The 144,179-nt window shown below is 42.8% G+C and overlaps 2 long non-coding RNA genes across 2 annotated transcripts; both read left to right on the top strand.

The window, feature by feature from the left end:
* Nucleotides 1–80,824: 80,824 nt before the first annotated feature.
* LOC136794309 (uncharacterized) lies at nucleotides 80,825–90,493 on the top strand. The gene is made up of 3 exons (XR_010840894.1): nucleotides 80,825–80,854; nucleotides 83,237–83,394; nucleotides 90,423–90,493. It is a non-coding gene; the product is annotated as an uncharacterized lncRNA (long non-coding RNA).
* Nucleotides 90,494–97,121: 6,628 nt separating this feature from the next.
* On the top strand, nucleotides 97,122–108,463 carry LOC136794308 (uncharacterized). The gene is made up of 4 exons (XR_010840893.1): nucleotides 97,122–97,177; nucleotides 99,256–99,432; nucleotides 106,234–106,351; nucleotides 108,230–108,463. It is a non-coding gene; the product is annotated as an uncharacterized lncRNA (long non-coding RNA).
* Nucleotides 108,464–144,179: the final 35,716 nt, after the last annotated feature.

Here is a 144,179-nt window from a genome sequence, read left to right as displayed (position 1 = left end):
TTCTTCATTTAAGGACAATTTATTTATTTAAAGACACTTGATTCATTAACACTGAACTCAGTGTTAATGAGTTGTCATGAAAACATGTCACTATGACTTATAGTCTGAATGAAGCTTACCTAACACATGAATTTTCTCTGTAAGGCACATTGCAGGCTTCCTGTGCTTAGGTACACTAGATTGGACTTCAGCACTATGTTGGGGGTCATTTTAAACAGTAAAATCATCAGCAAAAAAAAAAAAAAAAAAAGCAAAAAAACATGGCACTAAGTAGACTATGAAAAGGAGACACTCCTTTTTAGTATGAGAGCTGAAGCATAGGGTGACTCCAAATTTTTGTTACTCTGTCACATTTGCACATGACCATGAAGGCACTGTGAGAGTACTGATTTTGGGGTTATAAATAAATTTTAGTGAGTAGGCGAATTAGCAAATGTGGAATCTGGGAATAATGAGGATTAACTGTACATCATACAATGGAATATTATTTGCTGTAAAAAAGCATGAAGTTCTGGTACCTGCTACAACATGAACGAACCTTGAAAACATGCTAAGTGAAAGAAGCTAAACACAAAAGGCTACATACTATATGATCCCACTTATATGAAATGTCCAGAATTGGCAAAGTGACAGAGGCAGAAAGTAGATTAGTGGTTGCCAGTAGGGCAAATGGGGAGTGACTCTGCTAGAGATATGGGATTTCTTTTGGTGTGATTAAAATGTTCCAGAATTAGATAGTGATGATTGTTGTACAACTTTGTGAATATACTAATAACTACTGAATTGTATACATTAAAATGGTGAATTTTATGGTATAAAATTGTATTTCAGTTAAAAAATTAGATAAAGTTTTAAACTAAAAAGAATATAGAAGGCCTAAAAACACTATCAATATATTTTACCTAATTGGTAATTTTAGGACATTTGATATAACAGCAGAATACACATGCTTGTCAAGTATACATGAAACATTCACTAATATAGACAATATTCTTGGCCATAGTACAAACCTCAACAAATTTAAAAGTATTAAAATCATACAGATTATGGTCTCTGTCCATAACTGAATTAAACTAAATTTAGTAACAGAAAGCTATCTGGAAAATCCTTAAATATTTGAAAATTAATGTGTTTTTTTTTTTTTTTTTTTTGAGTTCAAGTACATTTATTCAATTGACACCAATGGGGAGTATGCGGAGAGACAGGTTATCTTTTCTTCCACATAACCCATCAGATGGTTTCACAGAGTCTCCCCAAGTGGAGAAGTCTAAATCAATGCACACCCAGTGGACAGAGAAAGCAGATAACAGCCCACTGTACAGATATTTACACATAATTACAGGACCCACAGGATGTGCCCTAGCCCATCCCTGCCTCTCCAATCCCTGACCCGGACCCTCCTCTCCCACCCCAACCTCATTGCCTTTAGCTACAATAAATATCCCAGGGCCTGGGACATAACAGACCACTGAGAGGGCTGCTGGCCTTGGATGGCTGGACCCAGACGGCCATGGGAAAGGGGTAAAGTTCCTTCAAAAGCACCCCAACACAAAAGAGGGAGGATTTTCCTCAATGGAGTGGGATTCCGGCATTGCCCAGGGATTGTGGAGACCCCTCGCTTCACTTCTCCATTCACCTTTGCCTGTGTAGACACTAATGTAAGCTTCTGCTAAAAAGCAGTGCTAAAAAACCCACCAAAGAGGAAATCACAAGGTAAATTACAAAACAGTTTTAATGGAATGAAAATGAAACATAGCATATCAGCTAAAATAGTGCTTCAAGGGACAATTATAGAATTAGAGACATATTAGGAAAGAAGAAATGTCTCTAGGCTTTCAGTTTAAGACACTAGAAAAAGAAGAGTAAATGAAACCCAAAGCAAGCAGAAAGAAGAAAATATTTATGAGAATAGCAGAAATCAATGAGATTTAAAATGGAAAAACAATAGAGAAAATAACTGAAACAAAAAACCAGTTCTCTGAAAAAAAAAAATCAATATTGACAAACCTCCAGCAAGACTGACAAAGTAAGAAGAGACGAAACAAATCACCAATATCAAGAATGAAGCAGGAGATATCACTACAGACCTTGCAGACATCAGAAAGACAATAAGGGAATACTGTGAAGAATTCTACATGCATAAATTTGACAACTTCGATGAAATGGACCAACTCCTTGAAAAGTACAAAACTACCACAGCTCATCCAATATGAAATAATTTGAAGAGTCCTATAACTATTAAAGAAATTGAATTCATGGTTATAAACCATGGTTTAAAGATAACTTAATGACAAGTCACTGATTAGCATGACAGACACAACAACCTAGGTACACAGGCCCCTTGTTCCTCTTCTGTTCCACTTTGGTCTTGCTTGGATGCTGTGCGGAGCTGCTCAGGCTAATTCCAAGGTAGGCTCATGTTAGCATTACTGTTTCAGCTTGCCAGCCTCCGGGGGACAAATTTGGTAGAATTTGGCTCTCTGCTATTTTCTGAGGCTAGAATGGCCTCAGCGATCACTTGTTTACTCTTTTGGTTGTTGAGTCCTTGCCCAGTGGCCATTTCCTGTCTTCACATGATTCCACCTTGGTAGGGATGTTGCATGCAATATTTGGGACTTACACTATTTATCTGCATTTTAAAGTTAACTGGGCATCCTGTATTTTTACTTGTTAAATGTGGCCACACTTACCTCAGGCCACTTCCCCTAGGATTCCACCTACTGTCGGTCCCAGGTAACCCCTGAGAATATGTTTTCCATGAATCTTATCACTTAGGGTTTACAGTGACAATATGTTTACACATCCAGGAACAAAAACAGCCTCCTGTCCAACACCTGGAAGAGGAATATTGTCCCTTCACGGTTCAGGCTATTCAGAAAAATGCGGGTCTCTTTTCTCTAAACAGCTGTCTCCTCCACACAGGTAATCAAAAACTGCCACAGGAGGAATACTTCTCTTTGCATGTTTAGGGAGAAATAGAAATTAAATTCTTGCCTTAGACTAGTAGTAAGAAGTTAAAGATGTGACCAATCCAATCAAAGACGGATTTGCTTCCTTTTCAATAACTCCTTTCACACAGTTTGTTAGAAATATCTTATGTGATCTGACTTTTTGCTAAGTGTGTCTGAGTCAGCTTGAAGGCAATTTCATACCAAGAAAAACATACTGAATTGTGGCATTTGGTGCAAGGACTGGGAATTCTTTATGTCTGATTAGTGTTCTAAAATGTCTTATTCATGATTAAGCCAATATTTTAAACTTCAAGTACAGTCAACTTCATTACTTGAAATCTGTGATCTTATATTTGCCATGTATTTGAGCACTTTTAAACTCTTAATGATGAAAATGAGACTGTTAGTTAAGCTAAATGACATGACTAGGGTTATATACATTGATTATTACAGCATGCTTGAGTCAGAAACTCTTGCTTCTGCAACTGGTGATGAGATATCTACCTCTGCATCTCTATCTCTCTATCTGTCTATCTATCTATTTATCTATCTATCTATCTATCATCTATCTACTCCTCTGGTTCTCCATTTCTTCCAACATCCTACAAACCCTAAATTAGAAACATAAATAAAAAATGCTGTGACTTAAATATTTAAAAACTGGATAGAAGTATTTATCCACGGTTTAATTTTTCCCAAAAGCTACAATCCCTAGACTAAAACCACATGGGTGAATCATGCCTATATGTGTAAATACACTTCTTGCGTATTACATACATACACACACATATATATATATATCATGTTGGGTTACATAGAGTAGGCCTTTATCACCTACTCCTAAATGAGTACACATGACTGGATGAAAAGACCAATGTATCTCACATTCCATTTCCCTTTGCCTGTTGCCGTCAATGAGACACAGACCTCAGCTTAAAACTCCTAGAGCAGAGAAAGGCTTTTGGCTCTCAAAAGTGCAAGTGCTCAATCATAAGAAAAACCCAGAGAGGGAGTCTTCCCTTCAACTCATCGTTTCCCCAAAGATGCACAGTTTAGGGAGTGAGCGAAAAGAACAGAATTGGAGAGGAGGTGAGGGAGGTTAACTAAACTTGAAGGGGGGTTACCAAGGGCTGCTTCCCTCCTCCAGGCTGAGGCCCAGGGCAAAAGGTGAAGAAAGGGGTGGAAAAAAGACCAGATGAGACCACAGGCACTGAAAGTGGTGAGCATCTATACTCCCTTGCCCCTCCAACCCACTCGAAGGCTGGGGAGGCAGCCAGACACAGGGTCAGCTGGAACGCCTGCATGTGCCGGAGTGCTGGGTGCATGGCCCCAGGCAGCCTCACAGAGCTATGCCCTGACCTCTGACAGAGCCAGACCCTGGGAGCCTTGCAGCCTCCCTGCACAGGCAGTGGAATAGCAGACAGGAATGAGGATTTTGTTCATCGGAGGAATATCCACCATTGGATGGACAAGGACCCAGACCAGATGCCCCTCCTACCCAATACCTGGGCCCGGCAACTTAGGAGGGAGAGGGAAACTTCCCACGACTGAGGTTGTTTCCACATAAGATATACTAAGTATGGTTATAAAGAGACTAAACAAAGCTATATATTTTACGCCACTACGTTTATGGCCTGAAATACAGTTCCATTACAGATGATAGATAGATATCAAATATAATCTTTCATATACTTAAATTATATGCATTCTCTATTTTAGGTTTCTAGTGTGGAATTTTGCTGAGGAAACAGACAATTAGGAGAGTGGGCTCTTCTATTTATGATGGCAACTTGGGAGACTAAACAGGAACTTATCACAATATAACTGTAGTTACAATAAGGAAAACAGAAAAGAAGACGTGTGTGTTTGTGAGTGTGCGTGTGTGTGTGCGTCTGTGTGTGTGTGTGTGTGGTGTAGACAGACAGATAGACAGAAACATTGAGCTACCACCTCTCTGCCTAGAGCAGTTATTTTAATGAAGAGGAAAAGCCAGATCGCCTCTAAAGCTTTTTTATAAACCTGAACAGCACATCAGGTTTCTTCAGTCTACTTTGCCGGCCTCAGCTATGCATTTAATCTTGTGGCCTCTTGTGCTCTCCCAGAGGACAGGCAGAATTCTGACTGTAACTCCAGTGCTGGATCACACTTTCTGAAACAATCGGATGGTGGGAGACGCATGGGCTTAGTTTGACCCAGCAAGGCTTCTTCTCCATTAAGGACAAAGCGTGAATAAATCAAACACACTTTCTGGAAGTTTTGAGACAAAGCACAGATCTTAGGCTTCCATTCAGGAACAAGGAAATGACACATTTATTTATTAAATTATGAGAGAAAAATGAAGAATGTTTCTGGTTTCTCTTCATGAATCACTTAAATTAAAAAAGAGGTAGATTTGTGAAGAGCAACCTAGGTAGATTATGAGAGAGGCAAAATGGTGGAGTGGCTGAAAGCATCATAGAAAGAGTAACACAGCATTCAATCTGTATACTGTGCAAATCATAGAGTTGAAAGGACCTTAACAGTATCAAGGTCCACCACTTCCCCCCAACTTACAGATGGCAAAACTGACGCTCCAAGAGCTCAAGCTGGAGTCAAATACCAGCTCTGCCTCAGTCTGGCCTCTGCACCTCAGTGTTCCTCCTTGTAAAGTAGGGTTTATAACGGTACTTACCTGATGGGATTGTTGTGAGTATTAAATGAGTACTCTGTCAAGAACCTAGATTAGTAAACATTATGTGTGTGCTTGTCATTGTTATTTATTTTCAAAGGTTAACAGGCCAAGATCACCAGCTTACTTTCCACCACATAGGCAGAATTCGAGGGAACAACCTGGAAATCAATATAACGGGTTCAAGTTAGGCGTAAGGAAGAACTTGGAAAGTTTTTGTTGTTTTTTAAGTTCTGGAGCAGTTCACCGAAGAAGTTACAAGGACTTGAAAAATGCCTCTTAAGCAGGGTAGTTAGTTACTAATTCGATCAGGATAGTTTTGGTGTAAATTTGTTATCCTAGAGGCATCTCAGATGAGGGCCAACCATCTTGATCTGGATGGCTTGGAATTTTATTTAGTTGTCTCTTCTGACTTTAAATTAGCAATGTCACTGGTGATGATGGTGAATGGTTTGTCATTTCCTAAAGGTAAATTTGTCCTGGTGGTGGACCAACTGCATAGTCAATCCCCAGAGAAGAGACTGCTGCTAGAATATAGTTAACGTTTTCTTCATATTCCAGGTGATGAAGATTTACAAAGAGCATTTCAACACCCCTGTGACCACTCAGGATGATTTTCCATGTGAGTTAATGCTATTGAACAAAACAGAAACTGTCTGAAAGTTTTCCTAAACTCAGTTGTGTGTCTTAATACATGCTCCCCAGTTGTTTGAAAACATGTCAAGAAGACACAGTACAGAACAATTAAAATAAAAAATTGAAAACTAGGTTCCTGGTACTGTCTGTAAGCTGCTAGTGGTTTGCCAAAAACAAAACCAGGAACCAAAAACCATCTGGGGTCAGTTAGTCTTTTGGCCACAACTAATTCAAAGGGTGCTTTGAGGTCAGGGGAGTAAAGCGTTCCACATCTTGGGGCCTGGTTGGTTTTACAGGGTAACCCTTTCCTAAAGATCAAAATACTAACAAACACACAAAACCAGGCAGTTTGCAAGAGTTATAACTGACCCCAGTGCTGTCACCGTAGAAAGAGTAACACAGCATTCAATCTATATACTGTGCAAATCATAGAGTTGAAAGGACCTTAACAGTATCAAGGTCTACCACTTCCCCCCAATTTACAGATGGCAAAACTGACGCTCCAAGAGCTCAAGCTCTCTATCGAAGGCATAACAGCTTGCTGGTGGCAGAGCTGAGCTAGGAATTCAAAAGTCCTGCCTAGCTCTCCAACCTCATCTCACACCATTCTCCTTCTCCCTCCTTACACTCTAAGAAAAGTGTCTCCATTCTCTCCAACCAGGCCAGGCTTGATCCCACTTCAAGCCTAGGTACTTGACATTTCCTCTATCTCCCCCCCCCCCCGCCCCACATTCCTGTGGCTCTTCCTTCTTCCTCAGTTATGATCTTTATTCCCTAATTAGTCCCTGATAACCCACCAATTGCTGTCTATTTATTGTATCCCCCTGTTTAATATCTGAAATTATCTTCTTTATTAATTATTTATTTTTCTGTTGTCTCCCTGCCGTTCTCAGGTAACCTCCAGGAGCACCGGGACCTTACCTGTCTTGTTCTTTACTGTATTTCCTGCTTCTAGAATGGTGGCTGGTACAACGTAGGTACCCAATGAACATTGTTGACTGCAAAAAGGAAGAAAAAAAATTTTTAAGACTCCCTCTGTTTATCTGGATCTTCTGATTACATCATGCTGCAACTTTTATTTAACACAGCATAAATAATAGCTACTATTTATATTTTCAAATGTTATATTTTCAAGTGTTACATTTTCAAATGTTCTGTTAGGCCTTTTTCAAATCTTATTTCATTTAATCTTTGCAACAATCCTAGGTGTTGATGTAATATCCTTGTTTTTCTGATGCAGAAGCTGAGGCTCAGAGAATTTAAATGTCTCAAACAAGTGGCAAAGCAGTGCTCAAACCCATGCTTGTCCGACTTGAAAGTAATCAAACCTAAGTAAGCATACTTGTAACATGCTTTATTTATTATATCTGTTCCCAAGTGTTCAATATCAGGGCCATATCAGTAAATGCCATTACAGAACACTTAACCACATTGACAGCTCAGAGCGAGTTTTACCTTCATATTAATAATGAAGCAGTCAGTCGAAAGTACAGAGATGTTTATAATTGCATTGATCTTTGAATGGTCAAGTAAGCTTTGGCATCCTCATTTGTTTAGGTTTTGATTTGTTTGTTGTGTCTGCCAGGACTCATGAGAGGAAAGGAGAAATCGTTGCCGTGAGGAGAGAGCTGCAGACTCAGGCCTGATAGGCCAGGAGGAGCTGATGTCAAGTTTTGGGTTCGGCCCTGCAGCTGTGCAGGAGGCCTCGACCTGTAGGCAATGGGCTCGGGGCTGATTCATTCAGGCTTATGAATCAGGATCTTAAGAAGAATTGAAAACAGGACCCATGACCCTAGTCTTGTTCTCTGTTCCGACTGCTAACTGCTGCCTGCCATCAGCTCCCCACGCTGTGAATATGGAGAGCTGTGTAAATGCTGACTGACAAACAGGCTGAGGGATAACTGCACATCATTTCTGGCTGGCAGACTTTTTTGACTCTTTTCAAGGCTAGTAAAACTTTTCTGCCTTGATTTTTACATCCTGGCCATTCTTAAAGAAGGGAGGTGGGTCTCAGAGGAGGGTCAAACAGTTGTTCACTTCAGGTTCAAGGATGTTTCCAGTCCACCCAGAGAGCACCAGGGGGAGAAGGTTCAGGAGTGGTGGCACTGCTCGAGTCAGCTGACTCTGACCCCGGCCATGGTCACGGCCTCAGGCACATTCATGACCACCCGTGGTGGGCAGGCTGCATCTTCCACAGACTCCCTCCCTCACGCCAACTCTCTTTCCTCGCCCACCTCAAGCCCTCAGTCCTGATGTTACCACCATGCCTTCCTGCTAGCCTGTCTCCTGAATTACATTGTGCTAAGAGTCTCTTCCCCAGCCTAGAGTTCTACTGCAAGAGCCACTTCCAGGACTGGAGCTTCAGAAAGGGTAGTGCCCACTGTGTGTGTCTTTTTAAAATTTTTTATTCTTATACAATTTTTAAAGGTTACTTTCCATTTACAGTTATTACAAAATATTGGCTATACTCCCCATGTTTTTCCATCCGTCCTGAGTCTACCTTACACCCAATAGTTTCTACCTCCCACTCCCCCGCCCCTATGTTCCCCCCACCACTGGTAACCACAAGTTTGTTCTCTAGATCTGTGAGTCTGCTTCTTTTGTGTCATATTCATTAGTTTCTTGTATTTTTTAGATTCCACATATAGACGATCCCACACAGTATTTGTCTTTCTCTATCTGACTTATTTCACATAGCATAATGCCCTCCAAGTCCATCCATGTTGCTGAAAATGGCAAAATTTCATTCTTTTTTATGGCTGAGTATTATTTCACCATATATATATATATATATATATATATATATATATATATATATACACATCACATCTTCGTTATCCATTCACCTATTGATGGACACTTAGGCTGTTTCCATGTCTTGGCAATTGTAAATAATGCTGCTATGAACATTGGGGTGCATGTGCATGTATCAGTTGAATCAGTGTCTTCGGTTTTTGGGGATATATACCAGGAGTGGAATTGCTGGGTCTATTTTTAGTTTTTTGAGAAAATTCCATACTGTTTTCCACAGTGGCTGCACCAGTTTACATTCCCATTAACAGTGTACAAGGGTTCCCTTTCCTTTTCTTTCTTTTTTTAAAATAAGAGGCCGCTTGCAATATTTTATCTCATTTTTCCTTATTTTATTTTATTTATTTTTGGCCTCGCTGTGTGACTTGTGGGATCTTAGTTTCCTGACCAGGGATTGAACCTGCGCCCTCAGCAGTGAAAGCTCGAAGTCCTAACCACTGGACCACCAGGGAACTCCCTTTTCTCACTATATTTGTTTTTATCCAAATATCTCCTTCGGAAAATCCCTGCATTGATGCTCACCTATAATAACACCGGTGTGTACAAAGGTTACCCAGGGACTCAATGCAAAGGAAGGAAAATTATTTTTTAGGCCCTTCTAAAGTCTCGAACATCTTCTGTGCAAAGTGAAACCACGGGGAGCAGATCACGAGCCAGCCCTAGACTCCGCAGCGCTGGGCGCCACAGAGCAGTGAGATGCAGTGGAAGATACAAAGCCAGATTTTCAAATATGTTAAAGATCAGAGGAAAGAATACTCCTTGTACGTTAAACATTAAAAGGGGGGGCGAAATATTTTTCTTCAGCAATTTCGGGATGGGAATATAGGAGAAGACAGTAGAGTGTGAAATTTTAATGAAATATTCTGGCTTTTAGGAGGAAAAGCAAATGAAGAGGGCTGGAAGGAAAGCAGGATATACTGAACGGAGCTAGAGGTCAATCTAAGCGGAGTGGTTCTAAGATTAGAATAGACAGGAGTCTGGTTTAGGGAACTTCATGGGCCAGAATCCTGGGGTACCACTGTGCCTGGGGAGGCTGCATATGCTTCAAAGTCAAGGAGTGGGGCTTCCCTGGTGGCGCAGTGGTTAAGCATCCGCCTGCCAATGAACACAGGTTCAAGCCCTGGTCCGGGAAGATCCCACATGCCGCAGAGCAACTAAGCCTGTGCGCCACATCTACTGAGGCTGTGCCCTAGAGCCTGCGAGCCACAACTACTGAGCCCACGTGCCACAACTACTGAAGCCTGAGCACCTAGAGCCCGTGCTCCGCAACAAGAGAAGCCACCGCAATAAGAAGCCCGCGCACCGCAACGAAGAGTAGCCCCTGCTCACCACAACTAGAGAAAGCCCGTGTGCAGCAACGAAGACCCAACGCAGTCCCCCAAAAAAATAAATAAAATAAATTTTAAAAAATGTCAAGGAGTGGACACGGGGCTCCAGTAGGAAAGGACTCACGGGTGCCGACTGAGATTTTCCAGCGACAGAGCTGGGAGGACGGGCGGATTTTCGGGCAGGTACACAGAGCACCTGCACCTTGATTGACAGATCGGTCATGCAGCTCTCAGAAGGAGCACAAGCACGGGCGCTGTTCCCAGCGTTGGCTGAGCTGTTACTGAGCGTCAGAGGAAGCCCTAGTTGTGGGCCTGTCAGGCTGAGCTCTGATGTGGCCTACGAGGGAAGTGGGGTGAGATGGTGCCCAGACTAGGGCACACCACGCGGGGGGGGGGCAGTTGCCCCATGGGGACGTGAAGAGGCTCATGGATCCAGATGCCTACAAAGAAGGAAGGGAGTCCACATGAGCATCTGGGGAACTTGAACAGGAAAACAGGTCTTTGTCCTACTTTAAGGGGCTTATTCTCATCCTATCCTGGTCAGAGCTCGTCTCTGCATGGGCTGCCTAGAGAGAAATGCAAAGAGGTGACTTGCTGGAGGAGCCCTCAGTGGAAAAGCAGATATCATGTTCATTACCAGTGTTTCCCTTTGTTAAGGGCTGGAGCTGGAAGCGAGGCAGCTAACTGGAAGGGACCAAAGGGGGATGGTCTGGAACAGACTGGGATGGTTTATGTTTATGCCAAGTTATTAGAGTAACTGAGGCTGTGCACCCATCCCTCACCTTGGCTGTATCCCTGGGGTGGAGGGTATGGAACCAGGTGGGCTGCAGCTCGTTGTCATGTGGGGCCCATGTTGTGAGAAGGCAAGAGTGATGACTTCAGTGGCACTGTCTTAGCAGCTGGATCAAACCTGACCTGCAACACCAATTACTACTGGATTTCAGACACATGAAAAATACATTTTTTATTATTATTGCCAAACTGAATGGGATTTTCTGCTTTTATTTTTTGACATGGTTTTAATTGATGCATTAGGGAAGGATGAAGGGAGCAAAGCCTACAGGAGGAGTTATGATGGGCTACACAGGCCTCTCATTTCAGAAACTGGGTCTTCTAGAAAATAAATCCTATTGGCTTCTCTAGGGATGGTGGTTTTGAATATTACTTAAGAGCAGTCCCCTGGGGTGAGGGCTTCCCTTTGGAAGCAGCAGCTCATACCAAAAACTGAACATAAGCTATGCAAGGCCAGTAACGATGTCCAGAAGGTGAATGGTAAGAATGCCATTACTTTACGTTTGATTTGTTTTTTGAGCTTCCCTAAAAAAGACGGGAGGTGGGTCAGAATTTCTTGTACTCTGCTAAAGGTTTTGTTGAATTCATCTGCGAAGTTGGAGAAAACTCACAAAATTGGCCCTTCCAGATTGTTCTCTAGCTTCTGAGAAAGTAAGACAGCTGGCTGAGCGTGGGTGGTGCCAGGAGAAGGTACAGCAGTGTTCCTGGTAGAAGGCCCCCCAGTGTGATCTTTCGGAAGAAATGTGCTCCTGGGACCAGGATCCACCCTGCAGCCTCAGCTTCTCCGTCCCCGGGGGCACTGAGGCTGCTCTTCCAAAGAACTCTTTGGTTAGGGTTCAAAAAAGCACTCACTCATCTCAGGGAAAAGTCACCTGCAAAGGAAAACTGCACACGTAGGCGGTCTCCTTCAGTGGCCTGACCGTTACCAAGAGAGGGAAGCTCCCCAGTATTTCTATTCCTCTTTCATGGGTTGTATTTTCTCCAATGTTAAAATGCAAATGCTGCCAGGGTAAAGGTATTTTACCTGGGAAAGGAATGTCTATGTGACCTGCCCTGATTTGAAGCCACAGCCCCTTGTAGGACTGACCCTGGGAAGATCTTAAGGGAGTTCATTTTTTCTTGGGCTGAGATTGCTCCCTGGAAATGGAAGTAGTCTGGGCAGCTGCAAAATGCTGAAGAGTGTTCAGCAGGCCCTAATCCTGGAGGTCCTTTACAAAGGCCTTCATTACATTGTTAACTTCCGCAAAAATGGGAAGAACTATTCTCATTTTTCTAAGAATGGTAGGTAGGGGTCAAATCATAAAAGCCTGGAGATGTCATGCTAGGAAATTCAGACTGGATACTGCAGAGGACTGTTCCCGAAGGGAGTAACTGGCTCAGATAGACCTTAAGAGAGTCCCTTGAGGCTTCAGGGACTGATGGGAGGAATGGGAGGAAGGTAGGAGGATTTTACTATAGTCTAGGAGAGAGCTGAGGGGGACCTGATGTTAAGCTGTGAGTGCAGGGGATGGAAAGGAGAGGGTGGGTTCAAAAGAGAGGAGCTTCCCTCTTGCATCACAAAGCACCGAGCTGATCTCCCTGTGCTATGCGGCCGCTTCCACTAGCTATCCACCCTACGTTTGGTAGTGTATACATGTCCATGCCACTCTCTCACTTTGTCCCAGCTTACCCTTCCCCCTCCCCCTGTCCTCAAGTCCATGCTCTAGTAGGTCTGTGTTGTATTCCCGTCCTACCCCTAGTCTCTTCATGACATTTTTTTTTTTTTAGATTCCATATATATGTGTTAGCATACGGTATTTGTTTTTCTCTTTCTGACTTACTTCACCCTGTATGACAGACTCTAGGTCTATCCACCTCATTACAAATAACTCAGTTTCGTTTATTTTTATGGCTGAGTAATATTCCACTGTATATGGGAACATATGTATATGTATAACTGATTCACTTTGTTGTAAAGCAGAAAGTAATACACCATTGTAAAGCAGTTATACTCCAATAAAGATGTTAAAATAAATAAATAAACCTTAAAAAAATTAATATCTCATAACTAGCAAAAAAAAAAAAAAGAGAGGAGCTAAGGCTGACTCGTATCGCTATTTAAATTGGAGGTTGAAGTAAACATTGAAAGTCAGCAAAGTTGATTTGAGAGTAAAATGCTAAAACCGAACAAGACTTTCCTTGCCAGGAGTGGGAGAAGACTGGGGATACTGATGGGATGAAGGATTGAGCTGAGCCGGACGGCTGGGGGGATGGGGATCGTAGTTAGGACTGAAGTCCCCATTCACTCTTTGATTCGGACAACTGAGGCTTGCTCAGTACTGTGAAAGGAGCTACGCACATGCGGCTTCCAGACCCCCCTCCATCTCCAAACATACTGGCCCCCTGGGCTCCTTCTGTTTGGAAATTCTGGAGCCGCCCTAGCACTAAGCATTCTGTAAACTGCTGCACGGTTTTTGCAGCAAGCGTGGTACTCTTCAAAATTAAGATTAGTGACCCTGGCTTCTTGCTTACCTCTACATTAAATATGTATATTCTGCTTTATAATCATTACCATGGAGTAATATCTAGATGGGTGACTTCTCGAGGCAAAGAACAGAAAAGTGTCTTTTACACCGTAGAGTGTCAACTACAGAGGAGCATCATAAAGAAGCACTCACGGTTTAGCTGTGACAGACCGTTTCCAAAATAGCAGCTGAGACAGCCATCTTAACTATGGGAATCCCCGTGGAAAGGCAAGTGTTGTTTCTGCCCTCTCGAAGCCTGCCAGGACTGAGGGGCTGTGTCATAGGTCAGTGCCACCCACCGCCCAGGGCCCGAGGGCTGCTGGTAATTATTGCAACTTCACCCATTGTCTCCCAGGCGTATCAGGCCTTAGCAGGACGTGGTGGGCGCCACTCTCTGCTTTCTTTGAACCCTCTCTCCTTCCACTCCGGCCAGTTCATTAGCTGCCAGCAGGCTGCGGCCTCCTCTCCCACTACAGCCACCTGACACCGCTTTGGGCTTTGTTCCCGCCCTACTGGAACTCGGTGGCAAAATCAGATCCAAGTCAGCGTTATCATGGGGACTGCAGAAGCAGCCTGTTCTCGGGGTTTAGGTGTTCCTCCGCATTTGACTTTTCTTTCTCTGCTGCCATCCTAGCGATCTCCCTGACCTCTCTCTCGGGCTCTGACTCTAACCTATCCATTGGAGGCCTACCATAAACTGGACTGTTTGGGGCCTCTCATATGGGGCCCACACGTAGGGACCAGGCAAATCAGCTGGAGAGAGAGGAATATGCACTTAACCTCCTCTTAAGGCACACAATTCTCTGTCCCCTAGTCTCACTGAGAGACCTTCTCTTCTTGCCTGTGTGGACGTGCCAGTTCAGAGGTACGATTCAGGAAAATAAAATATTGCTTCTTGTGGGGATCATAGAGAACCTTCTGTTCACCTTTTTGGGAAAAGTATAGACCAATGTAGGTAATGTACACATGACCTGGGTGTATAGGGTATAGGAAAGCCTCGTATACTGGGACAGAATACCTTTCATTATGGTTGGTCTGATTCATTTATTATGTCATACAAATGTTAGCAGAGATTTTTGTTTGTAATTTTCAAATTTGGGGGTAGCTAGATCCTAGGATTATAAATGGAACCTTCAGGAAACTAGATAAATGCAAGTGAGGGATGGAACAGATGTCTAATTTCAATGTAAACCCGAACAATACGGTCCCAACAAAACCTATTGATTTTTCGTTTCTCGTCCCTCCCCTGCAGCACAGGAGAGAAACCAGCAGAAAAGATGAACAAAATTCCCAAGGGAGTTTCTAGTTCTTTTGTTTTTCTTCATCCACTCATCTCTCCACCTTGAAGAAATTATATTTAGGACTCTGGTGAAATTCGGCCACAAAGCATTCCTTTCAGACCTTTTGTCCTGTATGAGAGAAAAAAAGCCATTCCAAAGAGCTGATCTCACTTTTTTTGTTGGAGGCTTCTGAGCTCTGTGTGTCCAAAGAATATTCTGCTAATTAGTCAGACAGCCGGTGAGTTAGGGCTGCTTGGTTTTTAAGGGGATAGGAATCGTACAAAATGTAAGCATCTCTGACAGTTGGGATTTCTGCTTTCAGTTCCTTTGAAAGCAGAAATCCCAACTGAGTTCCCCTCTGGTGTGAGCAAGAAAGTCCAGCCCTTCTGTGGTTCTGAGCAGCACTGAGGATTTGAACACAGGCCTGTGTGGGGGATGGAAGAGGAAACCTGCTGGGAGACAGGTCTGGGCTAAACTGCGGGGCTGAGCAGTGGGAGAACGGGGCTTACCCTTTTAGGCACTGAAGAGTGAATCAGAACTTCTTGGCTCCTTTACTCCCATCACTTGGACTGGGTTGGCTTATTGCCCCTGGTCATCTTTAACTTTCTCCTCTGTTCTCGTGTGACTTGTCATATACCAGTGAATCACAGCACACGGCTTTAGAATCAGACAGACATGAGCCCCAATCCTAAATCTCCCTGCCTACTTTGGGTGAGATTCCTAATTTCTATAAGCCTCAGTTTTTTCATCTGTAAAATGGGGATAATAATAGCATACGGGTTTACTGTGAAGATTAACCATAATAAAGCATAGTGAGTAGCTGGCCTATTGCCTAATCCATTGTAGGTGCTCAAGAGATTATTCCCCTCCCTGGTCCTGGCTTTACAATTTAATAGCTGGGAGACTTTTAGCAAGTCATTTAAATGTTTCTGGCATCAGTCTTCCTTATCTTTAGATTGGGTAGAAGGAGAACACATCAACAATGCCTGCTCACTGGGATGTTCTGAGGTGTCCGGACACATGTACCTGTGGTTATGGGCAATGGCCACCACTGTTGAGACCTGACAAGTGGCTCAGGGGTTGACTTCACAGCCATTGCCCTTATGGGAAGCAAGAGTGTCTGGCTTATGTTTGAAAGGGGTCAGAGGGTGTGTCTCCCCAGAGGTGGGACAAGCCTGAGGGCAGTCCTCCTAGCAGGCGGACACCCTAAAGGCAAAGAGTAAATTGCTTTTCCCTTGTAAAGCGTTGATGGTTAATTTTTATGTGTCAACTTGGTTGAACCACAGGATGCCCAGACATTATCCTAAGATGCCTGTCAGGTTGTTTCTAGATGAGATTAACATTTGAATGGGTGGGTGGAGTGAGTAAAGCAGATCGCCCTGCCCAATTGTGATGGGCTGCGTTCCATCCTTGGAAGGTCTGAACAGAAATGAAAGGCCAACCCTCAAGGGAGTAAGAGGGAATTCCTCCTGCCTGAGTGTCTCTGAGCTGGGACATTGGTCTTTTCCTGCCTTTGGACTTGAGCTGAGACATCAGCTCTTTCTGGGTCTTGATTCCTACCGGCCTTCAGGCTGGAACTTACTCCATTTGCTCTCCTGGGTCTCCAGCTTGCCGATCTTGGGGCTTCTCAGCCTCCATAACCACATGAGCCAATTCTTTATAATAAGTCTATCACCTCTCTCTCTCTCTCTCTCTCCTACTGGTTCTGTTCCTCTGGAGAACGCTGACTAGTACAGAAAGTCTCTCATTTGTCACTCTTTCCTCTCTCAGCTTCTGTCTTAATACAGAGGCTTCTCATCCCAGAATATGAACAGGAACAAAACTGATCTTTCTGCTTTCAGCCCTCAGAAGAGTCTTTCTAAAATTCCAATTACCTCTTGTCTTTTTGCTACTCAAAAACTCAATGGCCCCATCACCTAGATAAACTGAAGACCCCTCGGTCTGATATACAAGACCCTCCTATCTGGCCCACTTTATCTTACTTCCCACCATTCCCTCCCTAACGCCTCACTCATCCACTAAGTTCTCACCACTATTTTCCGAAGACGATGTGCACATTCTCAACTCCTAGCCTTGGTCCATAAGCCCTTCCTCCTACCCAGCACACCTTTCCCTTCAGCCCATCCTAAACACACCCTCATTTTTGCCATGAGGTTGTTACAGCCGTTGCACCTCACTGGTCTGGGAAACAAGTGCCTGAATTTCTGAGCTCAAGAATGGTTACAGGACTTCCCTGGTGGCGCAGTGGTTGAGAGTCCGCCTGCTGATGCAGGGGACGCGGGTTCGAGCCCCGGTCTGGGAAGATCCCACGTGCCGCGGAGCAGCTGGGCCCGTGAACCATGGCCGCTGAGCCTGCGCGTCCGGAGCCTGTACTCCGCAGCGGGAGAGGCCACAGCAGTGAGAGGCCCGCGTAGAATGGTTACAATAAGTGAAGCTGGGAGGGGAAGCAGGTTTGATGGGGAAATGATCTGGTAAACCTTGGAGATGGCACATCTGTGGCAATGGCACTTTCGGGGTGTTCTTTCAAAATTACATTGAATTTCAATAGAGAAATGTTGTTCAGGGGAAATGTTTCTTAAAACTGACAATCTGGGCTTCCCTGGTGGCGCAGTGGTTGAGAATCCGCCTGCCGATGCAGGGGATACGGGTTCGTGCCCTGGTCTGGGAAGATCCCACATGCCGCGGAGCGGCTGGGCCCGTGAGCCATGGCCGCTGAGCCTGCGCGTCTGGAGCCTGTGCCCCGCAACGGGAGAGGCCACAACAGTGAGAGGCCCGCGTATCACAAAAAAAAAAAAAAAAAAAAAAAACTGACAATCTTCTTTTACTCTAATTTTAAAAGTAGAAATAGTTTGTTTAGTTTTTTTTTCTAGTTAGAAAAGAATAAAGAATAAAAGGATAAAGTTTAAAAAGACTAGAAAAAAAGAGGAACTTTCCTGGCGGTCCAGTGGGTAAGACCCCAAGCTTCTACTGCAGGGGGGCGCGGGTTCGATCCCTGGTCTGGGAACTAAGATTCCACAGGCTGCACAGGCGTGGCCCCCCCCCCAAAAAAAAAATTAAAAGAGCATTTTAAATGTTTTAAAAAGAAATGATGTCACACGTACTCTTTTCAGACATTTTTACACATTATATTCAACAATATATTGTGAATGTCTTCCACAGCAATGGACATAGATCTAAATAATTTTTAATGACCATGTGAGGGTAAACTAAAATGTATGTAATCAATCCTATACTGATGAATATTTGGCTTATTTCAATTTTTCAGTTCTGTAAACAACCTCATGGTGTACCTCTAATTCTTCTCTTGAAAGAAATTCCTCAATGTGAGACAGAATCGTTTGTATAGTTGAGTTTGGAAAATTGTATTGATTTTTAGAGACAAAATTTGCAGGTGCTCATTGTGAAAACAGAAGAAAATAGAGAGACTAGCAAAACAAAGATAAAATAACTCACAATTCCAACCCCTAGCGATAAACTATACCTAGGTTTCCATAGCACTCCATCCTGGAGATGACGGAACACTTACTGTATTATTCTGATCATTTCCTTCTATTTTCCTGTTTGCCCAAGTGGTTGAAATTTTATCTGGATAGTCATTGATGTCTTTACATTTTACACATTATTACTGTTTTTCTTTCGAGCTTATACGTTAGGTGTCTCAGCAAAATCAAGATCAATTCTGACATGATACATTACAAATGTATCAAGAGGGAAAGTTATACCTCTACTGCTGTGTCTTATCAACTATATACTTAAATTTTTTTTAAGCTTCTGGCTCCTGCCTTGGAAACTGGATATGGTGCCACAATGCTGTGTCACCTTCCTCCAGACACACAGAGTTCAGCATGCTCGGATCATGTGTTAGGAACTTCCCACTCATCCACATCATCAGCTTTTTGAGGAAACAGTACTTCTCTCTGGGTTATCCCATCTTTTTATCCTTCTCCTCCTATGCCTCTCCATCACCCAGGCCTGAGTTCAAAGAGCCTCTCTCCCTCTTCTTTAGATTTCACTCTGCATAGCACTGTATCTGCCTTATAGTAGCTGCTTCAATAGTCAAGTTTTGAAGCAAATTATCCACCAGATTAGTAAGAGTAGGATGATGAGAGAAATAGGAACAGATGACTTTCCTGGCCATTAGGCATTTTTGCCTTCCTGGGGCCTTCTTCCACCTTAAAGAAAAGACTTAAAACTATACTTTACAATTGCATTGATATAAAAATTAATTTAATCCAGGCTGGATTTATTATTACATATTCATTATTATTTTATTACTTTTCCCTCTGATTTTAAAAGAAATAAAATCTTTTTGTAGGAACCGTGCCTGATGGATAAGGTGCCCATCTGAGTTTTGAAAGTTAAGGGCAAAGAAATGTGATGCTAGAGGGAAATTCCCCTTCTGGAATTGGCCAGGTTTTTACTTTTGTGCTATTCATTGAGAGTTTGCTATAGTCTGAGGAGTCCGCTTATGTGAATTACTCTTATGTAATCACCACACCAGCCCTCTGTGTTAATTACTACAATTATTTCTCATTTTACAGAAAAAGTAACCCAGGCATACTGGGACAAAATTAAAGCCAAACTCATACGGTTAATAAATGGGATTTCATTCATTGCACAAATATTTCTTGAGCATCTGCTGTGTGCCAGGCACTGTCCTGGACACTAGGAAACAGCAATGAGCAAACCAAAGTCCCTGCCCTTGTGAAGCTTCATACTCAGCCTGATTCCAAAGCCTGTGCACTTAACTCCTATGCCCCAAGCCAAGTTTGTAGGCTTCTCCTATTCTGTGGGCTGAGGTTTTACAAGCGGCGAGAAGCTCTGTGTTTTGTGAATGGACGGTCAAGACCCTGGCCAGAACTTCACCTACCTCTCTGCCTCTGCATGTGAAATTAAGGCACAGCTACTCACTCCCGTGGACTCAAAGGCTCTTCCATTGGGGGTCCGTCTTCCATCCACCCCGCCCCGCCTCGGCAAAGACCGCATGCCTCCTGTCCCCGTTGTTGCCATCTCACTCTTCCATGACTGTCTCACTCATGGGTGCTGCCAGAGATGCCCATCCGGTCTGGTCCTCACTCCTGTTTAAGACCCTGCATGGCACTCAATTGCCCTCAGGATAAAGCCCATATTCTCCAACCTGGCCTGTCAGGCCTGTTCTCATGTGGCTCTGGCTGGCCTCCATCCTCACCTCATTTACCTTCTCTTTTCTCTCCCTTGCTCACCACTTTCCATTCCTAGTGAATTAACTAACTGTCATTCTTCATTAGTCAACAAACATTAACTGAGCACCTACTACAGGCCCTGCTCTGTGTAACGTGCCAGAGTATAAAGAAGACGACCCAGTCCCTGATCTCTAGATGCCTACAGCTTGGGACAGAAGAGCAAAAGGAACATTGTGCATTCTGTGAGTAGGACGAAAATACAGAAAAGCATGCAGTACTATGGGAGCCAAGGACACGGCAATGATACCTAACCCCACAGGGAGGAGAGCTCGTCCCTGAGGGCAGGTGGGTAAAGCCAGAGGCTTCCCTTGGGATGAGGAGGGTGAGTCTAGAGAACAAATCGGGGGGAGGTGGAGTAGTGAAGGCAGAGTGTGCTCCGCTCTGGGGGCCGAGGCAGCAGGTTCAGTCTGGCTGGGGCGGGTGACAAGTAGGCAGGGACCAGACCCTCGAGGAGGGGCCGGGGTCCCTGCCCAGGGGTTTGCATTTCTCCTGAAGGCTGTGAGGAGGGTTGTTAGCAGGGATATGAGAATGATGCCAAAGCTGGTATAGTAATGGAGTTGGTGGAGATGGAGAGAAGTGGGCAGGTTGGAGAGATGGTGAGGAAGTAGAAAGTCCAGGACCTGGTGTCCAAGTGGATGTCAGCATGAAGTGAAAAGAGTGCAGCGATCATTCCCTGGCTTCTGGAACACTGTGATCTCACTTCCCTCCACGTCTTTGCACTGGCTGCCTGTTGCTTCTGATTGGACCTTTTCTCTCTTTTCTCCCAAACGATTCTGCTCACCATTGCCACTGAACTCAGGCATCACCTCTTTCTGGAAACCCTCCCTAACTGTCAGGACCTAGCTGCAAGGAGAGGGCACGTTATCACTTAGGGAGAATTAGTAAAGGCACTAGTTATAAAGGTGTGAAGAGGGTTTAAGGAAACCAGAAATTGATGGTGCAGTACCCAATGGCTAGTAGTACTGTTACCATCCCAGAGGCTAGAAAGGACCAGGGAAGAGATGGTTTCTAGAACCCCAAGGGAAGAGTTGTGTGGCAAGGGCTACCTGTCAGGAGCTGCATCTTTCAGGAGCAGATGCAGCCAGTCTGCAATGATCCTGAGAGGAGAAATCCCAGAGAGAACTGGCACCCCAGGCTTTCCTCCTTTCCGCCCATCTTTCGCTTTGGCTCTTCACTGGCCGAATCCAACCGGACACAGCAGGCGTGGGGGCCTACTGATACAGTCCCTACGAGCCAGCCCCAGGGCACAGAGCAGGGTGGAGGGTGGGCCTGGAAGACACCCTGACCAGCCCCAGCCCCCGCCTCCAGCAGCAGCCTCTCCCATTAGGTCCCACAACACCCTGTGAGTCTCACCATCACAGCATTGCTCAGGCCCCCACATCCCCCCCCACACTAGACTGTGAGCTCCTTGGGGGGCTTCGGCCACGTCTTATGCGTATCTTCCATGCCCAGCACGTGCTCAGGGCTCCATCGGTACTGAGTGAATAAGGAGCCACCTGACCAAATGCCAATTTCATATAGAGGGCAATTTCTCCATCTATTATCAGCTGATGCCTCAGGGTGGCTAATGGCAAGAAAGAACAAGTTTCAGCGTTATGAGTTTGAAGTTACTGTCCCCAGAGGACGTGTACTTCCTTTATTCTTTCCCTGGTGGATCAGTGCGTCATCAGTCAACAAGCCTGCTGCAGGGCGGTGCAGAATTCCCACCCGAAATCAACACGCTTCTGCGATTGGCTTCCTTTTGTCACAAAGCTAATGCAAAGCGACCGAAAGCAATGATGCATTATTTCATACAAGTGGTATAGGACGGATCAAACAGAAAGGTGTGTTGGGAAACTGAAAGTACCAGATAAAGGCAGCAGCACAGAGCTCGCAGCTGTCTTGCAACTCGTGTTCACACAACAGTGCAACCGTCAGGCATAAGCAGGATGAGTGAACTGCAGCCTGCCCTGTTTGCCCCTGCTTCTCTATTTTCGCAACCATCCCAGGTCACCTCCTCTTTCGATCTGTCCTACACTGAGGAAATGGGGAAATCTATTTCGGCAGCAGTTTTCATTCCATCATATTATTCTCTAGCTTAATGTTTAAACCCTTTGGACAAGCATCTCCCACTCCACCCTTAGTGATGGAATATGTCCTCTTGTGATTGGGTCTCAACCAGGTACCTACAGCTCCTCTCGCTGTTTGTTGTTAAAGGCAAACTCTCTTTCTTCACTTTGTTGCAAATTCTTGCCCCGTCCCATACCTAGTAGGCACTCGAGGGGGATTTCTGATGAAAACCCACTTAGATATACCTGCCCCCCACATGTCACAGCAGTAGCTCCCCACCTTGCTAAAAGTTGATGGCAGCAGTGTGTAATGACTTGGCTTCGTCCCCATTCGGCCACTAATCCTGTAGACGGATGATTTTGTTCCTATTCCCCACCAAGCCTGTGAAAAATCAGAAATGTTGCCAGCTTGCTACCTGATTCCTCTCTGCCTCCAAACACAATACAAAACAAGCTCCTGTTTCCATGCTGCACATAAATAGATATTGTTCTCCAACTTCAGAAATGTCCTTGGCATGGAACGTCCGAGTCTACCACTCACAGGAATTCTCTCTCTCCATCTTACAGGACCATGGCTGAGAACTTGGTAATTGTGTTCAGGAAGCCCAAGACGCACTGACCCTTTCCCTGTCCTGATGGCTCTGTGCGATGGAAGGATTAAACATTCCCTATTCAGTCCCCAGAACCTGGAGCCAAACCCACGGGAATTCATGGCTGCATTCCGTGTCTCCTGCTCAGAGATGCTACTGCCAGGCAGGGCTGCCACATTGCACAAGGTAAACGGAGCTCCCTGGGGCCGTGAAATGTGGTAGGCCTGATACCAAGCCCTGTCTTGCACCCAGCAAGTCCACTGGCTGTGCTGCATGTCTTTGCTCCTTCAGAGGCCCTCTCTGATCTTTCCACTCTGCTCTGTGACCCAGGAAACAGACCCGTATGCATGGCTTCAACACCTTCGCCCTCCAACTTCCCACTGACAGGAGGTTGGGAGGAGGGGAGGGCCAGCAAACCCGCTTCGCTGCCAGGTTGCTGTGTGTTTGCAACTAAGGGCTGCAGCTCCTGTCAGGCAGCCCAGCCCTCTCCATTCAGTTACCTTCCTTCTCCACGTTCCGGCGAGCGCTCTCATTACCCCTTACCCTGGTGCCACAAGCCCCAGGGGATTGAGCTATCCCGTGTCACCCCCACCTTTCTACATGGTTCCTCTATGAAACTCTCTCAGTGGTGACTCAGTTCGAGCGCGCCGTCGCTGATTCCTCGCTGGAGTCCTGACCGACGCAGCGGTAGATAAGGCAGAGCTAACACTAGCATGGAGAAGAGGCAGGCAACGGACACATCCGCAAATATACGTTACATGATTTTAGATAGCAATAAAGCTAAAAAAGTAAAATGGGGTAATGGGACATGGAGTCATCACCTGACTCTGCACCGCTCCCTGCACTTAACAGCCTAATTCAGCAGAGCACCTCCTTCCTCCTGTGTTGTTTGTTTTTAGATCATGTATTCATATCGCTACTTTCACATCAATTCCCTGGTTTTAAAATGAATAAGTTATTTTCTTCAAAAAACAAAATGGAGGGCAACCTGACCGACATCGAGGGGGGAAAGGCTGTAACCTAGAGTGGCCTGGAAAAGCCTTTCTGAAGAGGGGACATCTGATGAACACCATAATGATGAGAACGAGGCAGCTGCATCAACATATGGAGAAAGAACATTCCAGAACAGCAGATGCAAAGGGCCCCAAAGGGAAAAGTGTTTGACTAGCATGGAACCTAGCGGACCAGAGGAGAGTAGCAGGAGAAGGGGTCAGGGAGGGAGGGCACAAGGGGGTTTGGGTTTTATCCTAAGGCCACTGAGAAGTCATCATAGAATTTGGGACAGGGAGTTGTAATGGCCACAGTCCTAACAGAAATCAGATTAAACCATGAAAGGGTTTAGCTGAAGAGAACGTGATGAAAAGATTCACATAGGTGTGGTCAGGGCTAGGGAACTAATAAAGGGGTGAAGCTTGTGGGAACTGGCATTAGAGAGAAGCTGTTAGCAGCCCTACACCTGGAGGGGCCAAGGAAGAGGAGCCGTCACTGGCATGGCATCTGGGAAGAGAAGGAGCCGTGAAAGAGGGGCCGCTGATGGGAGATGCATCAGCTGGTGACTTCCCCAGGCTGTTAGGAAGGTTTGGAGGGTGGAGATGAAGTCAGATTAGGGCACATCCTGAGCCCCGCGGGGGGCTGAGTCCCGGGGAGGGGAGGGTGGGTGACACAGGAAGTCTGGACTTCAAGGACCACTGGGCACCCAGCCGCCTGCACCTGTGCTGTGAAGTAGAGAGGCTGGGAGGAAGGAATTTCATCGTCCGGTGATCACCCTTGGTCCCAGAATGTCTCAGCGAATCCTAACACTTTACTCGAACACGAACACCTTCAGGCTGGGTCATGGGACTGGGAGTTTCGGGGGAAGCCAAGAACGAGACGCGGGGACTGAGGTAAGGAGGGACGCCAGCCCACGCCGGGGCCTTCCCACCGAGGAGTTATGGAGGTGAGCTCACGAGAGCCGTCTGGTACCTGGAGCCAAGCCACAGCTTCGGGGACGGTTTGTTCAGCCAGCTTCCCAGGCTCGACAAACTTTCCAAAGTCCTTTTACCGCTGTGTCCCCATCATCTGATGAAAGCCCATCGGGTGCTGCTTTGGGCTGAACAGAGGCCTCACTGCCTTGCACCGAGGGGCACTTGTCAACTGGCTGGTCCAGGCTGGCAAAGACAGATGGCTTCCAGCCCTCTGCTCCTCAGTGCAGAGAAGCACAGAGTTCTTAGTGAGACTCAACTCCAGGGAAAGAAAACACTCTGGGGGGTTTCTTGGAGAAAGTTAAGTATATATAGCCTCTTCTCTGCCCCCCTTTCTGGTTTCTGTCTTGTAGTAAGGTACATCGGGAAAACAACAGGGCATTGCTTTCTTAAGAAGCCTCGGCCGCCCCCCACTGACATTAATCTCATCCAGTGGTTTCCAAATGTTTTTAGCAGCACCACTCTTTTTACAAACAAAATCTGCCACAGAATCCTAATGTGTAACGCAGGCGACGTCCCAGTGGCCATTTCCTAGACACCCCCGTAGCCCTGGTTCTAGCCAGCGGAGCAGGATCTTCCTGAGTGTGTGCAGATGTGTAAGTGAGGCTTACTGAGGTAGAATTCGCATACAGTAAAATTCACCCTTTTTAGGTGTACAGTTAGATGAGTTTTGACACAGCCTTGGAATAACACCACAGTCCAGACCCAGAACAGCTCCATCACTCCCCAAATTCCCTCCTGTTCCTCCGTAGCCAGTCCCCTCCCCCCACCTCCTTTCCCAGAAACCACTGATCCGATTTCTGTCCCTGAAGTTCTGCTTCTTCCAGAACATCATATAAATGGAGTCATGCTGTATGTAACCTTCAGTGCCTGGCTTCTCCCATTCAGCCTAATGCTTCTGAGAGTCGTCCGTGGTTTTGCACACATCAGTAACTTGTTCCTTTTTATTGCTGAGCAGAAGTCTCTTGTTCTTGTGTGGTTTTCAAAGTTGCCCTTCAGCTTCTGATTCTTTTTGCTGCATAGCACATGAAGTCTTCCATTCAGATAATTTTCCTTCTTCCTTAAGATACTGAGATTGAAAACCCTGGTAATGCCACTGAAGGAGCACATGTGGAGGGGGGCTGTTTGACCCCGGAAGTGTCACCAGCGCGCCACACTGCTACATTGGAGCCGCCACTCACCGAACTGGCTCCCCTCACCTCAAAGTACCTCCCACTCGTCCCAGGACTAGAATTCCTTGGAAGTTTTTAATCAAAGCAAGGGAACACTGCTTGCTTTTTCTTTTAAATTATAATTGGCAGGCACATTCTTAAGCTGGGGGAAGAATACAAGGGAGGTTCAGAAGGAAACCTTGGCTGCTAAAGGTCTTCGAAGGACAATGACACGTGGTCCAGACACAAATCCGTACAAAAACGACAACCCAAAACTTCAGCTTTGGCCAGTGCTCATTTGACCACACAGTTGCAAGAATCTTTTGGATTCTCAATCCTGCCATCTGACAAATAGATTCTGTTCCTCCCTCAAAGGCCCTGCTACGTGCCAACCATCTCACTAAGTTGGAACCTGTGTGCAGAGAATGAGGTGAGGGAGGAGGCAGAGTAGGGGATCCACAGAGCCGGACCTCAGGGACTTGGGCGCTCTGCTCTGGAGTCTGGACCTTAACCGGTACAGCCAACAGGAACAAGCAAAGGACGGTCAGTGTGCATTCTGGAGATCTCTCTACTGTCCAAGGTAGGGGAACCTGCTAGAGGATCCTGCCACGGTTCAGGAGAGAGATAACGCGTCAGTAAGACGACGGAGAGGAGAAAAGCCATCTCAGGGGCACGTGGGATGCAGAGTTAATAGTCTGGAAGAAGGTGAGAGAAAGGAAGGTGCAAACAACTTCTTCTGGCTATACCCCAATAACACAGCGATGTATGTGCTGTGGTGTCCATTTCACAGATGACAAAACTGAGCTTAATGAGGTTAAATTAACTCACACAAGTTTACTAGCTAATAGGCTGGAAATCATACCATGGTAGTGAGGCACCACGCTCGGCGATTACTCAGGCACGTAAGACAGTGAGAAACACATTGAAGGGATTATTGGAAACTACCTTTAAGAAACCAAAAACTTGCTTTGGGAAGAGAGTATCCCTGAGTGCTCGGAGAGCAGTATTTGCGCGGTTACCGCCAGTGACCTAAATGGAATGAGCAGATTTTCAGAGGGTTTGCCCCGGTCTCACCTTCCTCACTTATCCTCTTTTACTTTGTCCTTCCTCTCGCAGCTGGGAAAGAGAGATTTGTATAATGACGTGTTAGCGTTTGAGAGCATTTCAGCAAAGCCGGCTGCCAGCTGCCTCTTCTGACAGAGACACATCCCCCAACATCATTTTATTCCTTTTGGGTAACTGGCCTCCTCCCCATTTCCCAACTGCTTTGGAGATAAAAGAAGGCAGTGAGGGATTTATCCTTTTTCCCATAATATTGTGGCTGTAATTTAAAGCTGCCATAACTCATGTGAAGAACTGTGACCATAATACCATGGAAAAAGCCATCATTCAAACCCCGAGGGAAGAAATGTGGAGTCCTGTTTCTTCCAGCTGTAAATTGCCTCAAAACCTGCAGACAGCTGTGGGCATAAACAGACAATGGAAACTAAGGCTTGGAAAGCTACCCATGATGAATTGTTTTTTCTTTCTCCCCTTTTCCACATCTTCACTAGAGTCAAAGTAGTTTTCTGTATTGGAAGGTGACCAGGACTAGATCATTGATCTGTACTCAGCTAGTACCTGACTCTCCAAATTTGGGGGGTGTCCCCAAAGATTCCTAGAACTGGATTAAATTTGCAGATAATAGAGCCTGGTCAAGTTGGGCTGGATCAGTTAGACTAGTTCTGTGAGGATACCAGCCATGCCATGAGTCTTCTGGGGAGCGTGGTGTCTATTCTTCTTTTGTTTCTGGGCTGGGATGTTCAGACCTGTAATTTCTCCCACTCTGTTTTGGTCCATGCTTCCCAGCTGTGGGTGAGCATAACAGCCTATGCTATGGTTAGAGTCACCGCCCTAATTACTCTCCAGTGAGCTCATGTAGGAGAGCATGAATCCCCTAAAATCTGCCCCCATATGTCCCATCACACTTAGCTCTGTCCAGTACGCATACTTATACATAGGCATGAACACCTTCTACACATCAAGAACGTTCTAGGTACTTTGTGCTCACTCTATTATCTCATTTAATCCTCACCACAACTCTGCAAGTTAGAGATTATCATTCCCAATTTATAGCTGAGGAAATTAAGTCATCAAGTGACTCAGGGAGTCAGGAGAAGAAAATTTCTAACCCAGGTCAATGGAATTCATCAAGCCGGTGCTCTTAACCTCTCCCGGTTCACAATTCTTTTAGGGGATAAGATGCATATGACCTCTGTTAGAAAAAGGAGGACAAAATTCTCATAAATGCTACTGAATGTATAAACTTCTAAATCTAATATTACCTAAATATTTCTGAGATATTATTTACTTTTGGAAGTTAATAATTTCCTGTTCTTGTGCTTCTGCTTTAAGACTTGTGAGTTCAGGCTCTGGGCTGAGATGGCTTGAATTCAGACCCCAGCTCTGTCACTTCTCACCAGTGCAACGTTGGGTAATGAAGTCAATAACCTCTCTGTGCCTTTGTTTTCTCATCTTAGAATGAAGATTCTTAGTAGTATCCACTTTATAGGGTATTCTAATTTGTGTGTGTGTGTGTGGTACGCGGGCCTGTCACTGTTGTGGCCTCTCCCGTTGCGGAGCACAGGCTCCGGACGCGCAGGCGCAGCGGCCACGGCTCACGGGCCCAGCCGCTCCGCGGCACGTGGGATCCTCCCGGACCGGGGCACGAACCCGCGTCCCCTGCGTCGGCAGGCGGACTCTCAACCACTGCGCCACCAGGGAAGCCCGGGTATTCTAATTTTTAAAGAGGATAAATTAATGTAAAATGTCCAACACAGGTATGGCAAGTGGGTTGTGTGGTTGACTTACACGGGTGGCCGGCCTTAAGTGAACCACACCTCCCAATACTAAGCCTGTGTGTAATGCCCTCCCACACTGACTCTGGACTTGGCTGGATAACTTGCTTTGTCCAACGGGTTACTAGTAAGTGGTATGGAAGCAGAGTCTTAATTAGTGCTTGCACACAGGGGTTTGTCCCCTTGAGACATTTGCTCTTGGAGCCCTGAGCCACCATATAAAGAACTTAGGCGATCCTGTTGGGGAGACGCCCCTGGAGAGAAAGACAAATGCCCACTGCCTAGCTGTTCCATTCCAGCCATCCCAGCCGAGGCTCCAGAAAGCCATCTTGGACATTGCAGCCCCTAAAGACACACTGTGGAGCAGTACACCCAGCTGAGCCCAATCAACCCACAGAATCCTAAGAAATAATAAAATATTCCTTTCAGCCACTACATTTTGTAGTGGTTTTTAACACAACAATAGGTAACTGAGATAAAGTGCATTCAGTAAATGTCAGCTATTTTTTTAAGTTGTCATCATTATCCACTGACTTTATTTCCTCCAAAATAATAAACATTAAGACATGAAAAGCTGTGTTCCTTAATAGCTCATTCACGCAACAAAAATGTGTTTTGTTCCTACTATGGGAGGGATCAACAATGACTTGTCTCCCATCTTTAAAAAAATGGCATTTCCCCCCTCAAGTATTCCTTCATAGGAATTTTGAACTCTAAGATTTGCAAAACAAATTTAAATTTCTCATCTTGTTTAAATTATTATTTATTGACTGACTATAATATTTATCTATTTATAAACCCTTTTATAAATGCATGAGGGAATGAGTGTAGAACCCGACCTTATTTTTCACTGACTCTTCTTGATAGGAAGTTGAAAAATACTCAGCACCACGTCAAAAGCAGGCGCTCAGGGATAAAAGGGCCTTTGAAAGGTCAGCCAGTCTGCTCCAGTCTAGGTAGGCTTTCATCTCAGCTGCCCAGAGAGCTGCCAAGGCACCTGTTTTTAAAGATCTGCAAGCAACATTCCCTGGGTAGCAGTCGCAAAGCTCTTCATGCACTGGTGTTTCCAGGCGAAACCGTGGGGTGGGGTTAACTTTGCGTCCCTCCCAGCCTCCTACTTTGTGGGCTGCTGTAATTTAGAGTCATGTTTGTAGCCCTGAAGTGCCATTTGGTTGAAAACCATCCACTCCTCGCTAGTCTTACACAAAGCTTCTACCAGACACACAAACAAGATGAGTTATAACAAAACTGTGCAGTAGAGAGAGCTTGTGTTTCCTCCCACAGTTCTCTTGTGGCCAGGACCTGTGGGCCTTCACCTCCTCAAAGACTGATCTGAATTCAGTTGTTTATAGGACATATGAGTTTTAGCCTTGCATCATTTCTCCCTCTACGTCTGCATCTTGAGATATATATATATATATCTCCCAATTATAGAATATAATAGAATATACCTCTTTGTACCCTGTTAATCTAATTTTGAAATCAGAGAGCTAGGAAGTGGAGTCTAATCCAACTCCCACACTTATCTGCTGTAGTCATTTTAAGATATGAATGCGAGTGGCAAACGGGGGTCACAGAGGGACAAGGAAAAGCATTTGGCCTGGAGACAGACATTCACAAAGGATCTCAAATTTAGATTTCTGACATTGTTTCCAGATGAGGCTTACTATATAGTCAAGGACACAGATGCTTCTCGTTCACCTCTAACCTGTGTCCCATGATGGGCCCCTACTACCTCTCAGGTGCTACGGATTAATTAAAGGAAAACAAATTTGTAATTACCTGAGAATAGCACAGTTATATACCATTGTGTTTTCTGAGTTAAAATCATAACTTGTTAATGTCAACATTAATATATGCCACAATTTTGTGATCCTCTTTTGACAATACTTTAAAGTAACAATAACGAAGCACTTGTGGAGTCCTTATACGCTGGGCACTTTGCAGGTGACATCACGACAAGCTGGTAAAGTGGGAACTATTCGTGTTCCATTTATCCCATTTACAACCGAGGAAACTGAGGCCCGATAAGAAGTAGGCCCAGGGCCCATGTAACCGAGAGGGACCCTACGAGGCTTTCTCAGAATAGACCCCCCCCCAAGTCATGTCCTCCACCTGCCTTTTGTCTGTAGAAAAACTTTAGTCAGAAAATAAATTTAATCAGAGAAGTGAGAAAATGCAGAAAGAAAGGAAAACAGTCAAGCAAGACAAAATAATAATACTTTAGCCATTAAACAAAGTCATGGACCTTTAGTTCCTCCTCAAGGACTACAGATAATATTCTGAGCCATGTCCCCTGAGCTGCTTTGCAGATACTGAAACCCCCCAGGAAGAAGGTGACTGTACGCCGCCCACAGGCACGCAGACCCCAGATGGGCTGGAACCAGAAGGCTGACGATGCCTTGGAAGGCTGACTTCCAATTACCTCACCAGCAACCAGTCAGAAGAATGTGCCCACGAGCTGACCACACCCGGCTCCTTGAACACCAGAAGTCTCCTCACTACCCCCTTCAGGGTGGACACAGTTCTGAAGGCACTAGCCTGCTGTGGCCCCCTTTGCCTGGCAAAGCAATAAGAGCTACTCTCTTCTACTTCACCCCAAACTCCGGCTCCATGTTTCTATTCAGCACTGGGGAACAGAGGCCGAGTTTGAGCAACGCTCGCAGGTGACTGAGCACAGAGTTGGGGTTTGAGCCGAGGCAGTCTGGCTCCAGAGCTAACACGTTCAGCCCCCAAGTCTGCTGTGATTTTCATGTCTGAAAGTCTCCACACGTGGGGAGGACCCCTTGTATCTCCGAGAGGAGCTGGACAAAGAAGCTAGGGAGGACAGGCATGGGAATGATGCCGGGAAGGGTGGGCCCAGGTGAGCTGTGTGCCTGCTGAAACACAAACTGCGGTGCCTGCTGGAGCCGAGGAGATGAGGCAGCCTTCTGGAATCCACCGGGAGCCGGCCTGTCCTCCCAGCAGCTTCCCAGCCTCGGCCCTGCACTGTGGTCCTGCCGCCTCCACTTTCTCTCCTCCTGGCTTTGTCTCCATCTCTTTGCCCCAAGACTCCTGCACTTGGCGGGGAGGGGGGGGGGTGTTCCTGAATCCTTTCTCTCAGCTGTTCCTCTCTCTGCCCAGCCTGCGCTCCACCCTCAGCTCCCGTCTCTGGCCCCAGGGGCTTCTGAGTGGAGGCCACGCTGTCACCCGTAGTCGGTCACGGAAAATTCAGGGCCCGGAATTTCTACTACCTCAAGCTCTGTAGTTGACCCTGCTAGGCCCAAAGTCCAGGGAGTGGAGACACACCTGTAAGAGGAAGGTAGATGGCACAGGAAGTCCTGTTGTGACAGGTGTGGGGGGAAACGTGTGTTTACACCATGGGCGGGGGCCCGGAAGCCTGCTGACACTGCAGTCTGTACTTCTGTGTGCGCGTGCGGTCACCACACTGCCCGTGAGCCCGGCCACCCAGACAGGCCTGGTCACCTGGACGTGAGCTTGGTAATGGCCCACAGAACGTTCAAGGCCTGAAAAGGAAACTGATTACAGAAAAATAAAACCAGAAATTAAAAATAAATGTCTAATGACACGCTTACCGACCATAATGGCATATCACCTAGTCAGCCACAAGTCAGCTCCCATGTACCTAATATTTAATGCAGACTGTGGGTGGATTTCCATCTGGTTTAATACGTTTGCAAGGACCTTCAAACAGCACTGAGGCAAAGGGGCTTGCTCCCGCTGTGGCAGCTGGCAGTGGGGATAGGATTGCAAGTGCCAGAGGATTTGCATCGAGAGGAGGGCTCATGGGTGGGCACCACAGACCCTTCAAGGGGGGCGGAGTGAGACCAAGGGGGCCCTACCAAAGATGCCCCTGGCTTCTCCAAAGTGAGGCCTTCCCTCTGGCTCCTTAAATCTTCAGTAAAATTCCCAAAGTTACAGTTTTGGTGCAGTTGAACTGCTTGCAGAAGTCAGCAAGGGGAGTGGGTGGGGGATGGAGGAGGGAGGTTTGCCTCTCTCTCGGCAACTCTAAAACCGAATCCGCCTCCATCTACAGTTGACAGTACCTAGGTTAGGGACACCCACCCTCCACGCAGCGGAAAATTCACATATAATTTGTAGCCACCCCTCTGTTTACGAGATTCTTCCACATCCGTGATTCTACATCCACGGATTCAACTAACCGCAGATCATGTAGTACTGTAGTATTTACTTCTGAAAATAATCCACACGGGAGTGAACCTGCACAGTTCAAAGCCGTGTTGTTCAAGGATCCACTGTACTTCTACCCTGGTGCCCAGTACCTCGTGGTTCCAGGGCCACTCTCTGTCCCCCGGACAATTGCGCGAGCCCCGCAATGGGTCTCCTGCTTCTCTGCAATCTTCTTTCCACAAAACAGAAACAGTGGTCTTTAAAAACCATAAAGCAGATGCCTTCAAACCCCGACGAAGAACAAACTCTCGTCCTCCCCTGCCTTTCACGAAGCCTGTCGCGACCTGGCCCCAGCCGGCCACGCATCGTCGTCGCCAGCCCCTCTCCCGGGTGCCGCGAACCTAAGCTACACAGCCTCCCTGCATCTGCCTCAACACGTCCAGCTCGGCCCCGACCTCAGAGCCCTGGCCCTGGGGGTTGTCTTTGCCGGCAATTCCTCCCCAGGACCTGCAGGCCACCCAGCTAGCCATCTGGGTCCCAGTCAGAGGTCACCTTTCAGGGAGGACTTCCCTGACCCCCCAGGGGAAACTCACTACATCACAGGGCCTCACACCTACCTGTCTCATTTTCTTCATCTAATTTTTCACTCCCTGAAACTACATTTTCTTGCACGTTATTCTTTTATTCTTGTTTACTTCTTTGCCTGCCTCTCACCCACTAGGATGTAAGTTCCTCTGGGACAGGGGCTTGCCTATGGCTGTGATGCTATTGCCTGCAATAATGCCTGGGGTGTAGTAGATGGTCAGTAAATGCTTGTTGAAAGAGTGAGTAGAAAAGTGAATAAATGGGCCTGAATTGATGTGGGTCACAAGAGTGTGGAAATCATGGGAATTCTTTGAGGTCCTCCAATCGGGGGTAAACTAATTGTAACTAACCCTCCAAGGGGTCTTCAAGTAACATCTGGTTTATGTATGTATTTAATTATACCTTACCTCATTGCAAAAGAATTTGTGGGCATTTTCAAAGATACATAGACTGCAGTAAAATTATTTAAAAGGAAATAGTGAATAGGGAGAGGAAATTAGCATTGAAAAAATAAGATAAAATGATGGCAAGATTAGCAATTAGAATATATATCACAAAGTTCTTTCTTCCTCGACAGAAGTAGACAGCAAATTTGAACTTCTTATTAGCTAGTGACAGCTTACCTACACTAACGTTCTTAAAAGTGAGAAGGGTAAAACTTTACTTATTGAATTTTCACCTGTTAGCCATGAGTCACACAACTATGGTAACATTAAAAGTGTTTCCAATTAATTTTACTAACCTTAGTTATAGCGCTAACTATGATTTGTTATCAATATTTATTGAACATCTGTACTCAAAGGGCTCATGCATTCCAATAAACTCACGTGCCTTCCTCAGGTGCTGCCCTAATAACCTGGCAGGATTCTAACTACTCAAAACATTTATGGGGTGCAGAACCTGCAAGAAGGTTCATTGACGAGCCCCCTACGTGATGCAGGTCCGATGTGGCTTACTTCTAACCAGAAGAAATTTCTTACTTGAGTTTAATTTGTAGGCTCCTTAATAATACTGAGTTTCATTTTCTTCATCTGCCTTCTCGGCCCACTTTTCCAGAATAAAACCCCTCTATTCGTTTAAATGTTTTCTAAAATTTATAAATTTTCCCCAATTTTTCTCATCTCTGTTTCTCTGGGAGCTTCCTGTGTTCTCCCTCTTCCTTTTACCCTTCTCTCTGCTATATGCACACATTTTTGAAAGGCAGTATAGCACAGTGTTGAAAGCATGGGCCATGGACTATTGGCCAGGTTGCTTAATATTTTTTGCTTCAGTTGTCTGTTTGCAAAGCTGGGGATGATAAAGTCACCTACCTCCCAGGGTAGGTGTGAGGATGAAATGTGTTTGTACATGTAAAGTGCTTAGAAGCCTGGCACATGGCAAGCACAATGTGAACTTTATGATTACATGCTATTCCCCTTTAAAGTGCCCCTCCTTTCCTGTGTCTGTCAGCAGAAACTGCATTTACTCCTGTTGTCTTCTATCTCTATGTCTCTGAACATTACTGGAATGCCTTTCCCCTCTTCTCTGCTTGAAGAACTCCTATTCATCCTTCAAAACTAATCTTAGATGTTTCCTTCTGCAGAAAATCTTTCTTAATTGACACACCCACCCCCTCCCCTAGCTGCCTGTGTGCACCTCTCTATCACAGCATTCAGAACACTGTGAGGTATTATCTGTTTGCTTGTCTGTCTCCACAAAGGACTATTGAGACAAAAGCTGGAATTTAACCCTTTGTGTCTTCAATGTCTAGCACATTGCTTGCTACATAGCAGTTGCCCAGTTCTAGGTTGGCTGAACTAAAATGAGTACAGAACTGATCCCATGGGAAAAAATCAGTCAACAAAATGACAGCATCACATTTCTTATATGTTCCATACTTAAGCATTCCGGTATCATGCTTGCTTTTCTGGCTGGGACTAAAAGAAACTATGTATTCTTACTCTTTATCGTTTAAGTAAATTAAGATTTAACTCATCATAATAGGAGACAAAGTCCTATTTCCCTTGCAAAACACATTTCAGGAAAGTGGCATAAGCGTTGGACCCTTTACTGGGCCCTGGATTCAAACCCTACTTCTGCCCCTCCTAGCTGCAAAATTTGGGGCAAAGTAGTTCACTTTCCTGGATTTTGGTGTTTGTATCTGTAAAATGGGCATTGTGATGCTTGTCTCCCTCTCACACTTCTTGTGAAGATCAGTCGTGACGGTAGATGTGAATGTGCTTTTAGAACAGCATATCATCCCTCTGCGGATGTTAAATAGTATGTTATTTGGGGAGAAATCTTGGTGTCTAGATTTAGGCACCTCTCTAACTAAGGGGTGGGAAACTCTTCTGGTTGAAAGGTTAACTGGAGATAATATCCCTTTTGAATCAAGGTTCAGCTGTGAAGCAATTTGCACATTTATATTTTCAGTCACACCATTTCATTAGCTGTTAAGAGATGCTCTAAAAAGACACTGCTGTGAGAGGCAGGGTGTTAGCGCAACCCAAACCCTTAGTAGCTCTTCAGGGCATGCTGAGTATTTCTAAGGCAGAGGATGACTATAGAAAGGAAGCTGGGGACAGGGCCGGACAGTCAGGGCAAAGGCCAGTTTGCACACTCCAAACACAGGGCTCTGTGAATTATGACTACTTTTACATGGCAACTGAACCATGAAAACTTACGCACAGCGATTTGTCGGCTAGAAGATGTCTACATGCCAGTCCTTTAATTGTTCTTTGCTGCTTTCTAATTTTACTGTGATGATAACAGACGAAACCACAGCACTTCCATCAGAAACCAGAGCATGTCCATGAATAACTAACAGACTGCATACAGTTTTCCCAGTGAATTTGCAAAGCCGAACGTGGGTTGGCTTTTGTATATAAATCACCAGTGCTCCTTTTCCATTCTGGCGGGAGCTTTCTGAAGGGAACATTACAGCTGTGATGAATAACAGTCCCTCTAAAGAAGCTGGCATGAGGCACACATTTCATCCCACTGAGTGGAACACCATGCCTGTCGCCAAATGTGCCGGGTCTCCCACCATTAAATAAATATATACATGTGTCACTTGGCTTTGTTTCCAAGTCCTGGGTTCTATAGAGACCAAGCACTTTATGACTATTAATAATACTACAGTTACAATAGCTGCAAAACCAAAGAATGGCGCTTTGTCCTTAGATGGTGCCTTTGATTACGTTTCCCATTGTTCATTACTTAATTGTTACTTACAACATCCTTTAACTCTTCGTTTACCACCACAATAAATGATGATATTCTTTCTCATATAAACTAGCTCTAATCAGCCAATATTCTAATGAGTCTATAAACATAACATTTACCTCACAGGATAATAACAGTTAACATTGATTATGCGACAGGTATTTTTCTAATCATCGTTATCCCCATTTTACAGATAAAGAAACTGAGGTTTAGGAAGGCTAAATGACTTCTCTAACATGGCATAGGTAGAATCTGAACCCAGACCACTATGTTCTAATGCTTCTCTATGTAAGTAAAGCATAAAAGTGCTGTTTAAATTTTTTCCCAAGCAGTGGCAGAATCATAACCATTCCTGTGTAGAGAGGAGTTTTTTTCTAGAGACAACACTCATCAGTGATCTCGCAATAATTATTGTCATGATGCTTTTTTTTGAAATGCTATTTAAAAAATTAACTCAGGGTATTAGTGAGAATCAAAACAAGAGAGTATGGAGGCAAATACCCAGTTTTCTGTTTCTTTTAAGAATTGTATTGGATGTAAATTTTTTTTTTTTTTTTTTTTTTTTTTTTTTTTTTTCGGTATGCGGGCCTCTCACTGTTGTGGCCACTCCCGTTGCGGAGCACAGGCTCCGGACGCGCAGGCTTAATGGCCATGGCTCACGGGCCTAGCCAGTCCGCGGCATGTGGGATCTTCCCGGACCGGGGAACGAACCCGTGTCCCCTGCATCGGCAGGCGGACTCTCAACCACTGCGCCACCAGGGAAGCCCTGGATGTAAATTTTTATTTTAAGATAGCATCACTTAGCTTTTGGATGTTTCCTATAAACTTTAATCTATCTTTCTGACTTCTCTCTCCACCCCCTCACTAAACTGAAGAAGCCTATGGAAACTGCAATTCGATAGCCCAGCTCCCAACCTCACATTCACCCCATCTCCTCACCCCCAGCTACAGTGTACCTATTGCCTATGGAACCAAATCCAAAATCCTCACGTCAAAGCCCTCATCAATGTGGCTTCACCTTACTTATCTATTCTTATTTCCCACAACTGGTCGACATTTATCCTTACTCTCAGTCTAATCTCAATCAGTGACTTTTCTGTCCTTGAGACACACTGCTTATTCCTGATTCCACACCTTTAATTCTACAGTCTCTGCACTATGGAATGCTCACCCCTAACATGTAAAGAAGCTTTAAGACCCATCTCTTCCTTGAAGCCAACCATTGTAGCCCATGTTGCTTTGCCCTGTTCTTCTTTTTTCCCAGGTTTGATTTTTTTTTTTTTTTTTAATGTGTGCAACAGCTCCTCTCTTCTCCTGGACGCTGTGAATTCTAATTGTTTCAACATTTTCTTCTGCTCTCTTCATCATCTCTCATTGATCTACATTCCTTTAGGCTGTATATTTGTTTTGGGGTCACTTTCCTTCACATTGGATGATTTGTTCGATGTTGGTTATCCTCGGTCTCTGTTTATCTTTTAGAGGGAAGAATTAAGACGTGTGGAAGTTCTGTGTGTATGAGCAGTGTGTGTCACCTAGTGGGCTTCTCTGTAGAAGAAAAATGGCAAATTTTAGTAAAAACAATGTCCTGAAATGATTTCCAAGGAAAAAGTAACCCATTCAATACCAAAGATTCATGAATAATGAGAATTTTGCTCATGAAAAAAATAACTGGGTAGATGCAGTAGGAAATTATTTAATTCTAGAGCCTAGTTTAACTGTATATTTCAGAGACAAAGTTGAAGTAATAAATCCTCAGTAAAGCAGCTCCACAGTTTATAAAAAGTATAACAGCTCTCTTAGTTCTGAACAGATAAACAGAGTTCCCTTTAAAGCAACTGTTAAGAAAATACATCTGACAGAATATTTAAAAACTTATTGATGCCTGATGGAAATTTTTGAAAAACATAACTCAGAGACAGTTCCATTAATATAGTGTACACTCCCTCATAGTTTCCTTTTTTTTTCTTTTTTTAAAATCATCTTACAAAAATATTCATTTAAAATCTCCTTAAGAGTTCTGTGGATTATAGCTTTTTTTTCTTCTCACCTCATTGTTTCATTTCAACAGTAATTAAAACTGCAGTAAACCAGGAAGAAGTGAAATGAGAAAAATATTTATCTAGGCTGTTTTTCCTGTCTTGTTAGCAGAAAGTCTTCAAAATAGAATATTCTTAAAAGTTTTTCAGGAGATTTTGAATTCACTGAGATACTCAAGGGAAATGAAACTTATAAATGCCATCAAAGCCTCATTAATTCACTTTCACGTATTTGCCAGTAAATCATTGTCATAATAGCCTCATTAATTCGTCATTCTTGTTTTTTCCCTCTTTACCTATTCTTTTATCATTACTTACTGGTGACCCCAATAGGTAAAAGTACCTTCCGTCTTTGTTGATTACTAGCTCTCCTGCCTGGTTTATTTGGGGGAAGGAAGCAGAATGTTACAAATGGTGACTGCCTGGCTTCACACAGGTGCTTGGAGGATGGCTCACTGATTAATTAAAGTCTCAGTTTGAAGAAATTACTCCGCTGGTTTTTTACAGCTTGACTCTCTGCCCAATGAGGTAATGACAGAAAGTTTCCACTTGCCTTAAAGATGATTCCTTGTATGTTATATCAAAAAGGAGCTGAGGGTTGCAATTTAACTTGTAAGATACAATTTGAAATATTAAAACGGAGAAAGTGCAGCCAGCAGACAAATTGAAGTGGCAGGGGAATTAAGTACAGCTGAGGACAAAGTCACCCTGGTTCACACCAGTGCTCTGAGCTGCACCTTAGTTAAACTCACTGGAGGAGGGTTTTTCTTTCTTTCTTTCTTTTTTGGCTGCACTGTCTTTATTGCTGCGGGCGGGCTTTCTCTAGTTGCGGCGAGCGGGAGCCACTCTTCGTTGTGGTGTGCGGGCTTTTCATTGCGGTGGCTTCTCTTATTGCGGAGCGTGGGCTCTAGGCGCGCGGGCTTCAGTAGTTGTAGCACGCGGGCTCAGCAGCTGTGGCTTGCGAGCTCTAGAGCTCAGGGTCAGTAGCTGTGGCGCACGGGCTTAGTTGCTCCGCAGCATGTGGGACCGTCCCTGACCAGAGCTAGAACCTGTGTCCCCTGCCTCGGCAGGTGGATTCTTAACCACTGAGCCACCAGGGAAGCCCACTGGGGGAGGTTTTAAACATACATCCAAAGCTAGCTCCTTTCTAGACCTAGTGAAATGAGCCTGAGAATCTGCGTATTTTAAAGTTTCCCAGGTGATTCTAGTGCATTGTGAGGGTTGAGGACTACTGAAATAAGAAGACAAGATGCATTACACAGTGAGTAGAAATAATTAAACTCGCTCTGTCCTCTCAACTCTGGGTCAGACACACCATGAGAGAAGGCGTAAAGACACAGAAGACATGGCTCTCCAGAGTTTTCTATCCTATCTGAGAGACAAGCACAAGTGAAGATAACAGTGCAGCGTAAGGCAAAGCATAGTTAGGTGGATGCTACACCTATAAGGATTCTGGAAACCCGTGGGTGTGGATAGTGAAGAGGCTTCCTACAGGCGATGCGTTGAGTTGGAGCTTTGTGGTGAGCAAGGGAAGGGTGTTCACTGCAGGTGAGACAGAGCAAGGGAAGGAGTGTGCTTGGGGTATGAAAACAGTGAGCAGACTGCACCAGGGCTGTGGCTGCGGGTTGCCCTGCTCTGCCCTCATCCCCACCCTCCACCGATGCTCTGCAGCAGTCTTCACTGTAAGCCCTCAGTGCAGTATCATTACAGGCGAAGACACTGCACCTCAGAGATTTCAGGGAGCTGCTCGGTGTCTAGTCCCCTCTCCCGCCAGAGCATTCAGGCTGGGCGTCCAGGTGGCCTGGTCTTGAGGGACCGAGCGGGAAGGAGGGAACCCCTGTTGATCTGCATCTGTGACACCGGTGGAGGGTCAGGGTGGAGAAGCAGGAGCAAACTGTCCTTTCATGCAAGAGCACCTGAGGCCCTTGTCAGGAAGCCAGGTCAAGGTGAAGAGGCTCACAAGCCAGGGTCACCAGAGCCAGAGCAGAAGGTCAGGAGGGACCCAGTGCAGCACTGGGGACAGGCAGCCCTGCCTACAGCCGGGCGTTTCCATGCTCCCAGAGGCATGCTTGCGTGTGAAGCAGGGAGTTCTGACATGGTCTTCTGGATGCAACAGATATTCTGTAACCTAAAATAAATTAGCATTCAAGGGTTTTTTTTGATATGGTTTTATAAAAATGTTATATAGTATTATTTTAAGCAACATGGACCTCAACCTGCCTCACCCCATACCTGACCCCCAGAGTTATAAGGAGACATGTTGTCACCTGGGACAAACAGATGGGCATTATTAACAGTGCACACCATCTGGCGGCTTTCCACTTTGAACCATTACTCTTGCTAAACAGACGTTAAGCTTTCAAAATCATTATTTACAATTTTTGTGCCCTCTACGTCTCAGTGCCTTAGGTCCAAGCCTTTTCCCATGCTCGACCCCTGGACCACCCCTCCTCCAGCCAGTAGGGGTGTGACTTGGGCATGGGGTAAAGGCACGCTGTGTACATATATGGGAAAGAAGACAGCTAAGGGTTTAATGTTCTGCTTCTTAGGTTCATGAGAGAAGGTAAAAGTATTAATGTTTATGGCATCCAGGAGGCCATGTCCAAAGAGTACAGACCCTTTGAGTGGTGTGATGAGTCCCCTTTAGGGACCTAGGAGGGACAGGAGACTCATGGAATCAAAACAACCAAGTAGCATAGATGTGATTTGAATTTAGCGCATGTGATTCCCAAGCTAAAAGTTTCTTGCAACCGTATTATACGCTGGCTACTCAGATACCATGTGCATTGCAAAGAGATGTCAGCTGCAGTCCTTGTCCTTGTCCAGTATAGCTTTCACCTTAGCTATACTGACAGGGCTGGAGTGTATAAGAATATAAATAATGATTCCTTGCTAGCATCTGATTAAAGCCAAACAAGATGAGAGAACATTAGGTACTGAGGTAGACCAATGCTTTTGGTTCTCTTTGGAACCTACTGATCTAGATTACTCAAGATTGAATTTTCACTTCTATGATTTACTTTTTAATATTTGTATTTTTTGAACAGATATTATAGGCACATGGCAAAATATTTAAATGATAGAAAAAGATACACAGGAACTAGTAAGTTTCCCATTTTTCTGAGTCAGGAAACAAAATTTACCTTCAGAAGACTCAAACTCAGAGACATTAATAAAGGGGCCACTCACAGAGGTGTGGGTAGGGTTAAGGGGATTAAAAAAGGGATGTGAAGACTAGCAACAGCCAAAGAGGGAAATGTTGTTAGTGGAGCCCAGCGGGAGCTAAGACTAGTTGTGTCCCAGACACGGCACCACGGCGGGGAGAGAGCGTGGAAGAAATTGCTCTTTCTCTCTTCCCACCCTCAGATCTCCTGCTGGTGCCTCCCCTTGGCCAAATCCAAGAGGAAGTCAACCATCCAGGGGAAGTGGATGATGGCAGCTGTGGAGGACAGACTCTCTGAAAGGAACAGAGTAGAGAAAGGAAAATGAGCTGAGGTGTTCTTGGGGTTGGGGACAGACCCAGAGAACAATCAACATAGCACCCCTGACCCTCAGTTCCCTGCCCCCCGCCCCCCTGGCAACAATTGTTCGTGGTATTTTATGACCATCCAGAAATAGTCTACGTATATGCCAGCTCATTTTCTACATAAAGAGCAGTGAACCCTTCCCCTGCTTCCCCTTGCCTTTTAGTCTTAGATTGGACCACTTCTAGCATCCATGGAACTATCTTGTTCTTGGAGACCAGAAGTTCTAAAAGTGTGGTCCCCAGACAGGCAGCATCACCTGGGAACTTGTTAGAAATGCAAATAAGTTACAAACTCTGGGAATGAGGCCCAGCAATATGTGTCTTAACAAGCTCTCTGGCTCGCTCTGACGCACACTACGGTTGGAGAACCAGCGTTCTACACTTTCTGAATGAGGCTGGCCTCACCCGATCAAGGCTGCTGGCTGCCCCCAGGTCAATGTACCTGAGAAATCAGTGAATAGAGAACCACATTATCAGCCAGCCTCTCAAGGCCATGTCTTTCCACCGTACCGACCAGTAAGAAAAACAAAATGCATGAAGTATTGATTCAGTACCTGATATCAACTCTCAGTACAAACCAGAACTCCAAAACAGCATGGAAAGGAGAGAGTCACTCTCTTCCTCCTGACACATTCCCTTTCCTCTCTGTCTTTTTGTATCTTTAGTTCTTTGGATGCAGGTAGCGTTTTAATATGTTTGGTTGAGTATGTGATGCAATGCAAGCTAAATATAATCACGGAGACGCACAGTCACCACATGCCTAGGGTTGGCATCCGCTTGGAATCCACAGTGAGCCTCGCTACCTGTCCTAGTCCCTCAGGGCACTGATTCTGTCAGGAGGGCCCTGCCAGGCATTGCTCAGCTGTTGTTTAATGTGGCTCAAACACTTACAGCTTATAAGGCAATGGCCCACACAGAAGAGGACACCTTGTCCTTTGGAAGCTTGCGAACCAGCCTGAGGCTTGGGAGGCACTTATCAGCATTGTGATCCTAAGACCCTCAGTGTGCCTTGGTTCCCTACCTGCAGAATGGCAGTGACAGAAGCCGCTGGCTTGCACGACTCCAGGGAGGGTCATTCAGGCCGAGTACGATATGAGTAGCACCCCCTGGAGGGTGAGGGATGAATGAATGAATAAATAAGAACCCCTCTGGTGCCTGCTACTGGGCTGAGAAGTTCCACTGTGTGGCAAAGAGCTGTAGTGGAAAGTGCGCTTTGAGTCAGGCAGTCTGGGGTTAAGCCCGGGCTTCCTTTCTTTCTTAAAATGCTGTGACTCAGGCAAGCTCATTCAACTAGAGGTATCCCTTTGACGTATCACCTAGAGGCAGTGGCTGGCACATAATTACGGCATGCAATAAATATTTGTTGAACAAAATGAATGTACATTCATGACTCAGTTTCTTAATCTGTATAATGGGGACAATAATATAACTTATCTCATAGGGATAAATTAAGATTAGTTGAGATTTAAATATGTTAATAAATGTCTTAAAATGTTAGACACACTGGAAGGAATTCAACATGTGCAGTTATAGTAACCATGTACCAGGGAATAATTTAAATACATCACAAAGATTGTGAACCTGGGGTACCATGTCCTGAGTCAGACTCCAGAAATAGAACTGTTCTAGATTATTCATGATTAAATTTTCATTTCTGTAAGGAACTGGAGAAGCAAGGAAGAGAGAGAGAAACATTTATAATAGTGGGTGCATGATCCTGGCTGTATATTAGATTCACATGGGGAGCGTCTAGAAATTGACAATGAAGTCAAATCCTGGGTCATGGGTCTTGAGCACGGGTATTTGAAAAAACTGCTCCCTGTGATTCCAAAGTGTAACCAAGAGGGAGAACTCTGACTTATGGACACCTATTACATGCCAAGTACTGTGTTCGACGTTAGACAAATACCATCTCCTTCGGTCCTCACAACAACTCTACATATTAGGTATTTTATCCCTAGTTCACAGGTAAGGAAATCAAGGATCAGAGGCTAAAGAAACATCTCCAAGGTCACGAACCAGTGTGACGGATCCTAGCATGGAAACCTAACCTGGGACCATCTGACTTCGAGGCCAGTGCTCTTTTCGCTGCTTTGCACTACATCTGGAAGGATCCTGTAAGAAGGGCATCAGAAGAGGGCACTGGGCCAAGAGGAAGGAGACAAGGGAAGGCCCCAGGGACCAACTGAAGTCTGGTCACTGGGACAAGGCATAGCAGTATCACCAGCACAGAAAGGTGAAGTCCAGAGTGCGCCACCTTATCTGCAACTGCTCCCCCACTGGGCTGAGCCTGGGCTTACAGTGGGCTCACTGGCCCCCGTGGTACACACAGAGCCCAGCAGCGTTGGACAGTGTATGCATGTGCTTCCTCGCATGGCAAAGGGTCATTTGTTACGGAAAATATGGGAGTTGTTTTCCTTTCCAAGTAAGTGATATTTCTTGGTAAAATGCCAAGAAAATTCCTGAAAGTGTCAGAAATGCAGTTTCTAAGTGTATTTCTAGTTAAGAAAGATTGGTTTTATGGCAGTAATTGACAGCTTCCCATGTGAACCAAATCCAAAATGCTTACAGAATGTCAGCGTGTGCATCCAAGACAAACTAGCCCTCTTGAACATCTGTAATTGTGACATGGATGCAATTCCCTTTGGGTCTAGAAATTAAATTTTCATTGTGAATACCACCATCCCTAACTATAAAATGTGAAACCCAAAGCTTGGATGGAGACAAACCCAATGCTTCTGTTCTTCTATGAAAGAATTATATGTTTCCCCTTTAAAACTATCTCCCAGGGCTTCCCTGGTGGCGCAGTGGTTGAGAATCCGCCTGCCGATGCAGGAGACACGGGTTCGTGCCCTGGTCCGGGAAGATCCCACATGCCGCGGAGCAACTAAGCCCGTGAGCCATGGCCGCTGGGCCTGTGCGTCCGGAGCCTGTGCTCCGCAACGGGAGAGGCCACAACAGTGAGAGGCCCACATACCGCAAAAAAAAAAAAAAAAAAAAAAAAAAAAAAAAAAAACAACTATCTCCCAGAGCAATTGGGCAGGAGTGGGGGGGGGGGGGGCGGATAGCACATTTTTTGGTTATAAATTCAGCTTGTTTGTTTCTCCTGGGCCCAAGCCATACATTTGAGTTGGTCATCCAGGGCATATTTCAACAACTGGATAGTCAAATAAGAGACCTTGGGGAATAAAATCTCTGCACGGTTAACTTCGTAATTAATCATATAAGCAGTTTGGACTACCCACAGTTTTTACAAATTACCATTAAATTATTGGGAAGTGATCTAATCTTTCTGAGAGTTTTCTCATCTGTAAATGAAAGGGTATGGGGGTAGGACTTGATGATATCCAGAGACCTTTCCAGTCCAGAAATTCCATGCTTCTCTGAAACTCTACTGATTGAATTGACTCTTTAGGTCAGAATTTAAAACAATGTTTCTTTTTTTTTTTTTCAGAAAAATAAGTTATTTTTATTTATTAAAATGCTGGTTCAATAGAAACATTTCCCCCAATTGTTTTGGCTTTTTATATGACAGTGATTTTGTAATGTAACTTTCTATATGGGGAACATAAAGATGATTTAGTCTCCACTCTAGCATGGGTGATAGAATTTTTTTTTTTTTTTAAGAAGCAAGTAGCAGCAAAAATTTTTTAGATTATACCAAGAGCAGTAAATGATTAAGAGAAAGACATAAATTTCAAATAAAAGTAGAAATGGGTTCTTGGACAGCTTGAACATGAAATTAATAAAAAGTAACATATCTGACCACGTTGAAAAAGATTTAAATTTCTTGCCAGTTTCACACAAAATACTGACATCAACTAAGATAACAAAAACTAATAATATGCCACTACAACCTGGACATCAGCAACAAACTAGTTAATAGGGGTCATTAATTTAAAGAGTATTTAAGACTAGTCACTACCCAAGAAAACTTGAAATGTTCTGAAATTTTATAGCTTATATATGAAAGAAACTTGGGAGAGAACTTCCCAAATTTGATAATGATCCTAAAAGTGTACTTCACCTTACCACTAACAAGGTATAAAACTTAAAGAAAATTTTCCAAGCCATCTAAAATAATGTTTCTGTGAGGATTAAAGGAGAGACTCTAAATATAAATAGTACAGTAGTGCTAGTAGGTGTCATTATCATTATTATGATTAATGGGATGGTCTGACTTCCTCAGCCACCTAGATTTTCCCTCTACTGTGCACTACTTAGATTTTGAAGATAAGGAATTACGTTGAGAAGGTGAGACCAGAATTTAGGATGTACCACAGGTTTCTTATATAGGCGATGGCATGGGGAAGTGATAGCTCGGAAAATGTTGAGGATGACTGAGGAAGAAAAACTAATTTAGAATAACATAGCGATGTTGAGTGTATGCTTCTTGCTGAGGTTTTGGAGGTTGATAACACCCCTTCCTTCCTGTTCCAAATTTGGAACCAACTGAGAGGTAGACACAAAGTCACATAGATGGAGATCAAAGTGAGACTTTGCTACTCATAAAGCTGGCTTGGAGGACAGAGATTAAGCGCACGGCACATGGATCCTAGCGTGGCACCTAACTTAAGACTCTGCACGGCTCCCTCAGAAGGGCTGCACCACCGCTGGCCATCCCCACAAGGACCTGCTTTTCTAAGCCCACCCGTGGAGTTGCAGAGTCAGCCCTTCCCCTGTAGTGGGAGCATCGGGCTGAGTCCCTTCTCCCAAATGTACCATTCAGGTAAGTCTGGTAGCCCGGGGAAGAGAGAGTGAGGGACAAAAGAAGCTCCTGGAAGGGACACTCTCAAACTTTTTTTCCCCTCCTCTCTCCTCCTGGGAAATGGAAACCTAAGGGGAGGTGGGGAGGAAGTGGGCCCCCAGCTAACATTTCTTATCTTGGATCTGCATGCTTTATGCTTGCCTGGAACTGTTGGAATGCTTTACCAAATGAGGGTGAAAGAGAATTTTATTCTCTGCTTTTTATTCCTTTCAATTGATCTTAGATATGAGAATTTTGTAGGTAAAGACTATACACACAGAAAGATATATAGATAGATGACAGATAGGTAGATATAGATGTACAGATACTTTACTACTATAGTGGATGTATTTTTTTTTTAACATGCTTTCTTTTCTCCCCAATTTTTGTTTTAAATAATTTATAGGATCTCAATATTGAAGAAAATTACTTTGAAATGCTGACCTAAAATAAATAGATGGCCAGTTATTTTTCTAGCAAAAATGGGTTTATTTGGGGTCAGCAGAGAATTGTAATTTGGGGTCTGTAACCATGGTGAGTCACATGCAAGTCCCAGCACAGTGAAGAAAGGAGAACTCTTATCAAGGGGAAAGGAAGTTGGGAGGGCTGGAATAAATAACTAGTCCATGGGTTTTCACTGGTTGAGTTATTGCCAAGAAAGAAGAGGAGTCTTTTTCCTGTTGGGCTCTACTATCATGGCAGGATATGAGAATTCTCTCTTCTGGTCTCTCAACTCAATTTTTTTAAAATTTATCTATTTTATACATATTAGTGTATATATGTCAATCGCAATCTCCCAATTCATCCCCCCTGGCCCCGCTTTCCCCCCTTGGTGTCCATTCGTTTGTTCTCTACATCTGTGTCTCTACTTCTGCCCTGCAAACCAGTTCATCTGTACCACTTTTCTAGGTTCCACATATACGCGTTAATATACGATATTTTTTTTTTCTCTTTCTGATTTACTTCACTCTGTATGAGGGTCTCTAGATCCATCTACGTCTATACAAATGACCCAATTTCATTCCTTTTTATGGCTGAGTACTATTCCATTGTATATATATACCACACCTTCTTTATCCATTCGTCATCAGAGAATCTACAAACAACCAATGCTGGAGAGGGTGTGGAGAAAAGGGAACCCTCTTGCACTATTGGTGGGAATGTAAATTGATACAGCCACTATGGAGAAACAGTATGGAGGTTCCTTAAAAAACTAAAAATAGAATTACCATATGACCGAGCAATCTCACTAATGGGCATATATCCAGAGAAAACCATAATTCAAAAAGACATATGCACCCCAGTGTTCACTGCAGCACTATTTACAATAGCCAGGTCATGGAAGCAACCTAAATGCCCATCAACAGATGTATAGTGGATGTATTAGTTATCTATTGTTGCATAACAAATTACTCTGAACACAGTGACTTAAAACAACAATAAATATTATCTCACATAGTTTCTGCAGGTCAAGAATTTGGGAGTGGCCTAGGTCAGTGGTTCTGGCTCAGGATCTCTCATGAGATTGTAGTTAAAATGCTGCCTGGGGCTGCAGGGCTGTAGTCTTTTGAAGCTTGACTAGAGCTGGAAATCCACTTCTGAGATTACTCACCCATGTGGCTGTAGGGAGGAGGCCTCAGTTCCTTGCCACGTGGATCTCTCCTTAGGGCTGCTTGAGTGTCCTCATGACGTGGCAGCTGGCTTACTCCAGGATGAGTGATCTAGCAGAGAGCAAAGCAGAAGCTGCAATGTCTTTTATGACCCACCTTTGTTAGCTGCACTTTGTCATTTCTGCAATGTCTTATTAGTTAAACAGTCAGCCCTTTTCAAGTGCGAGGGGCCACACGGGTGCATGAAGACTGGGAGATAATTAGGGGCTAATTAGGGCCATCTTGGAGGCTGACTACCAAAGTGGTTGACTCGCCAAGGACTGAATTTTGTTTTCTTCACTTCTGGAGAGAAAATGGTCAGTGAATCCCACTGGTGGTCTTTGAGATGTACCAAAGCTACCTCTTGCTCTCACCCCCAGGTAAAGTATTATATTATTAAGCAGCCTTTTGTGAATTTAGGCTGAAAAAAGAAGACGCCAGGAAGGTTGGGAAACCTTTAGTACACAAATGTGGCAGCGCAGGCTATTTGTGGGGGGAATGCCACATGACTCTCAGACACTTTCTGAGCACTTACTTTGTGCTAGGTATTAATGGCTTATGTACAGGATCACACTGCCTCCTTGCCTGTGAGGTGGGACCTATTTTTCTGCTTTACAGATGCAACAACTCAGGCTCAGAAAAGTGAAGTTAACTTGCCTGTAAATGGTGGAGCTGGGATGTGATCTCAGATCTGTTGAACTTTAGATCAGTGCTTCCCAAACTAAGACACATACAAATCACCCGCCAGGCGGTGGGGTCGGGGGGGTTGTCCAGTTGAAGTGCAGAGTTGCTTTCAGTAGTCTTTGACCAGGGCTGGGGTTCTGCCTATCTGACAAGCCCCCAGCTGACGCTGACACTGCTGAGGCAGGGACCTCTGTCTGGTAAGGAGGCTGCAGAAGTGTCTCTGAACGACCACACCAAGGGTGAGGACTTCCAAGTAGCACAGGACCTGGCACAACTAGCTGTCAAACAAAAGGCAAAACTTCTCTGCAGAGGGGAGCTGAAACCCACTACACTCAGTCCACTATGGAAGCACCTTGCAACTGGAAAATCAGCAGGTGGGCTTATCCCACTCACCTGAGGAAAGGATGAGGATTGGTTTGAGGGGCTCCCCTAGGAGGCGAGGATTTCCAACCATGCCCTTTCTGAGGCCTCTTCCTTTTTCTGGGGCCACGACGTGCTCCCAGTTAGCCATTGCCTCGAGGTCCCTGAAGGCCATCTGCTTTGGGGAGCGCATTTGGCACCAGGCGGGAAGCTGCGTTTCCCAACCTCACCACAATGGGCTTTCTCAGGGAAACTTCCATGCTGAGGAGGGGAGCTGGAGTGACGAGCTCTATGTGTGTGGGGGGGGCGGGGGGGAGTGGGAGTGGGGCGGTAGGGCGGACTGAAGTGGCACCCTCAGCTGGGCTGGGGAGCTCTAGCTCTCCCCTCTTTGTTTGTCCCCTACGACTGTGGCAAGAAGACCGATCCTCTAAGAATGTGTAGTTATTTCCCAGAGAGACAAGACAATGAGTATTTTTCTTAGCTCATCCAGGAAGTTAACATACAATACAACCTTAATTGCATTTAGGAGCATTTATTCAATTCTAACTAGTGTAACCAGTCTTTCAGAAAGTGCCCAGTAATACTAATGTTACAGCACACTTGGAGTGCTTCCCTCCGAAAGCTCCAAGCACTTCCTCAGTTAGGCTTTGAGGATGATGCTGGCACTTGGCTCCAGAAGCAAATCTGAATTCTTGCGGACTCTGTGTCCAGCGTTCATTACCCTTTGGTTCTCTAAGGCGAGGACCCAGTGGTTCAGTCGCCCTCCAGCGTGATTCCTATAAGCCCTGGTAGGAACTTCAGAATCAAGAGGGAATCACCCTCCATTTCATGGCAAACCTCCTTTCCCTCCACCCGCACAAAGCCCAGAGCCAGGGAGACTCCTGTTTGGCATTTAGACTGGTCAGACACACCCTGTCTGGGCTTTGCCACTTTATCAGCCATATAACCGTGGGTAAATGACATGACTTTCTACATTTTAGATCGCTCATCTGTAAAATGCAGGAATGACAGTACCAGTTCGCAGGGGTTGTTGTGAGAATGAAGCAACGCGTTAGCTCAGGCCTGATCCATGGCATATGTTCAGTATCTGTCAGTAATGATTATTCAGTGACTCGAGGCTCTCAGTTTTTAAAAAATGATTTACAAACTTATGGTTACCGAAGGGGAAACTGGTGGGATGGATAAATTAGGAGTTTGGGATCAACATATGCACACGACTATATATAAAACAGACAACCAACAAGGACCTACTGTATGGCACAGGGAACTATACTCAATATTTTGTAATAACCTATAAGGGAAAAGAATCTGAAAAGGAATAGAAATATATGTAATATATACACATTCATATATATATATATATATAGTTCGTTCAGGTTTTCTTATGGAAAACCCGAACGAACTTTTGGGCCAACCCAATATATATATAACTGAATCACTCTGTTGTACAACTGAAACTAACACAACATTGTAAATCAACTATACTTCAATATAAAAAAAGAAAGAAAAAATAGTAATGCAAAATAATTCTTGTTTATAGACATGTAAATTATATCCAATAGAAGATTAACTGGTTTCTGTTACTCACTGTAGAAACCATCAGTTTTGCCTTTGTTGGCATATTCATTTCAACATTCCTGATCTATAAATGTGTTCCTCCTTTGAACTGGTGGTAATATCTTACCAATTCTCTCTTTAATAACAAGGTAAATAAAATCTTTAAACTGGGTTCACTTAAAAAAGAAAAGATCAAACCTTTGGAAATAAAGCAAGAGGATGGATGACTGTCCTTTCAACACTTGTTGAAAGGACAAGTGTCCAATAGTACACTTGGACAAGTGCTGGACACTTGGACAAGTGTCCAATAGGCCTGCCTAAGGATTATGTGACACAGTAGAGAAGGAACTTAGGACCACAGTGGACTATTGATTAGGGCCCCGTTTCCTAAAATTTTATTAAAATTAAGTTGCATATAATTTTTGTCTAAGAGAAAAGCAAATAATTTTTGTCCAGTGGAATGGAGACCCACAGAGGCTATAGTTGTACTGCTTTGGTATTTTTGTCTAATTTAGCAATTTGATTTCAACATCATGTCTCTTACTGACCACGTATACATCGATCTCAATGTATCCTCTTTTGAACCAGCTTTACCATCCTGTTGGTTCCCTCATTACTTAGCTAAATAAATCTATGATACATATACACTATATCATACAGTAGGAGAGTCATGTTTTGCCTTTTTGAAGATTATACTTTGACGTCAGTTAATTCATCTTTCTGCTTTAGTTGCCAGAGCTGGGTTCTTTCTACTGCAACCACAATAATATTAACTAAAAGAGCTATATTTGTATTATCATAGTTATACTGTCTCTTTTATTCCAACTTCCTTATCAAGTTCTTGGCTACCAGGTGCCTCAACCTACCCTGAAATATTCTCAAGGAAACAATTCCCGAATTTACTTGAATAGTAAATTCTTACCTTCCTTTTAAGACAGCTGGTGTTTTATTTTCACTCTGTTTAATTCAGGAAATAGTTACTAAAAAAAAGAAATACTGACTGCAATTGCTTTTAAGAGGTGGGACTTTGGAAAATTTTTTTTCCCGTTTCTTACTTTACTATTGTCCATATTTTCTGGATCAATGATGTGCTGCGTCCATAATGGAAAGGAAAAAAACCTTTTTTTAAAAAATAGATCTTTATTGGAGTATAATTGCTTCACAATACTGTGTTAGTTTCTGTTGTACAAGAAAGGGAATCAGCCATATGCATACATATATCCCCATATCTCCTCCCTCTTGCATCTCCCTCACACCCTCCCTATCCCAGCCCTCTAGGTCATCGCAAAGCACCAAGCTGATCTCCCTCTGCTATGCGGCTGCTTCCCACTAGCTATCTATTTTACACTTGGCAGTGTATTTGGCAGTGTCTATATGTCCATGCCACTCTATCACTTTGCCCCAGCTTACCCTTCCCCCTCCCTGTGTCCTCAAGTCCATTCTCTATGTCTACGTCTTTATTCCTGTCCTGCCACTAGGTTCATCAGTACTTTTTTTTACGATTCCATATATATGCGTTAGCATACGGTATTCGTTTTTCTCTTTCTGACTTACTTCACTCTGTATGACAGACTCTAGGTCCATCCACCTCACCACAAATAACTCAGTTTTGTTTCTTTTCATGGCTGAGTAATATTCCATCGTATATATGTGCCACATCTTCTTTATCCATTCGTCTGTTGATGGACACTTAGGTTGCTTCCATATCCTGGCTATTGTAAATAGAGCTGCAATGAACATTGTGGTACATGTCTCTTTTTGAACTATGGTTTTCTGTGGGTATATGCCCCGGAGTGGGATTGCTGGGTCATATGGTAGTTCTATTTTTAGAACTGTTAGAACTATGCTGTTCTGCATAGTGGTTGTATCAATTTACATTCCCACCAACAGTGCAGGGGGGGTTCCCTTTTCATCACACCCTCTGCAGCATTTATTGTTTCTAGATTTTTTGATTAATGACCATTCTGACTGGCATGAGGTGTACCTCACTGTAGTTTTGATTTGCATTTCTCTAATAGTGATGTTCAGCATCTTTTCATGTGCCTCTTGGCCATCTGTATGTCTTCCTTGGTGAAATGGCTATTTAGGTCACCCACCCATTTTCTTTGTTTTTTTTTTTTAATTTTAATTGTTGACTTGTAAGAGTTCTTTATATATTCAGGATACATGGCCCTTATCAGACATATGATTTGCAAAAGCTTTATGCCATTCTATGAGTTATATATATATTTTTAGCTGCACTGCATCTTCTGCCCATTTTCTAATTGGATTTTTTTTTTATATTGAGCTGTTTGTATATTTTAGACATTAATCCTTCATCTTTTGTTTGATTTGCAAATATTTTCTCCCATTCTGAGGGTTGTCTTTTCATCTTATTTATGGTTTCCTTTGCTGTACAAAAGTTTTTAAGTCCCATTTGTTTATTTTTGTTTTTATTTCCATTACTCTGGGAGGTGGGTCAAAAAAGATCTGGCTGTGTTTTATATCAAAGAGTGTTTTTCCTGTGTTTTCCTCTAAGAGTTTTATAGTGTCTGGTCTTACATTTATGCCTTTAATCCATTTGGAGTTTATTTTTGTGTATGGTGTTAGGTAGTGTTCTCATTTCATTCTTTTATATGTAGCTGTCCAGTTTTCCCAGCACCACTTATTCAAGAGGCTGTCTTTTCTCCATTGTATGTTCTTGCCTCCTTTGTCATAAATTAGGTGACCATATGTGCATGGGTTTATCTCTGGGCATTCTATCCTGTACCATTGATCTATATTTCTGTTTCTGTTCCAGTACCATACTGTCTTGATTACTGTAGCTTTGTGGTATAGTTTGCAGTCAATCCTTCTCAAACTCTTCCAAATAATTGCAGAGGGAGAAACACTCCCAAATTCAATCTATGAAGCCACCATCACCCTGATGCCAAAACCAGAAAAAGATATCACACAAAAAAAGAAAATTATAGACCAATATCACTGAGGAACATAGATTCAAAAATCCTGAACAAAATACTAGCAAACAGAATCCAACAACACATTAATAAGATCATACACCATGGTCAAGTGGGATTTATCCCAGAGGTGCAAGGATTCTTCAATATACACAAATCAATCAATGTGATACACCACATTAACAAATTAAGGAATAAAAACCATACGATCATCTCAATAGATGCAGAAAGGCTTTCGACAAAATTCAACACCTATTTATGACAAAAACTCTCCAGAAAGTGGGCATAGAGGGAACCTACCTCATCATAATAAAGGTCATATATGACAAACCCACAGCAAACATCGTACTCAATGGTGAAAAACTGAAAGCATTTCCTCTAAAATCAGGAAAAAGATAAGGATGTCCACACTCTCCACTCTTATTCAACATAGTTTTGGAAGTCCTAGCCACAGCAATCAGAGAAGAAAAAGGAATACAAATTGGGAAAGAAGAAGTAAAACTGTCACTGTTTGCAGATGACATGATACTATACATAGAAAATCCTAAAGATGCCTCCAGAAAACTACTAGAACTAATCAGTGAATTTGGTAAGATTGTACAATAAAAAATTAATGCACAGAAATCTCTTGCATTCCTATAAACTAATGATGAAAAATCTGAAAGAGAAATTAAGGAAACAATCCCACTTACCATTACAACAAAAAGAATAAAATACCTAGGAATAAACCTGCCTAAGGAGGCAAAATACCTGTACTCAGAAAACTATAAAACACTGATGAAAGAAATCAAAGATGCCATAAAGAGATGAAGAAATATACCATGTCCTTGGATTGGAAGAATCAATATTGTGAAAATGACTGTACTACCCAAAGCAATCTAGAGATTCAATGCAATTCCTATCAAACTACCAATGGCATTCTTCACAGAATTAGAACAAAAAGTTTTACAATTCATATGGAAACACAAAAGACCCCAAATAGACAAAGCAATCCTGAGAAAGAAAAACAGAGCTGGAGGAATCAGGCTCCCCGACTTCAAACTAAATCTTAACTTTTAAAAACATGTGTATCTACTATATTCCTAGCAGTGGGTAGAACTCAGCAGGGAACCCAATGTTCAACAATTCATTGCTCCTGTCTTTGACAGTATGAAGGTATAAACGTAGCTATGACACAGGACAGAATACAAGTGCAGATTGAGAAGAACACATTGCACCTATGGAGGAAAGGCTGGGGAGGGGGTGGTACAGAAAGAACCATGTTGGAGAACTTGCACTTGATAACCCCATTAACAGCTAATAGCTAGTATTTAATGTGCATTTGTTACATGTCAAGCACCCTCACAAATCCTTCACATGCATCTCATTTAACTCTCTTCATTTTTTTTATTGTGTTAAATAAGATTTACCATCTTAACCATTTTTAAGTGTACAGTTCAGCAATGTATTTTCATTGTTGTGAAACAGATATCCAGAACTTTTTCATCTTGCAAATCTGAAACTATACCCAATTATATAACAAATCCTTTTTTCCCACTTCCCCCCAGGCAGTAATAACCAGCATTTTACTTTGTTTCTATTAATTCACTATTTTAAGATACCTTCTATAAGTGGAATTATGCAGTATTTGTATTTTTGTGACTGGCTTGTTTCACTTAGCATAATGTCCTCAAGCTTCATCCATTTTGCAGCATATGACAGGATTTTCTTCCTTTTTAAGGTTTAATAATATGCCGTTATAGGTATATAGTACATACTATATATGTTTATGTATTTATGTTTATGTATTTATCTGTCAATCGACCTTTGGTTTTCTTCCACCTCTTGGTTATTATGAGTAGTGCTTCTATGAACATGGGTGTGAAAATATCTCTTCAAGACCCCATTTTCAGTTCTTTTTGATGTATAACCAGAAGTAGGATCACTAGATCATATAGTAGTTTTATTTTTAATTTTCTGAAGCCTCTAAACTGTTTTCCATAGTGGTTGCATCATTTTACAATCCTACCAACAGTGCACAAGGGTTCCAATTTGTCCACATGAAGATCAGAACTTCTTTTCTTTTTCTATCTTCCTTTCTCTCTCTCTCTTTGTTTCTTTCTTTCTTTCTTTCTTTCTGTACCCATCCTAATGGGTGTGAGGTGATATCTCACTGTGGCTTTGATTTGCGTTTCTCTGGTGATTAGTCATCATTATGCATCATTCCATATGCTTGCTGACCATTTACATTTCATCTTTGGAGAAACAACTATTCAAGTTCTTTGCACATTTAAAATCAGGTTATCTGATGTTTTGTTGCTGGGCTGTAGGAGGTCTTTATATATTCTGGATATTAACTCCTTATCAGATATATGACTTGCAAATATTTTCTTCCGTTCTGCTGGTTGCCGTTTCACTCTGTTGATTGTGTCTTTTGATATATAAAAGTTTTAAAATTTGATGTAGTCCCATTTGTCTATTTTTGCTTTTGTTACCTGTGCTTTTTGGGTCATATTCGAGAAATCACTGCCAATCCAATGTCATGAAAATTTCCCCCTTTGGTTTTTCCTCAGTTTTATAGCTTTAGGTCTTATATTTTGAGTTAATTTTTGCGTATAGTGTAACATAAGGATCCAACTTCATTGTTTTACATGTTATCCAGTTTTTCCAACACCATTTGCTGAAGAGGCTGTCCTTTCCACATTGGGAAGAGGACACCTCTTGGCACTATTGTCAAAGGTCATTTGACCATTTATGCAAAGGTTTATATCTTGGCCATTTATGCAAAGGTTTATATCTTTGCTCTCTGTTCTATTCCATTAGTCTATTTATCTGTCTTTATGCCAGTACAAAACTGTTTGATTACTGTAGCTCCATAATATATTTTGAAATCAGGAAGTGTGAGTCCTTCAACTTTGCTCTTCTTCCTTACAATTGTTTTGAATATCCAGGATCCCTTGAGATTACATATGAATTTTAGGATGAATTTGTCTATTTTTGCAAAATACACTGTTAGAATTTTGACAGGGACTGTGCTGAATCTGTAGATTGCTTTGGGTGATGTGGCCATCTTAAAATATTAAGTTTTCCAATCAATGAACATGGGATGTTTATCCATTTGTTTGTGTCTTCTTTAATTTTTTCAGAAATATTTTGTAGTTTTCAGTGTACAAGTCTTTCACCTCCTTGGTTAGGCTTATTCCTAGGTATTTTATTCTTCCTGATGCTATTATAAATAGAATTGTTTCTTTACTTCCTCTTTACATTGTTCATTGTTAGTGTACAGACACACAATTGATTTTTGTGTCTTGATTTCGTGTCCTTCAGCTTTGACAAATTTGCTTATTAGTTCTAACGGGGTTTTTTTGTGTGGAATTTTTAGGGCTTTGTACATATAAGATCATGTCATCTGTGAAGAGATTCTTTTCTTCTTCCTTTTCAATTTAGATGTGTTTTATTTCTTTTCCTTGCCTTAGTGCTCCGTCTTTAATGCTCTTCAGTTTGTGGATTAAAACATTAAGGTGTTAGGAAATGTCTTACTTCTGCAAACATTTAAGACCTTCATTTCCCAAGATTCTTGTTTTTCATGTTTTATGCACACACTTAATCCTGATGGAATCAGCAGGAAAGCTGTCTTTTACCCAGGGGTCAGAGTCCTCCCTGGTCCTAAGTCCTCTTTGGTGGAGGACTTAGGTCAAGAAAATAGTAAAGCTCTGCAGAGAAACAAGTTTGCTCATGCTGAAAAACAAATTATTTCTACCATTTTCTGAGGCTTTATGTCCTTACCTCCTCTAAAAAGAGCTGCTCTTTTAAAATAATCTCTAAAATTACACTCTCCCATATTTCTGCACATATCCCCCCTCACAAGTTATGATACTTTAAAAACTGTCTTAAATATTTCATAATTGTTATAATGCCCAGCCAATGCTAAGAATATTTTATGGATTCCAATACAGTCATTTCAACCATATATATGATATATGATGTTATACAGCACTGTATGCTGTCATTATTTTTCAGATGAGGAAATTGAGGCCCAGGAAATTTTTATATCTTATCCAAAGTCATAGAGCTTGTGATGTAATAGAATAATGGTGCCAGATTTAGAACCCAGGCAGCCCAAGTCCTGAGTGCCTGGTTATCGCAAATGGCCCAATATCTAGCCTAAGCCTTACTTTTGTGTTTTAAGTGATCCTAAAAATGAATTCTCAGAGAACGTATCATCAGGATGTAGACGTGGATGTTTAAGTTGCTGGAATTTCCTTCTATCTGGTGGTTCTTCAGAGAGGCATGTTCAGATGTCTGGGAGTCAATTGGTTTTTGAAACAAGAACAAACCCATTGATATCCATATGGAGATTTGCAATCCTGCCTACACTTTAAATTAACCTTATTGACGGATTTCCTGCCAAGCTTAGTTTCATTTATTATGCGTGTTCTTTTTAGTAGGTGCAAGAAAAAAATACATGAGAATTATTCTCTAAATAAAGCAAAATATAAACCAGGCTCATAAATTTTCTAAAGTTTATTTTTATTTGCCAAGCTTTTCTGTATTTTGGGGGTGGGGAATAAGTGTTTATTTAATAAAAAGAAGAGTGATATCTTAGTAGTAAACAACCAGGAGTGGATCTTTTTTCTCTTTCGTTCATCACTGTCAGCCTGAAGCTAGGGGTGAAATTTATGGCATCAAGATGGGTGAGCCACTTCATTGTTTCTTCTTGAGCTTAAAGAAATTTCAGCCTGAAATTCCACCCTTTCTGTACTCTAAAATGTGACACCAGATACATGTATTACAATAGCTGGGCCTAAGACTTAACTGCAGGGCTGCAAGTCAGAATCAGAATTCCCTGGAGGTGATGTGGGGAAAGCACTCATGGGGCGTTCCCATTTTGTGATGAAAAAATATGAATCAAGGAAGGGGGAATAAGGGAAAGTGACTTTATTTAATATTTTTTGATATTACCTAAGATAGCCAGACAATGTAGTTTGTCGGGAATACTCTTGGCTTTTGATGATCTGGGGAAAATTATTGAAAAAAGAAACTTGGGTCATTGGTACCCATAAATGGCTACTTTATAACTGTTCTATCTCTCCAAACCAAGCTGGAGTTTGGGAGAAGGAGAGTGGTTCCCAAAACAATTCAAAGCTCACCGGTTTCTCTAAATAACTTGGAGCTCTAGAACTTTCTGTCTGACTGGGAAAAATAATGACCCAGTTGATCAGTTACATATGTGGGCTTGTTCAGAGAATTTCTGATGGAATCTGTGATTGCAATCCTTTCAGATCCCATGCTCCCTTTTATAACAAATATTTGAATGCCCTTTTTATTATCCTGAAATGAAATTTATATATCACACATTAAAAAATAAAACACTTTATTATAAAAGGAGAACTAAGGAAAGTAATTTTCAATAAGAGATGTTTCTCAATTTGCAAATACTCAGACAAGGCAACTGTTAAAAGATAATTTAAAAAACCAAACAAACAGATAAAACCATGACCCTCACCCAGATTAAAAAAAATGTATTTATGGTAATTAACTCATAAAGAGGAACCAGGCAAATGTTATAACCCATTCAAGAGAGAAAGAATGGATATATTTATAAATTGGGAATACTGAAATGATGTATAAATGGAGGAAAAACTAGTTTCGTCAGCAGTGGGGAAGAGAGGTTAATTGAACCTCTACCAGACAGGACAGAACACAGATGTCTACAGACAAAAATTATCTTGCATTGTTATCACTTATCTACATTTTACAGAGTTGTAGAATTGTTCCCATGGAATCAGAATCAGATAACTCAGAGCGGTGTGCTATAGATAGCACAGTTGTTCATCGAAGTACAAATTTTTGCCTACACTATCCTTAATGAAGTAATCAGACATTCACCACTATAGGTAAAAACACCCTGAGTAAGGCATCTATACCAGCAGACTGACTCAGCTGGTTGAATTGTTACCCCAAATACATTGAACAGTGATGCTTTCAGATAGTTTCTGAAATGGAGACCAAGTGCACTCTTCCCTCAATTTACACGGTACCTGAACTCCTAGAAAAGGAGGTGCTTATTAAAACCATCTGAGAACACTTTGTATTTGTGTGTATAATGGAGTTGGGTTCTAGGTTAAGATAGTTATGTTTTTCACCTATACAAATATCTGGCAGAACACTCCAAAGCTGTGGGAGATATAGCAAATCCTTTGTTGTGGGGCATTTTCCTGTACATTGCAGGGCATCTACTACCCTCTCCCTGTCCTCTGAAGACAAGTGGTACCCTCCAATCATGTGACAACCAAAACAAAAAGTCTCACAGGTTACCAACACACTCTCTAAGGATGGAGTTGCCCTGACGGAGAAGCAGTCAGAGCTGAAAATATGCCCGGGGACCCATCGCTTCATCCTCATCTCCAGCAACACCATTTGCTCAGCCGGGCAGCTATGGAGAAAAGCAGAGGGCCTGCTTGAACAGGGTTAGGCCAAAGATAACTTTTAACTAAAAGACGACTCATCTCCTCCGAATCCCTCTCTTCTAAGTTTAACTAACCAAGTTGAGAGACCAAGGAGGTCCATCACTGAAAGTAAACACCCATCCCCGCTCTATTTAAGCTGCAGTTTGCTTCTGCCTTTCTGAAGAATTCTTGCTCCAAGACCTGTGGTAGGGACGGGGTGGTGGCAGGCACCGATGGAAAATGGCACCGTCAAATGACCAAAGAGCTGGCGACAGAGGAAGGGGCGTGGCCCAGGAAGTGGGGGGACTGTGTGTACTTGCCATGGCTCAGGGAGTCGTCACCACTTACCCAATGTTGCCAGATTTTCTGATTTTACTTTCAAAAGAAACAGGAAATCTGCACTTTTTGTATGCCATTTTTCGGTTCTTAAATGTTGGCTCATGTATATGTATCGATAAATAGACGATAGACAGATAGATAGATAATGTACTTAACCAATGTATACACATATAGAAACACAGATAACTCCATTCATACATACAGCTCCTTAGAGTTAAACTCATAAATAATAGTGACTTAGGTCCTGACTAGGACCCTCCTTTGAATCAGAATGAAAACTATGAGCCGGGTATTTTACTCCCATTGCAGAGATGAGGGAAAGTGGGCTTTGAGAAGGTAAGTGATTTGCCTAGAGTCACAAAATAAGTAGCTGGTCTGTTCTGCTCCTGATACCAGGTTGCTGCCCAGTTTAGGAAGAGACCACAAGATGAATGAACATTGCTCTGACCACAACAAGCCACAGGAATAATTTCTGTTGAAAACTGCATTTATGTACTTATCTAAGTGAAATCAACATTTCTTAAAGCTTCTTGACCTATGTCCCTATCAGAAGCGTGGGGAGATTTCTAGAGAAGGCAGAGTGTCTGAGTTTAATGATATTTGCAAGTGACCTGGGTGAGCCATTTGCTGTGTTAGCCTGCCATCCATCACAGCTGGTGATGGGAGTGACTGAATCCCCAGCGGTTGCTTGTGCAAAATGTTAAAACCTTTAATTGAAAGGATCTCCACCACAGACCCCAAGTAACTTTCTCATTGTGAATTCCTGTCTTGCCCCCAGATACCCTGAGGCCCTGCCAAATACCAGGGCCAGGTCACTCTCATGTACTTAAGGCACAAACCCCTGGCAGGACCTTTGATGATGCTCACCTTGGAGTCCTGCGCAACCCCAACTGGAAGGGACGCACCTGGAGCAATGTCATCTGTCAGGGTCTAACTTCTTTTCTGTGAATGTCTGCAAATTAAACCAGCCTTACGGGAAATGGGGATGTTTCATATTTAAAATGTCTTGATTGGAACGTACATATGATGAAAAAGATAAGCTTGGCTTCCTAAAAAAACATTTGTTGTAACAAAGCAGCAGGGATTCCATCAGAAGCTCTTCATGAGCTTCAGGAATATCCTTTACCAGCTTCCTTTCCCTTGTTTGTGATTTATTCATTCATTCATTGCCCTGACTCAGTTTAGGGTATGATCCCAGGCTTACATTCTATTCAAATCAGTAAACATTTCTTCTTCCAGTTCTAACTCTGGGAAGGTGTCCATAACCTTCCCCAGACTGCCTAGGGGCAGCACGAAGCAAAAGTGGTTAAGAATTCCTGAGAGAAATTTCTCATTCATAAGCTCTCCAAACAAACAAATAAAAATTCTGCCCCTTTAAAAGTGTTTTTATTACATCCTTAATGCATGCTCATCAAAGACAAAGTAATGAGAGAAAAGATAAACAAAAACAAAAGTCTTGGCGATCTCACTTAAAAACGTGTGTGTTATTCAGGGTAAGTCATCAGAAACTAATGAAATGTTCTCTGAATCTAAGGAAAAGTTAGGCAAGAGCTGGCCCCGAAATTTGCTGCATTCTTTTATTCTTGCAAAGTCTGACACAAGATGATCATTCAGTTGCCTAATCTCCCTGTGGATAAAATTTCTTTGTTGATAGATAAGACTGGTAAAACAGTTATCATCTGTATTTAGAATAATATATAATAGTTTAACAATTACCCACCAATATATACTCTGAGCTGACAATCCAAAGCAATTTAGGACCATTCTCTAAATGTATATTGCAAATCACGTCCCATTATGTGGAGCCCTTATGCTTATGAAGAGAGGCAGAGAATACAAATGTGGGAATGAGATGCAGGGAAGCACAAATTGTGTAAATGAAATCTGGACTGTTTCTGGGAACATAATTTCATGAATAAAGATGATCTAGCATCTCTGAACTATGTATTTTAAGATTAATATTTCTCAATAGTACTTGTCAAAGTGAGTGGCAGTAGAATCCATAATAAGTACTTTATTGAATTATATTTAGTTTAAATATAAATGTAAAAAGGCACCATGAATTCTCATGTCAAATTATGTCACCCAGAAGTTAATTAGTTGTACCATGATTCAAAAAAAGAATTATTTTTAATTTGGCGAAATACAGGTTTGTATTTCTAACAATTCAATCATTTTTTAATTAATAAAATTTATTTTTTAGAGCAGTTTTAGGTTCACAGCAAAATGGAGCAGAAGGTACAGAGAGTTCCCATATACTCCGTATCCCCACACATGCACAACCTCCCCACGATCAACATCCCAAACCACCGTGGTACATTTGTTGCAATCAGTGAACCTACACTAAAACATCATTTCACCTAATGTCCATAGTTTGCATTAGGGTTCACTCATGGTGCTGTACGTTCTACAGGTTTTGACAAATTTGTAAGGACATGTATCTAATTCTGCCATTGTAGTATCATACAGAATAGTTTTACTGACCTAAAAGTCCTCTGTGCTCTTCCTATTCATCTCTCCCTCCCTTACAACCCCTGGAAACCAGTGATTTTTTTTTTTTTTTTTTTTTTTACTGTCTCCATAGTTTCACCTTTTCCAGAAAATCATATACTTCAAATCATACAGTATAAACCTTTTTCAGATCAGCTTCTTTCACTTAGCAATATTTGTTTGTTTCCTCTGTGTCATTTTAATGACTTGATAGCTTATTTTATTTTAGCCTGAATAATATTCCATCATCTGGACGTACCACAGTTCTGTATCCATTCACCTACTGAAAGACATCTTGGCTGCTTCTAAGTTTGGACAGTTATGAATAAAACTGCTATAAATATCTGTGCATAGGTTTTTCTGTGGACATAAGTTTTCAATTCATCTGGGCAAACACCAAGTCCCTTACATACCAAGCTGGAAACTGGAAGTCCTCAAAGGCATTATTTTTTAAATTTCTAGAAAACTAAAATACTACGGTCAAAAGTTCTGTTGGTTATATTGTTCAGCCTCCTCATCTCAACCTGAAATCAGAACAGATAAGCCCACTTTGGGGGACATTTTTTCTTTCCTTTTCTGAGCTTCTTTTCAGCATTCACTGAGTATTATTTATCAGGCAAGGCAAGAAAATAACCTTTTTCTTCTGGTTTCTTGAATCAAGAATCTACTTAGCTATTTTAACAGATCATTTTTCAAGTAAAAAATGGAAAGGAATCAGGAAGTTGTATTTCTACATTTCCATTTATCATGTCCTTTTATGCCTATTTCAAATTCAAGTCCAAGTCCATCAACCCAGAATGTGAAATCACATTGAAAAAGCTCTATCAAAATTATTCTCTGTTCCTACTCTCTATCTGAAAAATAAACTTAGAAGATAAAATTCTAATCTGCTGAGACTCAAATGATAGGCTTTGTACCGAAGGGTGATAGAGGGGGTACCAATGAGTGATAAGTACACTGATGATGTCAGTCAATATACTCATCACCCTCACTGTAACTATTTGTTGCCTGTCTTTTCTGTGAGACTGTCAGCTCCCCAAGGGTAGGGACAAGGCCTGACTGATTACTCTCTGGCACATGGTCAGTATTTCAATATATATTGGTTGAATGTATCATTGGTTCATCAGATATATATTAAATATTAATTAACCTCATTTGTTTAACAGTGATTAAGCACCTACTAGGTACAAGGCTGCATACTGGGTATTTGGGGTGTATGAAGATGAGTATAGTCCATTCCCTGCCTCCCAAGAGCTTACACAACTGTCAATCATTGTAGCAGGCTGTCTTTGTCAAGTCCATATCCCCTCGGGCTCCCCCTTCTCCCACTCTGGATAGTTCCACCAGGAATTATGGCTTCCAGCATCACTTCACATGAAGGCATTCTTTAGCCTTGGAGTAGCGCAGCACCTTAGAGGCAGGCTGGAATTATCAGAGAAATAACATCTCCAGAACAACTCACATCAAATGAAGGTGGCAGTTCCTTGCCCTTCAGTAGAACACTTTTGAGCACATGCCACTCAGACTCTCAGGGGGTCCCCAATGGAGCTGAGCCCAGATGCTCACAGTAGTAGCCTGCTCATTAAGATACCCTTTATTAGCTTTTCTCCTTTCTCGGTCTCACTTCCTACTCTGTCACAGTGCTTCCTGGAATCTCCTCCCAAATAAATTATTCTCCCCAAATCCATTACTCTGGGTCTGACTTTAGAAGAAGCATGGACAGTGGAGTGTGATAAGTACGAGAGGTATGAACAGAGAGCTATGAGAATGCAGAGGAGGAGGGGATTAATTCTAGTGGAGAAGACTTGGCATCATTTGAATGCGGTCTAGGGAGGGCAATGAGTGCACCTGTGGGAAGAGATGCTTCAGGCAGAGCAACAAGGGCACGATGGTGTTGAAGAACACAAAGTGCTCAAGGAATTGTAGGCAATTGGGTCCAGAGGGAATGTGGGTAGAAGAGTAGCTCAGACTTTCCCGGAAAGTACTCCAGAGCCGCACACATTCCAGCAAGGAGGCGGTTCTCTCTGGCCCCTTTCATCCTAAACTTCAGCTCCAGTTCCTTACCCTTCTTACACTGGTACTTTGAAATGGCCAGACATTCTTCTTCTCGTAGGAATCCGAATATAGAAATAGACATAGCTACACATTATCTATAAAAGCAGCCGTATGGTAACCACTGACCAACCGACTGTCTTTTTCAAGCATGGCACTTTCTTTCTGCCTGTAGATTTGAATTCATGTTTTCTGAGTTCCCATGACATTCTGAGCATTAATATTTTGCTCTTTCTGAGAGCTCACAGTCTAAACATAGTGTCCATGCCTCAACCCAGACAGGGAAATTTTCCTCCCTTCTGTTAGAGGATAATCTTCAATTTCAAAACTAACAAAAAAAAGGAAGTGTGTCATGGAGTCAAAGAACATGACCCTGACATGTACACACTGCTGTATTTAAGATGGATACAACAAGGACCTAATGTATATAGCACAGGGAGCTCTGCTCAATGTTACGTGGCAGCCTAGATGGGAGGGGAGTTTGGGGGAGAATGGATACCTGCATATGTATGGTTGAGTCTCTCTGCTGTGCACCTGAAACTATCATAACATCTCTAATTGGCTATACCCCAATATAAAATAGTAAGTTTTTAAAAACCCCGAAACACCAAGAACATGAGCCAAGCTAACTTTACTTTGAAACCTACTCTGTAACTTCCTAAGCAAGGACAGTGCACATGGATGGCCCTGATATTCTCTTTCCCTGGGTCCTAGAAATGGTTTTCCTCTAATGAAATGTTCTGACAAGTCATTCAATCTCCAGTGCTGACTCAGTTATAGCCTCTTACCATGATCAACAACTGTTAACTGGATTATAAAGCCAGAATGAGAGCTGAAAACCAAAAAACAGAGGTGTGGCAGGAGGATGGGAGCAGAATAATTTGGTCGTTTTCCCAGCAGAGGAAAGCCAGTTTAGGAAAGCCAAAATGAGTACTTCTGGAACAGGTATACAATATTGGAAAATAACAGAGAAGTTATTAAAGCTCGCAAGAGAATCTGGGGAGAGAACACTACTCATTTCAGCTCAGCAGGAGCCAGTTTGCATTATTATATTTTGCTCTATACTTAGCTTTGAAGAAAGCCACAAATTACAATGGTTAAATAGAGCTTTAGAAAATGGAAAATAGCAACATTGCAAGTACAGAACAGTACTGGGGTAGGACACCCTCCATACCATTCCCAAACTGGGCTGGATCTAGAGTATTCCTGAAATTCCTCCTTCCCTCAAGAAGTTTAGCCATGTGTCCTTTATGAATCTCCATTATTATAATATTGCTTATGTAATAAATACAGCTTTGTTTAGTTTTTAAACCAAAGGATAGAACAAAGGTTGGGAGAGAAAGAAAGTTGCTGGAGTACTTCGACCAGGCTGAGTACTTGGGGAAGATACTAACTTAATACATACCTGGATTGAGAAGGGAATGACGATGATCACATTTTTGAGCTCCTTGTACCTTTGAGACACAGCTCTATATCATGTTATATGTGTTAGCTAATTTATCCTCATGACAACCTTATGGAATTGATACCGTACCTAATCCATTTTATAGATGAGGAGACTGGAGCACGGAAAGGCTAAGTAACTTGCTCAAGGACATATAGCTGGGAAGTGGCAGAACCAGGATTCAGTCTGACCCCAAAGCTTGTGTTCTTATTTTTTAATTTATTTTATTATTATTATTATTATTTGCGGTACGCGGGCCTCTCACCGCTGTGGCCTCTCCCGTTGCGGAGCACAGGCTCCGGACGCGCAGGCTCAGCGGCCATGGCTCACGGGCCCAGCCGCTCCGCGGCACGTGGGATCCTCCCGGACCGGGGCACGAACCCGCGTCCCCCGCATCGGCAGGCGGACTCTCAACCACTGCGCCACCAGGGAAGCCCAAGCTTGTGTTCTTGATGACCACACTCAACAGACCATGTTAGGAACTGAATGTTTGTGTGCCCCCAATATTCATATGTGGACGTCCTAACTCCCCTATGTGATGGTATTTGAAGGTGGGATTTTTCGGAGGTATAGATGAGGTCATGAGGGTGGAGCCCCATGCTGAAATGACTGCCTTTATCAAAAGAGAAAGAGACACCAGACCTCCCTCTCTCCACCATGCGAGGACACAGTGAGGGGCGGTATGGTGAGAAAATAAATTTTCTTTTTAAATTCTTTTTTCTGGAGTTGCAGGGGCTGCATTCAGTGGCTTGCGGGATCTTTGTTCCCCGACCAGGGATCGAACCCGCACCCTTGTAGTGAAAGCACAGAGTCCTAACCACTGAGCCACCAGGGAACTCCTTAAATTTTTGTTGTTTAAGTCAGCCAGTCTCTGGTGCTGTGTCACAGGAGCCCACGGAGAGTAAGACCGCAAAGCTATTACAACCAAGCTGTTATCCACGGAGTCAAGGAATTGTAGGCAGGAGAGTTTCAGCGGAGACCCAGGGATTTACTTCAGGGGCTTCGCTGTGAGTACCTGGCTTCCCGCAGGAAGGGTCACAGAGAATCCCTTGGCCCAAGGGTGATGTAAGGTTGATCCAAGACCAGGAGTTAGACTTTTGTGGGAAACTGCGTAAACTAAAGCTCGGTACCTTCCCAGCTATCAGTGGTCACTTCATCCCTGAGTGAAGCTGCTGTTGTGAGCAAAATATTCAGTGACTTGGATCTGGACAGGGCTGTTGAAGAAAAAGGGGCGAGTCAGTGGAACTAAGAAAAAACCTTCCTCCTCTCATTCCTCCGAAGATGGTATGAATCAAGATTTGTGTGAAATACAAAGAAGTTACTATTTGAGGTGCCCTAGCATGTCCCTCTCAGCCTTTCATAGAATCCCAGTCCCAGGTGGTTTAGCTCTAACTCGCTTTGTTATTTTGCCACTAAGAATAGCAAAAAATTTTGTTCCTATAATATCCTTATGCATATATTCGCTATGTATGGGGAATTTTACTTCTATGAAATAGATTCTGAGAAATGGGGTATGTAAGAGGAAGACTATTTTTAATTTGAAAGATATTTTCAGGTTTGCTTTTAAATAGGCTCTAACAAATCACTTTCCACTGGTACTGTAGGGCACATTTGTCTTTCTTTCTTAAACATCCTTCCTAAGTTAATGGCTTTCTCCTCAGGGAGAAGCCAGATACTCACTTTCCCAACATCCCTTGTAGTTTGAATGCAGACATGTGACCTAGGCTCTGCCAATCAGACACCACAAAGACTTCACATTAGTGAGACAAAGATACAGGTCCTCATAGAATGCAATCGATATTTCCAGCTTCTAGACATAGCACTGGCAGTCATACCTCATTCTGGAAGCTTTGCTGCTCCAAGACAGAGATATCCTGTCAACCCCTCAGTAGCGGGAATTGGTTGATTTTCTCTTAAATGCACTCGCAGCTGTCAATCACACTGCCTCTACCCCAGTTGAGGCCACCATGATCTCTTGCTGGGACAGCAGCAGCAAACTTCCACCCAGTCTCCCAGTCCCCAGCATGATTAGAATCCATTTTCCACCCTGCAGCCTGAATGATCTTCCCCAAACTCAAATGTAATCATGTCATCCCCTTGCTTTTAAAACCTGCCATTTTCTCCCCTCTGCCCCAGGCTGACGTTTCTATTCCTTAGCCTGGTCCACAGGGTCCTCCAAGAGCTGATCAGGGATTCCCTCCCCAGGCATGCCTCTTTCTTCCCATGGAATTCCATACTCTAGTCATACAGAACACCTCTCAGGTTCACGATGGTCCCTTGCATTTTCTCACTTCTGGGCTTTTGCAAACACTGTGCCCTCTACTTTCTTCCCTTCTCTTTTGCCTACCTAACTTCTTCTTCTCCAGTTGTCAACTTACATGTCACATCTCTGCTGCCCGGGACTAGATTACGTGTCCCTTCTCTAGATTACCAGAGCACCTTATAGTTCTTATCGTATCTCTGTTTTCCACTAAGTTATATAAAGGTAGGGACAGTGCCCATTTTGCTCCCTTCTGCATATTCAGTGTCTAATACAGTGCCTGGCACATAGTGGGTAATAAATTCCAATCTGCTGGATTAATAAATAAACAGATGAGGCAGATAATACTATTATCATCATTCAGTCATAGGGTAACTGAGGTTTACAGAGCCTATTTTCATAAAGTTAGGCTAGTTAACAGTGGACCTGGGACCAGAACACAGATCTTCTGATACTTAATGTATTTTCAACTATCCCTCACTGCCCCTTTTAAATGCAAGGTATCACTCTCTTAAGCTTAATAAACATCATTATGATGCAGAAAACCCCTGTAAGGCAGGTATCTCAACCTTAGCACTACTGGCCTTTGGGGCCAGATAATTCTTTGTCGTGGGGCTGTCCTACACATTGGAAGATGTTTAGCAGTGTCCCTGGCCTCCACCTACTAGATGCTAGTAGTATCCCCCTCCTGATTGTCTCCAGACATTGCCAACTGTCCCGTGGGGGCCAAAATAGCCTTCAGATAAAAAAAAAAAAAAAAACAGTGTTCTAAGGATACCATGCACAATCTGTTAAATCTCTACAGCTTTGGGTTGAGAATATAAGTCCCAGCACAGACATTACCCCGCTCCCCCGTCCCGGCCGTGGAAAGACAGTAGTCAAGGGCAGATTCATGTCCAAACCTCGATCTTGCATCTTTTAAGCCACAGGTCACTGAGCCTCCGTTTTCTCCTATGTAAAACTGAGATCATAACACCCAAAATTGCAGGGAGGATTAGAGAGTAGGTACATAAAGAACTCAGTAAGTTACATTAATTTAACTAAACCACTGCTTTCTTTGGGCCAATAGCTAGTTGGTCAATTCATCCAAACATGCATAAAGAAAACATGACTAAAGAGAGGAGCTAGAAATTCAGGGTGAACTGGGATGGGTTTGATGGCAGAAGGCTTTTGCATTCTGGGAGGCCAAGAAAAACCCCAAGTTTCAGGAATGAAAACAAGTATGACATTTGAACAAGCTTATGGGCCTGCTGCCTGTTATTTATTCTCTCATAATTTCATGGTTTTATGGAGAAAACAAGTAAAAAAGTCATACTTAATGATATGTTACCATTTTTTAATATGATTAACACCCCAAATTGGACTGGTGGTGGACTTGGGGAGGCTGCAAGTTTCAAGATCTATCAGAAAGGGAAACAGGTGCTTAGCAGCTGCTCACATTCTCCCTCTCCTTTATGAATTTTAACGCATTTTTATTTAGTATTTGACATACTGTGTTTGTTTACAGATTCCTTCCATTTTGAATAGCAAGTCTAGAAAAAAATATTTTTCTTCTAAGCATCTACCATTTTTTGCTGACTTCCTACTTTGACACAACAATGCTGCTCCAGAAAATGCTTTTTAGGGAATTCCACAGGGTGTCACTGCCTGAGGGTTCAAAGGATTAAACTAAAGGGATGTAGCATTCCTGCCGGGAGCAGTAGCACTCAATCCTCTAACTCCACAGAACTTCCGCCCCCTCCCTCTCTCCCTCCCTCCTTCTCTCTCTTCTCCTGCCTGGGACTCCAGAATTGCTTACTCCCCTCTATTCCTAGTGAGATGCTCCAAAATGCAATCTTCTGCAACAGAGCTACATCCTCTTACTTAGGTCTAAGGATGTCTACCTCCTGAACCCTAAACTTGAAAATATAAGGAAATAATGTCCACCAAAAGCCATGCATTAAAATGTCCACTATTAATACTGGCCCAAACCTGGAAACATCCCAAGTGTCCATCGCAGTGGAATGGACGGACTGCAGTAAATCCACACAGTAGCACACTACAGAGCAATGAAAATGAACAGAGTGCAACTTCATGCAAAGACACCGATGAATCTACCATTAACTAAGGAGGGGAGGCACAAAAGAGTACGTGTGGTGCTCTTCAGTGATGTTAAAAAGCAGCAAGACTAATCTCTGCCATTAGAAGTCAGCCTAGTGAAAGTCAGGAAGGTGGTACCCGTGTCAGGCGTAGTGACAGGGCGGGTTTCTGGGGGCTGGTTACAAGAGTGTGTACACTTCGTGGAGAACAGTCTCTCTTTTGTTTTGAATTTTACTTTATTTATTTTTTTATACAGCCGGTTCTTAGTAGTTATTTATTTTATACATATTAGTGTATACATGTCAGTTCCAATCTCCCAATTCATCACAACACCAACACCACCCCGCCACTTTTCCCCCTTGGTGTCCGTGCGTTTGTTCTCTACATCTGTGTCTCTATTTCTACCCTGCAAACCAGTTAATCTGTACCATTTTTCTAGGTTCCGCCTATATGCGTTGATATACGATATTTGTCTTTCTCTTTCTGACTTACTTTACTCTGTATGACAGTCTCTAGATCCTTTTTATGGCTGAGTAATGTTCCATTGTATATATGTACCACACCTTCTTTATCCATTCGTCATCAGAAAATCTACAAACAACAAATGCTAGAGAGGGTGTGGAGAAAAGGGAAACCTCTTGCACTATTGGTGGGAATGTAAATTGATACAGCCACTATGGAGAAACAGTATGGAGGTTCCTTAAAAAACTAAAAATAGAATTACCATATGACCCAGCAATCTCACTACTGGGCATATACCCAGAGAAAACCATAATTCAAAAAGACACATGCACCCCAGTGTTCACTGCAGCACTATTTACAATAGCCAGGTCATGGAAGCAACCTAAATGCCCATCGACAGATGAATGGATAAAGAAAATGTGGTACATATATACAAAGAACAGTTTCTTAAAAAACTAAAAATAGAGCTACCATATGATCCAGCAATCCCACTCCTGCGCATATATCTGGAAAAGATGAAAACTCTAATTCGAAAAGATACATGCACCCCTATGTTCATAGCAGCATTACCTACAATAGCCAAGACATGGAAGCTACCTAAATGTCCATTGATGGATGAATGGATAAAGAAGATGTGGTACATATATACAATGGAATATTACTCAGCCATAAAAAGAATGAAATAATGCCATTTACAGCAACATGGATGGACCTAGAAATTATCATACTCAGTGAAGTAAGTTAGAGAAAGACAAATATCATATGATATCACTTATATGTGGAATCTTAAAAAATTATACAAATGAACTTATTTACAAAACAGAAACAGATTTTGAAAACAAATTTATGTTTACCAAAGGGGAAAAGTGTGTGGTGGGGGATAAATTAGGAGTTTGGGATTAACAGATACACACTACTATATATAAAACAGGGGCTTCCCTGGTGGCGCAGTGGTTGAGAATCCGCCTGCCCATGCAGGAGACACGGGTTCGTGCCCTGGTCCGGGAAGATCCCACATGCCGCGGAGCAACTAAGCCCGTAAGCCATGGCCGCTAGGCCTGCGCGTCCGGAGCCTGTGCTCCGCAATGGGAGAGGCCACAACAGTGAGAGGCCCGCATACCGCAAAAAAAAAAAAAAAAAAACAGATAAACAACAAGATCCTACTGTATAGCACAGGGAACTGTACTCAGTATGTTGTAGTAACCTATAATGGAAAAGAATACATACATACATATGTATGTATATATATGTAACTGAGTCACTTTGCTGTATACTTGAAATTAACACAACATTGTAAATTAACTATACTTCAATGAAAAAAAAGAGCATGTTCACTCTGTGAAAATTCACTGAGCTCTTCACTTACAACTTGTGCATTTTTCTGGATGTAGATTATACATAAACATTCACTCAAAAAATCAAACAAAAAATAAAGCGTTTAAAAAAAAAACCCAAAATTTCCAACATTTTTATTTCTTTGAAAATCCTCTTTCTTTCACTCTAGGCCTCTCTCTCATAAAAGGATATAGTCTCATAGCAAAATTATTTTAAGCTTTAATAACACTTTTCAGACACTAGAAGAAGAGCTGAAAGATATGAGTTCTAGTTTCCACTTAATTTTCCTATTGATTTCTGTGAACTGTGCATTAAGTACAGAATGGTACTGCCGCAAGACACCGCAGGGATCATCCAGTAAGTCTCCTCCAACACCTTCCTTCTCCATAATAGGGAAACTGAGGTCTAGAAAAATGAAGTGACTTACTCAGGGGCATGTGTTCTTTTTTTTTTTTTTTTTTTTTTTTTGCGGTACACGGGCCTCTCACTGCTGTGGCCTCTCCCGTCGCGGAGTGCAGGCTCCGGACGCGCAGGCGCAGCGGCCATGGTTCACGGGCCCAGCCGCTCCGCGGCATGTGGGATATTCCCGGACCGGGGCACGAACCCGCGTCCCCTTCATCGGCAGGCGGGCTCTCAACCACTGTGCCACCAGGGAAGCCCAGGGGCATGTGTTCTTTAGTAATAAAACGGCATGGAAAAAATTTTCATAATGAAAGTGGCAATGACAGTTTGTGGCCCAAAATCTTCCCTGATTTCTCCTTCTATTTAAGAATGAAAATATTACTGATAGGGAGAAGCAACTGGGTCATTATATAAATACAGAACTTTATTTAATTTGCTCAATTTAATAAGAGCTAATGCTCTCATTTGGTTATTGTGAAACAAAATTGCCTTTTAATTGGCACTTACAAGATAGTTTCTCTTTGAGACTTAAAAAAAAAAAGATAAAATAGGAGAGTGTAGGTTATGCTCCCATGACAAACAGCAACCAAATCTCGGTAGTTTGAAACAGCTCACGTTTATAATTATGCCATGTGTCTATCAAATGTCAGCAGGAGCTTTGTTCCACCTTTTCATGGTCCTCTGTCTGGGACTCAGGCTGAAAAGTAAGCCAGTGTCTGGATTGAGACTGGCTGTGGGGAGAGAGAATGTATAAAGGCACACACTGGCTTTTAAACCTTCTGTCTGGAAGTGACACACAACTTCCACATCCATCTCTGCATCAGAGCAAGTCTCCTGACCACTCCCAACCTCCCACTGCAGGGAACTACGTCCTATGGTGAGTCCGGAAGGAGGGAGAGCTGGAATATTTGGGAACAGCTCTAATAACTACCTCAAAAAGCAATTGAAATTGTCCCCCATGGGAGTCCCACATTTCCTCTTGAGTTTTACCGTAATCTCTGAGACCTATGCTATTTAAATATATGATGGAGTGACAATAGATACACTCTGCAGAAAGTAGAACATAGACATAAAAGGCAGCATTGGCAGGTGTAAAAAAAACTCTTTTAACTGTCATTGAAATGATTTTTATGAAAAGACACAAAGTGGTTTCATCTACCTTTCTGCAAATAATTTAGCGGCTGAATGATCAATACTCCTCTAAAGTGCCCAGGAACCATTCTGACCAGAGGCAACTAAATAAATGAATAGCCCTCCAGGGCTATAACATTAAACTTAAATGAAGGCAGCTTACATGGATGCAAACAAACGTGTCCCTTGTGGTCATTGTAAGCATTAAACATCAACTAGGGGAGAGTGCTTTTTTTTTTGCGGTACGCGGGCCTCTCACTGTTGTGGTCTCTCCCGTTGCGGAGCACAGGCTCCGGATGCGCAGGCCCAGCGGCCATGGCTCACGGGCCCAGCCGCTCCGCGGCACGTGGGATCCTCCCGGATCGGGGCACGAACCAGCGTCCCCTGCATCGGCAGGCGGACTCCCAACCACTGTGCCACCAGGGAAGCCGGGGAGAGTGCTTTTAATTAGAAAGGAGAAAAATTCATTTTGGGGGGGCTCTGATATCTAATGTTAATTTTTTAAAAAAAGAAAGAATTTGACAGGTAATAGTTTGTTTTGCATGACTTTCTCCTGTTTTTTTCTCTGCCCACAAACCTAACCATAAAGTCATCAGTACTGATAAGTTACTCACTCCTCAGCCTCTCTAAGCTCACTTTCCATGCTGAGTTTCAAGGGATATTGTCTTTGGTGAGTAGCAAATAAATATTGTATTAAAAAACATCTAGTTAAGACATGCATTTAAATGCACACTGGTCAAAAAGTAAAACTGGAATATAAGTAACAGTTTATTAAACACACACACAGGGCTTCCCTGGTGGCGCAGTGGTTGGGAGTCCGCCTGCCGATGCAGGGGACACGGGTTCGTGCCCTGGTCCGGGAAGATCCCACATGCCGCGGAGCAACTGGGCCCGTGAGCCATGGCCGCTGGGCCTGCGCGTCCGGAGCCTGTGCTCCGCAACGGGAGAGGCCACAACAGTGAGAGGCCCGCGTACCCCGCAAAAAAAAAAAAAAAAAAAAAAAACCACACACACACACAATTTGGCTAGTTAGCAGGTGCCAATGCATGGTTTTTCTCTGGAATTAAATATCCTGTTTATGCTATCACACTTCAAATGATGCCGAGTTCAAATACTTTCTTTACAACTTGAAAAAAATGTTAATACATATAATACATCCTTCTGGTACCTCTGTAGTAGGAATACTCTTGATGCTCTACAGTCATATTATTTGTTAGTTTCAATGTCCGAGTATCTGTGTGTATCACGGTATAAGACCATACACAGACTTACAGTTGCATCAAGGAATACAATTGATCTAGGTTAAAATGATCTTCCAATTTTTTAATTCTTAAAGAAAATTTTTTTGGTGAAATATTTTTTCAATGTGGAATATAAGAGTGAAAAAGTGATATTCAGATATGATTCTGGAATATTAAATAACATTTCAATGTTAACGGCTTCTAATAAAGATGTAAATTTTGAGGACCACACCAAGGGTATGGGCTCCTGGAACAGAGGTCCAGGAAGGGCAGAGAGTCAGGTGCAGACGGTAGTTTAGTGAGGCCAGGCCAAGGTGGGCCAGCGGATGGCGTGAAGAACAGCGGTGGTCAGGAGGGCAAGGAGAGGAGACAAAATGTGAGACAGGGTCTTGCCTGCTGGGTCAGAGGCAGTCCAGATACGTGAGAGCACTCCAGGGGACAAATTTCTCTGACACCCTCTGAAGGACTTCTATCTTTCCAACCTAAGGTCTCCTTGCTTGTTACGACCCCCAACAGAAGTTTAGTCTGGGACTGAACGTCAGCCTCATTCTTCTAAGAACTCTCTAGCTGGGGACGAAGGTCTTGCCTACTAGCCTGACTTAGGCCTCCAAGGGTGGTCTCCATATTCACATTTGTTACCTCAGTGCCCGAGCTTGGCACATACAGGTGCTTAAATATTTGTTGAATAAATGAATTTTGAATTTAAAAAACATGAGCAGGATGGAAAGTGGAGCAAACGGTGGTGGACACATTCTCTTCATCTGACGGTCCCTCTTCAATAACTCACTCATTCCTGGTCTAGCACCAGGGCCCTTATGAGAACATCCCTAGCAAACAAGGCACCTTTCAGAGTTTCAGACGTTTCATTCAATCCTTTGCCTGGGTTTCTTCCTTTGCTGGCATTTCAACCTTAGTTCTGATGAAATAACTTTCTAGGTCCAACATGGAGACAGTCCTGCCTGGGGTGCCACGCCAGCAAATGGAATCTCACGTAACTTTCGTGTCCCTATAAATGCTCCACTCAACTGGAAACGTAATATAAGCAGTCAGCCAATTCCCAAACACCAAGCCAACTCTGGGCCTTCTCACCCCAGACATCAACGGACTACGTGTTGGACTATGTGGTACAGCCAATCAGAGAGTTTCTGTTTTTCTCTTACTTGCTCTTTATTCTTTATCCCATAAAAGCTTCCTGCTTTCCACCTCATTTTGCAGTTCTACAAAAAAACACTGTCTGCTTCACGAAGTGTTAAATAAAGTTCGTTTCTATCACCTAAATCGTCTTCTTTAATCATTTTCAAACAGCTCTTACATAGGAACTCAAAGCCCCTTCGTTAACATTCATGCTACAAGGTAGTTAGATCAAAAATGTCAACACTCTCATGATACAGAAGGAAGACCAAAGGTACAAGTATAATTTCATGGGGAGGAAGTGTGGAAGAAGAAGATTAGTAACCTCTTAAATTACATTGATCTTACTGTTGACTAGTGAAGAGTGAGGTACCTAATTTTGTAAATGCCACAAGCAGCAGAAAAGCACCCATGTATAAATATATGGCCTTTCAAATAAATTTGACAATGAGTGCATTTTGCAAACGTAGTTAACTCTGGCCTCTCAGGGACAATACTCATCTTCAAACACCTAACTAAAATCTGGAGCAGATAAACACCTGAAGTTTGAAGCTGAACACCCTTAGGTTAATATTTTATATCACCAAGAAAATAATAACAAAAGGGACACTGATTTTTTAAAAACACTTTCAAATACTCCAAGCTTTAATGTATACTTTTTTCCAAAGCACACATTGAAGACATCACAAACTAACATTAATATCTTCCTGCATTTATAACTATCCTTGCAAATTTATTGTGAGAACACTAATTGGGAAGCAGTATTTTCAACATGTGTTTTATCATCTCTAGAAAAGCTTTTGTCCCCTTTGCTCTCTGGCCAACAGTGTACATCTTTATGTTCCTTCTGACTGGGTTAATAGTGGATACAAACATGGCATTTCTGGGATGGAGACATCAGACCAAACCAAACCAAACCAAATTCATGTTGCCCTTAAACTTCCAGTTTCAAAAGGATTCACCCAAGTTCTCAGCAGTTGTCCTTACTTTGGCTGTACATTAAAATAGTCTGTGAGGCTTTAACAAAAATACAGATAGTCAGACCCCAATGGAGACCATCTGTAATCTTTGGAGTGTGGAGCCCAGAACTATGCTTTATCAAAACTCCTATATGATTCTAATCCAGTGCTATGGTCTAAATATTTTATCCCCCCCAAATACATATGTTGAAATCCTAATGTCCAATGTGATGGTATTAGGAGGTGGGACCCTTGGGAGGTGAGTAGGTGAGAACACAAAGTTCTCATGGATGAAATTAATGCCCTTACAAGTGAGGCCCGAGACAGCTGCCCTGCCCTCTCCACCACATAAGTATACAAAGAGAAGTCTGCAACCTGGAAGAGAGTCCTCACCCAACCATGCTAGCACCTTCATCTTAGACTGCCAGCCTCCAGAACTGTGAGAAATAAATATCTGTTGTTTATAAGCCACCTGGTCTGTGGTATTTTGTTACAGCAGCCCGCACAGACTAAGCCATCCAGCTGGGGTTGAGAACCCATCAGGCTACAACCATAGGAACTGAGAAGCTGATCTGATAATGCCTCGTACATCTAACTTTCTGTATTTAGAAGGCCCAAACATCTGTTAGTCTGGAAGTAATAGTTTGATGATGTTCCTCAAAGTTCTCATTTTCTTATCACCTTCATAATTCTTACCACATTCATGGACCTATCCCGCGTCCTAGTCTTTAATTAAACTTTTTCTCTAAATTACATTTTATTTTTTTTTGAAGCTCCAAAAACATTTATTAAGTTAACTAAAGAAGTGTCATCAAAATCCACACTAATAGACAAGTTCTGTTGCAACTTAAAAGAGACTTTCCAAAGTCTTTAGTGGCAGTGGAATTTTGTACTGAACATCATTGAAGTAAGTAGTCCACTGGGCTGGACCTTTGTTTTAGGGGATCATTGACGGAACCCACCCACCTTGGCCAGGCACAATAATAACTGCTTGCACCTGTTGTCTCACAACAGGAGGTCCCAATATGGAACACGGTGTTGCCTCGGAAAACTAATTGGGAGAATTCGGGAAGGGTCAAAAGGAGGGAGGAGACACCAGCCCAACCTCCCAGAAACCCTCACCCTGGAATCCATCTTGGCTGAGAGATGCACAGGCGCCACCAGGACCGTGAGTCAGACCAAATATGGGCACAAGCAAGATGATTGGCCAGAGACAACCTGGACGCTCACCCCATTACCGTAAAACCTGAGACTGCGCGCCAGCAGTTCTCCAGGGTTCACTTACCTGACTGATCTCCCCTTGAGCACCTCTTTCCAATAAAGTCTTTTGCTTTGTCAGTACGTGTGTCTCCTCGGGCAATTCACTTCCAAGTGTTAAAGAGACCACTCTTGGGCCCTAGAAGCAGATCCCCCGCTTCTGGTAACATGTGGACTCTAATGTAAAGGTATTTTGCTATAACTGGATTTGACCGCTTCCATAGAAGAAGATCTAAATTTTAACGCAGAGTACTTTTGGGCTCTGTTCTTCATGGCCGTTAGCACTGCTCAACTTGTTCTCATCTTTCTGACTGAACCGTTCACACGGGCATCAAAGGTGAAATTCACGAGAGCAGAGGTGAGATATTGTTAGGCAAGTCTTCTGACGAGCCTCAAGCATTGCTTCAAAATCAGTATCGTCTGCCATTTTCTCTACACGCCTGGGCAGGCTTTTGGGTCCCTGCCGTACTCAGAAAGAGGAGGGCGGCCACTGGTTGTTGCTACTGTTAGGTCTCTAGGCCCCAGTCCGTGGAACCGCCCACTCCAAATTATGGGCTCTCAGAGCGGACAGGCCCCAGTGAATCTAAAAGAAACAATGGGATCAGAGGAGCCTGGACCGGAGTTCAAGACGGCAGCTTCGGCAGCTCAGGACACACCCCCGTGACAGCAGCAGCAAGCTCTCTGAAATGGCAGCGACCGCTTCCACGTACCCGCATTCACCGACACACACGGGGCCGCACAGAGCCCTCAGCACGGGGTCTCGCGAGAAGCTGCCTCCGCTTCTAGTCTGGAGCTGCCGAAACATCACGAGATCTAAGCATGGCCCGTTCTCGCGCGATGACTGCGAAACAGACATTCCCATCCCCCACTCAGAGAGGTACTTTTGACTCCACACTCCAGATAGGCATCCACATCTCCTAAATAACATTTTAAAACCGAATGATAATTAAAAGCAAATTTTTTTATTACAACTGTAAATAAGAAATCAGTAGTATTTGCCATCAGGAGAAGGCAATGGGGGAGAAAAAAGAAAAGCAGAAGCAAACACACTTGTATTATTCAAAGTAAGCCAGACACTGTTGTTTGCCTAAAGGTATCCAGACAGAGGTCTGCTCCCTGTTAACAAGAGATTGGAGAGTCTTGTTTAGTCACCTAGCACACTGACCCTTTGCCTCAGACCTAGGCTTAAGGCTTAGGGCTACTCTTGGCCATTAGGATTGTTCAGAAAAGGCCGTGTGAGCCAATTTGTGCTGATGAAACATGAGGAGGAAATTTCCTGGAGGCTTTTGGGAAAACAATTTTTTTTTCTCTCTTTTGAGAGACCCTGAAAGATAATGCATCTCTTCCTCTGGATGCTGACTGGGGCCAATGTTGAGTGCAAATGCCCTCCCTGGAGCAGCCTCAGCCATGGGAAGAGCTGCTGCTGCCCAAGAGTGAGGCCAGATACTAGAGGCCCCAGATCCAGCTCAGCAGACCAGCCAGGACTCCTCCCTCCTGCCCTCTAGGCTATTTCAGTCCTTGAGAACATCCTGAGTTGGGTTTTCTGTTTTTAGCAACCAATCACATCCTAATACAGGGAAAAGGGCAAGTGTTTAAAGATATACTAGCACCTGACAGAGACTTGAGGATTGGGAGAGAAACAGTAAAGGAGTAAGTAATATCGTATTGATTCAAGGTCATCTAATGGCATGTATATCCATCAAATAAGGTTATCTTAATGGCATACAACCCTCACTTGGGAAGTATTTGTCCTAGGTCGGGAGAGATGGCTTAACAGAAACAAAGCTTTAATAGGCTATGCTTGACTTACATTTACTTCTTGATAACTTTTCTCAATAAGAAAATACAAAGCGCACATTGCCAGCTGCACTTCAACTCCCATAGGAGTCTTTGAAAGTGTGGGCTGTGGATGGGGGAAGAATAACTTATCAAAATAGTGTCTGTGCCTCTGGCATTAAGCATGGAGCTCTCTGAGCATTTCCTAAGTCATATCCTTTAATATAATCATTTTATTTGGGGGAATCTAATCTTAAAAGTACAAAAAAACTATGCAGAAATATTTAAAATTTCTGTATATTTTATAATAATGAAGTGACCTAAATGCCCAGCAATAGGAGATTAGGTAAATTATAGTACATCAACTTGGTGGCATATTAGACTACTAATTACAGTGATGTCTCCACTAACAATACAATGGCATATAGCCACTTCTCTATTGAACTGGTCGGTGGAACATGCAGAAAGAAATATTGTACAGCATTTTTTAAACCTTTTGACCACAACCCAGAGTAAACAGTTAACTGAAAAAAAAAGAAAAAAAAAAAAAAATGCCCAGGGGCTTCCCTGGTGGCGCAGTGGTTGAGAGTCCGACTGCCGAAGCAGAGGACACGGGTTCGTGCCCCGGTCCGGGAAGATCCCACATGCCGCGGAGCGGCTGGGCCTGTGAGCCATGGCCGCTGCGCCTGCGCGTCCGGAGCCTGTGCTCCGCAACGGGAGAGGCCACAAAACTGAGAGGCCCGCGTACCGAAAAAAAAAAAAAAAAAAGCCCAATCTAAAAGTGGCTACTAGCTATGTTTTATTCGGGGACCTTACTGAGGACTGGAATTGGGGAGGCAGCCTCTCAGATAGCTCTGAGGAACTGTTCCAAAGAGGTAAGGGAGGAGCCGGTATATATAGGAGTTTTTTTTTGGTGGGGAGGGAGAACAGTAGTGGAACATCAAAAGATCACTGCTAATCACAAAACACAGACATCTCAAGTTAATGATTGTAATGCTTTTCTACCTATGGGAAGATGAAAGAGTCTGGCCTCATGGAAACTATTGCTTTGATATGCATCTTAACTGTCTAGGGTCAGTATCCTGTTTTTCCTCCATCCTGAGTCCTGAACTCCCGGCAGGGCGCACCCTGGTTGGCGGTAGTGACGTGGCTGATGGCTTGATGGCAGCCAACTTTTGTTGTTTACTGGACTGACAGGCAACCCTCTTTGTCCACATAGTTCATTTTGCCTCTTGACCCAGGACATCTTATACATACTTTTATTACTAACACAACGGCTGCAGGAAACAACGCTTGCCAATGCTGGGTGTCATGCATTTTGGTATTTTATATGAGCTTCCATTGGGTCTTTTCCAGTTCTAGTTAGACCCACCACATGGGTTTCATCACCAGTGACGGCTCGTGACCCTTCGCGGAATAAGCATGATCCCAAAGATGGAATAAGAACACATGACAAAAACGTATGTTTAGAAAACATGCTTGGGGAGAACGTGCCAAACTGTCAACAGGCTTGCAACTCCAAGGGATTTATTTATATTTTCCAATTTGTCTCTAATAAACTTTACTACTTTTTATAATAGAGATAATATTGCCATAGTAATTCTTAAGTTGTTCCCAAGGCTTCTCCTCTCCAAGCTAAGTAATCTCAGTTCCTTGCAATCCAATAAATTCACTTTATACCTCCTGATAAACTCCTGAGTCCAAAGACAGGCGTGGCAGCCAGAGCTACAGGCAGCTTGTGAGCCTGAGCTCCACCCTGAACAGCTCTGGGCTTTAGCACTTCCTGATTCAGTGCCCCACGTGACCACTGCTGAATTATGTACACTTTAATGAGGAGATTGATGTCACAGTTATCTGAATCCTTGACTTCTTTCCTTCCTTTCTTCTAACACAATTTTATTGAGTGCCTGTTATGTTCCAAATACTATTCTAAAGCTATATAAAAATATCTTTTTGTATTTTTCAGTTTTTCTATAATGAGCATGGATTTCTTCCATAGTTAGAAAAAAATACACATTGTTTTAAAAGAAGACCTTAAGACATAGCTCTTGCCTTCAAGGTGCCCACAGCCCAGGAAAGAAGCAGTCAGGTAAACAAATATGTCAGTATGGGACTTACCTCCATCCCTTACACACCTCCTGCTCCAGCCAGACAGTAGCTCGCCCGAGTAGCTTTTAATTATTAGGGGCAAAGGGGTTTGTCTTTCTCCTTGCCCGGGACACCGTGAAATTCATCTGACTCCCATCTCTGCCCCAGCTCCTTAAATCTCCATTTCCATTTGCTGGTTGAGAGAGAGAGAAAGAGCAAAAGTGGAGAGAAGAAAGAGAGAGAGGAGGGAGAGAAAGGCGTCTAGTCCAGCCAGAGCTGTTTGGACCTGAGGTGGATTGTACCTTGGCCGTAAACATCTGACTGAGGTTAGTGTTGGGGGAATCCTGTGGTGCTGGGAACACCTTGTAACTCTGCACCCTTCTGAGCTTGAACAGTGTAACACAGGCTAAGTGGTCCATCAGAGTTTATTTCCCTGGTTTTCCAAATGTGTCATGGATGGCCTGGCTGGTGACCTCTGGAGGAAAGAGACAGTGGCTCCATAATGGTCTGGCATCAATGACTGCAGCCAGATCTTTCTGGTTATTTTCAGGTGTTCTCAGTTAATGAGTAATGTTCTGAGGGTAGCTTCTTTTCAGGACATTAACTTCTGATTCTGGTATTTCCCCAAAGAGGTTCAAAGAAGTTCGCAGACAGCAAGCTGGCTAAGTCACTAGAGAAAACTGCATAATGCTCTTAAATCTATGCTCCAGTGGCCGCTGCTCCTGGAGAATAATTGATGTATCACCATCTTGTTGAAGGAAGTGTCTGTTTGTTTTCCAACATGGGCGGCCTGTCAAAATGTAATATAATGCCAGGGGCAACTCCAGTCAGTCAGGGATATTTTAACTCAGCAATTCCTTAACCTTTTGGACTCTTGCTGTAATCAGAAAAATTTCCCCTCAGCATATTCTTTTAATAATCCCTTGGACACAGTCGTGGCAGATTCTGACACGTCTAACCATCACAGACTCCCTGGCCTGAATGTTCACACAGCGTGTGTCCGCCTTCCAGGGCCACGGTTCTGCTGAACTGTGTTCTTTTGATATTTGTGGGGCTGCTCAGGGAAACAAGAGGTGTCCGGGAGGCTGGGAGGCAGGTTTCAGGGTTCTGGAAAACCTGGCGAAAAACATTTCTCTCCAGTGCCTCTTTTGTTTGCACCTCATGATAAATATTCCTTTGGCCGTGTCATAAACAGACTGCTGAAATGTCACCTTTTTAGAAGTGTGAGCGGCTTGTTGCAGAGGGCTGCTGGCAGTCAGGCAGACCAGGGGCAGCAGGTGCCTTGGCCTGAGTTGGCGATTTGACAACAAGCAGGCTGTTTGTCTGAAGAGTTGGGCAGGACTGGAAAATTTCAAGGTACCATCTTTCACGCAGACAGAAAAAACCAAACCAAACCAAACCAAAAAACCCTGTTGATCCTCTGTAAGTCAAACAGCGGTTTCTGTGTGCACTTCCGTCTCCATGAATGTCTCTCAGTCCTGTGTGTGAGAAGCATGGAGGACGGAGCAGCAAAGGTAGTCTTAGAACCTGGAACAGGAGGGCCCAGCTGGTCTAGAAAGGGGGTAACCCCACTCTCCGCCCCGTGCCTTGTCTCTCTTAGAAGCAATAAACAATAGCTCCTGGAATGAAGCAGACAGATAAAATTGGATATTTACCAACCCAAACAGCCTGTCTGTAGAGTGCAAATGAATTAGGTCATCTTGATAATACATTTGGGATCCCCAGAAGCTTAATATATTGTGAGGCAAAGGAGCATATTATTTGAATTCACGCTTGTTCAATTCATGCAGAAATTAGTTGTAACTGGGTTCAGGCCCATCTACCCCAGAGAGAAGACGGAGTCTGTCCTGCTTTGCTCATTAGCACACCATTGATGGAATTCCATCTGAATTCCAGAAATTCCCAAGAGACTCATAAAATATACCTTAGTTGCTACACAGGACACGTTGGAAAGTGGGAAAATAAGTCTTAATTTGTAAACTGAGGAAAAACACTGGATGCCTCAGGAAAGGAAAATGCCCAGGACTTCCTCAGCTAATGGGAGCTGGTCCTCCAGATAGACAGCCTGTTTCCATTCAGTGGCTCCCAAGGCCTTACGTTCAGCAGGCCCAGATTTTTCTCAGCTCAACGGAGCAATGCTTGTTGACAGACACACCTGCTTTACATTTGAATGGTTCCAATGCAGCAATTTTTCACTGGAAGCTTTTACAGATTATAGTCGCAACCCATTGCCTCCCATTGGTACTGAATGATTTAAGAGCCTTGCTGTCCCATACAGTGACCAGTGGCCACGTTAAGGACTTGAAATGTGACTAAGTCCCAGCTGCCATGTGCTGGAGGAATACGATACACACCGGGTTTCAAAGACTCAGGACACACCTGACAATGTTGCGTAACTCAATGATGTATTTTATCGATTACGTGTTGAAGTGATAATGTTTTGGAAAGAGTGAATTAAAGTATATTATTAAAATGAGTTTCACCTCTTTCTTTTAACCCTTTTTAATGAGGCTCATAAAAAATTTAAAGTCACTTAGGTGCATTATAATGGATAGCACAGTGTTAATGGTTTCAGTTCAAGTGTCAAGAGTCATCAGCTCCATTTCCCACACCCCGTCAAAAATCTTCTTTTGGTCTAATTTTGAAGTTCTTTTAGTGAAACACCAAGCTTTTTTTGTTGCCAGAATTAGTGACAACTTTCAAAATCCAGTGACTTTTAAAATGGGCAATGACTACTCAGTAGACTTGCACTAGGAAACCAGGAAAGAAACATTGGTCAGGGCTTCCCTGGTGGCGCAGTGGTTGAGAATCCGCCTGCCGATGCAGGGGACGCGGGTTCGTGCCCCGGTCCGGGAGGATCCCACGTGCCGCGGAGCGGCTGGGCCCGTGAGCCATGGCCGCTGAGCCTGCATGTCCAGAGCCTGTGCTCTGCCACAGGAGAGGCCACAGCAGTGAGAGGCCCACGTACCGCAAAAAAAAAAAAAAAAAAAAAAAGAAACATTGGTCAAAGGGACAGTCCCACAAAGATGTTTTCAGTCAAACATTACATTTTCTTCACCAACCTCTTTCCACTTCTCCACCTGCCATCACCCCAACAATGCACAAAATGGAGGTTTGTCTGAACCCCAATGCACAGGTCTGACACAAATAAATAATTGTCTAAGAGTTATACCAAAATTTTACATACCAATAGGGCTGGATTCCTTTCAGACATAAAATACTATGGGCAAAAGGAACACGGGAATTAGTAAAGAGACTCTAAAACTGGAGGCAATGGAAGGACATGATATCCATGAAATCCTGCAAGTATCCAGCCTTCACAGCCATCTCTCTCTGAGGAGATAGTGTCAGTACCTAAGAAAGGTCAGATTCCAAAATTTCTGCCTAGATAAATTCATTTTAATGCTCTTTACATGTTATCACTCCGTCAAGCTCAGAGGTACATGAGAAAGAGCCTATGAAGAAATTGAACCAGAAGGCTACTGTATCCAGGAACCAAGACACAGATTTGGGGAAAGTGAGGGATTAAGTTAAAGTCTGCTAACTGAAAAGTGAGACCTTGGAAGTTCCCAGACCTCTACTCCAGGAAGTCAAGGGAAGCTTATAAACACCACCAAGCTGGAGATCAGAGGATCTTCTCTGGAGAAACTGAACCACCACAGAATAAAGATATTCAGAAATTGACTTTTTAGGGTCGCTGTGAAAAAGCCAGATGGCCATACAATTGCCCCACAGTAAAGCCCACCAACCAACAAGCTCCATTCAAACACACAGTGTAGCTTAAGCTGAATTACAATATCCAAGGATGACAGCCTTTTAAGGAAAACCTCTGGTATGAAAGGGAAAAATCAAAATTAAATATGAAGCCAAAAGTTAGAGGAAAAAGAGATGATACAAAAAAACAGAATAAAACTTTAAATCCAGAAAGAGAGAATAGAAAACGAAAATACTGGAAAGGAAATTATATATTAAAAACTAATAATAATACAAGAAAACTTATCAGAACTGAAGGACATGAGTTTTCAGATTGTAAAGGTCTAAGGAATGAATGAAAAAGAGCTATGTATCAAAGCCCATCACAAAATTAAGGGCCTCCAATGCTAAACAGAGGCACTCTAAATCTTCCAGAGGGAAAGCATGTCGCATATAAGAATTGGAGGTCGGAATGACATCAGATGTCTCAACCACAGCATTTAAAAATAAAAGACAATAAAACAAGTCCAAAATTTTGATGGAAAATTATTTTCAACCTGGAATTCTATACTCACGCAAATTAGTGTCCTAATATGAGGATAAACTAAGGATATTTCAGACATGTTGTCTCAAAAATTTACTTTTGATGCTTCTCAGAAGCTACTAAAGGAAATGCTTCATTAGAATGAGAGAGTAAACCAAGGAAAGAAGAAGACATGGGGTCCAGGGAACAGGGGAACAGGGAGAGAAGAGAAAGAGAGAAGAGAGGATTCTGAAAGAACTATCCCTGGGAGGAAAATGGATTGGATGCACTATGTATCAAGTTTGACGAAGTGGGGCATTGTGCTGAGAAATGTCTTACAGAGCTATTTGAGGTGTGGGAAGACCCAGCTAGTAAACAAATGAAATGAACAAACAGAAAAAGAGACACTTAATAACTCCAGATAAAGCAAGTTTGTAAAGAAAAGTTGTGTGTGTGTACTATAATTGGGATTTACCTGCATCTAGTAGATAAGGGGGAAAAAGAATGAGGGCCCTGAGAGAGACAGAATCCCATTTATTATAACAATGTCTAAAATCATTATCCTTGATTCTGGGGAGGAGAATTAAGGGAGAAGGAAGCATGAGTAACTAGGCAGAAGGTGATGTCACTTGCTGAGACAGAGAGCAAAGGAAAATAAGCAGATATGGGGAATGGGGAAGCACTAGTTTGTCTGCTTAATTTTGGACATGTTGCATTTGAGGTGCTTATAGGTCATGCATGTGGAGATGTTGAGCAGGAAGGGATATACTGGATATATTGGTCTGGAGCTCAGAAGAGAGGACCAGGCTGAGGACATCTAACTGAAGGTGGTATGGGAATGTAGATGGTAAATGACACTGCTGATGTTACCTGGGGAGGGGATGTAAGGTGAGAAGAAAATAGGGTCTAGGAACAATTCCTGAAGTATGACGCAACATCAGGGTGAGAGAAGGGGAATGCATTTGGCAAAGGAGATTGGGAAGGGAGGTAGGAGATGTAGAGAGTGTGAGAGTGTGGCTTCCTGGAAGCCAGAAGACTTCCAGACCTAATATGAGGGTAGACCCCACTCCCCATAATATGTTCTTTTCTAGTTGTACTTTCCTTCCTGTACTATAATGAGATGAAAATTTATGCAATCGATTCATTTGTTCATTGAATAAATATTAAATGAGCACCTACTATGTGCCAAAACTGTTCTAGGGTGTAGATACTGCAGGTACAAAACAGACAAGGCCTGTGTTTTCATGTAGTTTATCTTCTAGGGGGGATTAACTGGTGGAGATAATAAGGAAGGAGGAGAGGAAGGTAGTGGTCAAGGGTGTGAAATGCTTCTAAGGAGTCAGGAACAATGAGGACTGAAGAGCAACCACAGGGTTTAACCACATGGAGCTGAGTTCATAGGGAACATTAGTGTGGGGGACAGAAACCAGACCACAAGGGCTAAGGAACAAATGATGAACCCATCAAGAGAGGAAACGTGGACACCTCCTGTGAGAAGGATGAGCAAGAAGTGTGGGAACAGAAGAGTGCCTGCATGTATCTTCTTACGGGGAGGACTTCAGTCAGGAGTGACTGGTACATGTTTAACAGACGACAGGCAGGATCCAGTTTTGAGAATAAGATTGAAAAAGTAGAAAAAAATAAGGGCAGGTCCTGAGTAACGTGAAATTTCTTAGAAAAGGGGTGGAGGGAGGGACCACAATGCAATTAGAGATTTGCCTTTGAAAGCAGAAGGGACTTCTTCCATCGTATTAGAGTGGCAGAGATGTGAGGAAACTGGTGAAATTCAAATAGCAGTGACAGAAAGAGTGTTTGGAGATGTGAAACGTGTGCATTTTTTATTCCCTGACCTTGAGGGAGGGGCATTCATTGTCTCAGGAGGAGCAAAAGAGGGAGAGAATGAGAAAGGCGGGTGAGGTCAACAAAGAGCATTCAAGCAAAGGCACTGGAAGGAGAGGAGGCTGAGGGCGGCGATGGGGTGCTTGAATGACTGATGTTAAAAGACTTGTGGGCAGGGATGGGTGAGCTTGAGTCTGGGGAAAGGTCACTGGAAATGAAGTTCAGGAAGTGCGTGGCCAAGGAACTGAATGATCCTGTTGGGTGATGCTGGCTCGCGTGGTCAGGAGGGTGGGAGGAGATGGAGTGGAGAGGAAGGCGGGGCCAAGGTCCTCAGTGCCAGAGCCTTTAGGGGACTGGCCTGGTTCCTGAGAAGTGAGACTCCACTCAGGGACTAAAAGGGGAAGAGGTGAATCCCTGAACAAAAATCTTGGCAGTCGGAAGAAGGTGTAATGCATCCTGGGAGGAAATCCCCAAATGTTGGCCCTGGATTATTGACTGTGGTCCTCAGTAGATGCTCTGTATGAGACCAGCCTGCCTCACAGGACCAGCCCTGGAGTTGGGCCCTGGGACTTGTTGTTCTCTTCTGCCTTAAAGCCCCACAGTTTACACTTACATGGTGCTTCACCATTTACCTAAAGCCAGAGGCCTGGGTGTTGTGTGTCAACAGTGGCTTCTGTCTTTAGACAAAAGCCACAGGTCTCAAGCAGTGTTTGGGGCAGGTCAGCCTTGGGTTCCCTTAAGCTGCAGGTAGAGGGACACAGCCCTTACATTGAGAACAGTGTTTCTGAATAGTGCTGTAGCTTATACTAGAATCACCTGGAGGCATGTGACAACAGGGATGGCTAGGTCCTGCACCCAGCATTTCTGTTACAGAGAGTCAGGGGTGGGGTAGGAGAATTTGCATGTGTAACAAGTTCCCAGATGCTGCTGCTGATCTGGGGACCATATTTTGAGAACCACTGGTGTTGAGCACTGTGTCTACATTCTGGCTGCACTTTGGAATCACCTGGGGAAATTAAAAAACTCCTGTGGTCTGGAGTGAGGCTTGAAAATCAGGAATTTTCAAAGTTCCCCAGATGATTACAAGGTACAGTGAGTGTTGAGAGCCCCCGGTTTAAGAGTATGGGCCCTGCCTGAGAAAAGCACATGGGACAATTGATTTCCTCCACTCTTCAAGCAGCCATAGATAATTACTTAAGCTATTTGGACATTCACTTTCCAAGAGATAGTTCATATAATGAACTACCACATGTGTGATTTATTTCCTTATTTGACTTTGTGATTTTTTTTTTTTTTCAGATCATCACAGAGTGTGCTTTTCTAGTGCAGAGGGGATTGTGATCATTGTTTATCTGATTAAAGATGAATCTGCAATTTAAAGGGACATTGGAAAATGTGGTCTGTTTCATTAATGGAAGTCACATGGCTCATTAAGTCCCACCAGTAAGTTTCCACTTGAAAACTGTGTAACTTCCTGGTCAGCCTTGCTGGGCTTTGTGTCCTTGAAAAACACATTTCACTCTAAGAATTTATAATTCGGAACCCACAGAACTTGCTTCTAGGTTGTCTGCTTTAAGGAGCTAATAGCAACCTGGACAAAAGTGCTATGCAGTGCTTTTTGCACTCAGGAGGTCATTTTTTTTTTCCTATTTCTCAGTTGATGTATACTTGGCTAATTAGCACTCTGCTGTTGACCAGTTATAGCTCCTTCTCTAGGGTCCATGATTCTGGAAGTTTAGAGTTGTGGCCAAGTTATAATGAGGTCCTTCCAGTATTCTTATAACCAAATTACATTGAACAAACTTCAAGGGCTAACTCCAGATTCCTCAGCACTTTTTTTCTTTCTTTTGTTTCTTTTTTTTTTTTTAAGCCTCCAATGTAACATTGTAAAACTTGTTTGTGGTGCTATTGAGGAGTATGGATTTGGGAGTCTGGATAGCGGGCTTTAGTTCCTAGCTAAAGCACTTTACTTTTAGGATAAATTACATAACTTCCCTGAGTTTCCATTTCCTTATCTGTAAAATGGGAATATTAAATGACCTGGCTTAACTACTTCACAAGTTATTGTATCAAAAGACACCATGTGTGGGAATGCTTTCTGTAAACTGTGAAACAAAATACAAATGTTAATTGATGGATTTCTACCACAGTGATCACAGACTGTAAAATTCTGGAAAGTGGGTTTTTAGGGACAACTGAGGCTTCAGGGTAAATATTTTCATTTCAATTAGGGTGGAAACAAGCACACTTTCCTCCTGTGTTCAGCGATCCGGGGACCAGACCAAATAATTTACCTGCTTGCTCCAGGAAGTATTTGCTCCTGGAAAATAAGACTGGGAGCCAGTGAAAATGACTTACTTACCAGGCATTAACAACTTGCCCATCAAGACTCTTTAAGACCCTGTCCTCTCTGTGGCCAACAACCCAAAGCTACTGTGTTGTAAACTCTGCCCAATCCGTTTCCTGCCTCCCAAGGCTTTTATCCCCAAGTCATTTATGCCTCTTAAAATCCTCTAAATATCCCCCCCTTGAGTCTCCCCTTTTGAGACACAATCTTGTCTGTCAAGGTGATGTTCTCTCTTATTACAATAAAGCTAAGTAAAGTGTAGTTTTTCCTAATTAACAGGTTTTTCTGGTTTAAAAAAAGGAAGTTGACACAATATTGTTGAAAATATCTCTCTCTCTGTATATGTCTCTCTCTATATATATGTATATCTATATCTCTATATCTCTATATCTATCTATCTATCTGTAGTATTCCAACTTTCTTCGATAGCAGGGATGGCTTAGTATGAAGAACATAAAGGAATTTTATCTATTTCCAGATACTATTCAGTGCCCTAGATGATCTTATAGATGATTGATTTTTCATCTAAATGCATTGTCTGCAAAACAATTATTCCAAACCGCTGGATAGTTGAGCCTTGGTGAAGTGAGAGCAGAATGGAGTAGGATTCAAAGCTGGCTGACTCAGAATATATGGGACTGGAGCCTAGAAATAAGATAATTCAAGTTCCATGGGGCTTCTGATGCTCAAGCAGGGCTGAAATATTTGGTGTAGTGTATTATTAATTATGCAGAGTTGAGGTTCTCAAACTCCGATGTACATAAAAAATCTTCTGAGGAGCTTATTAAAAATGCAGATTCCAGAGCGCCATCCCCAGAGATTCTAATTCATAGGAATAGGGTGGAGCCCCAGAATCCATATGCTGATTAAGCATCTATAGTCTTCTATAACTAATATTTTGAGAAGTGCTGATTGATGTAGGGGAAGTAATATTCTCAGAGCTGCAGGAAACTGGTTATGATTAAAATTTTTAGATAATAGCAAATAATGAGATGCCATTTCCTGAAATAACACTTTTTTATTCCGGGCTTTATTTTCCTCATTTGCAAAATGGGATTGATAAGATTTATTAACCATAAGAGGTGCCCATTTTTTTCTGTGGCAAGACCCTGACTAAAATCTGCATAATGAAAGAACAATTGACAAATTTATTAATTAAGATCCTGTTTTGAACGATATTGTGTTAACATTGCTAAACTTCTTTAAATTCAATGTGTTGCCTTGAATAAAATGCCCATTCTCTAGGAATATGTCAAAGTATGTATACGTTTCTGAAATATATTTGATTTTTGTTCATCTTGGAATTTGAACTTAACCAGTGTTTTCATAAGTTCACAAATAGCATACAAATTCTTAAGTTAACAAACAATTGAGCTACTAAAAATGCCAAGTACTATAGGATATGAGGAGAAGAGATGTGACAGGGGTGTAATAATTATAAAATAAGGCCAACCATAACAAATAAACAACCAAAAAGTTATGGATCCAAAGGAGAGGGGACAATTACAGGAGAAGATGGCACCTTTAAAAAGTGAAAATTATGGTATGTGAATTATATCTCAATAAATCTCTTATTAAAATGCATATTTGGACCCCAGTACCACTTCTGGGTACGTATCCAAAGGAGTTGAAATTGAGATCTCAAAGAGGTGTATGCACTCCCATGTCCATTGCAGCAGTATTCACAATAGCTGAGATACAGAAATAACCGAAATGTCCATCAACGAATGGATAAAGAAACTATGGCATATTCATGCAATGGAATATTATTTAGCCTTGAAAAACAAAAGATGGAAATCCTATTATATGTGACAACATAAATGAGCCCAGAGGATATTATGCTAAGTGGTAAAAGCCAGGAGGACAAACACTATATGATTCCACTTATAAGAGGTATCTAAAATAATCAAATTCATAGAAGTAGAGAATAAAATGGTGGTTGCCAGGGGTTGGGGAAGGGGAAAATGGAGAGTTGTTCAATTAGTATAAAGTTTCAGTTATGCGAGGTGAATAAGTTATAGCAATCTACTGAAAAGCATTGTGCCTGTAGTTAAGAATACTGTACTGTGCTCTTAAAAATGTGTTGAGGATGGATTTCATGTTGTGTTCTTCAATGACAACAACAATATCAGCAACAAAGAGGTACAAGGAAGCTACTGGAGACGATGATGTGTCTGTTACCTTGACTGCAGCGAGTGTTTCACAAGTGTATGCATATTAAATTGTGTACAGTTTATTAAATTGTATACATTAAATTCATTAAGTTGTATACATTAAATATGTGCAGTTTTTGTATATCAATTATACCGAAATAAAACTGTTAAAGATGACTATTTGGGAAAATATAATAAAATACAACAACCAAGATAGAAGTTTATTTCTTGCCTATATAAAACAAGCCCCAAGATAGTCAATTCAGGACTGATGTGGTGCTCCAAGGGTCAGGGAACCAGGCTCTGTCATCCTCAGCATGTGGCTTCCATTCATGGTTTAAGATGGCCACTTGAGTTTCAGACACCACATCTGCATCCCAGACAGCAGGAAGGAGGAAGGGGAGGGCAAAAAGGTATGGGTCTTTTCCCTAAGGTGCTTCCCAGAGGTTGCACACATCACATCTTACATCTCATTGGCAGAATTAAGTCACATGGCTCCCTAACTGAAAGGGAGGCTGGGAAATGTAGTCCTTATTCAGAACAGCCCTGTGTCCAGCTAATATTCAGTAGGAAAAGATATTCTCTTATTAAGAAGGAGGGAGAGGACAAATTGATCATCTCTGACACATGGACATTCTGTAGAGGGCCTTGAATATCATGTTAGAATAGTTTGTACTTAATGTTTCAAGCAATTTGGAGACAGCAGCTTATTTTGAGGCAAAAAGCAACATTAGTTTAGGGATATAATCGATCTCTGGCAGTGATGTGTAAGATGGATTGAAATGAGGAAAAACTAGAAGTAGGGAGGCCAATTAGATGATCACATTAGACAAGCAAGAGGTAATGTAATGTGGACAGTTTAGGACAGCAGTGGGAGGACTAGGGCAGAGATACTCAACTCAAAGAATAGAACCAGAGAATTTGACAACTGAATTTATCATGCATATGGGCAAGGAGGTGAGAGAGATTGCCAAAGTTTGATCACGACTTCTCAGAATGGGAGTTCACAAACTCAAATGTCTACAGGGATCCCAAGGGTCCAATAGATAAGTAATTGAGCAAAATGCACTCCCACCTCCCCAAAAGAAGGCAAGGAAGTAGGTGGGGGTCTTTTGGGTGCTGAGCATCAGGAAAGCAGTTTAGGCCCATGGAGGCATGTAGCTCAGATTCTGAACACGACTGGGCAAAAAGAAGGGGAAAATACCACTCCTTCTTTTGAATCTCCTATAGCAAAAGAATAAACCATTTACTGATATCTCCCATTTTACAAATCTCAAATTATCCTGTTAAGTACCCTGTTAAGGAAGTATAAAATACCAGACTGTGGCTATGTAATCACTTCTACCCTCAGCCCCTAAGATGGGTATTAATTATATAACAAAGCCAGCATTTTTTTTTTTTTTTTTTTTTTGGCCACACTGTAGGGCATGCAGGATCTTAGTTCCCCAACCTGGGATCGAACCCGTGCCCCTTGCAGTGGAAGCACAGAGTCTTAACCACTGAACCACCAGGGAAGTCCCCAAAGCCAGCGTTTCTAAATGCCCTAACGATACATAAGAGATAACATTTATGTACCGTTTTGTGGTTTTTAAAGTACTTTTAAAAAAAATCCATTTAATTACTCCCTTAAATGTAATTCCCATTTCACGCGTGAGAAGACTGGAAATAGTCACGTTGGATAACAGTCAATTTGGTGGCAAGGGTTGAGGCCAAGATCCTAATCAAGCTCTTCCTACCTCCTAATCCCAAGGTTTCCCACCTTTGCTACGTGAATGAGCAGGAAAATGGACATTTCTAGATTGTGTGTGTGTGTGTGTGTGTGTGTGTGTGTGTGTGCGCGCACACTGTGCACTGTGGTTATTGCAAAGAAATGAGAATGCCCCCAGGTGATCTGGGAATCATGATCAACTTGTCATGTTAGAAGAACTGTTCCAGTGTAGATGGGTAGCCAGTGTTCACTGTGATAGGAGAGCTGTCTCTCCAGCTGGGACACTGAGTCCTGGTGATGTCTCTAACCTTCCTATATCACTTGCACGTATTCTCTTGGTTGATGTGACAACTCTCTCCTCTTGTTGCTACTGATTTATGCAGGTGCTTGTTGCTACTGATTTTTCATGGTGTTCACTGAACTGGCTGAGACTCTGGATTGTCTCATGGCCCATCTACGTTTTCTTCAACTCTTCCTATCTAAACTCACGAGGATATAAACCATGCTCTGAGCTTCGTTAAGAGAATTAAAAATCTGTTAACCTAGAATAAAATATATCTGGTAAGTATAGAAAAGATGAAGTGTACCACAGTTATTGATAACATGAGGAATTTGGGAACAGCCCAAATATCTCATAGTAGGGCCTTCTGTGTCCTATTTGTTTATCGTCATGAGCAAACAATGTTAGATCTATGCAATGAAATGTTATTTATTCATTGAAAAATGGTAATTATAAAGACTACATAGCCACACAAAACAATATATTATACAATGAGGGGGGATGAAGCAGTTAAGAAATTGAATGTGCCCTGCACGTAAATTTATTATGTGAAAAGGATCAGGATATGCCACCCCAAAATATGCCACTTTGGTATAGTATTGCTATGAGCCGAAGGCAACTAAAAAAACAGCAAATACAGAAAGAGCTCTCTGCCCTGCCTTTATTTGCCTAAAAGCAGGATATAAATTTTTCTTTGTGAAGATGTTCCTCCTCCTCGCTCCTGGACCAGGAGGAGAACAACCATTATCACGGGAGACAGAAAGTCGGCCCTGAGATGGGTCTGCACAAACAAATCTTACTGAAATAATTTATCTTCCATTAGTTTCCCCACATATTTACTTTCTTACAATTTACCACTGCCAGGAGCCCAACCCCCTCTTCCTTTGTCTTGCACTTCCCTACAGATTTATCACCCTTTGTTAAAATGGTATATTTGCCCCAAATTCTAACCACCCCTCAGAATTACTCACTACTGGGTTCTCCGGTGTGTATGAGCACGGCACACACAAATAAACTCTCTTTATTTTCCTGTTAATCTGTCCTTTTAATTTGCAGAGCCCCAGACACTAAACATAAGAGGGTAGAGGAGAAAATTTTTCCTCCTCCACACATGTTAAATAAAAAGGAAAATGGCAGAAAGGAAATATACCAGCATGCTAATATTGGTTATGGAACATACAGCACATTCAAACAGAAAAAAAGTCTTGTCAAAGCAACATTTTGTAAGGACTGCAAATTAACTGAACACCAGCATCTCTACTGTTACAAACAGATTTGGTTTAGGTGTTGATCCGTAATAATAGCTGGAGGGGTACTTTCATTTAGAACTTGATGAGGAGAACAGAACTTGATGAGAATGGCTGAACCCAGGCTATGAAGCAAGAAATAGACACAGTTTTACAAGAGACTTGACAAAAGCATGATGATGAGTCAGGTTCTGAAGTCAGATTATTTACTATGTGCAAGTTACTTAACCTTTTTGTGCCTCAATTTCCTCTTCTTTAAAATAGGGATAACAATAACTTCCTGCTGTTGCTGAGGATTAAGTAATCCTGCCTGTATATGGTAAGTACTCAGTATAAGCTACTAGAAACATTTTGATAATGATTCTCTTTCTCTTCTTGCTAAGAAAATGTTGGCAATCCTTAGCCATGTGTAGCAAAAGAATAGCTGTATCAAGTGTTTGGCAACTTGATTGCCACCCCCCACCCTGTTTGATAACCTGGGTGACATAGCCCTGGAAGTTTCTCTCTCTGGTCTGGGAGATCTGTGGTCTCTCCTTTGGGTGGAAAATTAAGTCTACGTGTGGGGTCCAAAATGAAGATGATTTCCACAAGTGGGCAGAAAAACAGACGCCATGATATTTCCTATGAAACTCTGTCATATGCTGTTTCCCACTCGGCAGCACACAAGGCTATTACAGCTTCGACACGCACCCTGCATCATGTTAGGCATGAATAGTGGGTGGGATGGAAGGGCTAAGGGTGAGTCAAATGCAGGAGGTAGAAAGTGTCAGGGGACAAAATAGAACGATGGACAAGCAGTCATGCCTTGTGACCTTGGGCAAATGGATTCACTCTGACCCTTAGTTCCTCTCCAGGTAAAATGAGGGGACGCGGCTGGGTAGATTCCTTCTACCGCTAACATTCTATGAGTCATTGCACCCCTCCCAGCAACCACTTCTTCTGAAAAGACAGAGGAAAGACTGCAGGTCCTGATAGCCTTCCATTGACTCATGTTATCCCAGGCAGATTGTAATGTCCCTCAGACCTTTTCTTTACCAGTTAGTCTGAGTAATACTCAAGGCTGAATCTAGTCTGGAGTTCGGAGCAGAGGACCTGATCTCCTGCTTGTACAGACTGGGGGCTCTGTATTTATTGGTTGTCTTTGTTGTCTTGGGCAGTTGCTGCCTCATCTCTGAGAGACTTTCATGCTGTTAACTCTGCGTCTTTCTTTCTCCCAGCACCCTGCGGAATTGTGCTGGCTGATTTCTCCATTTACTCTTCATAAGTTCAGTTCGCTTTTGGCTTTAACTTGGAGTTTTGGTGCTGAAAGAAAGGAGACAATATTTTCTCCACCCAGAGCTATATTTTCAGGTCATAGCTGCCTAGACCCATGAGAAATAACAGAGTGGGGGGGGTGGGATTCCCTGGCGGTCCAGTGCTTAGGTAAGCTCCATGCTTCCAGTGCAGGGGGCCTGGGTTCGCTCCCTGGTCGATTCCGCAAGCTACACAGCCAAAAAAACCCCAAGAGGTAGCTATGAGATTGAGATCATGGGCAAATCCCACCGGGCTCCCTCCTGGTGGGAGAAGAGCACAGTGAGAATTTCATCTCTGGAAGGTGGAGTCCAAAGAGTTTTGTGGGTGGATGCTGTGTGCTGGTGTCTTATCAGCCATGGGTTGAAGGGAGAGCTCTTTTCTGGGTGATGGGTGGAGCTGCCTATCAGCTGCCTTGCTCAACTCCCAAGTTCCTGTGACTGACTGCCTGAGGTCTAGAAGAGGCCTTAATCTTTGACTGATGGGATGTTGGAACTAGAGGGTCCCCGAGAGCTGTGGGATGCTCTTGGGCAGTGTGACCCTGAAGCCCTGTTTGGTGCTACCCTGGAAAACGGTAACCCCAATGCTGATGCAGAATTCACCGTGGGAGGCCTTCTAGGTGGATTAGGGACCTTGTCATTTCATATTCATGTTGTGTGATCAGTACACATACACCCACAGACTCGTGTGCAAAGCAGGTGACTGGAGAATGGATGGCCTTTTTACCAAGGCATTTGAATTATTCTCTCCAGGACAGCAAACAGCAGTCTGGAAATAATAGCTATGTGTACACAGTATTTATTGAGCTCCTATGATATGCCAGGCACTTCATAAGGATTATATCATTTAATGTTCACTGTAATCTCATCAGGATGGGGCCACTTTTATCCACATGTTGTGGATGGGAAAACAGAGGCCTAGAACATTTAAATAACTTTTCCAAACTCACCAAGCCACTAAGTAGCAAAAACAGAATTTTAATAGAAGTAATCAGTCCATGGAACCCCTGCACCTATCAAGAAAACTGAACTGCTTCCCCACATGTGATCTCTGTCCCAGTGACGTGGTTAACAGCATTTATTCTATGATAAATTTCACTCATTGTAGGTGAAGAACCAGGACTTTTGGAAACTTACTGCCTGGATTCAAATCCTGTTTTGCCATCTGTTGTAACGTTGGACGAGTTTTTTTAATCTCTGTGCCTTCATTTCCTCGCCTATGAAATGGAGATAATAAGAGTGCCAAGTTGGTGGGTTGTTGTGAGGATTAAGTGAGATAACACAGGTAAAGCTCTTGGAACATAATAAATGCTAGCCCTTCTTATCATATGTTAGCTATTTATTTTATGACAAACTGATTTACTGATATATTTACGGATTTTCTACTGTATACCAGGTACTAGGTTCTTAGATGTAGGCAGAGGAGAGGGACAGGATCTTGTGGTTAAAGAGATAAGTTATGGGAAGGGGGAGACAGATATTTAAACCACTTATGATATAAACTGTTATAATCCACAGTGGCTCACTAAGAAAGGAGTGACAGGCAGGAGATAAAGCTGCGGAGGAAGGTTTGGGGCCACATACGGCAGGACAAGGAAATCTTCTGTGCTAAGGGGTTGGGACTTCATCCTGTGTAGGCAACCAAGGAGCTGGGGCATCTTAAAAACAGGGGATGGCACAATCATTTAGGAGCTTTACTAACCTCTTTCTGAGCCCTGTTTAACCAGAGATGAGCATAAGACAAGATCCAACAGAAGAAGAGTAGTTCTTATGAAACTTCTCTGCCAGATATATTTAAAAATTCTGTTTGGAAGCTGACCTGTAGATTTTATATAAGAAGATTCATTGTACAAAAAAAGGACTTCAGGGCTTCCCTGGTGGCGCAGTGGTTGAGAGTCCGCCTGCCGATGCAGGGGACGTGGGTTCGTGCCCCGGTCCGGGAGGATCCCACGTGCCGCGGAGCGGCTGGGCCCGTGAGCCATGGCCGCTGAGCCTGCGCGTCCGGAGCCTGTGCTCTGCAACGGGAGAGGCCACGACAGTGAGAGGCCCGCGTAGGGCAAAAAAAAAAAAAAAAAAAGCAAATCATTTTATATCCTGATCCCATTTGCAGCATGCAAATGACTCTCATTGACTTAATATATCTGGTATCCACTAGCAGGTATAAAGCGATGCTGTATAAACAGGAGCGCAGCCCGTGCTGCCAGGGGCTCCTCTCGTCAGGCAAGGATGACAGTGTATTCTCTTAAGAATACTAGAGGGCTTCCCTGGTGGCGCAGTGGTTGAGAGTCCGCCTGCCGATGCAGGGGACGCGGGTTCGTGCCCCGGTCCGGGAAGATCCCACGTGCCGCGGAGCGGCTGGGCCCGTGAGCCATGGCCGCTGAGCCTGCGCGTCCGGAGCCTGTGCTCCGCAACGGGAGAGGCCACGACAGTGAGAGGCCCGCGTACCACAAAAAAAAAAAAAAAAAACTAGATAATGCATGAGGCAGTTCCCTCACTCGGTATGCCAGAGGATGTTTGAGTTGGGGACATAGTCTCCAGGGAACAGGAATAATTTTAAGAGTCAAAACTAGGGCTGGCTGGTTTTTACAGCAGTACACCCAACCCGTTTCACCAGTTCCAATTTGTATCGCTGATTGACTAGCATGACCAGCTAGGTTTTCTTTGCCACGTATGCCTGGCTCCAACACAAGGAGCTAAAGGAAGTGGAAAAACCCCAGGTTAACAAGGAAATAGCCGAGGATGCGAGCAAGGATTCAACATAAAATTGTTCATTACACTGTTGATTATAGTAGTAAGAATGCCCACCAATTAGTAAAGTGTTTAAAAAATATTATAGAACGCCTGTAACACTCACTACTATGATTATTGAAAATGATGACAAGGAAGAGCAGGTAATGACCACTCAAGCAGATTGTGCTATATCTTAATGTCAAAAAACCCCCCACGAAGCTTCTAAATTGATGGGCACAATAAAATCCTATTTTTGTAAAAGAAAATAAAAGGTTCATATAATAATAACTATTATCTCTAGGTAGTGAGATTATAGGCGATCTATGTTTTACTTTTCTGCTTATGTGTACTATAGTTTTCTAGAATGAACATTGATTAATATTTGTATCTAAAGTTATTTTTTAAAAAACAAACAAACAAAAAAATCACCTTCCTATCTCTTCCTGGTTCCTATCCACAGGGGTGGCAGCCATCTCCTATTTGCCTGTCTGGTGGCAGAAACTGAATCTCAGTCAATCTGAGGTTCCCCATTCTCACTGAGCTCCAGGTGGCTTATGTTAAGTCACAGCTGTGGGAAGGGCCATCTGGCTATTGATAACCATCTACTAGGCTGGCCCCTGCTTGGATGTGCAGCATTCCCTCTCCTGGTCCTCCTGTGTGAGGTTATCTCACCCCCATTGCAGATCTCTGGGCCTCTCCAAGTATGGCTCGTTTTGATTCTCTCAGCCCACTCTGGAGTCCACTTCTTTTTTGTGCATCTCCCTTTTCTGCTTGGGCGCATGAGGGAATTCTAAGGAGGCTGCTGGGGGCCATTGACCTAGACACCCCGCATAACCATTTCCCCTCACCTCTGCTTTTGACCTGTGCAGGATAAGTTGGGGCGGCTTATCACCCCTCAGGTTCCAACTGGAAATTAAGAAGAGACACCTTCTGCGCTCGAATTCCTCTAACCTTCCTGGGGTATCTATCATTCCCTTGGCTTCCACTCCCAGGATGCAGCCCAGGGAAGGCAAGGCATAGGGTACCTCTTCAGGGTCCCAGCTTTTTATGCTTTCCCTCCAGTCCTCTTCTCCCATCCACCCGCGGAACATTTTAAAGCTAGTTCTGAAGGTGGGGAAAACTGGCTCTGAGTCATTCCATATTCTTTGGAATCTCTTATCCTATGCCCTGGGCTCTCTCTTGTCCCCACTGTGGGTTGGGCTTTTAGAACTACAAAGGCTTCTTTTCCCTCTGCTGGGTCACTCCTACCCCGAGGCAAAGTGCATTGAGTTTGAGTAGGAAGAAGGGCCACGGTGGAAAATCCTCGGGCCAAGGTGAGTACCCAGTGGTTGATATCTTAAAATATTATTCCACCACAGGGGTTTGATAGGTAATGTTTGCTGAAGGCTTTTTTCAAAAAGCTGTTTATGAGCTTCTAAGAACATCACTGCTACTATTCAGTCTCTCTCATTAGATGGTGATTAGATTATGAGGCACAGAGTTCAGATGGTCAGGACAATTAATTCCTTTGACCATGTCCATTTCTTTAAAGAGCTGAGATAATTTTATCTTTAGGTACTCTACAAGTGCTACTTTTGTGTACATTTGAGATTGATTGCTATTAACTGAACTACACCATTTTCCTCTTGAATCTCACATAAATGAAATCATATAGTGTGTACCATTGTTGTGTCTGAATTCTTTTGATCAGCTTAATATTTGTGAGATCCACTCATGTTGTTTTGTGTATTTAAAAAAATTATTGTATAGTATTCTATTGTACAAAAGGCCAGAATTTATTTACCTATTCTCTTGTTGATGGATATTTGGGTTGTTCCCAATTCTGGGTTATAATGAGAAAAGCTGCTATGAACATTCTCATCCTTGTCTTCTAGTAGAGAGGTTTCATTCCTCTCGGGTATATGCCTGGAGTGAGATTCCTGGGTCTTAAGATAGTTATATACTTAGCTTTAGTCTATAATGCCAAATAGCTTTCTAGGAGGGGGAGGAATTTATACTCTCACCAGCAATGGCTGAGAATTCCAGTTGCTTGACATCCTAATCAACAATGATTTGTATCATCAGACTTTGAAGTTAGCCATTCTGATGGCCACATAAGGCCCTATAACCCATTCTGGTGGGTTATATCATTGTGTTTTGATTTGCATTTCCCTGAGGAGTAAAGATGTTGAGCACCTTTTCATATGCTTATTAGCTATTTGGATGCCCTCCTCTGTGAGGTGTCTGTTCAAGTCTTTTGCCCATTTTCTATTCAAGTGTTTGCCTTTTTCTTATTGACTTATAGGAGTTCTTTATACATTTGGATACAAAGCTTTTGTTGGTTATATGCATTGCAGATATTTTCTCCAGAGCTGTGGCTTGCCTTTTCACTCCCTTATGGGTGTCTTACTTTTGATGAGCAGAAGCTCTTAATTTTAATTATGCCCAATTTGTTAATTTCTTACCGTTAGTAATTTTTTTGTGTGTGTGTGGTACGCGGGCCTCTCACTGTTGTGGCCTCTCCCGTTGCGGAGCACAGGCTCCAGACGCGCAGGCTCAGCGGCCATGGCTCACGCGCCCAGCCGCTCCGCGGCACGTGGGATCCTCCCGGACCGGGGCACGAACCCGCGTCCCCTGCATCGGCAGGCGGATTCTCAACCACTGCGCCACCAGGGAAGCCCCGTTAGTAATTTTTGTGTCCTGTTCAGTAAATCTTTCCTTAATCCAAATTCATGAAAAATATTCTCCTACGTTTCTTCTAGAAGTCTTCACGTATAGATCTGCTAGCATTCTCAAATTGATAATTTGTATTTGATTTGAGGTAAGAGGCAATGTTCATTTTTTCCACAGGGATATACAATTGCTATAACACTATTATTAAAAAGATTATTCTTTTGCTATTGTGTTGTTATTGCACATCAAATATCTATATATGTGGGCATATTTCTGAACTCTATATTTTGTTGACTTATTTGCCTGTTCTCAGGCCAGTGTCACACTGTCTGAATCACTGTAGCTTTACAGTAATTCTTGAAATTTGGTAGTGTAAACTCTTCAACTTTGTGCTTTTTCTTTAAGATTGTCTTGGCTGTACTAGGCCATTTGCATTTCCATATAAATATTATAAATTTCCACCCCAAAAAATCAACTGCATTTGGATAGGGATTGCATTGAATCTGTACATCAATTTGGGAAGAATTGATATCTTAACATTAGTCTAATCCAGTTTCTAAGACTGCTGGATAATTCTATGTATATTCAATCATATCATCTGTGAATAAAAAGTGTTACACCTTCATTTCCAACCTTTATATCTCTTAATTTTTTTCTTGCCTAATGCATGAGCTAGATCCACCTATATAATGTTTAATAGAAATGGTGGAAGTAGGCATTATTGTCTTATTTCTGGCCTCAGTGATAAGGAGTTCAGTACTTTATCATTTATTTAATATTAGCTATAGGTATTTTATTGGTACTCTTTATAAGATTAAAGAAGTTCTCTTCTTTTTTTTTTTTTTTTGGCGGTATGCGGGCCTCTCACTGTTGTGGCCTCTCCCGTCGCGGAGCACAGGCTCCAGACACGCAGGCTCAGTGGCCATGACTCACGGGCCTAGCCGCTCCGCGGCATGTGGGATCTTCCTGGACCGGGGCACGAATCCGTGTCCCCTGCATCGGCAGGCGGATTCTCAACCACTGCGCCACCAGGGAAGCCCAGAAGTTCCCTTCTAATTCTAGTTTACTAAGAGATTTTATCATGAATGGCTGTTTAATTTTGTCAAATGCTTTTTCCACATGTATGGAGGTGATCCTATAATTCTTCCCCTTTATATTGTTAATTTGGTGAATTATATTGATATCTGAGTATTAAATTAATTTTGCAACCTTGTAAAACTTGGCTTGGTCATAATGTATAGCCTTTTTTATTTTTCACTGGATTCAATTTACTAATATTATATTGTTTAGGATTTTAGTATTTATATTCTTAAGTAAGACATAATGGCCTATAACATTCTTATAATGTCCCTGGCAACTTTTTGGTATCAGGGTTATGCTGGCCTTATAAAACTAGTTTGGAATTGTTTCTTCTTTTTTCTCAAAAAGTATATATATTCTCCTTTGAATGTTCAGAAAAAGATTTACCAATAAATCCATTCAGGCCTGCAGAGTTTTCTGAGGCAGTTAGAGGATAAGGGAGGATTTTAATTTCAGATTCTCTCTTTAATCAGTATTGGACTATTTATTTTTCCTATTTCCTTTGTGTCAATTTAAGTAATTTGTGTTTCTCAAGAAATTTTTCCATTTCAACTATGTCGTCAAATTTTTTAGTGTAAAGTTGTTACATTACCATCTTAAATTTTTAAAAAATATTTAGGATCTGTAATTATGCCCCCTTTTTTATTCCTGGAATTGGTAATTTGTGTTTTTTGTTTCTTGATCTATGCTTGGGGGTTATCAATTTTATTGATCTTTTCAAAAAACCAATTTTTAATTTTATTTCCATCTCTATTTTTATTTCTTTAATTTTTGTTCCTGTCTTTATTTCCTGTCTTTTTTAAAATTTGCTTTTCTTTTTCTAGCTTCTTGGGATGGAAGCTTAGATCATTAATTGTCAAACTAAAGCTAAAAGTTTCCCTCTAGGCACTGCTTTAGCTGTGTCTCAAATTTTGATGTGTAATATTGTTATTTCTTTGATTTTTAAAAACTTGTTTTTATTTTTTGAATAGGTAATGCAAGCACATAGAAACATGTACAAAAGTATATGCAGTGAAATGTTTCCATCTGTATCACTTGGAATCTGGCAAGAAACCACTTAGTGGCAAGAACCACTTAGATGGTTCATATGAAGATAATTTAATAAGAAATTATTACAAAAGTATCAATAAGACTGAGGGATCAAACAAGGGATTTAAATTATTGTTGATTCATCATCAACAGGATGTCATTATCACTTTTAGGCCTGAAGGAACAAAATTAGGAACCGGTGTTCACAGAAGCTGGTAAAAGAGCCATGAAGGTAGGGCCCTCTGCAGGTACCACAGTTACGGAGAGGTGAGGATACTGCCAGAACTATTTCACCAAGGAAATAGGGAGTTGGATGAGAAATCCCTGGCAACTCTCCTCCTGTGCTTCCATCTTCTGCTATTGCTTCTTTTTTTTTTTTTTTTTTTTGTGGTATGCGGGCCTCTCACTGCCGTGGCCTCTCCCGTTGCGGGGCACAGGCTCCGGATGCGCAGGCTCAGCGGCCATGGCTCACGGGCCCAGCCGCTCCGCGGCACGTGGGATCCTCCCGGACCAGGGCACGAACCCGTATCCCCTGCAACGGCAGGCGGACTCTCAACCACTGCGCCACCAGGGAAGCCCTATTGCTTCTTTTTAGCTGAATCCAAGCCAGTCTTTAGGTGGTGATCTCCAGGACAGAGAACTGGTCAAAGAAGTGTGGAGAATGAGGGGCTGGGGGAAACGACTGGAGAACAAGCACAGAGGATGTTCAGCGGGTAAAGAATGGGGATGAAGCTATGACATAACTCTGCCCTGAATTGCTAGGGTTGTTGCATAATGGACATTTGTAAAGAAAGGCACTCTGGTAACTGGGGAAGTCAGGGATCAAACGCTCTTTAACTCCATTCCAAAGAAAAGTAGGATTTGGAGGATCACAGAAGGTATTACCAAGACAGTGTAATACACACTGTTAAACACTGACCTCAGTGTGCAATGTGCACCCCCAGCAATATACAAAATAGTACAAGGACTCAGTATTATAGGATGTTGAATCACACACTGAGAAATTAATTCTCTTTTAAATTATCCCTCAGTGCTTCTGATTAAATCAAGAAGAAAGTTTCCACTTGAAAGTCTTAACAACTCTCTAATAAGAACAGACCTCTCCCACTCCCCCACCCCTACATTGCCCCTCACCCCCTCAACTACTGGGTATAAGATAGACTCAAGGATGGATCGTACAACACGGGGAACATAGCCAATGTTTTGTAATAACTGTAAATGGAAAGTAACCTTTAAAAGTTGTATAAAAATAAAACGTTAAAAAAAAAGAGAATGAGCCCAAGTTCAGAGCTTTTGTCAAAGAACAAGATGGAGCTAGAAGTTAATAACACTGTTTGGTCTTCCTGGCTCTTATTTTTGAAGTAGCTGTCAGTTTATGGAAAATAATATTTGTTTTCCATGTTTGGAAATAATGTAAGGTTTCTTTTGAAAAAATATATATTTAGGTAAGAACCAAGTCAGTTTAAAGAAAAATGTATAAGAGCACAGGAGGTAATCAGCTGTGGCAAGCATAGTGAAAGGATACTTAAAAGACTAAGTTTGGGAAACACAGCTCAATATTATTGTGAGGTGTTTATAGTTATCTACCAAAAAGTTTCTGTTCCAGTTTATAGTGTTCCAGAACCTTCTCTTTCTTTGATACAGAAACCATTGTTGGGCAGACAACGCTTTACTTCTTTTTAAGATAGTCTTTTTCTTGCACGTTTCTTCAGGTGCAGAGCATACAGTTTAAACCAATATTCAGGCCTGTTTAATTTTTTTTTTTGTAGTTTTGGTTTTATTTCAGGACTTTTAATAATAGACAAGTCTTTCTCTTTTCTTTTTTAAAAATATTCATTTTCATATTTATGTATTTATTTATTTATTGGCTGCACCGGGTCTTGGTTGCAGCATGCAGGATCTTCATTGCGGCATGAGGGATCTTTAGTTGTGGCATGCGGGATCTTTTAGTTGCAGCATGTGGACTTCTTAGCTGCATCATGCGGACTTGTTAGTTGAGGTATGCAGACTCCTTAGTTGCGACATGTGAACTCAGTTGCAGCATGCATGAGGGATCTAGTTCCCCAACCAGGGATCAAACCCAGGCCCCCAGCATAGGGAACATGAAGTCTTACCCACTGGACCACTAGGGAAGTCCCCAAGTCTTTCTCTTTTCTTTTCCTTTTTTTTCTGAAAAAGTACATCCTCCCTCTCTGTTCACATCAATGACACTTACAAAAAAACAAAGGGATTTCCCCGTTGGCACAGCGGTTAAGAATCCACCTGCCAGATGTAAAGAATGGACTTGAGGACACGGGGATGGGGAAGGGTAAGCTGGGACAAAGTGAGAGAGTGGGGTGGACATACATACACTACCAAACGTAAAATAGATAGCTAGTGGGAAGCAGCCACGTAGCACAGGGAGATCAGCTCGGTGCTTTGTGACCATCTAGAGGGGTGGGATGGGGAGGGTGGGAGGGAGACACAAGAGGGAGGAGATATGGGGATATATGTATATGTATAGATGATTCACTTTGTTATAAAGCAGAAACTAACAACCATTGTAAAGCAATTACACTCCAATAAAGATATTTTTAAAAATTAAAATACAGAAAAGAAAAAGGAAAGAATCTTCCTGCCAATGCAGGGGACCCGGGTTCAAGCCCTCGTCCAGAAAGATTCCACATGCCACGGAGCAACTAAGCCTACGTGCCACAACTACTGAAGCCCGCCCGCCTAGAGCCCGTGCTCTGCAACAAGAGAAGCCACCGCAGTGAGAAGCCAGCACACCACAACGAAGAGTAGCCCCAGTTCGCCACAACTAGAGAAAGCCTGAGCCCAGCAACGAAGACCGAACACAGCCAAAAATAAATAAATAATTAAAAAAAAAAAAAATCCTTTTGTTTCCTTCCTTTGTGTTTTCCCCAAATATAAAGATCTTCATAGTTTACCTAGAATGGGTGATGGGAACCATTAAGATATTACTGGTTTTACCAAATCTATCTTTCCTGTATTTTTTTTTGGGGGGGGGGAGGAATAAGAGGATTTGGCAGTTGAGGCTCTTAGACATAACAGCCCCGACTGTGATGCCAAAAAAAAAGCTTTATTTGGTTCCCCCTTTGTACATGTTGGTTGCCAGATAAATTATCCTAATAAGTGACATGCAAGGCAAACCCAATTTTAAAGATAATCCTGAAAAAAATGGAGAAATGTGGGATAAAGCAAATATAGTACAATGTTAATTATAGAATCTAGGTGGTGGGCATATGTGGGCTCACTCTAAATTTCTTTCAACTTTTACATAGGATTGAAAATTTTCTTAGCAAGATATTGGGGAAAAAAACTTTAAAAGATCTATTTCGTGTTTTCCACTGGAAGTATGTAGGAAATAGGACCTTCCAGGTCTGTGTGCAATTTGGTGATCTGTTTGGGCCCCTCAACACTGTTCAGCACAGAGCGGGGGGTGCATCAGGCGCTGCCTGGACTGCACATTTGCAAAGGCTGGTTTAGTGGTTACAAATTACTTTGCCTTTCACAACCACATTGACCCCAGCACTGAGCTGTGAGGCTGGCAGGCAGATGTCATTACCACCATTAGTCTCTTTTTATAAATAAGGAAACTAAGGCGTAGAAGTAAGTAACTGTTGATCCCAGGAGCTCAGCCAGACCTTCTGACACCCAGCCCTTTGCTCTTTATTCTGTGTTTCTTTATTCCCAGTCAGAATTCCCACCACCCCCCTTTTTCTTTCTGGGCGCTGCTCTGTGTTATCAGGGAGACAAAAGGGATCTGATAGACCAATTCAGGGAATCTAGCCGGCCAAAGTGTTGGTGATTCTCAAGTGCTAAACACGCTTCTTGTCCCCAGGGTGTTTGTATTTTAAAGAAAAAAAAAAAAAGAGCAATCACTTAACCTTTCTTTAAAATTTTTTAAACATTTATTTATTATTTATTTATCTATTTTGGCTGCTCTGGGTCTTAGTTGTGCTATGCGTGAACTTTTAGTTGTAGCATGCGGACTTCTTAGTTGCTGCATGTGGGCTTTTTAGTTGTGGCATGTGACCTCTTAGTTGCAGCCTGCATGTGGGATCTACTTCCCTGACTAGGTATTGAACCTGGGCCCCCTGCATTTGGAGCATGGCCTTTGACCCACTGGACCAAGTAAAGTCCCAATAACTTAAACTTTAACTATGTAACACAGTCACAGCTGATGGAGACTGAGTCCGGGAAGGGCCAGGAGTAGAGGGTTGAGAGGGCGCAGCTGGCCAGGTGCAAATCATTCCTTGTAAGTAATCAGTGTCTCTGTCCACACAGAAAGCCAGCTTTGGTGAAAGAAATCCATTAGCTAGGATTTTTCACATTGTGGTAGAGCAATTTAATGGCAGGCACACATTGTTAATTCTTTTTACATTTAAAATTTTGTGTTTGGGACGGAATATTCATCCTTTTAAGGATACTGATAGCCATCTAGACCTGACATGGACTTCAGTCTTACTTAGCAGCAAATAATAACTGTCAGCTCTTTTTGAACAGATACAGTGAAGTAGGTGCCCGTTTTTATTAAATGAAAGAAAGCCATCATTCTCTAAAAGCAAAGTTCGTGTGAACCTCTTTCTGGTTTGGCTTCGCAGAGGTCCACGGACTCTAAGTGAGAACTGAATTGTTCAAAAGCAGAATGGGAAATGCCAGTTGACCTGAGCTCGCGTAACTTCTTTAACTCAAATCTAGCAGGCTTGTTGTCACGCTACTGACACGACACAGAGCAGTCTCTCACAGCATCAGATGTTAAGCTCATTTAATCAGATTTGGTCTGGAAATTTTTCTAGGGTTTCACAACCTATGAAAAAACGCAATATATCAGCACACTCAAAAATCTGCAGTGGGATTCCTTTCAATATAGACATATTACCAAGACCTGAGAGAGCACATAATGAGGGGTAAGTTTTCCAGGACAGAGAAGAGGAAGCACAGCCTCCTTGTGGGAGCAGAGTACCACCCCTGGATGGAGGTAGTGGACGTACGGCTTTCTCAAGATGTGCTCCCCAAGCCTCCACCCCTAGGAGATTTTTATCAACTTCATTGAGCTATAATTCATATATGATAAAATTCACCCTTTATAGTGTACAAATCAGTGGTTTTTAGTAAATTCACAGAGTTGTACAACCATCAACACGTTCATCATCCCCCAAAGAACCCCTGGACGGTAACTTCCCAATCTCCGTCTCCCCAGCTTCTGGCAACCTGCTAATCTGTTTTCTGTCTCTATGGATTTGCCTGTTTGGGGTATTTCATATAAACGAAATCATACAATATGTGGCCTTTTGTGACTGACTTCCTTCAGTTAGTATAATGTTTTCAAGGTTCATCCATGTTGTGACCGGTATCAGTTTTTCATTCCTTTTTTTTTTTTTTTTTTTGCGGTACGCGGGCCTCTCACTGCTGTGGCCTCTCCCGTTGCGGAACACAGGCTCCGGACGCGCAGGCTCAGCGGCCATGGCTCACGGGCCCAGCCGCTCCGCGGCACGTGGGATCTTCCCGGACCGGGGCACGAACCCGTGTCCCCTGCATCGGCAGACGGACTCTCAACCACTGCGCCACCAGGGAAGCCCTTTCATTCCTTTTTATTGAAAATTATATTCCTGCCATGGAATGAATATTTCTGTCCCCTCTCACAAATTCATTTGTTGAAACCCTAACCCGCAATGTGATGGTACTAAGAGGTGGAGCCTTTGAGAGGTAAATAGTTCATGAGAATGAAGCCCTCACGAATGGAATTAGTGCCCTTATAAAAGAGACCCCAGAGAACTTCCTCGCCCCTCTTCCACGTGAGGACACAGCAACATGATAGCCATCTGTGAAGCAGAAAGCGGGTTCTCACCAGACACTGAATTTGCCGGTGCTTTAATCTTGGACTTCCGAGCCTCCAGAACTGTGCGGAATAAAAGTCTGTTGTTGAAGCCACCTAGTCTATGGTATTTTGTAATAGCAGCTTGAACGGGCTAAAACAATTCTCTTGTATGACTATTCCATATTTTTATCCATTCATTGGTTTGTGGACGTTTGGATTGTTCCTACTTTTTGACTGTTATGAATAATACAGCTATAAGCATTTATGTACAGGCTTATTTGTGGACATACATTTTCATTTCTCTTGGCTATATATCTAGGAGCAGAATTTCTGGATTAAATGGTAACTGTATGTTTGACATTCTAAGGAACTGCCAGACTGTTTTTCAAAGTGGCTGCATGATTTTACCTTATGCAGTGTATGAAGGTTACAATTTCTCTACATCCTTGCCAACACTTGCTATTCTCTTTTTTATTATAGCCACCCTAGCGGGTATGACGTAGTGTCTCACTGTGGTTTTGATTCATATTTCCCTGAAAAACCAATGGTGTTGAGAATGTTTTAATTATATTGTTGAATTGTAAGAGTTCTTTATATACATTGGATACGAGGCTTTCCCTTCCCTTCCCTTCCCTCCAGAGGGTAGCCCTTACCACCTAAATTAGCAATGACAAGAAAGAGAAAGAAGTAGATGTGAATGCTAGCCTACTTAAGGATTACCTTGCCTTGTAAGATCTGGAGGTGGCCTACCTCTGTGGGGGCAGGCTGGGACAAGGCTGTTCTCAAGAAGCATTTTGGGGCCTGTGCAAATGCTTGGAAGGGAACTGAGTTTAAGCCTCAGATATCTACACCAGCAGGACCGGAAGAGATGACATTGACCGGGAAGATTCTGAGTTCAGAGATCTCCAGTTACCAGCTGTTGCCATAAAAGTCCTATAGATCTTTGCTATTCAGAGTGTGGACCTTGAACCAGAAGCACCTACATCACCTACGAGCTTATTAAAAATACAAAATCTCACCCCAGACCTACTGAATCATTTTAATAAGAATTCCAGTGATCTGTATGCACTTATGATGATGCATAAGAGAATTTTCTTCTCCTGCCCTCAAATTTCCAGGTCAGGGCAGACAGACCCAAACACACAGACCCTCAGTGAGTTGATATCCTCTAGCGTGAGCATCTTGAATCAGCACAGGAGTAAACCAAAGAGAGTCTCTCTGGCCGGGCCTGGGCCTGGGAACCACACGAACACACCTACAAGCGCTTAACTAAGGCCTGAAACATTTATGCCCTAGATAGGTGGCCACACGGACTGGGCCAGTCTTGTGAACTACCTGTTTTTCCCTTCCTCATTTTTCTTCTTCAACTATTATCCTCCTATAGAAAAATGTCAGGAGTCTTATCTTGGATCCATACAACTGTGCCAGAAGATTTATTCTCTTTTACCTAACCGGGGAAACTGCCTTTACTTTCTTGGCTCAGATCCTCTTGGGAGTGACAGGGACCCTGGAGATCATCTAGGTTATTCTCCAATTATCACCAAGCCAAAAAGCCCTGGTAATTGGCTGCCTGCATGGAACAGTCATTGCGCTGTTTGCCAGTGGAAAAGCGCTGATGTCACTCTGATACTAGCAGCTGGCCGCCGAGTGGTGATGACAAAAGGGGGCAGGCTAGTTGAAAGCATGTGGATAGGTGGAAGGGAGGGCCAAGGTGATTTATATGCAGGTATAACAGAAAGAGTGCTAAGCTGGTGTTAGCTGTGTGATTTGGGGCATGTCTTTAATCTCCCTGGGTTTTCCGTACCTGTAATAAACAATCAAAGCAGTTAACACGGGCTTCCCTGGTGGCGCAGTGGTTGAGAATCCGCCTGCCGATGCAGGGGATACGGGTTCGTGCCCCGGTCCGGGAAGATCCCACATGCCGCGGAGAGGCTGGGCCCGTGAGCCATGGCCGCTGAGCCTGTGCGTCCGGAGCCTGTGCTCCGCAACGGGAGAGGCCACAACAGTGAGAGGCCCGCGTACCACAAAAAAAAAAAAAAAAAAAAAAAGCAGTTAACACTTAATAGTTTATGTGAACTATTGATGTCGAATTTTCCCAACAGTTTATGAGAGATCCTGTCATTTCCTTCACTTTACAGATGAGGAACCTGAGGCACAAAGAGGGTTACTCGCTCAAGGTCACTCAAGTAAACCCAGGCAGTCTGACTCCAGAGTCAGCTCTGCCAACGGAGAGCGTCGGATTAGACGAACGTTAAAGACTCTCCCCATCTCTGCTATTAATTTTCTCTCTTGTTAAACTGGGATAATAAGAGAGTTGTGAAGGTCATGAGGTAACACAGATGAAGTGCTTAGCACAGTGCCTGGATCGTAAGCGCTCAGTAAACGTCAGCTATTACTATCATTCATGCTTTTACTATTACCACTGCCATTTTATGGAACAAATCACTCTTGCCATCTCCTCAACAGCTGCCGGAGTGCACAGTTAGCCCAACTGAACCGATTAATAAATTCAAACAATGGGTCAATTCAGCCATAAAATCAAGCAAGCCTGAACCGATGCTGAAGTGAATTGCCTAGTTAAATCGTCTTAAGCAGTGCTATCCAACAGAACGCTCTGTGATGATGGAAATGCTCTGTATCTGTGCTGTCCGATAAGGTAACCACTAGCGGCATGTACCCATTGAGCACTGGAAATGTGATTAGTGTGACTGAGGGACTATTTCACTGTATTTAATTTTACTTACTTTAAATTTCTGACTTAATAAGCCACATGTGGCTGGTGGCTACCATATTGGACCCCTCAGGCTAAGTAAGGCCTATCTGGTAGCCAAGAACACTTGGTAAGAGAACTCGAAAGTGCCAGGAACAGGAAAGGGAGTCGGAAGCTCCTCTGGCCATAGCTCTGTTTTGTTACAGGTGCCTTAAAGAACCACGGATATTAGGATGCTCAGACTTTAAAGGATTCCCTTCATCTATTAAGTGGGGATGTGGATTTTTGAAGGGTGAGGGGCAAGGTGGGGGGAAGAAAGAAGACAATTCCAGTTTCCTCACTGGGATACCCCCAAATGATTCTGGGTAGAACTAGATTCCTTATTACTGTTAAAAATTATATGGTGGTAGGGGCTTCCCTGGTGGCACAGTGGTTAAGAATCCACCTGCCAATGCAGGGGACACGGGTTCGAGCCCTGGTCCGGGAAGACCCCACATGCGTGGAGCAACTAAGCCCACGCACCACAACTACTGAGCCCATGTGCCACAACTACTGAAGCCCATGCGCCTAGAGCCCGTGCTCTGCAACAAGATAAGCCGCCATAGTGAGAAGCCTGCACGCCGCATCAGACCCCAACGTAACCAAATATAAGTGAATAAATAAATAAATTTATTTAAAAAAATTATTTGGGGAGGGATAATTTATACCCACACTATGTAAAGCGCCATGACATTCCATCTTTCCCATGCTCTGTTTTACGACATGCAGAAACTAAAAAGTGATTTAGAGTTGTGGCTTGAGTGATTAATTAAGAAAAAGATAATCAAAATGGATGATCAAAGTATCATAGACTTTGAAGGGGCTGTCTCATAAGCATGTCCATTACCAACTGGCATCTTAGGGAAGCCACATACACATCCCTGGGACACAAGTGTGACACTGTGCCTTGCTTTTTGGACTGACTGGCTTTGGATCTGGAGAGGAGGAGCAGTCAGCCAGGAGGTCATAGCACTGCCCTCAGCTCTCACCCTGGTCCTCTGAGGATCTTACCCATTTTTTAAACATAAATAATTTTCTGATGATATAAGGAGAGCAGTGAGCCCATTTCCATCTAAGTCTGTAAACACGTGACTGCTTCCCTGGTACAAATGACTAGACCTTGTATCGTGTTCTGATTCTAAATATTTTGAGCAGAAGTCCCCCAGCCCTGCTCACTCACCCCTACCGCCAATGAATAATTCACTGGCTGCCAAAATTTGCAGAAGGCAAAACTGAAACCTAATGAGGCTAGCTCGTGTTAAACCAATTTTTAAATGACAGTAATTAAGAGAGTTTTCATATAGGAAAGGCTCTGTTTAGAATGAAAAGTTAAAAGCCACCGCCAGAAACACAAGGGTCCTGTGCATAAAGGATTCTCTTTTTGCTGCCCAGCAGTCTCTCCGGCCAGTGTCTGAGCAGTGAATGCTAACACAGCGGTCCGCCCTGCCGTTTTCCCTACTTCACCACTGTCTTGTGGAGTCCACCTCGGAGAATGCCTTGCACCAGGGCTGCAGTCTCTCAGGCTGTCTGCAAACAGACACCAGGCCATCTGTCCTCTCGCCTTCCACCCAAACACAGCTGCTGGGCTCTACCCCAGCTCCAGCCATCTGGAGGAGGAACAAAGGCCCCTCTCCTCACCCTCTCCCTGGCTGCCGAGGGGAGACTGGGGAGTCCTGGCACCGTCTTGGCCTCGGTGAGGAAAGGAATATGGAAGAAGCAGCCATGTTCCCTCCTAGTGGTCAGCAGCTCCTCCCCCCCGGTTCTCGGGCTCGATGAAACCCTTCATTCATGCCCCAGACACATGTCAAGATACTCTTGCAAGTGTCAAGCCCTGGACCAGGCTCTGGGGACTCGAGAACGAAACCCAGCTTCTGGCCTCTAGGAGCTCACTGTCTGGTGAGGTTGATGCACGTGTACACAGTCAAGCCCTCTGTGCGCAGAAGTGACAGGTTGGAATAGCCAGCGGAGGGGGATGCTTGACCCAGGCGAAGGGAGCCGGAGAAGGGTTCCCACGGCGGGGCATTGGACTCGATGTCTAAAAATGAGTTCGCACTGGGCACCGGCAAATCAGAATGGGGGAGGCCTGGCCCAAGCAGGAAGTGTATGGAGCCCGACATGGTGGGAAGAGGAAGATGATGAAGGGAGAGGACAGACAGGGAGAGCCAGATTCTAGTGGTCCTTGATGTCCATCAGAGGATAAGGGGAGGCAGTGAAGGGCTGTGAGCATGGGAGGCTCACGGTCAGATTTGTGATTTGTGATTTGAGAAGATTCTTTAGATGGCGGGGAAGAGGACAGAAACGAGGGAGCGAGCCTCATTAAGACCAGTCACGGTAATCCAGGGGAGAAATCGTGGTGGCCCAATGAAGTGAAGGAGATGAAGAAATTAATCTGAGGGAGAAATCATCACTAAAAATGCTAGCTCGAAACCCTCCAAAACAGGTCCCCAATAATTTTTAAATTCAGAGTAAGCTCTGCAAAGGAGGAACACAAAACTACTCTTCAGTGTTACTGAACTCAGAACTACTCTTCAGTCTCATCTGAGGAGGGTGACCTCTTCTCACAGAGGAAAGAGCTTGACCGTACAGGGATAGCTATTGCCCCAAAGGGCCCAAGAGCCACCTGGCAGCCGCAGACCGTATAAGCTGGCGTGTCAGGCTACTCTCAGAAAGGATATTTACCGAGAGGTATCAGACTTGCTGAAACGCCTCCAATCCCAGCTCAAGCATTTACCTATGACCTTCGGGCCAGTTAGGTCCTCAGAGCCACCAGGAGAGACTTTCTTTCTGAAGGCAGGCTGTCCTGCTGCTTGCACTCAGCTCTGGGGTGCTTTTGGCCTCATTGGGGGAGACCTCAGGGCAGCGGAGGGCAGCCTCTCAGAAGAGCGGCGTGTCAGTCACCGCCCCTTCCCCCTCTTGCCTGCTGCACGAAGCTGCCCCCAAGACTCTGCATGTCCGAGGTCCATGGGCTGTTCGGTTTTTAAACTGTTTCTTAATTAAAGGAAAAGAAAGTGAAGGCCCTTTCTGTTCTGACGACCTTCATTCCTGGTCCCCTTACAGCATGTGGGGTCATAATTTCACAGGAAGAATCCGGAGCCAAAAAACAGGGATAGAAATTGGTTCCTCTTAGAAAGGCAGGGACCAAATGTTAGTGACAATCTGATCTAAGATAGAAGACGAAACAAAAGATGCCACAGCTCCATTCCTTAGATCTACGCAATGGGCTCAATACTGGCTCCAGGAGAACGACCCGGAGGCCTGGCTCACTGCTCAGAACTTCAGTTTCTAATCATAAAAAATACTTCCAAGGCACTTTACTATGTGCATATTTTTCCATTTTTTAAAAAACCGTGAGGCATGGAGAACTATAGTAGGTCATAGGTCTGGAAGCTAGATTAAAACACTCTTTAAAACAGTGAAAACTCACACCATTATTTTTCCTTCTCGGTGATGAATCTTAATTTCCATTCTGAGGAATTCTTTTTCACTTTTAACACATAAAATTTTAAAATTACAACCGCTAAAAATAACCATGGGTAGATTTTCCATTCCTTTTCTTCTGTTTCTCGAGCCCTTGTATCACAGCTGCCTTCCTGTACGGAGGATTGTTCGGGTTTGTTTGGTAAGTTTTAAAAGAACATATTTTCTGTTGCTTGCATTGTTGCACTCTGAGCATCTTCGGTTATTAATGTTACCCTAAATTAGATATGGTAGAAACAGTAGATACGCTTGTTCATTCAGCTGATTCATAATTTCTTACCTAAAAAAAGCATTATCAGTAGTTTTAGAAGGCATGATAAATTAATACTACAATATAACCTTCAAAACAGATTGCTGAAGGGCCCAAGGATGACCACTTGGTGCCTTTGTTGAGAAAGGTTTTGTTTGTTTTGTTTTTTTCCTTCTTGGTGTTATTCCCATATTTTAAGAGAGTAAACGAGAATATTTTCTGTCAATCTTGTTTCTCAAATTCATGCTCTTTTTAATCCTCAATGCATTGATTTCGAGAGCAGCCATCTTTGTAAAGTCCGTTCACTTCCCTGGGTCTCAGGGTCTGTATCTCAGTGTCTGTATCCTGTCTGTATCCTGGAAGTAGGAGAGGTCGAAGATGTATAAGGTCTCAAGAGCTTTAATGTTCTGTCGTTGCCCCATTTAAATGCTCCTTCTTTATTCTGACAGAATCCATACTCTTTCTCCTATCACAGTTCCCGCGTGCCTGAATGCCTGCACTCCCCATGTCCGCCTTCCTCCCTGCGGCGGGCTCTGTTATCGTGGGCCTTGAATCACTTTCTTTCAGCCAGAGTACACTACACAGTTTGCCCTCCAAGAACCTGCATACTTTTGTGGGACCAGAAGGGCAAGTCACATGACTTCCCTTGCTTGTCTGGAAATTGCTCCGTCAAAAGATTTCTCAGCATCTCTTTCCCTTCGTGTATTCCAGATCCTTCAAATCCGACATTGTTCTCATGGTCACAACTTCAACAGATGGTCTTCTCAAAGGGAAAATATGTTGCAGTGTTCAGTTCCCCTCTTACATCCCCCACTTACCTACCCTTGAAGGCTTGTTCACATCCTACTCTCTTCTAAGCTTATATGTATATAGCTATTTTTCTTTTGATGTGGTGACCCCCTCAACCATAACTTCTTATTCTTTTTTTGCTTGCAGTATAAACTGGTCCCTCCCAAGACAAACTCTGCAGGCAACACAGCTCTACACCTTCAGACGAATGCTGAGGCTTTCATTATAAGTCTTACTTGTTTTCTGTTTAAAAAAAGATGTTTTAGGAGTTCCAAATCCAGCTTTCTAGGAACAAAATATAGAAGCACGAAACCAGGGTATTTCAGAGGAAGCAGAATCCTTTGAGATGATGCCATGGGGTGGCCCAATTTTACAGAGGAGAAACTGACAGTCTGAAACCGGGAGACTCACAGTCTTGTTACGAGCGATGGCAGAGTTCACACCGGAAGCAGAGAGAGCCACGTCTCAGACCAGAGTCATCTCTACCTTGGTTTCTTCAACTGTAAAGTGCAAAGGGTTACACAACCATAAAGTGAAGTAGCCGGCTCACACAGGATTGAGAAAGATAAGTGAGTTAATACGGTAAGTACTTAGAACAGTGTCTGGCACAAAGTAGCATTCCATAAGTGTTAGTTTATTGTTAGCAGAAGTACTGAAGACCCATATTGTAGGGAAAGGATGCCTTATACTGTCATTGTGTGAATTTTGTGGAAACTTTTACATTTCTTTATTCTATGGAGTTTCTGTTAGAAATTTGAAGAATAGGATTAGGCCCCAAATCATGATACTGATAAATTCACATAAAATATAATAATAATAATAATAATAATAATAATTTAAAAATTAAAAAGTGTCACAGCATTATATATGTTTTATAAGGTAGATGGCATTACCAAGGGCATAGAGAAACCCTTGATAATCTGTTTCGTTTTGTTTTACCGTATCTATCAACTTTCGGCTTTATAATGGTTGTCTCCAAAAACATATACTATATTCTTGAATATAATATCTACCTCTATTTTTATTCCTCATGTTATTTTTTTCTCTTCTTTTCCATCCTGATTATTCCCCACTGAAAACAAATTTAGGGTCTTCTAAAGTTTTATAAGAGCAGCAGTCTGTCCTTTCTATAACCCGACAATGCAATCTGTTCATCAAACACGCACCTAACTCTGTTTTTAGTTATAGTATCTGTTCCCTTATCCCTCTGATATTTTCATTCTTAAGACGGAGTAGACGGGGGATGGTGGCGAGAAATCTTCGAAGAGGAACGGCTTAAAATGAAAGCTCTTTAAAATGTCAGTGTGTCAAGACTTTACAATGTGATGTTCATGGGATATAAGTAGAAGGAGCCGGAAAGACCTGAAAAAAACCTAAGTTATTTGCAAAGTGGTTGAAATGTGGTATACATTTAGAATTCCCTTTCAAATGTCAAGTTTGTGAGAATACTTTTAAGTGCATGGCTATTTTACGTATGCATAATAATTGATAAAGATATCCTTAGGTACAGCAGATTAATTCTGGGGTGTAAGTTTGGGCCTGACTGAAGTCATATAACCTCATCATGTCTTAAAAATGGAGCAAGTGTTATGAATGAACCCCTCCTTTGCTGAGAGGAGGTGTATGGACAGGGATAGGACAGTGGTTGAAGGAGAAGTGAATCAGCATTGAGGGACTGGATCAGGAGACTGACTGTTAGGAAGTGCTCTGTGGCTAAAGCCCTCACAACACAATCCCATTCGGTCCTCACCACACCCTGTGAGGTAGGAACCATGACCCCATTTCTACATGAGGACACTGAGTTATCCAAGATCATTCAGCTAGCATATGAGACCCAGTGAGATGGGAAAGGCACAAGAAAAAGGAAGAAGTATTGTCCGGGGTGGGTGGAGGATGGGGGGTGTGACTGTCCTTGACTTGCGGTCAGGCTTCTTGAAGGCAAGGTAAGGTAAGGGGTGAGGCGGGGGCAGCTAAGAAGCCAGGAGAGAGTCTGGAGCTGAGATGGCACAAAGGAGCGACCACTGCCTCAGCCAACGGAGTGTCCAACTGCATCTAGAAGTGCAATTTCGAAACCATGAAGACGGTGGGGATGGGGAAAATATGAAGAGATACAGCATTTTTTTCTGATGTGTGATAGATTGCTCTGGCTTTAACTAGGGTGACTATAGGTTGTTTTTCTGGGGTCACTGTCCGTAGGTGAGGTGGAAGACTGCAGGGGTCCTAGTGGTTCTCTTCCCGTGATCTTTGCTTTCTCATCCAGTCCCTCATTGGCTGCTAGGATGTGACGTCAGTATGAGATAATCTTGCACACGCTAAGCCAAGCCACGCCAATGCCAGACCCATTATTCATGTAGACCAGATGACCACCATCTCTCTAGAGAGGCGAAAGCCTGACAGTGCATGATGAAAAAAATTAGGAGGTGTTTTTCCACCCCCAAAATGGATAAGTTTTTAAAAAATGAAGAGACATTGGACGCATATGGACATGTATCCATATATACACGTTTACACTCAGGGACACACACACACGCACACACACACATGCACACTCACACACGTACTTCTAAAATGGACATTTTAGAAGGAACCAGCTTTTATTTTAAACACAATTTTTATTTTAGGTCTTATTCAAGGTTGTGTTCTCTTGCAAGCACTCTCTGAAATGAAGGTTAGTGTGCTGGATGTTCATTCAGTAGTGGTTTTAGGATCAACATTTGTGAAAAGGGGGAAAGAAAGCGTTGGGAGAAACTAGCCCCACTGGCGGCCTGACAGCCTCAGCCAACCCTACAGGGAGCTCTGGAGCTAAAATGGCCCTTCAAGGTGTCCCACGTTAGGTCAAAAGGCTGGGCTTTTCTGCTTCCACCTCAGTCAGTCACTGGATATGAGCCGCCCCAGGAAGGGTCTGTCCCCGGGAGAGGCGGCTCTTTGCAGCCGAGGTTCACCCTACAGAGGCTGACTGCTAAAGGCTCTCTGCCAACTGCCCTCACAGCAGCAGACGCAACATATCCTTCTTTTAAGAGAGGTGGGGGGGCCCATCCGTGACATCGCTATGGAGCTGGTTCTAACTGACTGTGTGAACTTGGGCAGCTTACTTTGTCCCTCTGGGTTTCAACTTTATCTCCTGCAAAAGGTTTGGTTGGGTTTCCTTCAGCTCTAAAATTCTAAATTTTTTAAATCAAAATCAATTTTTCAGAGCCAGACTTCTACCTTGTCTTTAGCAAATGGAGAGATGGAGAAAATAAGTTTCATTACCTAAGTTATAGATACACAGGTAATGAAAAGGTATACACATATATACATAGAGGTGGAACGTCTTCTTACTCCTTTTGTCACAAGAGGAATTTGGCCAGAAAGTACAAACAAGAGAAAAAGTGGAATTGATTAGATAAGAGTTCCATTCTTGGCAGCACTGAAGAGCTACCAAGGTGGCCATATAATGTGCCTCTAGAATACAGAACACAAAATTCAGGTTGTTTCTTAAGCCTTAGATGCTCCAGACTCTCTAAGGGTGATTACAGTTTCCTCTCTCTCTCACATTATGGTGATTAGGATCAATTGTAGGAACATTAAGGAAAAAAAGTAACCTTCTCATTTCTTCCTTTATCAGCCAGCCCACAGGATCTTCCACCTCCTCCCCAGCTAGGTTTTTCAAGGCTCATGTGGGCATCTGCAGTGTGGAAACCAGATGGTGGTTTCCTTGAATCTGCCTGTTCTACTTTAATAGCCTCTTTGCAAAAAGCTAACCCAAAGAGTATGCTGCAGGTAGGGTCAGCATGAGAAAACAGTGGATTCAGGTCATCTGAGAACACGGGATCCCCAAATACTAAGATGATGTGAAAAGAATTTAAAGGCAAAACTCACTGTGGAGACTTTCAAGGGTCTATTGCTGGGTGAAATAGGCAACATGGTAAAACACACGCAGGAAATGTGGCTCTGGTGTTTTTTGGGGGGAGGAGGGGGTTGTAGAAGTGGTCACCCATTTGTAGGTAGGAGCTGATTGGTAGGGGAAAGTTTTTTGTTTTTTTTTTTTTTTGCGGTACGCGGGCCTCACTGTTGTGGCCTCTCCCGTTGCGGAGCACAGGCTCCGGACGCGCAGGCTCAGCGGCCATGGCTCATGGGCACAGCCGCTCCACGGCATGTGGGATCCTCCCGGACCGGGGCACGAACCCGTGTCCCCTGCATCGGCAGGCGGATTCTCAACCACTGCGCCACCAGGGAAGCCCGGTAGGGGAAAGTTTTGATGTCTAGTAGAGCTTACCATTTTCTAGACTTCGGGGTATATCTCTGTCTCATGGTGAGACTCTCAGGATGGACCAGCTTGGTTGCTGGTGTTTGTTTGTTAAGAGAAAATGGTTAGTGCAGCATGGATGGTGGGGGAAAGGGGTGATATTATAGGATTCTGGGGTGAAGAAAGACAGAATGCTCCGTGGGGTTTCAAATGCCAGTCTGCAGGCTGGGATCAAGCTGGCTGCTTCAGAGTCAATTGGGGAACTTGTTAAAAATAGACATTTCTGAAACCCATCCTCCGAAATGTTGATATAGTAACAAATTCTCCTGTTTGAGTCTGACATGCAGTTAGGTTTGGGGACTACAGGAGTAGTTAGAATGTAACACTTAAATCACTGGAATTCATCCATTATTCAAATATATGGCTATTAAGCATCTTCTATGAAAAAGTTGCTCAGTTAAGTTCTGTGGGATTTATAAATATGTATAAGACATAGGCTGCCTCAAATCCCTTTGAACACGAGCAGAGGACTAGCTAGGTAGGCAGGTAGGTGACAGACAGGGATGTTCTCAGACATGAGTTTACAGTCCAGAGGGATGCAAAGAATAGAATGGAACTATCATGCCAGGGGAAAATGAGCAGATGTTTTAAACCAATTTAGGAAAGAAGAGGGAGACAGCTTGGCAGATTTCCCAGAAATGGTCCCTAGTTTAGATGTCCAAGATGTCTTGGAGAAGACAAATATGAATATCAACCTCACAAGTCTGCAGAAAAAAATTCAGCGAAAGCACATATATAGTCCTTAGCACAGCATGTGATAATCATTAATAAATGATGGATATTAATAATTGTAGGAGATTTATAGGGCTGTAGGCAAGTTCCTTTTTCAAAAGTATCACTCCCTCTCTGCCTATAACAGTGCCTATATTTCCTTTACTGAGTTTTGAAGTCTTATTGGGAAAGACTTTTATTGAAGAAACTATTTTGAAAGGCACATGCCTCAAGCTTTTAATAGTCTAGGAAGAAGGAGAAGAAAACTAGGGGACAGTGACCCCACGGAAGGACAGAAGTCAGAAAGGAGTTGAGGTGGAGTCAGAGGCCAATTTTCATATATCCAACATGATTACTGTAGAAGCTGTCCTCCTGAAAGTGGGCCAGTGGCCCAAGGCAGCTGGTATGGCCTCTCTATGTGATCATTCATAGCCCAGGCCTCCTCTCCCTTAACTGCACCTCTTCCTCTCAACAGCTGGCAGATGGTGAAAGAGACTATGGGAAAGTTTCCTGTGTTTCTTAACCACCTGGCTCTTTACCGAACTCTGGTGCTCAAACTTCTTTGGTGGGAATCAGTCCTTTGGCCCATCTAGACGTAAGTCGGTGGGTGGGGAAGGCTGAGAAATATAACCCCTAGCTGGATAAGGGGACTCAAGACTCTTTGAGTCTTGAGGACCCCTGAACATGTGACAGCACATTCACCAAGAGGAGTCAGAAACAGAGAGACATGGGCTTAGCCAGCAAGAGAGTGGGCTAAAGTCAAGAAACAGGTCAACATACAGATGCCCCAAATAAATGAGCTTTTTCAGGGACAAGAAAGTAGTTAAGCTAGGGTACCAGTCTGGGAGAAGAGGAGAGGGGAAGCAGTTGGGGAGCTTATAAGGGACTGAGAGTAGAAGCCCTGGCTGAAAAGATGAGGAATTTGGCTAGAAGAAGATAAGGAGGCCAAGTGTATGTGACTCATCCGCAGATGGACATTGGATCTTCCATTTGGTGTAACAAGCATGGCTGGTTGACCACCAAGGAGTCACGCTCTTCCTGACCAGCCTGACCAGGCTACGTTTCGCAGCCTCGCCACCTCTTACACAGAGATGGGCTCTGTGCCTGGTGCTAACCAATGGACTGTGACCAGAAGACTTTTGTAAAAGGTCAAATGAGCCAAGGGGCCAAGATGCACGTTTATCTCCATTTCGTCTGCTTCTCCATTCGCCAGCTGCTAAGAGGATGAAGAGGAAGAAGGTGAAAGGGCCTCTGAACGATCACCTGGAAGCCATACAACCCGCATTGGACCGCAATGGGAATGGGAAAGAAACTCTGTGGTCTCAAGCCTCTGAGATTTCAGAATTGATCCATTTCAGCAGCTAGTTTTACTTAACACATATAAAAGGTCAGAGGAGGCCTATGGGGAACAGAGGCAACTCAAGAATCAAGGTGATGACTCCTCTGGACTCTTCTCCTCTGTAAATAAAAGACCGAAGGCTGATAAATACAGCTGCCCCTCATGTCTCTTTAGGCAGTCACCAAGGCCAAGTAAAGGGAAGCTTCCCTCTCCTCCTTCCTGCTACCCTAGGTTTCAGGCTCAGACTTTGAGAGGATTTATTTATCTTCCCTAAGGGTTCCTTTTTTATTTTTTCTTTTGGCCTGACGCGGGGCTTGCCAGATCTTAGTTCCCCAACCAGGGACTGAACCCACGTTCTCCACAGTAAAAGTACAGAGTCGTAACCATGGGATCGCCAGGGATTTCCCCTCCATCTGTCATCTTTTAAACCACTTTTATTCGAGACAAAAATGTTGGAGGATAGGAAGGACACGGTGTGTTTTAACCTAACTTTTTGTGGGGAAAGAGGGGATAAAGGAACAGAATCAGATAAACAGGGGAGAATCTTAGTGGTAAAGAAAAGGGCAGTGCTAAGCTAAGAAAATATTGTCAAATCTCGGACCTCCGTGTTTGCTAAGTGAGGTAGTTCTTTAATTAGGCTAATATGTCGATGGGTCTTAGGTGGGTAAAGCTGGGCTTAGAGTTCAGTTGGGGACAAGTTGCTAGGGAAGAGCTGAGTTGAGTTATTCTGCGTGAAAGTGTGAGAAAGAGAGTTGAAAACAGTAAGGGAGGTGAGAAAGAGAAGAGAGACAGCAAAATCCTGAGACGCCAGGAAGGTTTGTGGGGCGAGAACGTTAGGGATGTTCTATTATGGGGGGGAGATGGAAGGCTACACCCATGGAACACTACTGTTCAGTGTTAAACGATCCGGTCACGCCTATGTAAGCCCCTCTCTCTTCCCTTATTTTTAGTGGACTTTAACACCAAAGACACCTTCTGTGGGAGGTTTTTCAGGGGTGCCCAGGGAAGGGCTAGAGTTCCACAAATGAGCTGGCAAACTGAGGATCGGGAACAACATTGTGCAGGGTGGGAGATGACCTGTAGACAAAACTGATCCAGTCGGGTTTGGAATCCCAGCTGGGCATCCATTCTACATCGACTGAGCTCCTAATACCTGCCCGGCACTATTCTAGGACAGGAGGACAATGCCTTGAACAAAATAGATAAGATCTCTGAGAACTCACAGTCTAGTGGAGTGACAGACAATACATAACTGAGCAAATCGACAAATGAGAAAACAAAGTGGGGGTGGGGGGTGCGGTGGTGAATGGAGGCCCTGCTTGAGCATGGACCGTCACCTTGCAGAGGCGATGTTGAAACAGACTATTCCCATCAGGATTTGCAAACATCTTAGGCGGTGGAGATCCGGGTCTCCCAGGAGCAGAGAGACCCCAGTACATGTGGGTTACAGACCAATCCCTTACTCATTTCTCTTGCTTAATCCTCTCCCTCCTCTCCTCAGGGAGGTATGTTCTTTTCCAGCGGACAATAAACATGTCTTGAGCCCTTCTTTGTATGCCACGGAGAGACCTTTGCTTCTCAGCGGATGAAATCAAGCTTGTCGCTGGAGGAGGGTTTCACGGATGCTGCTTCCCTCAGGTCCCTAAGGAAAAGGCGGTGAACCGCCAGTTTGAAATGATTTGATCCTACGCTTGCCTAGAGTCAGGAGAATAAAGCTAACTAGGAGACCCCTTAAGCTCCTCAGCTGTTCCGAGGGAAAGATGCACTCCATCCTCCCCCAGAGGGCAGACTTCCCGGTAGGCGGAGAATGACATCCTTGCGAAGCAGGCAGCGCAAGGGCACCAGCTCTGGTGCAGAGAAACTGCTGAGCCCACGCGGGCTGCCGAGCTGCCTGCCAGAGTCTCGGCAACGAAAAGAAGGGGCTCCATCTAGTGTTGTTACAAAACAAGACCAAAGACATTCTGACCGGTTTATCAGGTGAACAAACACACCCTGTCTTCTGGCAAGAAAAGAGTACCCCAAAAAAGCCAGAGCCGCTGGGTTGTGGGAGCTTAGCGTAAAGCAGAAGCCGGACTTCACCACTGGCTGGGGATGGACCCGGCAACAGAAAGAAAACTAAATTGTCGTACCCTCTTGCTTATCAGTATTTCCCCCTAGAAGGGCAGACCCCACTGCTGCATGCAAACTCGTCTGTTATGAAATCAAGATCTGGGAACTCAACAACATCCAGAGGAATCTGGGGAAACACACAAACTGGGTCTCCTACTTGCGATTTTTGGAGCCTTTGTACAAGTATTTGTAATCGATGGGTCATAGGGTTTGCATATTTTCAACTTTAGTTAATAATGACAAATTGCTTTCCAAAATGGATATAACAATTTATTTACTATCTCCAAAACGTGATATTGTCAATCATTCTCATTTTTGTCATTCTGATGGGTATGGTCATGATACCTCAATGGCGTTTGAATTTGCATTTTCCTAATTAGTAGTGAAGCTAAGAACTTTCCATACGTATTTTTTTCTATTTGGATATCCTTCTTTGTGAGTTACCTGTTCAAGTCTATTGGCCATTTTTTTTTTTGCGGTACGCGGGCCTCTCGCTGTCGTGGCCTCTCCCGTTGCGGAGCACAGGCTCCGGACGCGCAGGCGCAGCGGCCACGGCTCACGGGCCCAGCCGCTCCGCGGCACGTGGGATCCTCCCGGACCGGGGCACGAACCCGCGTCCCCTGCATCGGCAGGCGGACTCTCAACCACTGCGCCACCAGCGAAGTCCCTATTGGCCATTTTTCCATGAACTTTTTATTTATTACTTTTACCAGGTTTTTAGATATTCTGATTAAGAGATTTTTATTAGTTATATACATTGATATATATTCCCCTCTCAGGGTCTGCTTTTTCATTCTCTTCACGGTGTCTCTGGATAAAAAAATGTTCTTAATTTTAATGAAATCTAATTTATAAATCTTTTCTTTTATGGCTTGCTTTCTGTGTCCTTTTTAAAAAATATTCCCCTACCCTGATGACAAGAAGATACTGTCTTATGTTATCTTTCAAAAGCTTTATTGCATTGCCTTTTGCATTTAAGCCTGCACTCTCCTGAAACTGAAATTTTGTTGGTAGGAGGTAGTACTCATGTTTTTTCCTTCCATGTGGGTATCCAGTTGTCTTAGATCTATTTATTGGAAAGACCAGCCTCATTCCACTCTTCTACAGTGTTCATAAATCAAGTGTTCATTTGTGTTTATGTTTTAGAATGATCTATTCTGTTCCACTGTTCTACCTTGTCCCAATATCAAACTGTCCTAATTACTGGAACTACATTATGTCTTCATATCCTGAAGAGCTAGCTAGTCCTCTCGCCAAATCTTCAAGTGGTTTGGTCCTTATTAAAACTTTGTATTTTTGCATAACATTTAGAATCACAAGATTGCATGAAGTCTGTAGGCTACTGGAGAATTGACATTTTTATAATATTAAATATGCCATCAATAAATAGGGCTATTTGTATAGGTCTTTTAAAATGTCTCTCAGGGCTTCCCTGGTGGCGCAGTGGTTGAGAATCCGCCTGCCGATGCAGGGGACACGGGTTCGTGCCCCGGTCCGGGAGGATCCCATGTGCCGCGGAGCGGCTGGGCCCGTGAGCCGTGGCCGCTGAGCCTGCGCGTCCGGAGCCTGTGCTCCGCAATGGGAGAGGCCACAACAGTGAGAGGCCCGCGTACCGAAAAAAAAAAAAAAAAAAAAAAAAAAAAAATGTCTCTCAATGATACTTTCTAATATTCCACATAGAAGTCTTGGACATTTTTTGTTAGATTTATTTTTGGGTGTTTGATGTTTTATCCTTCTGTAAATGTTCTTTTTTAAAAATAGATTTTATTTGTTGGAGCTTTTGTTTAGCTTCACCACAAAATTGAGCCAAAAGTACAGAGAGTTTCCATATTCCTGCCTCCCCCCACCCCCAAATCCAAGTTTCCCTTTTAATTAACATCTTGCATTAGTGTGGTGCCTATGTTACAATTTATAAACCAATATTGATACATAATTATTACCTAAAGTCCATAATTGACATTAGTGTTCCCTCTTAGTATTGTACAGTTCCTGGGGTTTTGACAGATGCATAGTCCTGTATCCACCGTTACAGTGTCACACAAAGTAGTTTCACGGTCCCCAAAGTCCTCCTTGTTCCATCTGTTCGTCCCTCCCTCTACTCCAACCCCTGACAACCACTGATCCTCTTACTGTCTCCATAGCTTTTCCTTTTCCAATATGTAATATAGTTGGAATCATACCATAGGTAGCCTTTTCAGATTGGCTTCTTTCACTTAGTAATATGCATTTAAAGTTCCTCTATATCTTTTCATGGCTTAATAGCTCATGTCCTTTTGGCTCTGAATAATATTTTATTGTCCAGATTTACCACAGATTATAGGCCTTGTTTTTGAATGCATTCAGTAAGCCTATGTCTTTTGGTTGGAGTGTTTAATCCATTCACATTTAAGGTAATTATCGATATGTATGTTCCTATGACCATTTTCTTAATTGTTTTGAGTTTGCTTTTGTAGGTCCTTTTCTTCTCTTGTGTTTCCCACTTAGAGAAGTTCCTTTAGCATTTGTTGTGGAGCTGGTTTGGTGGTGCTGAATTCTCTTACTTTTGCTTGTCTGTAAAGCTTTTGATTTCTCCATCGAATCTGAATGAGATCCTTGCTGGGTAGAGTAATCTGGGTTGTAGGTTCTTCCCTTTCCTCACTTTAACTATATCATGCCACTCCCTTCTGGCTTGTAGAGTTTCTGCTGAGAAATCAGCTGTTAACCTTATGGGAGTTCCCTTGTATGTTATTTGTCATTTTTCCCTTGCTGCTTTCTATAATTTTTCTTTGCCTTTACTTTTTGCCAATTTGATTACTATGTGTCTCGGCGTGTTTCTCCTTGTGTTTATCCTGTATGGGACTCTCTGCTTTTCCTGAACTTGGGTGGCTATTTCCTTTCCCATGTTAGGGAAGTTTTTGACTATAAACTCTTCAAATATTTTCTTGGGTCCTTTCTCTCTCTCTTCTCCTTCTTGGACCCCTATAATGCGAATGTTGTTGCGTTTATAGTTGTCCCAGGGGTCTCTTAGTCTGTCTTCATTTCTTTGCATTCTTTTTTCTTTATTCTGTTCCATGACACTGAATTCCACCATTCTGTTTTCCAGGTCATTTATCTGTTCTTCTGCCTCAGTTATTCTGCTATTGATTCCTTCTAGTGTAGTTTTCATTTCAGTTATTGTGTTGTTCATCTCTGCTTGTTTGTTCTTTAATTCTTCTAGGTCTTTTTAAAACATTTCTTCCATCTTCTCGATCTTTGCCTCCATTGTTTTTCCGAGGTCCTGGATTATCTTCACTATCATTATTCTGAATTCTTTTTCTGGAAGTTTGCCTATTTCCACTTACTTAGTTGTTTTTCTGGGTTTTTATCTTGTTCCTTCATCTGGTACATAGCCCTATGCCTTTTCATCTTGTCTATCTTTCTGTAAGTGTGGTTTTTGTTCCATAGGCTGCAGGATTGTATTTCTTCTTGCTTCTGCTGTCTGCCCTCTAGTGGATGAGGCTATCAAAGAGGCTTGTGCAAGTTTCCTGATGGGAGGGATGGGTGATGGGTAAAAATATGTTTCGTTTTATAAGAAACTGCCAAATTGTCTTCGAAAGCATCTATACCATAGCTGGTGAATGCTGCTCATTCACCAGCAATGAATGAGAGTTCCTGTTGCTCCACATCTTTGACAGCATTTGGTGTTGTCAGTATTCCAGATATTGACCATTCAAATAGGTGTATAGTGATATCTGTCTGTTGTTTTAATTTGCAGTTCCCTAATGATATATGACATTGAGCATCTTTTCATATGCTTATTTACCATTTATATATCATTTTTGATGAGGTGTCTGTTCAGATCTTTTGCCCACTTTTAAAATCAGGTTGTTCATTTTATCATTGAGTTTTAAGTCTTCTTTGTGTGTTTTAAATAATAACCCTTTATATGTCTATTGCAAATATTTTCTCCTAGTCTGTGACTTGTCTTCTCATTCTCTTGAGAGTGTCTTTAGCAGAGTAAAATATTTTAATTTTAAAGAAGCCTGGGTTATCCGTTATTTCTCTCATGGATTATGCCTTTGTAGTTGTATCTAAAAACTCATCAACCAACCTAAGGTCATCTAGATTTCCTCCTATGTTATCTTTTAGGAGTCATAGTTTTGTGGGTTTTTTTGTTTGTTTTTAGATGTTGGGGGTAGGAGTTTATTAATTAATTAATTTATTTTTGCTGTGTTGGGTCTTCGTTTCTGTGCGAGGGCTTCCTCTACTTGTGGCAAGCGAGGGCCACTCTTCATCGCGGTGCGCGGGCCTCTCACTATCGCGGCCTCTCTTGTTGCGGAGCACAGGCTCCAGACGCGCAGGCTCAGTAGTTGTGGCTCACGGGCTTAGCTGCTCCGCGGCATGTGGGATCTTCCCAGACCAGGGCTCAAACCTGTGTCCCCTGCATTGGCAGGCAGATTCTCAACCACTGCGCCACCAGGGAAGCCCCATAGTTTTGTGTTTTACATTCAAATTTATGATCCATTTTGAGTTATTTTTTGTGAAGGGCATAAGGTGTGTGTCTAGATTTTTTTTTTTTTTGCATACAGATGTTCATTATTCCAGCCATTTGTTGAAGGGAACTATCTTTGCTCCATTGTATTGCCTTTGTTCCCTTGTCAAAGACCACTTGACTATATTGACCACTCCTTCAAAATTGCGTGGGATATTTTCCTCTTCATGTAAAGTTTAGAATCAGTTTTCCAAAATCCACATAATAAGAGATTTTGTCTGGATTGCATTGTATCTATAGATCAAGTTAAAAAGAATTGACATCTTGACAATATTGAATCTTCCTATCCACAACATAGATTATCTTTCCATTCATTTAGTTCTTTGATTTCATTTATCAGAACTTTGTAGTTTCCCTCATGTAGATCTTGTACATATCTTGTTAGATTTATGCCTAAGTATTTCATTTTGGGGGGTACTAATGTAAACTGTATGGCATTTTAAATTTTAAATTCCACTTGTTCATTGCTGGTACTAGAAAAGCAGTTCACTTTTGTATAGTAATCTCCCATCCTGCAACCTTTCTAAAATCACTTATTTTTTCCAGGAGTTTTTTTCTCAATTCTTTCTGATTTTCTACATCTATGATTATATCATAGACGATATAAGATTAACATGCAAAAATCAGTTGTAGTTCTATATACTCCAATGAGTATATGGAAATCAAAATTAAAACCACAATACCATTTATAATCACTAAAAAATTAAATACTTAGGTAAATCAATAAGCCATGTACTGGACTTGTATGCTAAAAATGCTGGTGAAAAAAAATTAAAGACCTTACAAAAATAGAGAAATGTACCATGTTCATCTTTAACATAGTGAAGATGTCAATTCTCCCCAAATTGAACTATAGTTTTAGTTCAATTCCTAACAAAATTCCAATAAGAATTCTTGCAGATATGGGCAAACTTACTCTCAAATATATATGGAGAGGCCAAGAAACTGGAATAGCTAAAACAGTTTTGAAAGAGACTAAAGTGGACTGAATTGCTCTACCTGATTTTTAGACTTAGTATATAGCTACAGTTATGGAATCGGCAAAGTGATACACACAAGGATTAATGGAACAAAATAGGTAATTCAGAAGTAGAACCTGTGCACAATATGGCTGGCTGATTTTTGACAAAGGTACAGAAGCAATTCAAAGAGATAAGATATTCTTTTTAATAAATGATGCTGGAACAATTGAATATGTATAGGCAAAATACTTTAAAAAGAGAACCTTAACCTAAACCTCATAATTCATACAAAAGTCATCTCAAAGTATATCATATTTTAAAATATAAAACCATAAAACTTTTAGAAGAAAGCAAAGGAGAAAATCTTCAGGGTCTAGGGCTAGATGAGGAGTTCTTAGACATGATACCAAAGCACAATCCAAAGCACAATCCAAAAAAAAAGGCCTATTGGAGTTCATGAAAATTAAGAACTTTGTATAGGATTAGGCTAAGAAAATAAATGCACTAGATACAGACTGGGAGAAAATATTTGCAAACCACATATCTGACAAAGACATATCTAGACTATATGTATATATATATTTAAACTCAACAGTAAAAAACAAACAAACAACTCAATTAGAAAATTGGCAAAAGTAATGAATAGACATTTCACCAAAAAGGATCTCGATGGAATTATGCTAAGTAAAAAAAGCCAATTGTAAAATGTACCGTATAAGTCCATTTATACAACAGTCTCAAAATGTGAAAACTGTAGAAATAGACAACAGTTTACCAAGGGTTAGAAGACGATAGGAGAGGAGGATGGGTGTGAGGCTGGCATGAGGAAACTTTGTGGTAATGAAATATTTCTGTACCTTAATTGTGGTAGTGGATATATGAGTCCACACATGCGATACAATTTTATAGATTGTGCACATGCACACACACACACACGCACACACACACACACAACTGATGCATGTAAAACTGGTTAAATCTGAATAGGTTTGTGCATTGTACCAATGTCCGTTTCCTAGTTTTGATATTGTGCTGTATTATCACTGGGGAAAACTTGGTGAAAGGTACACAGGACCTAAACTACTTTTGCAACTTCCTGTGAATCTATAATGATCCAGAATGAAAAGGTGTGTTTTTTTTAATTGAAGTATAGTTGATTTACAATATTGTGTTAATTTCTGCTCTACAACAAATTGATTCAGTTATATATACTTTCTTTTTTGTATTCTTTCCCATTATGATTTATCTCAGGATACTGAATATAGTTCCCTGTACTATACAGTAGGACCTTGTTGTTTAGAAAAGGTTTTTTTAAAACTACATTTTTGTACTGGTTTTACTCTTTCTTCAAAATCTTTACAGAGGATGCAACAAGTGGCTAATTGGGGTGATTTACATTTGTACTATGTATTCTTCACAACTTGATGACAGGGACCCTGAATTGAAATGAAATATCTGCATAGCCACCTGGCAGAGGAAGGGGCGAGGAAATCAAGAATTTGGGCTAGGACATGGAAGCAGTATGTATAATCATTCCTGAAAGGGATGTTTTTTTTCAAGGCGTTGATTTTTTTAATGATCTTGAGTAAACAGGAGTCAGGGCAAGGCAGGCAGTCTTACAGAGGGGGTGTCTACAAGTGAAAGGGCAGGAGGGGAACCCCTGGAGGCAATAAAGAGTGAGTGTAGCAAGAAGAGTTTAGAAAAGAAGAATTCACCCAAAAGACAAGGTGAGTGGAGGAGGCTATAAATTCAAAACTGAAAATGATCTGAGGAGTCAGTACTTTATAAAATTATGGGGCATTTTAATTTCTCACCCACCAGACAGACATAGTGAGTCTCTGTTGTGGTTTCCATGAACCTCTGAATAGTATTTGTTTAGGGGAAAAAGAGCTCCACAGAATCCAGAAACATTTGACAATGTGTATTTACCATATATATCTTAAAGGGAAAATATCCTGTTTCAACAATGTAATTGCTGCCTGATTGTCTTGTCTTTTGTTACCAAGTGAGAAAAATACAAATTGTTTGTTTGCAATTGTTCTATGGTGTTCTAAAAATATTTGCATTACCCTCAAAGGGATAATTGGATAAAGACAAAAGTGGGGAAAGCTTGGGCAACAGACACGACTGGGTTAGAATTCCAGCCTCACCACTCACCATTCTGAAGACTCAAGCTCCCTGAACCTCAGTCTTTTCAGATGGAGACCTTCCAGGACTGTTGTGAGGATTACAAGCAATGTATAGAGAAGCGTCTAGTACAGTGCCTGGAACACTGTTGCCATATGGCCATTGATAAATATCCTGCTTCTTACGTTGTTATTATTAACGAGTGAGTCTTCAGTATAACACCATTCACTATAAAGTGTCCTTCTGTGTGCGTTGACTCTTTGTTGGGCTAATCCAAAGGAGATTAGTTACTGGTAAATCACAAAGACCTCCATACAAAACAATCTTATTTTATAAGACTGTCTCCTGGAGCAGATCCCAAGGACAGAGTTACAAGGAGATCATACAGCATTTATTTCCCCAAACAAATTGCAAACCTTACATAGTAGTACATTGTATTAATATAATAGAAATCATATACTGCAGATCATATTTTTTCTCCTAGAAATCCAAATAACATAACCATAACATACTCATGAAATAGTTAATAGATTTAGCCAGGATACTACAGGAAGTCAAGGCAAAAATCATACATATTTTTGTCCCTCTGAAAAAAACCCCAGGTTTTCCCACTTCTTGACAAAGATTCTTCACTTGACCAAACTTCAGTCAGTCTCCTGAGCCTTCTCCTGGGCCCATCTGTGCACTTCCTTTTAAAATCCAGTTTTAGCAAGAACTCTGCCAAGACATTTTACCAATGACTCCCAACCTTCACATCTGACTGCTCTGAATACCTGATCAGGTTCCTTACCCTCCACCATCCCCCAAATGATGTCTGATCACCCTGGCTTGTCTTCGGCAACAATCCGGTTAGGTCCGTTTAGCTAGAACTTCCTTTACCCATGAGGTTTCTTCTAAGTGATTTTTTTATCCATTGACTCCCACTCTGCTCCTTGGCTATAAATTCCCACTTGCCCATGCTATATTCAGAACTGAGTCCAGTTCAGTTCTGGGGTCTCTTCCCCCACTCTTGTAATAGTCCTGAATAAAATCAGTTTGTACTGCTTTAACTACAGTCCAGCTCTGGTTTTTCTTTGACATTCTCAAATCCCAAGACCACCACCATAGTTCTCTGAGTCATGTAGGTATTCCATGAATTCACTAAATATCCCCAAATTTTTGTGGGATTAAATTACATATTATTACTACAGATCTTTGGAATGGAAAAAAAGAATAAATTTCCTGAAAGAAGTAACTATGGTTGTTCTCCCACCACTAAGTTCAATGTTACCCTTCTAGGCATTCATCTTTCAGTCATCAGCGGGCCCCTTTTTCTTAACTGAACCCCAAATTACTTCCTCTCAGGTTCTTGTTCATTCACTTTGTTATTAAGGCTTCTCAGATTCCCTCGTGGTTCAGGAACCCAGTGAACCCTGGAACATTTGGCTGTACTGAGTCTGCTGTCATGTTCCAATGGCAATGGAAACAGTTTATATTATAATTTCAAAAAGAGAACAGCGGGGAAAGTTTGGAAAGACCAAGTTCTCAGGGAAAGTCAGGGAAATCAAATTAGCTGGGAAGATTTAATTTTCACAAAAATATTGCCTTTACCCCGAGCTCTCTCTGAGGTCTGCTCTATAAATGAACTGAGTCTATGGAAGAAAAGTGTGGTGGAATTTGATGACAGAAAAGGCATGTTATTTTTAAAAATTAAGGAAAGAAATCATGACTCCAGCTCTTTTCATAATCATAAATAGTCATTGCCTAGACCCATAAAATCTACAGTGGGAGAGACCTCCGAGATTATATCAAATCCAGTCCCATCATCTTATGGATGAGAATGAAATCTGAAGATGTGACTGAATGTCCTCACAGTCACACAGGTCCTTAGCACCAAGGTGAAGGTGAAAACCCAGGGCACCTCATCTGTGGGCCAGGATCTTTATGTAAAAAGCAGCCACTTAGGTCGCTGTATTAGTCAGGGTTCCCCAGAGGAACAGAACCAATAGGATACCTACAGATATATGGAAAGAAAGTTATCATGAGGGATTGGCTCGCGTGATTGGAGACTGAGAAATCCCAGGAGCTGCTGTGTACGGCTGGAGGCCCAGGAAGGCTGGTAGCGTGGCTCCAGTCTAAATCTGAAGGTTTAAGAACCAGGGGAGCCAATGGTATAGTTCCCAGTCGGAGTCTGAAAGCCCTAGAACCGGGAGCGCCTCCAAGGGCAGAAGAAGGCAGACATCCCAGCAGCTCAAGCAGACAGAGCAAATCCACCCTTCCTTCATCTGTTTTGCTCTATTCGGGCCCTCAATGGGTTGGATGATGCTCTCCCTCATTGACGAGGGTGATCTTTACTTAGTCTACTGATTCAAATGCTGATGTCTTCCAGAAACCTCCTCACAAACACACCCAGAAATAATGTCTTATCAGCAATCTGGGCATCCCTTAGCTCCATCAAGCTGACACATAAAATTTACCATCACAGTCACCATAAATATGTCTTGTTTTTAACTATGTCTTGTGCCTCCTCTTGTCAATCCAATGAGAACCTCAAACTTAACAGAAGGGTGCCTTGTTTGCTGTGTTTATCATTACATCCAGCGCCTAGACTAGTTCCTGATACCTAGTAGGCCATCTGTATACCTGATAGACGTCACAGAGAGTGAATATTAAGCCTACTCTCCGAGGTATACCTGCCTATTCCAGGCCTGTGGATCAAACGCTGTCAACGTAATCTTGTAGCGCATTGCCCTTTGGCAGATTAAAAGAGCCACACATTCTTTGACAATATTCCAATCAGGAAGTAGGTCTAAGTCCCCTTGCTCCAGAATCTAGTTGAGCTCTGTAACTGCTTTGACCAGTATAATACATTGGAAGTGATGCAGTATCTATTTCCAGGCTCAGGATTGAGAAACTGGAAACTTCTATTTGGAACTTTTTCTTTCTGGGTGCCCTGAACCACCATAGAATATCTGACCAACCAGAGACCATCCTGATGGAGAAACTATGTATAAGTGCTTTATCTGAGACCCCACTGAGCCCTGCTTTACAGGCTACTCTGCCAAGGCACCAGACATGTGGGTGAAGCTGTCTTGGACCCTCCAGACCAGCCCATCCACCAGCTGAGTACCACCCAGTGACCTCAGTCAATGCCATGTGGAGCAGAAACATTGTCCAGCTAACACTGCCTGAATAAGAGAGACAATAAAATCCTCGCTGCTTTAAGCCGTATGTTTTGGAGTAATTTGTCGTACTGTAATAGGTAACCAGAAGAGGCCCTACCAAAAACACAGAAACCCTCTCTGTGCCTTTATGGAAGGTTTAATTAAGAATACGTTTGGCTGTAAATAACAGAAAAGCCTGTTTAGTGGCTTAAACCAATAACGGAAGTTCAGAGCTGGGCATCCTGGAATGGCACAGCTTCTCCAGGCTGCCAGCAGGGACGCGGACTCCTTCTAGCTCCCTGCTCCACACAGGACGACCATGGCCTCTGCTGCCACTGCACCAGTGCTCCAAGACAGTAACAGTAGGTAAGGGAACAAAGGCCTGGGAGATTAGCAGGCAAATCTGCTTCTTTTGAGGCGTTTTTCTGGAGGTCTCATTTAATGACTTTCCCTTACAATTCACAGACGATGCTCGGTTCACATGGGCTATACCTCTAGCTGCAAGGGTGTCTGAGAAGGCAAGAACTTTTAATACAGCACATTGTCACCCTCATAAGGATTGAGGTTAGCAAGGAAGAATAGGTACTGTATAAGCAATTAGTGTATGTCACAAGGAATTCTTCCGGTCCTGGGGCCACAAACTGAGAAGGGGTTGCTTGCTCCTATAGATCCTGAACTCCTTCAGAGAAATGGTTTAAAGCATAAATTTCCTTAGAAATGTAGGTGAGGGGACTTGTCTTGAAGCTGAATTTTCATAGCAAGTTCACTATTTGTTTGTTTGGGTTGGTTGGTTGGTTGGTTTTTTTGTAGGGTTGTTTTTTTTTTTTTTTTTTTTTTTTTTTTTTTTTTCGGTTAAATTCATCTGTACATTCATTTGGGATGGCTTGAGGAATCCTATGAATTTTGCAGGGGAGAGTGTCCCCTGCCACTGCCAACCACCTTTTGGAACTGACATTATCTTCTTGGGCTGGGAAACACCAACAGCCATCGCTGCTCCAAGGAATGATTTGAAATTTGCTCTTCCCAAATATAAAAGGCCTTAATAACTAGGGCAACCCATAACAATCATTTCTGTACATCTTTGCATGACAAACGAACGAAGATGCAAATCGGCTTTCAATAGCACCCATATACACAAAAACTCATTACAAAAATGGAGGCTTGTCATGTTTGGAACAAAAATTTTTTTAAAAAAACAACCTCATCTGAAATCCAAATACCTCACACGCGCTTGAACGTGTAACATGGCCTAAATGTTAATGAAGCAATTTGGCTCACTCAGCTGGATGGGCAACAAAAGAAACCCTTTTCAAGACACAGCTGTCAACAATTACACTTGGTGGGGTGGAGCTGGCTGATATTCAGCATCTTAAAACTCATGGAAATGTGGAGCCTATTTGACTGAATCCATTCCAGACTCCAAGGAAGACCCTATTTGTTTGGCAGGCCTGAGAATGGGATATTTTGGTTAGCTGGTCATCCCCAACCAGCTCAGAAATAAGTGACCGATTTTTGTAAAGACTCCTGGATAATACAGAAAGCCCCTAACTTAAGAATGATACAGGATCTAACCTACCCTTCTCTTGGTGATTCAGATGGCATTTCAGGGTCTGGCAGGGCCTCAATGATTTCATATGATCAGGGAGGTACTTTTCAATTTGGACTTTCTGATTCTGTATTTTTATTAACAGAAGTTCATTATACTATAGTATGGTTACTTACAGGAGAGAGCCTTTATTCTGGCTGAGAAGTGCTCCTTTGAGAATTACTTTCCTAACCCCAAAACGCAAACACACACACACACACACACACACACACACACACAGGTGGATCTAGCAGACGTGTTTGAATTGAGTGGCCCTCTGACCACAGATCACTGGACCAGGAGTAACCCCTGACCAAAGGGAGATAATCAGATTCTCTTTCCTGGGAAGCTGGGGGCAAATATTCAGAGAAAGCCCTGTGATCTCCATCAGTCTCCTTGAGCAAAGGACATGGAAACTTGGGATCCAGAGAGCGACCATCTTCTGCTTTGTGCACAGAGACACAAAGAGACAGATGGGAGAGAAAAAAAAGTAAGAGTTAATTACGGGGAGTAAAGACCAGACTAAAAACCAATGGGCCCCAGGAAGAGACCCCCAGAGTGGACGCCTGGGTTCCCAAATACCCTATAGTTCCAGGGTATTGCCTGCCCCTTCCCCCACCACGAGACCCGACCGCACTTCCTGCCCTTGGTCCCCTGGCGCACCCTCTGATCCTCCCATTATGACATAAGCTGGTTTGAATGGTTTGGCAGAGGCTGTCGATTGCTTCTCCAATCTTCATTCTTCTCTTCTTCCTCACTAACTGGAACCAGTTTTATTCAGAGTGACTAAAAAGACCTCAATTCCTCTTAGTTCAGAGCTGGTGGATGGGATGAAGTGGGCTCACGAAGGGGTTAGTCCTCCTGCTCTTTTGCCCAGGGCAGAGTTGAGACAGACAGTATTTTCTTTTCTCTCTGGAGGAAGGGAGGGAGGTTGGATCCGTATGGCTGGTGGTAGGCCAGGCCTACGTTAACTCCCTGGAATTAACATCTTTCTAACATGTAGGAAGGAAACGTTTCATCCTAAAACTTCTGATACTAACATCTACACCGGACTTAGAGATTGCAAACTAATTTTGTTTATAGAGTGCGCAGGAACTATTTTTGTCTGCCCAGCACTTGGGCTTGACCCTTCTCCTCTTCTCCACTCCTGTGGACATGCATGCAGTCAGAACAACCATAATTGTACCTGGTGACCCCAGCCCACAGCCGACTGGCCCAGGGGTGGGGCCGTAGCAGTTCCTCCTCCTACCCTTAACCACCACCTGCCCCTCAGTTGTTTGTTTGGCTCAGGGGTTGGGTGCCTAATCCAAGCTGTTCCAATCAAGTCCCTTTTCCAGCAATTTAAAGTTTATACTAAGAAGTCACAGTTTCAGTGTGACAGCTTTGTTCTATGGCCAATCCCAATCCAGAGATAACAATTTTAAGGATGATGCTTTGGGCATCTACTCTACAGATATCACGGCTGTGTTCAAGTAGGACAAATCCAGAGAGCGCACGTCACTTCCCTTCAATCCGCTGATCACTGGGAAACAGGAGCCACATGATTGCTCCAAGTTTCCCTTTTTCAAAAAATAAGATATGATTCATACACCGTAAAAGTCACCGTTTGAAAGTGTACAATTGAGTGGATTTTAGTATTTACGCAGAACTGTGAAACCATCACCACCATCTAATTCTAGAACAGTTTATGACCTGAAAAAGTAGCCCCGTACCATTAGTACTCACACCCCACTGCTCCCTACTCCGAGGCTCTGGCAACCACTAATCCATTTTCGGTCTCTGTGATTTTGTCAATTCTCCACATTTTATAGAAATAGAATTACACAATATATAGCCTTTTGTGTCTGACTTCTTTCACTTCTCGTAATGTTTTCAAGGTTCATCCATGTTGTTGAACTTATCAGTACTTCATTTGCCAAATAATACTCCTTTGCAAATATATACCACATTTTGTTTATCTATTCATCCATCAGTGGACACTTGGATTGCTTCCACCTTTTGGCTACAGTGATTAATGCTGCTACGAACATGGGTGTACGAATCTCTGTTAGAGTTTCTGTTTTCAATTCTTTTGGGTATATACCTAGAGGTGGAATCGCTGGATCATATAATAATTCTATGTTTAATTATTTTGAAGAACAGCCATACCGTTTTCTTTTATTATTTTTGTCCCTATTGTTAATGGAATTTTTAAAATTGAAATATAGTCGATATACAATACTATATGTTACAAGTGAGTCATAATTTGAAAGGTCACACTCCATTTATAGTTATTATAAAATATTGGCTCTATTCCTCGTGTTGTACAATATAACCTTGTCGCTTATTTTATACCCAACAGTTTGTAGCTCTTGTTCCCCTACCCCTATCTTACCTTTTTTGTTATAATTATTTTCTTAATTTCATTTTCAGATTGTTCGTTGTTAGTACATAGAAATATAATTGATTTTTATGTTGATTGTGTTGCAAATTCCTTTTTAAAATATTGAACTTCTGGGCTTCCCTGGTGGCGCAGTGGTTGAGAATCCGCCTGCCAATGCAGGAGACACGGGTTCATGCCCTGGTCCGGGAAGATCCCACATGCCGCGGAGCAACTAAGCCCGTGAGCCATGGCCGCTGAGCCTGTGCGTCCGGAGCCTGTGCTCCGCAACGGGAGAGGCCACAACAGTGAGAGGCCCGCATACCGAAAAAAAAAAAAAAAAAAAAAAAAAAAAAAAATATTGAACTTCTGATCTTGGGTGTGGGACTTGCAGAGTCGTTCCTTTCCTTCTTTTTCTGTACCAGCCCTGAGATGGCATTCCTTCAATCCCTGACTGCTGCCTTGATCCCTCCCAAGCTAAAATCTAAGTTTCATGGGCTGAAAAAAGAACCTGAAGACATTCAATATCCCCAGCTGAAGTCATAGCATCTTAGAAGTCAGGAGTTCAGAGTTAACCCCTCAGTGAAACCCCCTGAGACTCTGCAGATTTGGGGGTAGGATCAGGGGATTGGTAAGCTTTTCAGAATCCTCAGATGCAGGGTTGACCCAGAAGACTCTGCTTTGTGCTTTTAAGTAAGAAAATATGACATAATGACTCACAGATTGTTAGACCTTAGAGAACTTCTGGAGCCATGAATCTTAAATTATTATATCTTGATCCTTACTCAGTCCTGCCCAAGGCCCCCATCCTCTAATCCCCCACCTTCAGTGGAAAGACCCACCTTAAACCAGACCTCAGAGTCTCAATGAATGTCCCAACTGACCTTCCTCCTCCGAGACACTATTAGGCTCTGTCCAGGTATCATTCTCCCTTACCACAGCAAGCAATCAACTCAACTTTGTCTTATTGACACTTAGTTCCAGTGCCGTTATGGAGAATAGCATTCAACAAGATAAAGACTTAAAGGAAACTGGCAAAAATTAGATCTATTAATGAATGACAATAATGTAATTTTCTAAAATATCAATTTGAGTACAACTGGGGAACATTGAAAGTGATGACTGTATGGAATTGTTAATTTTCTTAAGTGAAATAATGGCATTTGGAGATGTGAGATGAAGGGTTTAGGGGTGAAATATCATGATATCTGCAACTTATCTTCAAATCACCAAGAATAAAAAAATATATAAATATTTTCATGCACTCACATATAGAAAGAAGGAACTCAAATATGGCACATGTACATACCTAGAGAGAGATAGAGAGGAGAGAGTGAGTGTATATATATATATATATATATATATATATATATATATATAGCAATATGTTAACAATTATTAAAAACTAGGTGGAGTGTATATGGTTGTTTTTTTTTTACTAGTTCACCTTTTCCATATGTGTGAAAATGTTGAGAGAATAAAACTGTTAAGGGAATAAATGGTTAAGGAAGGGAAAATTGGCCTCCTACTTCAAATGGGGACCAAGTAATTTTATTTATTTTTAGAGCCAAAAAAGATTGAACTTTTCCCCAAATAGAGCCCAGATAACTTTGTTATTTATTTCTCTAGCCTTTTCTCATTTGTGGAGGTATTTGCAGTTAACCATTGAGACTACAAACTGTCCACAACAATCTTAACTTTAAGCAGAAAGCTTTTTTTTTTTTTGGTTAATAACACTTTTCGGGACTGGTATATAGTTGCACAAACTGTGCCTTGCACAAGAGGGCAACTTCATGAAGATCCCCTGGAGATGTGCAAGGAGGATGACCAGTTCACCCCGGTTTGCCCTGGGTGGTCCCAGTTTTAGCACCAAAAGTCCCAACTCTGCTGTTGGTCAATTTACATGCAACGCAGAAGGCCTGGCTATGTTTTACAATATTGAACAGCGATGAAGAGGGCAGAGCACATCCTTGACTCTTTACAAGCCTGCAGTAGCATGCTGTTCTGTCAGTGTGATGGTTCTGGCTCCATGTGTCATCCCACTAGGCCACACCTCTCCATGTCAACAAGTGCTTTCCACCCACAAAGTCTAGCCCAAAGGGTTGACGTCAATGTCAGGGACACTGTTCAGAAACTATGACATGTACTTTGTTGGGCATAGACTGGAACCCTCCAATATAGGCAGAACAAAAGGCCAACACCACCAGCCAAACAGGTGAAACTTATCATGTAATAACTGCTACTCTACCAGAGAGAAAATGGAGATCTGGAGAAGTTAAGCAATTTGCCCAAGGTCTCAGAGCTTGTAAGTGCAGGGGC

This window comes from Kogia breviceps, chromosome 5 (genome assembly GCF_026419965.1).
Source record: "Kogia breviceps isolate mKogBre1 chromosome 5, mKogBre1 haplotype 1, whole genome shotgun sequence".
Lineage (NCBI taxonomy): Eukaryota > Metazoa > Chordata > Mammalia > Artiodactyla > Physeteridae > Kogia > Kogia breviceps.
Note: the sequence above shows the minus strand (reverse complement) of the source record. Positions and strands in the feature narration are given on the sequence as shown.